General features: G+C 41.7%; 2 protein-coding genes across 3 annotated transcripts; one reads left to right on the plus strand and one right to left on the minus strand.

The window, feature by feature from the left end:
• The first annotated feature begins 4,583 nt into the window (after nucleotides 1–4,583).
• On the plus strand, nucleotides 4,584–44,511 carry Slc18a2 (solute carrier family 18 member A2). Of its 2 annotated transcripts, none has more exons than XM_006978459.4 (16): nucleotides 4,584–4,711; nucleotides 5,016–5,148; nucleotides 6,827–7,196; nucleotides 16,998–17,056; nucleotides 17,328–17,411; nucleotides 17,674–17,766; nucleotides 18,502–18,591; nucleotides 18,681–18,724; nucleotides 18,793–18,853; nucleotides 21,281–21,376; nucleotides 28,541–28,619; nucleotides 28,793–28,844; nucleotides 29,718–29,781; nucleotides 31,401–31,520; nucleotides 31,638–31,771; nucleotides 39,148–44,511. In XM_006978459.4, exons 2-16 carry the CDS (start codon nucleotides 5,028–5,030, stop codon nucleotides 39,250–39,252), a joined length of 1,572 nt encoding a protein of 523 aa, XP_006978521.1. In that variant the 5' UTR covers nucleotides 4,584–4,711; nucleotides 5,016–5,027; the 3' UTR covers nucleotides 39,253–44,511. The 2 variants fall into 2 exon arrangements, with proteins under 2 accessions (XP_006978521.1, XP_015852683.1); XM_015997197.3 differs by having other exon boundaries at nucleotides 5,021–5,148.
• A 296-nt stretch (nucleotides 44,512–44,807) lies between these two features.
• On the minus strand, nucleotides 44,808–110,507 carry Pdzd8 (PDZ domain containing 8). The gene is made up of 5 exons (XM_006978460.4): nucleotides 109,622–110,507; nucleotides 81,647–81,769; nucleotides 67,774–67,876; nucleotides 50,467–50,629; nucleotides 44,808–47,179 (listed from the first exon to the last, which is right to left on the minus strand). The coding sequence occupies exons 1-5, from the start codon at nucleotides 110,473–110,475 to the stop codon at nucleotides 44,976–44,978; spliced, it is 3,447 nt and encodes a 1,148-aa protein (XP_006978522.1). The 5' UTR covers nucleotides 110,476–110,507; the 3' UTR covers nucleotides 44,808–44,975.
• Between the last annotated feature and the right edge of the window lie 30,625 nt (nucleotides 110,508–141,132).

Genomic DNA, 141,132 nt, shown 5'->3' on the forward strand with positions numbered 1-141,132 from the left:
CTGCAGTTCTAACTCAGGTCAGTAGATCTCAAATAACGTCTGATTTAAAAACCACTCTGTCGCAGTTGGCAATGTGCTTTACCATCCCTCAGTCTTGAAATGTAATGGAAAAGCCAATCCTGGCAAGACTTTTGTGCCCTCTTAGTCTCTAATATCTGACAAGATGAGAGAGTAGACAGAGGGTGGGTGGAAGTGGGGTGGGTGCTGAGCCAACCTCTTTGCGGGTGCTTAGTAAACAAGGACTGTGCTCACCAGTGGTGAAAAGGCAAACAGTGTCCCCTGGCATGACACCTGATAAGTAACCATGGGCAGAAGTACTTGAGAGGAAGTGGCAGTATGGTAAGGGTCTCCCTCAGAGGGACCTTTCTGGAGTAGTGTCTGGGAAACAGCTTCCCAAAGAGGTAACATTAGGGCTGGTAGCAGAGAACTAGAAGGTGACTAGGAAAAGACCTCAGAAAAGGGAAGGAATGTACAAAGGTCCCGAGGCAGAGAAACACAGAGAAGAACCAGTGTGGGTGGCAGGGTATGTGAGTCACATTTCCCATTGTTTGATGAAATGTCTGACAACAGGAATTTAAGGATGGAAAGGTTTATTTTGGCTCTCTGTCCAGAAGAATGAACTCCATCATGATAGGCAAGACAAGGTGGCAAGAACATGAAGTATCCATTGCTTCCAAAGACAGGAAGAAGAGCGAGACAAATGCTGACATTTCACTTCCCTTCTACCTATTCAGGCTAGGATGCCATTCCATATGACAATGCCATCCATATTCAGGGTAGGTCGTCCTGTAGTGAAACGCTCTAGACATGCCCTCACAGACTCACACAGGGTGTGCTTCCCCGGGTGACTCTAAGCCTAGCCAGATTTACAGCAAAGACCTGCCATCATAACTCTACTTCTTGTCAATGAGGGGAACTAAGATGTCTAGAGTCTTATGGCCACAAGAAAAAAAATAAAAGTCAATGCATTATTCATATATTTTAGTTCACATAGTAGATGAGGTGATGAGCAAAGGAATTAAATTTCAGAAACATCAAAGGAGGATATGATTTTGTTGGAAAGGAAGCAAGAACACATTGAAGGTATAAAGCATATGCTCTTAGTCCCCTGGTCACTGTGATAAGCCACCCTGACAAAGGCACCTTAAGAATCTATAGTTGTTGGGTTTTTTTTTTAACACTTTGGGGGCCCACCACCTGGCTCCCAAGTAAATACACATGGAAGCTTATTCTTCCTTATAAATGCTGGGCATTAGCTTGGCTGGTTTCTAGCCAGCTTTTCTTAATTTAAATTATCCAATCTACCTTTTGCCTCTGGGCTTTTACCTTTCTCAATTTCTGTATATCTTTTCTTTCCTTCTTATTCCATGTCTGGCCTTGTACCTGGGTGACTGACCCCTTCTTTTCTTGCTCCTTGATCTTGCTCCTCCCAGATTTTTTCCTCCTATTTATTCTCTCTGCCTGCCAGCCCCACCTATTCTTTCTCCTGCCTTATTATTGGCCATTCAGCTCTTTATTAGACCAATCAGGTGTTTTAAACAGGCAAAGTAACACAGCTTCATATAGTTAAACAAATGCAACATAAAGGAATGAAACACATCTTTGCATCATTAAACAAAAACTCCACAGCATAAACAAATGTAACACATCTTCAACTAATATTCTACATCAAGGATCTGTTTGGCTCACCATTGCAAGCTATAGTCCACACTGTGGGGAAATCAAGGCGGCAGGAACGTGAATCAACTGTCACATGACATCTTCAGTTAAGAGTAAAGAGCTATGAATGCAGGATCCCCTGCATAGGGAATGGTGACACCCACATTGGGTGAGTCTTCCCACCTCAGGTAACAACATAACCAAGATAATCCTCATATACATGCCCACAATGCCAATCTAATTTAGATAATTTTTTATTGAGATTCCCTTCTGGAGTGACTTTACATTGTCTCAACCTTACAAAAATAACCAGCACAGGACACAATTTTTTAACTATTAAATTTTTTAACTATTAAAGAGAAACATGTTTTCCTTTTTAAGCCAATGGGGTGGTTTTACATTTTCATAATATTTATATTCCACTGGATACATTTTAAAAAGCAGTACTGTAGCTGGAAGTTTTCCTATGTCCCACCTGGTCCTGCAGTTGCTGGAACCCATTTAAACACACAGAGGCTTATATTACTTACAAACTGTATGGTCTATGGCAGGCCTCTTGCTAGCTAGCTCTTATATCTTAAATTAACCCATTTATATAAATCTATACTTTGCCACATGGCTCATGGCTCAACGGTAACTTTATGTCTTGCTTTTCCTGGCTGCAGCTCGCAGTGTCTCTCCTGCCTCTCCTTTCTCTTCCTGTCTATCTGTTTGGATTTCCCGCCTTCCTCTAAGCTGCCTTGCCATAGACCAAATGGCTTTTATTTATCAACCAATCAGAGCAACACATTCACAGCATACAGAGCAACATCACCCATCACAGTATGATAGCTTTATATATAATGGTAATATTTATAATATATCCCAAAATATTTTAATTTGTGATTAAAGAGATCATTTTAGATACCAATTTAAAAATGGGTAAAGCAACTTTATTTTTTAAAAGGATTTTCTTGGGGCACTTTGGATAGAGCTCAGCAGTTAAGAGCACATGGTTTGGTTCCCAGGACCCACATGATGGATCACTAACTATAATTCCAGGAGATCTGATGCTCTCTTCTAGCCACCTATGGTACCACAGGTGTGTGTGTGGGGTGTACATACTTATATGTAGGCAAAATACTCATACATGGGAAAAAACATTTTTAAATCTTAAAAAATCTTAAAAAAGGGATTTTGAGGGGTATCAAAAAGTTTGAAACCCTATGCAGGTTGAGTCTTGTGCATCTGGCATACTCACTGGAACCACATTCCTCCAGTTATTTGGGCTGGAGTTTTGTATTGTTTCTTGCATGTTACCCCCCCCACCCCAATATAAAGTGGTTACTTCATAAATATATGAATGGGAAGACTTGGTCTCCTCTGGTCATTAATGTCCCTCCAGAAGCCACCACAGTGCTGGTCTTGGCAGCACTCAACTGGCTGAATGGATGGCTGGGTTCTCTGTGCCACACACTGTGCTGGGGGCTATTATTCAGACATCCATGGCACTAATTGTCACTACCACCAAGTAGGAGGTTCAGTGGATATCCTCATTTCAGAGCTGGGAGAAACAAGATGGGGCAAGTCTATATAACCTGCCACAGTTTAATAATCCAGGAAATACCAGATTGGGGTCCCAGCATCTGGTGAGAGTGCTCACATGCCACCCACCACTGATCCTGTGGCCCAGGTCAGAGCCCCTGGGTTCTGAATTTCCAAAGCCAACACACTGGGTTGCTCCATAAATTCCATGCTTCCACAATTTAGTTTTCTGCCATCTGCTTTCTCCTCCTGAGTGTGTCTGCATCTCCCTCCCTGTTTAATATTTAAGTTTCACACATTCTGAGATTTTTCAGAGACCCGTGTCCCTGACCTACTTTTCCCATCCACACATCTTTTATCATGGGCGAGGGTAACTGTGGGAAGCGCAGGGGGTCTCTCTCCAAAGGAACGAGAAGTGGAGAGAGTGAGGAGGACCACACATCACAAGGTTGCTCCAAGCAGGCTCCTGCTGACAACAGACGAACATTAATAAAACAAGGCCAGACTCCTCTGCTGAGAGCCCGCGACAGTAACAGGGATGCTAAGTGGCTAAAAACACAGCTCTCACCCTCTGACCTCACAGAAGGGCCTCAGAAGCCACCCTACCCAGCGTGTGTGTGTGTGTGTGTGTGTGTGTGTGTGTGTGTGTGTGTGTGTGTGTGTGTGTGTTGAGGCGTTTCCTTTCTGTCTACCACAGGCACATTCCTAACCAAAGATACCTCGCAGAGCAGGTCAGTCGTTCAGGGGCTCTGCCACTCTTAACCGTGGAAACCACACCCCAGGCATAGCACGGAAGGCAGAAAGCTCCCTTGTCAAGGTGTCATGTACACTTCGCCACGCTCTAGCCTAGTTCCAGGCGCTCCTGCCCACCCACAGGTGCTTTTGGTGGCCTCAGAGTCCCAAACCGGCTGTCCGCTAACTCTGGGGTCTTCGCTTGCCTCCATCCCCTCTTTGTCCTCCTTTCTTTTGTTTCCAGCTCACCTGGAAGAAGCCCGAGCTCTAGCCTCCCAGTTGCACTCTGACCCTGGGGCACACCCCACAGCCTTCATTCATGCCATCTTGGTCCACTTCATGGACATGGTGGCTCAAAGATCCACACAATTCCTCCTGGCCTCTCCTGGGGATAAAAGGAAGCGGAGTACCTGCACACCCTTGGCCCTGACTCTTTCGCCAGGACCCTTGACTCCTTGTTCTAGGCTCCAGACGCTGTCCTCTGGAGCCCCCGAAACAGCCGTCTTCACTCCCCTCCCCACTCCTTTCCTGCACAGGTCCCCAGGGTCCGCCAGGGTGGGCTCGTGACACAAGTCCAGACCGGGGACAAGAGGCGGCTCTGGGTGGGCGGAGGCCAGCGACTCAGCCCCCCGCCCCCGCTCCGCGCTGTCCGTGACGTCAGAGCCGGACTGGGTAAACTGAGCAGGGCTCTGGGGCGCTGGGGCGGAGAAGGCGACCTGGAGCCGGGGGTACGCACGGACTGAGGCCAGGGCAGTGTGGCGCAAGAACCCAGCAGGCATTCGCAGGCACCCGGGAGGTACGCGAGGCCGGGGAGGACAGAGACCCCTCGGGGATCCTCTGAGGCAGTGGGCGGGGTCCCGGAATCCCGGGATTCGGGCTGAGCAGGGACCTTGGGTGTAGCTGGGAGGAGCAGCGTCCCCGGGTCCCAGGTCTGGTCCCCGACGGCTGGGAAGGCGCTCCTAGGGACGTTACCTGGACGCTGAGAGAAACGGGGCGCTCCCTGTAGTCCCGGGCCACCGCTGGTGGACGCGACTCCTTGTGCTTCGTGTGGCGAGGGACTCCCTGGCTGCCCCAGCCACTGACCGCACCCGCACCTGCAGCACAGCCGAGCCATGGCCCTGAGCGACCTGGCTCTGCTCCGATGGCTGCGGGACAGCCGCCACTCGCGCAAGCTGATCCTGTTCATCGTGTTCCTCGCGCTGCTGCTGGACAACATGCTGCTCACCGTCGTGGGTACGTATGGACCTTGCCTCCCCGCCATCCGATCCCCGGCATCCCCGCCCGTGACACTGGGTCACTAGCACCTCGTCCTCGGTACCTGGCACCAGTCCTCAGCAGCCCTGTCCCTGGCACTGGGTCCCCAACACCTAGTCCTCATCATCTAGCCCCCGGGCCCAGGCACCTCATCCCCGGCAGCCTGTCCTCCACACCCCTGTCCTCCGCACCTCACATACCCCAGTTTATCTGAGTAGCTCTGCGGGCCCAAAAAAGTTGAAGAAAGCGCTGTGGAAAAAAAAGAAAATCCTTGAATACCAGCCAGCCTCGCCCCTGCTACTGGGATCTGCACTTGTGGCTTCGCTTTCCTGGAGGTCAGGTCGAAACCCGTGACCATCCGATAAGCACCAGAAGTTGTGTTTCCTCGAGATAATTGCCTACTTCCCCTTGCCCACTTCACTGCGATGAAAAAGATTTCTGTCAAAGTGGAGCAATGCGCTGCCGCCCTTTAGGATAGTTACTAGGCTACTGAAAGGTGGGTTAGTAGTTGGTGGACGACTGAATGAGCAAGTCGCCATCTAGCTCTGAAGTAAAGCAAGTGACATTTAAGTGCGTTTGATCTCAGGGTTCCTTGTAATGGAAGCAGGACTCAGTGAGAGAGCGACTGTGAACGTGCTGGTCTGATACTTTCTCCTGACAAGTTCAGACCAAATGGTTCAAAACCAAGCCGCTTAGTCCCTCATATAGAGTAAGGCCAGCCTGGGCTACATGTGACCCTATCTTAACAGAACAAAACAAAAAAGCAAAAACAAACACACAACAAACCAAGAAAAGAAAGCAGAAAACCAAGGTGCTTTACTTTAGGGTTAACATGCTGAAAGACCTAATACTCTTTCTGAAAACCAGTTTTCAATGAAACAGAAAAATTTGGTTTTCATTCAGACTCTCAGGTGGTGAGTCATTTCCTCCCTCCCCACTTGCAGAGTATGAGAGGATCTCCATGATATTTTCAGCTCAGGAGAGTCAGCTGTGGGATTCACAGGGAGCCAGGGGTTCCACTGGCCTTTGTCTTCAATGCCCCGTGTTCCTGGAGTGCACAGAGCTTCTATAACATTGAGCAGCTTTGTTTTTCCATGATAGAAGTCTAAGAGATCTGCAGATCTCACGTGGGACAGGTGTTCTGCTGAGAATGTCCAGTTTATCACTGCCTGCAGGGGCTGGTTCTCCCACCCCAGCCCCAAAGTACATAATGAAATTTAGATGTCCGTTTGCTTGCTTTGTCCATTTCAAAGTCTGTCAAACCTCTCTGATGCCGGGTCAGCACTGACTTACTTCAGACAGTGTTTTGCCTTTCCAGCATATTCTTCTGAAGGAAGTCTGTAATGAGAAACCCTATAAATGATAGACATTTCTGTGGCCAGTCATGTGGGCACAACTGCTACCCTGTGGGAATTTCTATCTATCTATCTATCTATCTATCTATCTATCTATCTATCTATCTATCTATCTATCTATCTATCTCAGATTAAGCAATATAAAATGGTTCCAGCATGTCCTCTGTGGTTTCCTCTTCTGGGGTACATGGCCCACTTTTCTGGGTTTCATTTGGCTTTTCACACAACCTTAATTTTGATGGCTTTTGTCTCAGAAAAGGTTCTGATGTGATCATTAATTCTCTCTCCAACATTGTCTCTAGTTCCCATCATCCCCAGTTACCTGTACAGCATTAAGCATGAGAAAAATTCTACAGAAATCCAGACCACTAAGCCAGCACTCACAGCCTCCACCTCTGGAAGCTTCCAGGGCATATTCTCATACTATGACAACTCTACTATTCCCATCACTGGGAATGTCACCGGGAATGCTACCGGGGGCCTCCCAGGGGAGCAGCCATACAAGGCTACCACCACACAGCACATGGTGACCAACACATCCATTGTCCCTTCTGACTGTCCGAGCGAAGACAAAGACCTCCTGAATGAAAATGTGCAAGTTGGGTTGCTGTTTGCCTCCAAAGCCACTGTCCAGCTCCTTACCAACCCATTCATAGGACTGCTGACCAACAGGTAAGCTGTGTGCCTCAGATAAAGAGTGTGAGATCATGCTGTTCACTCCACTGCATCTGCTGCTTACTCATCTGTAGTAATGTAGAGAATTGGTGGATGGTGGGCCAGGGAAACCAAATACCTGAGCCTGGTGTCTTCATCCGAGTTAACCAGAATTCCATATTCACTCCACCCATCCTTCCCGCTGCTGCCTTAAAGGTACTAATATAGGAAGCCTGACAGAAGGAAGAAAACATGGGTTCTTCTAAATGCAGTTTACATCTGTCATGGCTGCTCTTGAGGGGCTTTTCAGTGGTCATAGCCATCATGGCCAGGAGGCTTCCCACCTCTGTGATTGATTAAAGAAAATTAGGGTTAGGTCTGGGGCTGTAGCTCAGCAAGCAGAGTGCTAGCTTAGTGTACATAAAGCCCTGGGTTCAATCTCCAGTACTGCATAAACAGGCATGGTAACCCATGACTGTAATCCCAGCATTCAGGAGAGGGAGGCAGGAGGATAACAAGTCCCAGGTCATCCTTGGCTACATAGCAAGTTCAAGGCCAGCTTGGGCTACATGTGACCCTATCTCAAAACAAAAAACAAAAACAAACACACAACAAACAAGAAAAGAAAACTGAAAGCCAAGGTGCTTTGCTTTAGGGTTAACATGGTGAAAGCCTAATCGCTGTCCAGATGCAGTGTGGGAGAGGTCAACGGTCCTGCTCCACACATTAAACCTGAGCTGATGTGGAGATCCCAGGCTAGGTTCTTTCCCCGCTGTTGGTCATTTTGTCCTCACACCCCAAGGGAAGAGAATGGAGACTATTGTCTGAGAATCCTTCTCTGGGGTTCAAGGTCTGTGAGCTAAGAAGGCCTGGGGTGACCTCAGAGGGACCAGAGAGAGTATGTCAGGTCTTGCTGCTGACGATGGTTTTGAGTTAACCTAGAAGTTATGAATTCTTTGGCATCTTTGTCTCCATTGTTGGCAGCCATCCAGCAAATGTCCTTCTACAGCCAAGGTGGCCTGAGTCTGTCTTGTACTTGGAGACTCAAAGCCCAGGATAGCTGTGAGGATCCAGAGCTGGTGGAATTAGGTTGTATTATATCATTTAGGAGACTGATCCAGGAGGACTGCCTTGAGATAGAGGCCAGTCGAGGTTTCATAGTAAATAGTAGTCTAGCCTGAGCTACATAAGCAAGATCCTGTCTCTTTTTTACAATGGCAGAGAAGGGAGTGGCTATCACTTCAAGCCCATGGCTGTAATGCAGACTGGAAAAGACAAGGACAAGAGCTTGGAGGGTGGGGTAATGCTAAGAGGGAGGGGCTGGGGAGTGGTCAGGGAGGGGTCCCTAGGCAAGGTTACAAGGCCCCAAGCGCTAGACCAGGGACATGGGGTTTTATTATGGGGGCAGTGAGTTATTTCAGATCCCAGAGCCACACAATGAAGAATCTGTGAGCCCAGCAGTAGGGAGCAAGAGTGGCCAGATAGTTCGTGGGGCACGGTGCAAAGTGAAAATGGGGGTCCCATGCTCAAATGTTGCAAAGCATTGAAGATATCAACTATAACAGAGAACTAAGCAAAGGCCCAATAAGAGTAGAACCCTGTGCTTCTCTGGGGTTCAAGGTCTGTGAGCTAAGAAGGCCTGGGGTGACCTCAGAGGGACCAGAGGGAGTATGTCAGGTCTTGCTGTCCCCTAGCACCAGCTGTGCTTAGACACGTAGGCTGCGGCTGCTGTACTCACAGAGAGCTGTTGCAGTGTGATGTCGTGGACTGGATACTGCCACCGAGCCCGTGTTAACCACCCAGGCTCCAGCCAGCCCTCCCATCTTCTGGGCAGGACTGCGTGGCTTCCATACAAAGCACGCTAAGCAAATGAACCCGGGCATGGCTGAGTGTGCACCCACTGAGAAACCCCATTATGGAAGTGACATTCTGCCCCTCCTCTGTTCTCCAGGACAAAACCAAACAGAGACTGGGAGTCACAAGCTTGTTTCTTTTCTTTTTCAAGACTAAGAGCACTTCTTTAAATGCATCTGGTATAATTACAGAAAAACGGCTCAGGGTTTTGTGTTCTGACAGAGCAAACAGCTCGAATACTATGTGGGAAAATTGAGGACATTATCGTAATAATGCCCTGCCAATCACTTAGGCGGGAACATGACTAGGCACTGGGTAATACTTAGCCAACTTGCTGAAATGAGGTGAATATTCCAATTTTCCAAATGGGAGTCACAAACAAACAGCTTTCAAAATCTCAATCTTGTTTTTGATGTTTTACTTATGTATTTGAGAAGCAGCTTGTTTAAAGTCAGTGAGCCTTTCCCCTCTTAAATATCCCCTAAAGCTGAGGTTCTCATGCTGTGAGTCGTGACCCCAAGGTCAAACAACCCTTTCACAGGGGTCTACTAAGAACATCTGAAAACCCAGATATCTAGATTACAATTCATAACAGTAGCAAAATTATAGTTATGAAGTATCAACAAAATAATTTTATGGTTGGGGTCACCCAACCGTATTGTGGCGTTAGGATGATTGAGAACCACTGCCCTAAGGCTTTAAGGTTGAAGCTACAAGCTTCTTAGGTTTGTGTCTTAGACTGTCTTCCAAGAAAATCCCAACTTTGCTTTCGGTTTGTGAGCTGCAGTCTAATCTCACGGTGAGCAATCCAGCTTGGAAATGAGATAGAGCAAATCCCTAACTGTTTACCCTGGCTATGCATTAAATTTAAAATACGATTTTTATTTTATTTTATTTTGGTTTCTCATGCTGCCTGGGAACATGGAAATACAAACATTTTAATATTGACTGATACAGAGCAATCAGGTGAACTCTGTTATCCTTTCAAAATTATTGTAGTTTGTAAATTTTTTTTGAATGCTTTCCAAGCCCAGGAGATGCAGATTTAGAGACTTGCGGTTCCTCTAGTCACTCACAGGCTCTGCTCCCCGCTATTGTTCTGATGGCGATTAACAAAGAAGGGCCAGTTCATTGGGTAGCTCTCCCAGTCTTCCTGGGAGGCACTGCAAACAGTCTTGATGTAATTTGTTCCAATCCCATTTTAGTTACCAACAAGAGGTATGACTCACATTTTCAGAGTTGTAAACAAATGTGTTTAAAACAACGTTTTTAACTTTGACAGACATGTTTCTGATTGAAGAGCTAAAAATGTTGTGTATAACTCATATTTTGTGTTGTAAACATACATAACTAAATGGCAGTGCCCAGATTCCTGATTACAAAGCCATAAAAACACCTTGTCAGCTTTACCAGAAGCCGCTGCTCCAGTCCTAGAATTTTAGAGGTAAAGGAGTTTATGGCACAGGAGAAAAAACTACTCACACACAACCATGGTGTTTCTAAGTCGTCTTCTTTCCCCTCCAATTCTTTCCAGCTCCCATATGATACAGTTTGTAGTTTTAGCTACTAAAAAGAAAAAACACCAGTCTAAAATTGTTACTCTTAACATTTCCTTGGCCCTTTCTGGGCCAAGCTGAATGAGCAAAGGCATACTTTTTAAACATTGTATGGGGAACTTAAATACTAAGATAGCCCGAGTCTTTCCCACTTGGACCTCCCCAGCTCTGGAAAAATAGTCTCTTTTCAGCTCCCGAAGTAAGCTGACTTAGACATCCCTAAAGATGTGTGGAGGAATCTGTCTAGAGCCTCTTCTCTAATACTTACCTTGGGTTAGCTTAAGGCGACCCCCCTGTGAGCCCAGATACCCCACATCACATAGTCTCCACTCCCACTTTGGTATTCAGGACCAAGGTGGCATCAGCACAGCGCCTTTCATGTGGTGACTCACAATAACAGGCTGCTTGTCTGTTGTTTGAAATTTTGGGATACTGTCTCATACAGAATAAGAACACCAAGTGACCATTTGGGCTAGCCTTGGCTACACATTTTCTTGTTTTATTTATCCTTGGACTACTGTATATTCACAGCCCCTGTGTGGCAGGACAGAAGGAGGGACACTTGACTTTTGGAACATGTACTTACTTTCACGTACCCAGTAACATTTCCTAATGTCTCGGGGGTTTGATCCGTTTCCCTAATGGAGGCTCATGGGATTGTTTTATAGTTCTAGTTGAACTGTTCATTCCATAATGGTAACTGTATATCAAAGGAGACAGCAGTATTCTACTGGTGACCCTGTCATCGTTTGTACATAAAAGGCATGTCTGTGCGTAAAAGGCATGCTCTAGAGAGACAAACGACATGAAAACATCATTGCCCCCTCTCATAAATCAGGTGAAGGTGTGTTCTGTCTGCCCCCCTCTCCTTCCTCTTGTCCACCCTCCTCTCCTCTCCTCTCCTTTTTTAGTGGAAAGGTTAAAGTTCAGATGCTAAGCATGAGCGACCTTTTGGCTACATCCCCAGTCCAGGACGTAGTTGCTCTGTCTTCTTCATGTGTTCAGCATCCACTTTAAATAGTAGCTGCATCTTTAGAACCGAGTGCTGTTTCAAGCCAGCAGATGGCCTGGGAGCAGCCACTCGTCACTGGGAACGGGCTCCCTTCACTTCCTCCTTAGCCTGTCATTGTCTGGGTGGTCTGCTTTTTATCATGCTAGTGTCAGTGGCTTAATTTATTTCCATAGTTACCTAGTATATTTGAAAGCAGTTATTTTCCCTTGCAGACCTTAGCTAACAACTGAATGACAAGCAGGAAGCCACAGGGCATGAAAGCTTTCTGAAATCTTCTGGGGTTATTTTTTTTTTCCTCCAGCTTCAGCCGCTCAGTCTGAAGTAGGCTTTGTAGAAAGAAGCAGTGACCTTTTCAGATCATCTACAGACAGGGAAACCAGCTGTTTGGGAAAGGGATCTCCCATCCTAGACATCACTAGGGTGGCTAGGGAGGGGATGATAGGCTCACAATGGGCTTTTCACACTGAAGCCAGAAGGAATCAGGAATAGAATTAGAGCATTCTCCTGCAAGCACAGGGACCCAGGCAGGTCTGTGGTCCACACAGGTCCCTGCACACATCTAGCCCAAACTCCAGAAGACCCAAGGGCTGGACTTAAGAATTTCATTTCCTAAACGCTGAACCAACTTCCTGTTATAGCTGAGTGAATTTAAGATATTCCTGTTTCTTGACATTCATTTCCTGTTGTACCTTTTAGGAGTGTGCAGAGAATATTGAAAGGGAGATCATGCCTCCGCTGGTGACAGGTCACACTCTATGGGGTCCTTATTTATATCCTTCTCCTCTGTCATTTACAGTGATTGAAGGGACTATACTGTGGTCTCAGTGATCTGAGAAGAAGTCTGTGTTAGTTTTTCTGGTAAAAAGGAACAATTAGCTTTACAGAAGTATCAATTGTCAGAGGGCATGCTGAGTAGTTTTTGTCAATTTGACATAAACTTGGGTTAAATTGTATCCATCAGACTGGCCTGTAGACGAGTCATTGGGGGCATTTCCTTGATAAATTATTGATGTGGGAGCACCCGGGGTCACGCCGCCTCTGGGTGTATGAGAAAGCAGGCTGAGCACACCATGGACAGCAAGTCAGTCAGCATCATTCCTTTGTGGTCCCTGCCTCTGCTCCTGCCTGAGTTCTTGTCCTGACTTCCCTCATCGGTTGAGACTTGTGAGACAAATGAACCCTTTCCTCCCCAAGTTACTTTTGATCATGGTGTTCATCACAGGACTAGGAAGCAAACTAGGGCCTGGGGCTTCTCCACTCATTAGTTTTTGAACCAGTATAACATCTGTTGTTCTAGATGTTTCCTGAGGGAGTCAATATATGATTGTTAGTCACATTCAAATTGGATCAGTTGTTCCCTGGTATTGTGTAGAGAATGACTGTGGTCCAGCATGACTCACAAGGGGTTGATAACAGGCCATTTGGATATAGGCTTGCTGAATCAGATCTAGCTTTGCTAGCAATACTTTGAGATGGCATTGAGTTGAGACAGATTGAGAGAAAACTCAGCCAGTGATGACTAATGTCACTTGAGTCCCTGTCCATTTCAGAGACGTTGTGGAGAAGAAGAGAGGTTGTTGTGTCCCCTTCAGAGCTCAGTGCCCTGAGCACAAGACAGCTCTTCTTCGAGGGGGATGTACAGAGAACTAAGAGAGTCTGAGGGTGGAGCCCCACGAGGTGCCCCTTCAGTCTTCTTTAACTTAGGGCCGAGCAGGAAAGGGTGTTGCCACTTGGCCATTCTACCAGCAGCATGGCCAGTGTGGAGTGTGGAGCGCATGTTGGGCAAGGAATAGAGGACACCCTGGGCCCAGGCGTGCACAGCTTTTGAAGTGGACAACTGGCTTTTGCAGTTCCCTCCACCCTGGCCATTCTGTCATCCATTACTTATTTTGCTAGAACCCCCAAGGAATTTTTAGAGACAGTAGCTACAGTGTTGTTAAAAACAAACAAACAAATGAAAAAAAAAAAAAAACAACCAACACAATAGCTCCAAGCTTGGTGAGAAGACCCAGATCGAGGCACACAACCCTAGGTTTGCAATGAGACCCTGTACCCTGCATCCCAGCAGGCATTGAGGCTCACAGGAGTGGGGCTGTCCTCAGCGGTGGATGTGTGCCATAGGTACCTCTCCATGTAGCTGCCTCAACATCCTGAGGAGTCCTTTTCCGGAATTTACTCAGATGGAGCTGGGATTCTTATTTGATGCAAAAAGGAATTTCAGGATGAGCTGGTATGAAGTGGAATTGGAATTTACTAAGAAGAATTTGTAACGTAGATTTAAGCTTAATAGAGAGGTGGTCAAGAAAAAGATGAGATACACCTACGTGGGGGTGAGTGAGGAGCCCTCGAGACAGTTGCACTCAGCTGTCTTTACGATAGCCTTATGTACAATTTTGATAGGTTCTTAAATCATCAGGAGGTTGCTCAGGAGCTTGAGTGATATAGCATAGTTTCCTCAGGTACCCAGGCCAGGGTGACGGCTGACAGGACAGAGCCCTAGCTCAGTGGCTTTGCACAGGAAGGTAAGGTGTTTTCCTGGAAACAAGTTCGTGGTTTTTTTTGTATGTGAGGTCCCAGACAATGTCAGGCTCATGTCTGGAAAAAGAGAGTAAGACCACTGCTACTTTTACATTCTTGTTTGTTATTCCTGTATATAAAAAGAACATTCATGATAGCAACCTTCAGGGCAAGTGTTAATTATGCTGGAATTGACTCTCAGCCAGTGAGAGACCTCAACTGGACTCTGCAGTTAGGGGCTCTTTTCCCTTCTCATGTCTCATGTCTTCCTACCCTGCCTCAGTAAACCAACCACCTCAACGCAGAGCTTCCCTGAGCTCTAGGGTTGGTCACCTGAAGAGCAGGTATATAAATCAGTTACCTCGAGGGATGAAGTGAGAACCTCAGGCCATCAGATTGCTGGTCCCTGGCTGCAGTCACCAGAAGAAGGGTCCCATCCCTCTGCATATGTTCCCTGAAAGGTGACCTGAGCAACTGGTTAGTCTGTAGACTAGGTGTGAGATCACTAGTAGTCTAAGGACCACACACAAGGGCTGTTGTGTTTTCTCAAGCTTTGCCTGAAACTACCAAGAGCTTCTACCTGTAGTTGGCAGAGGGTCACAGACGTCTTAAGTGGCTGCAGGGATGCTTGTGGGGCCCAGGGGCTCCGTGAAAGAGACAGGTATCTCCTAGGAGCTCACTCGCAGGCCACCTTAGCAGAGACTGTGAGCATTGTTTTGTGAGAGACTCCGTCTCAAGGGACTACAGCAGAAAATGATGTAACAGGACCTCTGGCACCTTCCTCTGGGTCTTCCGTAGGCATGCATGCATACTCGCGCATGCACACACACACGTGCACACACACAATCTATGACAAAAAAACTCAAAACCACATCTATGAACTCTGCCTGTCTAATGAGGTTGTCAAATTTACAAGGAAAAGCCTAGCCTGGCGGCATAGCCCAAGAGCAGCTAGCCCAAACCGCATCTGACAAGCCGCTTTTTCATGTCTTGGTTTCCCCATCTGTGAAATGAGGAGGTCGTTGGCCACTCGTAGGAAGTCATTGAGCTGGCTGTGTGACTGCTGTTGGGGCTGGGTATAAAACCTTCAAAGGCAGGGCTGAGGGGGCGCTTTGCATGATGGTCTGGACTAGAAGAACCTTTCTCCACAGGCCCGCATGTGGTGTCCCTCTCCAGGTCCCTGGGATGCAGGGGAGAGGCTGGAGAGGTGACTCAGTGTGATGGAGGGGAGAGGCTGGAGAGTGGCCCAGTGTGATGGAGGGGAGAGGCTGGAGAGTGGCCCAGTGTGATGGAGGGGAGAGGCTGGAGAGTGGCCCAGTGTGATGGAGGAGAGATGCTGGAGAGTGGCCCAGTGTGATGGAGGGGAGAGGCTGGAGAGTGGCCGAGTCAGATGGAGGGGGGAGGCTGGAGAGTGGCCCAGTGTGATGGAGGGGAGAGGCTGGAGAGTGGCCCAGTGTGATGCAGGGGAGAGGCTGGAGAGTGGCCCAGTGTGATGGAGGGGAGAGGCTGGAGAGTGGCCCAGTGTGATGGAGGGGAGAGGCTGGAGAGTGGCTCAGTGTGATGCAGGGGAGAGGCTGGAGAGTGGCCCAGTGTGATGGAGGGGAGAGGCTGGAGAGTGGCCGAGTCAGATGGAGGGGAGAGGCTGGAGAGTGGCCCAGTGTGATGGAGGGGAGAGGCTGGAGAGTGGCCCAGTGTGATGCAGGGGAGAGGCTGGAGAGTGGCCCAGTGTGATGGAGGGGAGAGGCTGGAGAGTGGCCGAGTCAGATGGAGGGGAGAGGCTGGAGAGTGGCCGAGTCGGTGAAGCTCTTGCCTGGCAATCGTGCAGACTTGAGTTCGGCCCCAGAACCCGTGTAGAAATGCTTGGCCTGGTGACATGAGCTGTGATCCCAGCGCTGGGAAAGCAGGTCCAGGAGGGTCCCTGGGGCTTGCTGGTCAGCAAGTCTAGCCTCCGTGCGGAGCTCCTGGGCAACAGGAGATATTTCAAAGGAGGTAGATGGCATTCTCATGGATGACACTAGAGGTTGACTTCTGACCGACACCACACACACACACACACACACACACACACACACACACACACACACACACATGCAAATGCAATTTCTGAAGAATCTTTTCTGTTTCAGGTACTCTGATAGACAGTTGCATATGGACACCTTTCTTTATTTGGGTTCAAGGTGATAGATAGCCTTTTTCTCTCTGTGGAGACCAAAGGAGACTTGCTTTGGAGGGGAGGATGGGTATCTAACGAGACATGCCTTCCTGATACAACGTGGCCTGGTGCTAGGATCCTCAGTGGACATCAGTCCTACCAAGCAACTTGGTAGACTTTTGCCTGAGACACACAGCCTTTCTAGGCTCGCTTCAGTGTGGTTAGCAGGAAGGCAGATCTTAACATTGATTTCTAGTGCCTCTTAGACAAGGTGCTGCTGTTTCTCTGGCCAGGTGACTCACCTGATGGGCTTTTATCCAAGTGGAGTGGCCTTACCTCCAGGCAGAGGTGCCTGGAAGCTGCTTTGACTGACCACAGTTGTCCCTTTGGGGAAGTTCTTTCAAAAACTATATTCATGATAATAATAACAATAGTGACAGAAACAGGCTCTTTTTCTTTTAGATGTATTGGGGGTTACTTACCAATATTGTGTTAACATTTATTCCAAAGAAATTTCCATTCGGAGTGGCAGCCCATAAGTGTATTCATATTCTCAGACAGTCAAACACAAAAAGGTCACGTAGGAAACACCGAGTATATGAATTTTCAGACAAGTCGACAGACCACTTATCCAGCTGATCCCAAACGGATAATGGCTGGAAAAATCAATATAAAGCCTTACAAAAACAGCCAGCCATCACCAGACTCTTCACCTCTGTGTCTTTCAGAATTGGCTATCCAATTCCCATGTTCGCTGGATTCTGCATTATGTTTATCTCAACAGTTAGTAAGTATCTGCTGTCTGCCTTCTGCATTGGGTCTTGGAAGGAGCTCTGTCTCCTGTGAGCTGGGAGTTGGGCTAGACCTGGGGGAGGAGGGGCTGTTGTACTGGCAACACACACACAGAAAGGGGGGCTTCATGGAGCAGCCCACAACCTCCAGTATGGATATTCTCATAGTGTAAGGGTGGGTTCCAGAATCACACAATGCTGTCACATCCCTGTCCTGTGGGCAGGGGCACGGCCTTGACATAAGGGCCTGGGCTCTTCTCTTGGCAGTGTTTGCCTTCTCCAGCAGCTATGCCTTCCTGCTGATCGCCAGGTCCCTGCAGGGAATCGGCTCCTCTTGCTCATCCGTGGCTGGTGGGTATGAAAATGCCAGTGGGTGGGGAGCCTGGCTGGGCACTTGGGAGGACTAATGTTGGAACTGGAGGTAGAGAAGGATGGAGGAAGATTCTTGGGGAAGGTGCCCACCTTCCTGTTGGATTCTGCCCAGCCTTATATATCAGTTAGTCTCGTTGGCTCAGAAAGATGGTGAGCCTGCGGGGGAGGAAGGATGTCATGGAGGATGTTTTTGGTGCTCCCCAGAGCATGGACACTACTAACTGGATCTTCTTCTGTCTAGGAATGGGCATGCTGGCCAGCGTGTATACAGATGATGAAGAGAGGGGTAACGCCATGGGGATTGCCTTGGGGGGCCTGGCCATGGGGGTCTTAGGTATGTAATAGTCACTTGCAGATGGGACCTGCTTGACATTGGGTTACAATTGTGCTTGTCCATTAGTCCTGGCCATACTGAGCTCATATCCACATTCCTGTAAACAGACACCCAGCCCTCCTATTTCTGTTTTTTACCTCCATAGAGCCTCTGGGGAGTGGTGGGCAGAGTCCCTTGCAGGAAGGATCCAGGCTTCCCTGGCCTCTCTCTCCAAACCTTGTAGGCTCCAGTATATAACACAGGATTGAGTAGGATGGTCTGTCATATGCATTCTTCTAAAAAATTTTGAGTTTTAATCTGAGAGAAACGTCCAGTCTTCTGTATCTGCCATTACACCTGGCCTGGCTGACGTCCTAGGCCAGGGGACAGATGCTTTTTCTGAAGGAGAGTTGAATCTTTTCCAGTCTTTGGCATTACCCTTCTTGTTGGAGCCAGTGGTTCCTTGTCTGCTGGTAGCAAAGAAGTGAACTGTAGACCCTTCTGTGCTACAGAACCAACACAGCTCTTGACCTGCCTCTTTTGCCTCAGGCCCTTGGTCTTTGAGGATGCTTTTGTGTGGTCGTCCCATTTCTTAGGTGAAAATGTACCCTAGGAGAAGTTCAACATTATACTAAGTTGAATGTAGAGTATGCACCCCAGATCTTTTATGGAACAAAACATAATAATCAAATGGGTGTTTATCCTATGGAGAGAGGTACCCACTTACATGTCTTATGGCTCTCTCTCTTCCTGTAGTGGGACCTCCTTTTGGGAGCGTGCTCTATGAGTTTGTGGGGAAGACAGTTCCTTTCCTGGTTCTAGCTGCCTTGGTGCTCTTAGATGGAGGTGAGTGGCTGGGCTTTGGCCTCTGTAAAGGCATTGTGCTTGGGCCATCTCTGCCTTCCAAGAGGATCATCTGTGGTTTTCCTCTGTAGCTATTCAACTCTTTGTGCTCCAGCCATCCCGAGTGCAGCCAGAGGTAAGAACCGGGAGGTAAAGGCCAAAGGGTATTCAGGTACCCCTTCTAACCCTGTTTTTGCCTTACAGAGTCAGAAGGGGACACCCCTAACCACCCTGATGAAGGATCCATACATCCTCATCGCTGCAGGTGGGGCTCTTGAGTTCTAAAAGTTAAGGATAGTTCTAAGAGGGTGGGTGAGCAGTAGGGGATGATTTCCACTTGCTGCTGGAAATATGTTCAGGGATGTGGGATATCCTGCATTATCCTCGCTTGTTTCTCATCTTTGTGTTAAAGGCTCACTACTTGCCCTTGAACTTTCTGGAAGGGCTTGCTTGCCTCACCTCAGGTGTCTCATGTGGGTCTTTGGCCTGAGAACTGAGCCCTAGAGGGCACCTCTCTGCCTGCAGAGTGAGAAGTCATACTTTTGGACATGAGGCCTAGATAGACAAAAACAGCAACAACAACAACAAAAATACTCTGGGGTTCTGTGGCTCTGTCCCAGGGGAGACAGTTCACTTTTCTGTTGGGCCTGGGCCTCCCTTCCCAGTGCCCAGATACAAGGCTGAGACCAGCAAGTAGCCCTCTGGCAACCCTGCAGTGTGGCTCAACCGGAGAAGGGGTGATTTGTCTAAGCAGGGCTCCCACATTACAGAAAAACTGAGAATGTTTGAGACAACCGGGTCTTGCCTTCGATAGGAGATTTATATTTAGCCCTTTAAGTTGGGGGCTGCTGATATAGCTCAGCTGATAGAGCTTGCCTATCAGGCACAAAGCCTGGGTTCATTCCCCAGCACTGCATAAACTTGGCTTGGTAATGCCTACCTGTAATCTAATACAAGGTCCTCCTCAGCTGTGTAGGAAAGACCAGCCTAGGCTACACGAAATTTTTGTCTCAAAAAAGAAAGAAAAAAAGAAAGAAGGAAGGAAAGAGAGAGGGAGAGGGAGAGAGAGAGAGAATCAATCAAGCTGTTTTGTTGTTGTTGTGTTTTTTTTTTTTTTTGAGACAGGGTTTCTCTGTGTAGTTTTGGTGCCTGTCCTGGGTCTCACTCTGTAGCAGACTGGCCTGAAACTCACAGAGATCCACCTGCCTCTGCCTCCCGAGTGCTGGGATTAAAGGTGTGCGCCACCACCGCCCAAGTCTGGACTGTTTTTTATTGTACTCTTCTGCTGTGGGATTTAACCAGGGCAGCACATAGGCTAAGGACTGGGAAGCCAGTGCCCCAAGCTCTTCATGCCTTGGACTCTACAGGGTGCAGGAGACACTCTAGAGCCAAGATGAGGTGGAGAAGGGTTTGGGAGGGTAGAGTCCTAGAGATGTAAACTCCCTGAATTGAGCACTTACGGGTCAGGCAGTGCAGTCTAGGCCCTCACTGCTTCTTGGAACCTCAGTGATGAAAGAAAAATCAAAGATGTACCTAACACTATTAAACTAGCCACAGTTGTTGTGTTACATGTGGTTGTGGTGTGGTGGAGGGAATTAGGGGTGAGGTGCATGGAGAGAGAGTACCGTTGTTCATATGTTCTGCTGTTAAATGTCACCAGGAATGAAATGCGCACACTGTCATCATGATTGCACATCTTTCTTTGAATTTGTTCTAGCAAGCTACAGGTTCCACAGAGCACAACACAGGAAGCTTCTAGAATGATGGTCCATTCTGTATGTCTTTTTCCAGATGGCTCTGTATTTACAAAGAGCTTGGTTAACAGATGAATGATGAATATTTGTGTGGATACGCTCTGTTATATGGCTAGAAAAACACCTGTTCCCAGCACACTTGTACACAGTGTACCATGACCCTTAGATTTTCTGACACCTCAGGGATCATAGACTGACCTAGGCCCTCTGCATATGGGTGACAGTTGTGTAGTTTGGTCTGTTTGTGGGCCCTAGGAGTAGGACCAGGATCTGTCCTTGGCCCATGAGCTGGCTTTTTGGAACCTTTTCCCTATGGTGGGATGCCTCGCTCAGCCTTGCTGCAGAGAGGAGGAGCTTAGTCCTGCCTCAACTTGATATGCCGTGCTTTGCTGACTCCCATGGGAGGCCTTACTCTTTCTGAGGAGTGCATGAGGGGGTAGAAAGGAAGTGGGCAGAGGGAACAGGAGGAGAGGAGGGAGAGGAAACTGTGATTGGTATATAAAATAAATTTTAAAACATTAATAATAAAAAATCCAAACTTAAAAAACAATAAAAGAAATGAAAGAAAAAACCCAAGCCCATTGCACAGTAAGACCCAGTCACAAGAGCCTCAGGAAGCCCCACGTTGTGGGTGGTCTGCCGGCTGCCGCACGCAGCTCTCTTCCTTAATGAATTGGAACACTTTTCCTTCATTTGTAAGATGGATGGATTAAGCCAAAAGAGCTTGATGGCTCCCTCCAGTTACACACTTTATAACTCTGGGATTGGACTTGCTCAAAATTAAAGTTAATACTCCTTGTTATGCCCTTGGTTCGCTGTTTAGCTTTTACCTCACGGAAGTAGGGTCTCTGAGCTGGGGTGCGTGGGTCCGTGTTTGGAGTGACCACAGACACTCGGTGTGAAGGCAGAAGCTCACTAACACCCTTCCTCCTATGCAGGCTCCATCTGCTTTGCAAACATGGGGATAGCCATGCTGGAGCCCGCCCTGCCCATCTGGATGATGGAGACCATGTGTTCCCGAAAGTGGCAGCTGGGTAAGGACGAGGGTGGGTCCTGTCTGTCTGTCTGCCTGCCCTTCAGAACCACCCACCGCAAGGGGATAGACTGATTACTACTGCTTGTCCCAAATGGACTTTGGGCTCAGTTTCAGCTTTGTTTTTTTTTTTAATCATTCCTGACAGATGCTTCAAGTGAAAAGGGGAATGAGATATAGAGGAGGTAGAGGAAACATCCACACTGATCTCATTATGGGACACTGTTAGAATTGTTATATTTCATCGTCATTGTTAATCTCTTAGTGTCTGTTTTATAAACTACATTGTATCGTAGGTAGATATGCATAGATTTTGGTACTCTCTCCAGCCTCAGGTATCTACTGAGGTCTTGGAATGTATCATCCACAGATACTGGTAGACTCTTTATAATTGCATCCCATTTTTTTGTTAGAGTGGAATTTATTATTGTCATTATTGTGACTGTGAATATTGTCCCCAAGCTGAACTCTGTATTGTACCATGATTGATTATCTCTTTTCCGATTCATTTTTCCTTGAGTTAGTCGTTACCTTGTCTTTCTCTTTTCTCAGTTTTCTTTGTAGCATTTATGAATGTATTCTTTGAAGTCTCTGCAGAGATGAGCGAGCCTCTCAGGGTGGTTAGGTCTGTCGCCTGAGCTGAGTTTGCTGTGGTTTTGCTCATTATGGATATCACTCCTAGTTCTCCAGTCTAAACATGCTACAGTCTGGGCCACATGGGGACTTTCCTCCCCGCCATCTGGGCACCCCTGTGACTCCCTTTCTTGCCCTTCTTCCCTGTGTTGATACTCGTACACATGTGTATGTATGTGAAGGCAAGAGGTTAATGTCACTGGAGACAGAGCTCACTGAACCTGCAGCTCATTGGTCAGCTAAACTGGCAGAACAGGGAGCCCCAGGTGCTTCTGTTTCCACCTCCCCATGTTGGGATTACAGGTGTATCCCACCATGCCCAGCTTTTTATGTGGATCCTAGGGGCTGAATTCAGGTCCTCTTGCCTGTGTGCCCTATGGTTTGACCCATGACCCCATCTCAGTGATATGTAATTTCAAGCAGTCCCTATTGAAGGGCGTCATAGTTCATTTTTGCCACTGGTCCATACTGCAGAATACTCATGCCTTTCCCTCTTCCCCTCATGCTAGGACAGATATCTGCAGGGTACCTTCCCCAAGTCAAACTGATGTAGTAGGTACTGGAATCCAATAGGTAAGAATGTAGCCTCTTTTCACAGATTTAATTTTTAGTAAATAGGTATGTATGTACATGAGGGAGGGAGGGAGGGAGGAAGGGAGGGAGGGAGATCTCTCTCTCTCTCTCTCTCTCTCTCTCTCTCTCTCTCTCTCTCTCTCTCTCTCTCTCTCTCATTATGTAACTCAAGCTGGCCTCAAATTCTTGATCTTCTTGCCTCAGCCCACTGAGTACCAGGATCACAAGTGTGTCCCACACTTGGTTAGTGTGGGATTCTTGCTGATAGTCTGTATCAGTTTCTGTATTGAGCTGTCTGTTCTCTTCTTACTGATAAAATACTCTTTTTGTGTCAGGCATTAATCTTCTATGAGAGATTTTCCAAATATCACCCTTGTTGTGTCCTTTCACTTCATAAGTGATGTGTTTCACGTCCCAGAACATCTGAAATGCTGTGTCAGATTTGACAGGCTTCTGTTTTTATGTCGTCGTCTAGCTCAAAAAGGCCTTTCCCTTGCCAAGATCATTTAAAAATTAAATAGCCCCTGTTTTCCTTTAATGCATTTATGTGTTTTTGCCTTATAATATTAGGTTTGCATGGAATTAATCTTGCTCTAATTTTGGCATGGGGATGTGGTTTTTTCCATGTGCCCAGCTGTCATCCCTGGGCCATGTCTCTGGGAGCATCTGATGCCCCATCTCTATTTCTCTTTGAGTGGCCATGTGTTCTTGGGCCCATTTCTGGATTCTCTCTTTTCTCTCACAGATCCATCATTGTCCCTGTGTCATGACCTCCTCTTGAATCATTGTAACTTTAAATGTTCTGGAAAGCTAGTCCCCCCCAAACTTTATTCAAATATGTATTATCTGTCTTAGAGATGTATTTTATTTTCTTAGTTCCTTCAACTCACATGGATATTTTCATATGGAGATGCTTAGTTCTGACTTCATTATATTCGACATCCTCTCTCTCTCTGTGGTGTGTGTGCCATAGTATACTTGAGAAGATCAGAGGACACCTTGCCTCCTTCCACCATGTAGGGCTATGGGATCAAACTCAGGTCAAACTCATCTCTCCTCTAACCCAGCCCTAGCTTGGACTTACCCTTGCTCTGCTTGCCTCAGGACATGTGTCTCAACAAAGTTCCAGCCCCTTCAGGTTCTATAATGCTTGCTGTGTCTGTCCATCAAACAGTCCATAAAAGGCATCAAACAACCCAGGTTAGGGCATGAGTAAGGGACTTGTAGCAGGTGGGAAGTTTCTTTTGAGAAGGTGGCAACTTCATGGATTCTGTTCCCAGTAATGGTTGCTCAGCCTTGGGAATATACTGAAAACCACCCAACTGGAAGCACTGAAACGGCAGATTTTATAGGATGCGAATTCTGTGGTGAAACCACATGTGCTGTTCAGTAGAGGATGGGTTCTTAGCTTACACAGTAGTTCAGACCTTCCCCATCAGGGCAGAAGTGGATGCCCAAAGGAGTTTCCAGGCTCCTAGAGAAAGCCACTGCTAGGCACACTTTCTCTCGATCTTAGTGTGAAAGGCTGTCACGTGTGGAGACCACAGGATCCTTTTGGGAGGTTCCAAAGTCTCCTTCCCTCTGGTCCTTGGCACCCTGCAGCTAAACTGTTCTCAGGAGGCACCGTTTGTCCACTTGGGGATTGCATGGCTTGGTCAAACACAGTGCATTTACTTCACGTCTCAGCTGGGAAGCTTTCTGATGTTGCCAGTGTCTCCACTTATCTGCCTTATGACCCTAATTGAATGTGTCCTGGCCATGTGCAGGGCACTTAGGCTGCTCTGCTCTTGTCTTCTCCAGACAGAGCCTGAGGCTTTCTTTTTAAAATCTTTAAGGTCAGCAAGGAGCCCCAGGGGCACAGGAGCTAGAACTCAGGCTTCCTGATATCAATAGAAGATCATTTGATGCAGCTTGTCAGTGCCTAGTATTTAGCTGACCCACCCTCAGGCTCTGCCTGCTGTTCACCTCAGAGGTAGTTTTCTCTCTTGGAGAGAATCTGATTTTAACTCTTGCCTCATCTTCAGTGTGAGAGGAAAGATCCTTAGTGGTGTCTACAGCTTGGGACTAGTGTCCCTGCAACCATCTGGCCCTGAACAAAGGGTACTGTGGGGTGAGTAGTGTGGAGGAGCCTGGAGCCAGTGGCCTTTGCCCTGGAGCTGCCCCTCAGAAATCTGGCCTCTGACTGACTGTGTTTCCCTGTCATCTTTGGAGAGATTGGAAGTCAGAGCCAAGCAGACCTTTTAGCTATGTGAGAGACATGTGATTGCTCTCATGAATTGGTTTTGGCTGTAGTTTTCGGGAATGAAGAGATGGCAGACACCTATTCCATAAGGCTTCAGTTTGCCCTGTTCCCAGTACCTCCTCATCCCATGTTGAGCAGGTCCTGAGCTGCAGCTGTTGAGAATGGACTTTCTGTTGTTCTCTTTTCAACTCTAGTTCAAAGCCAAATGACTTCTCCCAGACAGCTTGATGCACAGGGGCTGAGTTCAGGGTGAGGCCTGTAACTCCCCAAAGGGGAGTGTAGGTCTGGTATAACAGCCCTAGACAAGGTTGGAGCCAAGCTCACTTGCTGGTTATTCTGGCACGTTTGTTTTGAATGTGATGTGGTGATACAGTCATGAGGGCGAGGATGGGTCTGCCGGGCAGGGAGCCGATTCTGTCCTAACCGGTTGTGACTTCATGGGACATCCTGTGCTAGCCTGGCGAGTGGATGAAGAACAAATGAGTTGCTAACCATGTGTAGTGTGGGGATGCCAGGACTTGAGCCTGCAGGCCTCTCTTACTTAGGTCAGGGCAACACAGGCCCTGTCACACTCTAGTTCCAGGATCAGCCATTAGGAACAATCAGGGGAGGACCGTCGGGGCTCACAAGAGTCTCAAGGACTCACTACTGCCGCCTCTCAGGTCACACGTACAGCGTCCACTTCCCTGATGCTTCATGATTCCACAAGCCTCTTCCTGCTTTGCTGCTCAGCACTGAGGTGGGCTGGTCCCTGTGGTGGGTTTTCTGGTGTGACTGGAGATGAGGGAGGAGCCTGTGGGAACTCCTGTCAGAGCAATATGCATATGACATTGGATGCTGTGTAAAGACCAGGTGCAACTAACACTTCTCACTCAGGTGGGAGAGTTCTGAGGGAAGTTTATGAGGTGTAGAGCCAGTTTCTGCCTGCGACTTCTCTATGGAAACCCTGTTTTTGAGGGACAGTGGTCTCTCCAGTTCCGTGAAGTGGGCACCCTCAAACAGAACCTTTCCTCCCTCCACACCCTGGTTGTTGTTTTATTTTGAGACACGGCTTTCCATGTAGTCCTAGGTGTCCTAGAGCTCCCTTTGTAGAGCAGACTGGCCTTTCACTTACAGAGATGCTCCTGCCTCTGCCTCCTGAGTGCTAGGATTAAAGGCATTTGCTAGCACACCCAGATAGGACTTTTTCTTTGGGTGGCCAGCCATGCTCTGGAGCACATCCTGCCTGCCACAATGGAGCTAGGTTATGGGGAAAATGAGGTGGTTCCTGCTTGCTGGGGACTTATTATAGTGTGGGGAGGCCAGCAGGCCAGCCAGGGTGGAGAACAGGAAGATGGGATTTGCATGGAGCCATGTTACTGAAGTCACTCTGGAAAAGCTGTCTGGAAAAAAGTCTGTTCACAGCCACATGACACAGTGTGTCACTTGAGCCTCCACATTCTGAGTATACAGGATGGGAACAGTGGCTTCTTACAGGGCTTTAAGGGGTTTGAACCTTGCAAAGTTCAGCTAACAAGCTGTAAGTTCAAACCAACACCTTGTTTTGTGCTTTCTAATCCAATGCACTTTTGCTTGAGAATCATGATGAGTTTGCCAATGGCCTTGCTGCCCATGGAAAACAAGGTCCTTGTGTTTCTTAGTCCTGTGTGAGACTGGCACCCCCTTTCAGGTAGTAGGTCAGGCTGCTCGCTGGCACTGAGGAGTCTGTCGGTGTCCCTGCTTGGAGTTCTAACTGGAGTCAGGTACATTAGGAGTCCTTGGGTCCTAGCTGGGCCCTCAGAGCTGTCTTCTTTGACTAGAAACAAAAGGGTGTCTGTGGGCCAAGGTCAAGCGGAGTGTCTGGCTGACAGGTTCAGTCAGCAGTGATGTACATGAGGGTCTTCTGGTTTGGTCTTTACCATTTAACATTTCATCTTAATAAAATCTTAGGCAAAAATCAATTTCCTTCTTATCTATAGGATATCTCCCCTAATGATGGACTGCAGCCCTCCAGGACAGTGCTGAGTTAGAGAGTGGCAGCTACCTTGTCAAATGGGATCTGGCCTCAGAGTTCCCATAGAACAGTCCCTTCAGTTTCATTTTGTTTCTCTGATCCTGAGGCCATATGCCAGTGGCTGTTTGTCCTGCTGTTATTTTTCTCACAGTTTGCATTTATACAATCATGGACCTTGATTCCAACTGATACTGAGGCAAAGTCAACATGATTTCTATTACCCAGCCCATCCTGGTTTGCAGAGTGTGGGAGGTCTACCACAGACTTTCTGGGGTCAGGTTTTAATCCTGTCTGCTTTGGAGAGTGTGACCAGCTGCAGGTTCAGGGTTCTCAGAACTGTATCTTATGATGTTCTTAGCAAGCCATGTCACAGACCAAACGCCATTCTTTCCCCCAAGACACTTCCATGGCAACAGGACTCATATTTTCATTGCTTTTGCTGTAAGCTGGAGGTGTACTGAGCATATGGCTGTCAGTAAATGTTTGCCCAATCAGATTATACTGAGTGACTGTTTGGCCTCTGCATATCACTAGGTGTGATGGAAATGATTTCCAGGAACAAATGATTGCTCTCTACTGTCATTTCCCAGAATCCTAGTTCTGGCATGATTCTGTTTTGCATTTTGATCATAGACCCCATTAACCTGAAATTCCTGTTGTGTTAGAGGCTCAGACTTCTGACAGCTTCTCTTAGGGTCTAATGGCTTCGTGTCTTATCCTTAAAGGGACAGAATCATGCCTGCCTAGACCAGCACGTGTGGACCACTCACCATGCACAGCTGGCATACACAGAGACGGTGCAGAACAAAGCAGCTCTTACTGTTTGAGGGCAAGGCTTGGCATCAAGTCTAGCATGTCTCATTTCAGGGAAAAAATACTGAAATTAAGACATTGAAAAGTGGTCTCCTGTGTAGAGATCGTCCTAGTAATGAGCAGAAGAGCTGAAGTGGACAGATCTCTTGCATACTCATATGGCTTATCTTGATGGGCCTTTTGTTCAGTGCTGGCCATGTTCAAGGCAACAATGAACTTCTGGTCCATTGTCTCCCCTTGGACAGCCATTAAGTCTTGGGCATGAAGAATCTGTCAGTCACAGTTTTACCATGAAAAATGACCAAGTAGTGTTTTTTGTTTTTAGTTTTTATTTTATTTTTTTAAGATAGGAAGATGTTCACAGTTAATTGAGAAAAACAGGGCATGGAGCAGTAGATGTTACATAGTCCTCTTTGTGTGACAAAGCCTTGTGTGCACACAGACATGTGTGTAAAGTTACAAGGGAAAATAACTGTGGGCTTTGGCTGGTGTCCACTGCTTCCTTTTCACTTGTTCCTAGTTGCCCGAATTCTTCAATGGCTGTGCCTTTTGTAAGAATTTCAGAGGTGAGAACACATATGCAAATGCCCAGACCACATGGGTGGCCATTACTGGACTCCCACCGCTGGGGATTGTCTCTGTCGGTCCACAAGTAATGCTGTCACCAGACTCAGAAGTGAGATGTAGCCACTGATAGAGAAATGGTTTCCATTTCTGAAGTGTCTCGGCAGCTTTCTGGAATGGATAAGCCATGTGGGGTCCAGACTGAAACCGGATATTAGCTGCATGGGTGCAGGCCCCAGACTTCATCTCATCTTCTCGAACCATCGCTTCAGTGTCTGTGATTATTAGTTTTTCTGACATGTGACTTGTAGAAGAGCTGATAAGGTATCCTTTTCATAAATCCACAGGCATTGTTTTCTTGCCAGCAAGTATCTCTTATCTCATTGGAACCAATATTTTTGGGATACTGGCACACAAAATGGGAAGGTAAGATTAAATGAAAGCATTCATTCTATTGTTTTGATATAATGTGGTTCTTTGAAGAAATTCAGTGTTTCTGTCTTAGCTATTACAAATAACTGCTATGATTTTCACTGAAGATGTGTCTTAGGAAAAACACCCTAAGTGTTCATTTATTGATGTGCTTTTTCTTTTGATAGGTGGCTTTGTGCTCTTCTGGGAATGATAATTGTTGGAATCAGCATTTTATGTGTGAGTGAAAGATTGAATTTGACAGGCAGTTGGGGGAGTGGGAACATATGGGACTGAAACTCTTGTTTTGGGTGAGACTCACCAGGCAACATTTTATAACAGTTTGAGTTTGCTAATATTTGGTTTTATTATGTTTTTCATTTATTTTTTTCAATTTTTAAAAGTCACTTCAAACATTTCTGGAAAGACTCAAGTGGGCATATCATTTAACTTTAGATCAGATGTTATTTAAGCAAATTTATTATGTAGTTTACCAAGTTATTTTTCTATTTTTTTTTTAATTTTGTGATTTTTTTTGTAGTTTTCTTAAGGTCTCATTATGTAACCCAGGCCAGCCTAGAACTGACGACAATCCTCTTTGCCTCACTCTTGCAAATGCGAGGTTACAGGCATGAACCACTAAACATGACAAGTGTCTCAAATACTTTATGGCAGCTACTCTCTGAACAATAGCAAGATGTTACTCTAGAATAAACATATTTTAGTGGCCAATATCTCCCCAAATATGGTCATCTTCTCTTTGTCAAGAGAGTGGATGAAGCCATCTTTCTAAGGAGCCATGTAATTAAGTTTTCACAGTAGTCAGAATTTACATTTCAGGCTTTGACATACATCTATTGATTGGTTGCACTGGAGATTGAACCCAGGGTGTCATGCATGGTAGGCAAACACTTTACCACTAAACTACACCCTCAATCTGGGCTTTGGATTTTAAAGATTAGGATGGCAACCCCCTTTCTTTCTCTGCTCTCATTTCTTTCAAAAGGGAACAGGTCCATTAGGCCCAGATAAAAGATATTTTTAGGCTTTCTTTTGAAGATGATTTATTAGAGTCAATATCTTTTATTTTAGCATATTAACTTCCTCTTACAGATTCCTTTTGCAAAAAATATCTATGGACTCATCGCTCCCAACTTTGGAGTTGGTTTTGCAATTGGTAAGTCACATGGGCCGTGTGCCTCAATTTGGAGCTGCAGTCTCTCTAGCGGAGATTCTCTTCTTGAGGAGTGTACAGCCTATAGATAGGTACCAAAGCTCAGATTTCCCGAAGCTGAAGTGGAGGGCGCAATGAGATTAGCTCAGGGACAACCCATAGTCTAGATCCACGAAGATGCTTGTTGAAAGTCAGGTGGTGTTGGCAGAAGCAGACTGGTGCTTCACTGCCGTACTCCAGCAAACTAACGCTTCCTTATCTGTAGCACATTCAATTTAGTTCACATCTAAGAGCAACCTTCCCAAATGCGACTAGGGACAGACTTCCCATGTGCTTTTCTTATGAGGCTTGGTAAAGAAAATACAGGCTGGTGAGGTACCATGCTGTGCACCGCAGGGATTTTCAGAGGCAAAGGAAAATAAAACATTAGGGAAAGTCTGGACTAATGGTATGCTTTTGTTTCTCACTTATAAAATACTGATTAACATGATGAAAGTAAAGGCCAAATCTGTTACGCAGTAGTGTCAGGAATTTGGTCTTGGAGTGGTATAGCAGAAAGAATGAACGGGATATCTTCTGACCCTCTACAGGAGGTTGGGCAGCCCTGGCATCTTATGCCTCCTGGGGGACCTCCACACCAGTCCCGCTGTAATTCATTCTTTAGCTCTGTGCTTAATATCCACCTCTCAGGTTTTGCTCCACTCTCTCTGCAGCAGGCTGTGCACATCAGATGATCACAAATACTAAACAAATGAAAACTATTTCTCTCATCCACCGGCTGCTGTGCGCCAGCCCCTCAGCATGTGTTCACAGGCATCAGTTCACTACACTCAAGTCACCAAAACCACTTTCAAAGCACCCCATTTAGACAGGGGGAAGCAGTGTTCTGAAGCTAGGTATGACCATGCTCAAAGCTAGGATTTGCACCTGGAACTCTGAACACACGTGATCTTTCCAAGCCTTGTCCTTTGCTAGTCAAGAAGCCACAGCTTGTCATGCTGGTCTCAATTGTTGTTTTAGCCAACTAAGGAGCCAAGCTCTTCAGGTTTTAGTTTTGTGAGCAGGAAGAGATGCTCTCTCACCCTCCACTGAGTACTAGTATTTCAGTACTTTCCAGCTTGGTAACTCTCATGGTCTAAGGCCTGGTGTTGGAGGTGGGTGGAAAGTGGGGAAGAGGTTGACTGATTATGTATGTGTGCTAACTGGCAAGGGAAAAGTGATTGGAAAAATAGTGGATCAGGGAGGCATCAGCTATAGGCCAGGTTCCAGTGGCCTGTAATACCCTACACTTGGAGAACAGTAATAGGTGAGTGGCCAGAGGACTGGGTACCTTCCCCTTACCCAAAAGATGGCCCATTACAAGAGATTATAAGGTGAGGTCAGACAGCCTACAAATGCTTACCTAATAAGGACTCAGAATCCTGAGTTCCACTCTTTTCTGAACCCTACTGCTTACTATCCACAATGAAAGGTCTGTTGTCAGGGGTCTGTTACAGATGAGCAAGTGGCAATGGCAGAGGGGAAGAGCTGGCAATGGACTGAGTTTAGGACACAGTCTCCAACATTCAACCTGCTTCTGTTTCATACCACTTTTCCATACACTGTTCCTTGACTATCTACAGGGATGGTGGATTCCTCCATGATGCCTATCATGGGTTACCTGGTTGACCTACGGCACGTGTCTGTTTATGGAAGTGTATATGCCATTGCGGATGTGGCCTTTTGTATGGGGTATGCTATTGGTAAGACAACCTTTACCTCAATGCAGGAGAGATAAAACCTCCTACAAATACAGAAATCTTTACATTTTCTCACAATAAGACACTTGGAGAAAGTGCTGATTTTCTGTTTCCCCAAAGGTCCCTCTGCTGGTGGTGCCATCGCAAAGGCAATCGGCTTTCCTTGGCTCATGACAATTATCGGGATAATTGATATTGTTTTTGCTCCACTCTGCTTTTTTCTTCGAAGTCCACCTGCTAAGGAAGAAAAAATGGTAAGAAATCTGTTTTTAATCATTTTGGTATGGCCATCTGGATAGTTTCTGCATAGCTCAATTCTACTACATTCTATATTTCTGCTCCTTTCCAATAGAAGCCTCCAAACAAAAGCAGTGAGAGTTCCTTTTTAGTAACTAACACAGTAACTTCTTTTATTCATGTTATTTTAACAGTTGCTTCTTTTAAGCTTCATGTTCATGACCCGGAGGATGAAATTATTTTCATATTTAGATTAATGGTTTATAATTCTTGCCAATCAAATATAACCCTGGGACAATTCAATCTAGTTGGCTATGGTTCTTGAAAATCCTCCTGCTTCCCAGGATATGGTGCCAGTTGCTTTTCTTCTATCCTTATAGCACTCAGTGATAGTTGGTGTCTTGGTCCTCACCAGGCATAAGAATCTGGAGATGTTTTTAGGAGTCTGTGAAAGATGATCATATTTACACCCTGGGGCACATATGTGAGCACAAAGAAATATTTAGTTCTTATCTTCATGACCAGAATCATGGTCATGGGCAAGCTATAGAGAATAAAGTTCTTTTTAGAACAAGTTCAAATTATTGGCTCTAAATCTGAAGTGGGAGATGTATAAGTCTTGTGCCCTTTCTAAGGTGTTGATCTTACCCAACAAAAAGAGCTCACTGCTGCTCATCGTCTGTCCTGGCAGTGGTGCCCCAGACTAAAGTAAAGTATCAGATGCTAGTATTGTTTAGCTGAAAGGAGACTGTCTGGACTAGGGATGAAGGAAAAGCCCACAGGAAGTGGTAGTGTTGTGTTCAGGGACAGATCTAAGGCTTCTTTGTCGTGTTCTTTTGGAGTAGATCAGACAAGATTTCTATAGGTTTCCTCTCTCTGATATTGTCGATTGAATCTAGGGCTTTGTGTGTGCCAGGGAAAGCATTCTACTATTGATTTCTAGCCCTCTTTTTACCTTTACAAATGTTTTATCTTGAGACAGGGTCTCATTAAGTTGCCCAGGTTGGCCTTGAACTTACTCTGTGGGAGACCAGACAGGTTAGGATCTTCCCGCTTCAGTTTCAGGAGTAGTTGGCATTACAGGCCTGTGCCACTAAGTCCAGCACAGAAGTACTTTCTGACATGTACTACTCTTGATGGTTTCCTCCAAAAGCAAATTTAAAAACAGACAGAACAAAAATTTAGGTTGTGTAACCTATGTTTATCTGAGGCATTTTACATTCACCTATCCATGTACTGTATCTTAAAAACACATTGGTCTCTGGCCACTGACTTTGTGCCCTGAACTATTCAGGATTTAACTAGACTTCATTTCTCATGTCTGGGCTCCTAGGAAAGGAGGGGGTGCTGTGGAGATCCTTGGGTGGAAGGAAGCACCACCCCTTCTCTGACTTCCTGCTTCCAGCCTGGTTGTGTCCATCTCTGCGGCACCTCTGTTTGGCTGACCCTTCAGAGTGGATAGAAGACTCTCCACACAGCAGTGGAAAGCTGTCCTTCTGTGGCCACATTATCAATAATTTGATTAAGGTTGAATGAAGGTTACTCCCAATCCTTTTTGACCAAAGAAATTGAATTATCAGTAAATGTTTCTGTCACCCAGGAGACAGTTAAGACTCTTAGGGACAGTGAAGGGCTAGCATGGCCTGAGGGCAGCTGTGCTGGCTCCCCACAGGAATCTGCAATTCTCCGTTTCCTCTACTGCACTGGGAAATGATAGCACTTCACAGGAGTGTTGTGAGAGTTAGATGAGTCTCAGCAGTAACTGTCTCCAATGTCACCCACGAACCCTTCCTGTGGTATTGAAAGCACTGTTCTACTCTGCTCACCTGTGGTGATATAGTGTACCCTAATAAAACTTGCCTTAAGGATAAAAGGACAGAGCCAGCCACTAGATTAGACATAGAGGGCAGACAGTAGTGGCATACATCCTTAATCCCACCACTTGAGTTCAAGGCCACACTGGAAACAGAGCCAGGCAGTGGTGGCACACGCCTTTAACCCCAGTACTGGGAAGCACACACACCTTTACTCCCAGGAAGTGACGGCGGGGCAGAGAAAGGTATATAAGGCATGAGGAAACAGGAACTAAAGCAGTTCAGCTGAGATCCTTTCGGGTGAGGACTCAGTAGCTTTCAGTCTGAGGAAACAGGATCAGCTGAGGAGTTGGCCAGGTGAGGTTGGCTGTGGCTTCTCCGATCTTTCAGCTTTTAGATATCTGGCTCTGTGTTTTTTATTATAAGACCATCTAAGATTCAAACAACACTCACCCAGGAGCACCCAAACATCTTTGCTCTTCAAGGCAAGAGCTTTCTTTTGCTACTCAGACACTGATGGGTGGATATCCGTGCTGGATAGACAAGAGGGTAGACGTTAGTGGCTGTTGTGTTATCTATCTGTGGCTTCCAACATGAGCTAGTAGAGGAAATGAAAGAGGTTAGAAGACTAGCTGAGGAGATGCTGGAGGTGGGAAGTATTTGTCTAGCCAATCACCACAGTGTTTTGAAAAATGATGGTAGAAAGAAAGCCAGTTTTTCTTCATTTAAACCAGTGCTTTAGTTCATTTAAAAAACTACTGAAGGAGGTGGAGGAGACAATTCTAAAAGGTAATGCAGTAAGTATTACAGGTTTCCAGAGTCACTTCACTGTAAAATGTCAAATCCTTAACAAGTGCCCATTGAGATAAATCATTAAATCTTAAGATGTGCATTTGTCTATAATTAATGTCCATAATTGGAGGAATGCCATTTGACAGGCACAGTGCTAGCATCTGAGGTGGTGCCCAGCAGCTGACGCTTGTTGATTGCGCAAGCAGATCTGAAAAGTGGGTGGAAGCCAATAGCCTCTAACGATAAGGGGGCCGTGGCAGTATGTGTGCCATAAGGGAGAATAGATCACCACCCACTTGAGAAACCCCAGCACACACAAGTGCTGATCACACAATGCAAGATCATGAGCCACCAAGTGTCAGAAACATGGGGGCCAGAAGGCATTCCACCCCAAGCAAAGAATTCTTTCATTAAGTACTTCCTGCAGGTACTCAGCCTGCAGCTCTGTGTGAGAGAGTAGTGGCCTATGCAATGGTGTTTTATAAGTCACAGCAGGCTGTGAATAGGTTGTGAGCACTACAGCTTTCCTTCCATTCTTATTTCTGCTTTTAAAAATAATGTTACTGATAAAGGCAAAGGGGAAAATCCTCTATTGCTCAGTCTCTGTAAACGTGTAAGGCAAATCAACACTGACATTTGAGGAAAACTGATCCCATAATAAGACAATGACACAGGACCCTGACTTCTCAAAACACCTGAGTGAGGATAGCTGAGTTCTGAGACGGGTCTTGGTTTTCAAGTTTAAAAATTATTTTTTTTAAAGGTAGGATGTGCCAAGTTTCTGTTGCCAAGGCAGGAAAGGAAGTGGACTGCGGACAGCAGACACCTTTAAGTGTATGGCTGTATAAAGTCCTTCTTAGACCCCAGTTCAGTGCTGAGGAGATAGTTCAGTAGATAAAAGTACTTGCCACTGAGGATCCAAATTCAGATCCCCAGCACCCATGGAAATGTCAGGCAGATGTGGTGGCCCACCTATAACTTCAGCAAGGAAGGCAGAGCAGAGGATCACTGGAACAAGCTGGCTGGGCTATACTAGCCAAATTGGCAAGCTCTGGGTTCAAGTGAGAGACAATTCCTCAATATATAAAGTGAAGCATTAAGATATTCATTGTCAACCTCTAGCCTTTACAAGTGCACACACACACACATGCACCCACACATGTGAAAGTTTACTCACATATGCATGCACACCACCCCATCACACATAAAACACACTTAAAAAGGATTCTTGTCCATGGGCTAAGAAAAGATGGGGTGTCTAGTGGCAGATGAGAATATACATGGTGTACATTATAATCTACTTGTAGACCCCTGTCCCTTTTCTGGGTACTTACATAGTGTACACAGGGAACAAAACTTTCCTACTAGAATGCATGTCTTCTAAAGCCTGAGATTGGAGCACCTACCTTCCTTCTAAGTGCATTTGCTGATTCATCAGCCCAGCACTGAATTTTTATATTTTTATTACTTTTCTACTTCATTTGGTCTGATTTTTTTTTCTTTTTTTTTTTTTTTTTTTTTTTTTTTTTTTACCACTGTGGAGAACCCAGCTTTGCTCTGGGTGCAGTGATGGGAGCTAGGTATTAGCAGGGGCTAATGTATCTGGGCTTTGCTGCGCCTTTGGTGGCAACCCCTCCTCTCTCCAGTTCTGTTCCACAGTGGTGTTTGGAGTGCTAGCCTAAATCCCCTGCCTGCTTCATGAGCCACTGGGCACCTGCCCCTCACGGACTTACTGCTCTGCTGTGCACTTCTCTTTTCACAGCACACTATCTGGCATATTTAACCATGTAGATAATTTTTTTTAAAAAAGTAAAACTACTGCCCAGTAAAGCTTTTGGGAGAGGACATGAAGCCAGGTTGTAGAAGCCATAAAACAATATTCATGAAAGCTACCTGAAACACAGGCTATCGGTTGAATTGAAAAATTCTGATCACTTATATATTCATGATAGAAATAATCAGTCGTAATAAACCCTGCAGTACATGGCTGTATGTGTGGGCACACATGAAATGTGCATGTTCAAGTGCCCATGCATGTAGAGGCCCAAGGAAACTTTGGGTGTTGTTCCTCAGGGGCTATCTACCTTGGGTTTTGAGTCTCTTGCTGGCTTAGAGCTCACTAAGTAGGTGAATCTGGTTGGCTGTTTCATCTCTCTAGTGCAGGGGAAACAAGTGTGCAACATCACACCTGAGTTTTTAAAATGTGGGCTTTAGAGATTGAGCTCAGGTCCTCATGCCTTCCAGGCAAGCACTTTCTTTACCCATTAAGCTATCTCCCTAATCACAGTGCAGCTTTTTAAGACAGGGTCTTACTATGTAGCCCCGACTCGTCTAGGACTCTGTGTAAAGCAGGCTGGCCTCAAACTCATAGAGCTCCATCTGCCATGCCTCCTGAGCGCTGAGATGGAAGGTATGTGCCACAACACCCAGCAACTGCCAGAACAGTTTTTATTGAGTATACACTCTATGCTCCAGTCCTGGAGTTCTAAAGATTACCTATAAAAGTGAATGGTGAGTGGAGAAATGAAGGTGGTTGTGAATAAGGCAATGCTGGCCACTCTTTTTGACGTGGCCTTGCTGCCTGTGGGCCAAGTAAAGGCCAAGGCTCATGCCTGGTGCTCCTGGCTTTGGTGGAGCTTTCTAAAGTGTCTCCATTGCCTCCTAAGAACTCTGGTGGCCATGCTGATTTAGTGTGTTTTACCTACTACCCTCCATAATCTATGATTTGCTCATTCAAACCTGTCTTCTGCAAATCCTCCCATCTTCCAGGATTCACCTAAGCTTCCATCTCCTCTGCAGAACTTTTGCTAACCCTTAACCTCAAGTGAGTCCTCCGCTTGTGACCCTGGGGGAACTGTCCATACCTTTGGAGTTTCGTCTTTGGTATAGGACCTTCAGGGTAAGGTCACATACATAGTAGGTGCTCTAGAAATCCATGTCAGCTGATGACTGCTATAGCCTTACATAATGTATTGTAACCAAGGCAGTGTTCTGGAGGTTGCTGATAGCACTGTCACTGTGGAGGTAGGAACCTGGGATCTCATTTTTAAGCTGCTTCACTCTACCCCCAAACCATCTCCAAAGTGATCTTTGGGTACATAATCTGGGGAGATACCTTTAGCTATCCCTTTGTGTAACACAGGGAGAATGGTTCAAATATACAATGTCTGTTGCTTCAACTATTTTAGTAATCAAACCCTGTAAGTACAATTATCAGTTCACTCAGCAAGTAGCATAATTGGAAATGGAGTTGAGTTTGAAGCTGGCAGTTTGAGATGACAGCCTGACTAGGGTCACAAAGTCCTTATCTTTGTATCATACAGCAGATCAGATGAAAATCTCTTGGGAAATGATAAAAGGGTTAAGCACGGAATGGAGCCTTATCATATCTGCAGGACAAGAGCTGGGTATAACAGACACCAAGGTAGACTGCCACAGGCAGGATCAGAACATTTTAATCCACTCAGATTTGCAGACTGCGTGTACGTGCACACACACATCTTATGGGAATGGTTCCTATAAAGGAGGGAGACTAAGACATACCTGATTCATGTGGCTTGCACACTGCATTTCTCCGTCTGCCATGGGATGCTTAAAAAAAGTCGAATTTGTCTTGGGGCTGCCTGGGCTTCTTCCTCTGCACCATTACGGCTACACTGTTGCTCTCTACCACCAGTTCTGATCTGTAGACTCAACCAATTTGAATTCAAAATGTCTAAAAACAATTATCTGTACTAACTTGTACATTTTTAATCATCCTCTAGTTACACTACTCACATTGTATTGTGTTGGGTACTGTCAAGCTGAATTGAAATATACATGGAGATATGGTCTATGCAAATACACTATTCTACATCAAAGACTTGATCATCTGTAGATTTTGGTGGCTGGGGGTGTATACACTTTGGTCAAGTTCTTTAAGCCTGGGTGCCCATTTTCTCAATTTCCCATCCAGGCTTATTGTGAAGCTACGGCTTTCATCTACTTGTAGCCATGTTCCTGACAGGATGTCAGCTGTATTATCAGATTACTGCTTGGTTCAGCACACTGTCAGCAGGAATAAGGACTACAAGTACTTATTGTTGAGAGTGCTTTAAAAAAAAAAGCATCATTTTTGTTTTCCTTTTGCAGTTGTACTTATTTTTGGTTTAATTTTCAGAAATAAAAAAGGGCAGAGGACTTTTATGTGTATATTTGTGCTAAAAGAGGGCAGCTAGGATCTGGAGAGAGATGGTCTGAACATAACATTTGTGAACAAAGCCCTGGAATGTTTAACCTGGGAAACTATCTAAAAGGCCAAGGCAAAATGTGGCCTGAACATATTGTAAAACAATCTGTATAGATGGTTACCATCAGAACAAGATCCACAATTGGAAATAATAGAGTGGATTTCAGTTCAGACTTCCTTCTATTTCCAACAAGAATTCCATTTAAACATCTTCATGAAGTACCCTGTTGTGGCAGTCTGTAAAATGGAAGTTGGATGCAATGGGATCCAAAGCTCTCACCCTTCACAAGACTCTGTTTAAATTTTCTTAAATTTAATTCACCCATCCTTTTTTCACAAGACTCAAGTTCTACCTCCAACAGGCACAAAGAAAACATTATACCTAGAGACCACTTCATTTCTTGCCTATTACCTAAAACTTTTCACTAAGTGGAGAATTTGAGATCTTCAAGGCCAAGACATGGCAACTGCTTTCAAAATAGTAACCCTTAGCAGCAGTGGGTTAAAACCATCTTATCTTTACAAAACAGAAGTTAATGTACTTGCATTTTGCTTTCAGGCTATCCTCATGGACCACAACTGTCCCATTAAAACAAAAATGTACACTCAGAATAATGTTCAGTCATATCCCATCGGTGACGATGAAGAATCTGAAAGTGACTGAGACCCTCTAAAGTTGCCAAGTGCTTAACCGTGTAGCAGTGTTTCCAGTGAAATGACTCGCGCAGAGCTGTCTTAGTCACATCATCCATTCCTGGCAAAGAGTAAAACAACCAAAGGTGATACTTTCTTTTCCATGGTTATGATCGACTGCCAACAGCCTTATAAAGAAAAAGCAGCTTTTCTAGGGGTTTGTATAAATAGTGTTGAAAACTTTATTTTATGTATTTGATTTTATTAAATATTATACAATATATTTTGACGAAATAGGTATATTGTAAATGTATAAATATTTGAATCCAAATCAAATATAATTTTTTAACTTACATTCATGAACACTTGGACAAAAAAAATCTTGTATTTTTTTCTGAATACTGGTAATGAGTGTTTAAGCACACATTATCTGAGACTCTCCAACAAGAAACTAGAAGTCTGAGAAACAGAATCCTGTAAGACAGCGCCGTTATGTAGCAACACTGACTGTGTTGCTCTTTAACTTGTACTTAGTATCACTGTATTTATGAGTTAAAAGCTAGTCATTTCAAGCGCAGAGAACAAGAAATTATGTCAGCCATCTTTCAGACTTATTCATAAACCTTTGCTGGCATTAGTTTTCTATTTAACCACCCACCTGGAAAGGGATGGGTGTAAATTGTTTTCTGTGTCATATCATTGGCAGCAATCATTAACGCCAACAAGGAGCAAAAAGTAAATGTTCTGAAAGCAGAGAAAATAACCCAATTGTTGCTTTCTTTGAAAGATACATACTTGATGGTCTTACTGGGTGAAAATAAAGTATGTACTTTACACACTGTCAAGGTTAAGCATGGTATAATTTATAAAACCTAGTTCATGTTTTGGAAAAGGAAACAAGGCTATCAAGCTGCTATGTCAAAAATCAGACTATTACATCTTTCACCTGCTTGCAGGTCATCCAAGTGTTTTTCTAGAGATTTGTTAATTTTGAGTTGCTGTTATTTTTTAGACTCCTGAAAGTTGTTCATATCAGTGTAGAAAAGAATTTCAAACAAAGATGAAGAAATGAAACTGTTCATGTCTAACATGATTATGTTAAGAAAGGTAGGGTGGTCAGGACACTTTCCTTTTCTGAAGCAGAAAAAAAAATCTACAAATGTGTATGTGTTACTGTATCATCTTGTGTGCTGGGTAGAATAATTTTTCTAAGCATGACAACACTGATGTATCTTTTCGGTGTGCCAGCTAATATTAGTGAACATTATAATTGCTTTGTATGAGATTACAACCTTCCGGAATACAAACACAGTATAGAATATGTCTCAAATAGTACGTGTTAATTCTGCAGTTGTGAAATCATAAAAAAAAAAAATACCTGTCAGTTTTGTTAAGCTGAATTGTGTTTGTGTGACGTTGGACATTAAGAGAACTTTAGGACAACTACCCCTCAACTTTACTGGCTATTACATATTCTTTAGGAAAGTGGCCAATACTTCTTTTGCTTTATGAAGCTTTTGGTGGGACCTTGGTGATTTGAAGTCTGGTGTATTTGAGAGAAACAGGCTTTCTACTCATTAAACTACTGGACAGTCACACATGCCTGCAATTCTGAAAGATGGCCTTAGAGGAACTCTCACATGACTAAAATCAGAAGGCGGGACTTAGACTTCACCAGGACATCTTTAGAAGTAATGTGGTTAGAGAGGGCTTGTGGTTTTCCTTGCCCAAAATACCATATACAGTAATTGATGCTGATGTCATTTCAGTAAGAATGACCAGCAAAGGCACGTCAAGTTACTCAACTCCAAGGGAAAAGATAAAATAAAAAATTTAGGACTGTTTGGAGAGCAAAAGATAACTTGTTTCTAAGGGGAAAGTAAAGACATTTATATGACTAATATCTTGGGTACACAAGCCTGAAAATAGGGTGTTTAAAACATACTGTGCATGTACCAGAAAAAGAACGTATTTAAAGGGTAGAGGTGGCTCTTGTTTGTACTTAGTAACTCAAGACTCAAAAGTCTTAGTGAGGTAGCAATGGGTACTCAACTTTCTTTTGACTGCTAAGTGTATCTGTCCTGGTTGCACTTTAGCTACATTACTTAATAAACTTTCTTGAACACTGTGCTGTGCCTGCCTGTATTCTTTCATAAAACATTTCACCAATATTATTGTTGGAATAAAATACATAGACGTTGTTTTGGCTATAGATATTTAATTAAAAAGCATTCTCTGTGTTTGCAGGCATCAGGCAAAAGTTACTCCAGGCTAGGTGAACCATCCTCTTTGGCTTTCCACTGTTTGCTTTAAATGAAACATATGACTTGTTATATCCTATCAGTGTGGGAAAACAGTGAGTTGCCCTGGACTTTAACTCAAAAATTGTTCTAATTGCTATGAACAGATGATTATCTGATGAAGAGAGCTGCAATACCTAGCCATCTGACAGAACAATGACAAATTGCTCTGGAAGATCTAGAAATTAGGGTTATTTTGAATGACGTACACATGGTAGTTTCCAGGATTAGGGTGGTTTGCTGCTTTATTCAGAACTTAAGGAATATCAAGGGATCAAAAAGGATGAAGGCAATCCCCCCTTTTTTTGGGGGGGGGATAATGAAAACCATCACCTCAATTTAGAACTTATGATAATACATCTTTTAAAAATTGAAGTGATTTCAACTATACTTTAGAGAACTTAAAATTTTAAACTCTATTGTCTTACTAGTAGAACCAAATATGTCCAAATGTTTTTAAATTTTTTTAGATAGACTTTACTCGCAAAGTTTTAGGCTGTTCGTTTTTCTTAGAATGAGAAAGTATCTACAAAATAAGTTCTAGTATTATTGAATGAAGTTTGCTACTAAGAAATATAGCACAACTGGAAGTGGTGGAGCATGCTTTTAATCCCAGCACTCCAGAGTCAGAGACAGGCAGATCTCTGTGAGTTCCAGGAGAGCCAGACCTATGGAGAGAGACTATCTCAAAAAACCAACACAATCAATAAAAAAGAAATATACCGTATTGTGATTGCAAAATAATACTGAAATGTTGTTCATTTTGTCTAACCCCGTCATTCATCTAGATACCAATGAAGAGAATACACTTTAAATAGTCTAATTTTTTCTTTCCTGAGACAGGTCTTACTAAGAATAATCTACTTATTACCATACAGCATTAGAAAAAATCCATATATCTATTTCAAAAGGTAAGGAAGCAACAGTAAAAATTTCAATGCTTTTGCAAATTTGTTTAGTAAAAGTGAATTGTTAGTTTGTCTGCATGGCCAAATTATACCAGGCAATAATGCCACAGAGATGAACCAATCACTTTGTTTTTAGATGTCATCAAATGAAGATATTCTTACTTTCCATGGTAGTTTTTATTATTATTTTAGCTATTGATAACATAGCATGGCAGCAAGATTACATGAGTAATGTAATATAATACAATCTTTTAAACTGAAGCCTTATCCCTTACTATTGGGTATTTGGAGTTTTCCCTCCTTCCCTGCTCTAAAGTACAATTGTGATGCCTCTACTGTCTCTCCCAGTAGAAAAATATTGCACTACATTAAAGGTATATTTTACAAACATAATTAGCAGCACTGTTGAGCTTTCCATGATTGTGGTTCTACAGAGATAAATACTTTAAAGCATGAGTAGATTCTTAGAACTAAAGCTTTGCATTATTTCTACAGCTCTTTCAAATGAATCAGTGCAGGAGCATGCTTGGGCATCACTAGAACTTCCATGGTTTGATCCATAAACACACCAGCCACTTATGAACACATCACCTTCAGGGTAGCAATGGCAAGTTATTGTTTACAAGATGAAACGTGGCTATACATCAGGCAGATTGTTTCAAGCATAAGATGTGAAACAGCATTTTAGCTTCTGGGATTTGTTGTGGAAAGTCTTCTATTGTGGTGTTCTTTTAAATAGTGAGCATGCTTAAATAAACAGTAAAAAAAAGCAGGGGTGGGGTGGGGGTTACACAGATACAGTCTTTTCTATAAATCTGGCAAAGAAAGGTTTGTGTCCTAGTGTCCTAATATTTCACTTAATAACAGGAATGAGAGTTAGCTACTGAGTTTAAAACTGGAATAACTTTCTACACTCAACAATGCTTTTCTCATGTAAGTAATACCTTTTATCTTTACAGTTTTTTACTACTGTTCAAAGCACTTTTGCAATTATGCTCCTGTTTTTCTCACAACAGCCCCATGAGGTAGAGTAAGTACCTTTGGAGATGGAGTTGTGTGACCCTTGTTACCTGCCTATGGCTGCAGAGCTCACTAAAGAGCTTGACCTGGTGCAAACTCCTGGTGCAATTTGGGATACAGACTGGGCCAGTTTCTTTACTATTATACTATGAATTTTCCTGCAGCCAAAGAGCTGTTCCAAAGTTTTAAATTCAGTTGGTTTATGTGTTATCATAGTAGTTATTGTAAAAGGGAAAAACACTTTCCTATTCTATAGGTTAAAGGTAGATCAACAGGGGTCAAGCTCATATAGTTCTCTCAAAGTTGTGTGTTACCAGCATCCATTAGATGAACCCAGTACCACAGCAGGCCTTCATTTTTAGAGAACTAGTTCTAAGTCCTATGTATACCGTCTATTTTTATTTTTCTTTACAATGAATGAAGATGGTCTGAACTACTAAAGTATTCAGAATGATTGACATTCCTTTAAGGCCATAAGATGCCAAATGATGTAGTAAACATATTCTGTATAACTGCCAAGCATATCATATTCCTACATTAGATTTTTTTCAAACAAAGCCAGTTATCAATGCAGCCATTTTCAGAACAAGTCTGAAAATTTTTAATTTTAAATAACCTATGGGAGAACCAAAGATGAAAAATCATCATGAGTGTTCATAACTTCCATTTAAAAGGAAAGCATCAATATTTGGAAGATATTTCAAAATCCTACTGGTTACTGTTCTTCAGTAATAAAATCTTGTTATCCTCTCTACAAAATTCTTGACCAACTAGATTCTGCATTTATCCTCTATTCAATGCAACCTCTTCTAGCTAATTACTATAATTTTACCATACTTCAACTGTGTAAGAGCTTTAAAAAAAATCACAGAAGCATAAGAAACAAGCAATATATATATATAAAAAAAATAAACTAAATCAGCATAACATTTTAAAGCTGTAGGGTCCACTTTCCTTTATATTTGGCAACAACAACAAAATTAAACAAAAATCCCCCAAACCCCATATAAAAAAAACCTCAAGCAAGTACAGCTGACAAACCTCAAAACAGAAGAAAGAAGATTCAAACCTGTTCCTTCAATGATTACTGTTGTCAATTTAGGCATGCAACAAATTTGCTGTTATAACCGTGATGAAAATGAGAATGAAAATATTTCAGGAATCTGGACAGGATCTTACTTAACACTAATTCAAAAAACAGGAGGAAAATGAAAAGAAAAATGACAGTGAGACATCACCCACACATAAGCACAAAGTTAGCTTACATAATTAGAAAAAGTTAAAAATAAATTAATAAAACCCAATTCCAAGTATAAACCCCCAAACCATTAACTATAAACACAACCTAACACAACCAATTTGGTGAGCTTGTCATGTTTCTGCTGGGAAACCAACTTTTCATTCTTATACAACTAACTGTAGAAGCAGGCCAAAGTGCACCATGAGAGAACTGAAACATGGCTGTACCCGTGGCACTCCAGACGCATTTTGTCCCCAACCACTTGAAAGTTTAAATAGTTTGTCTGTTACACAGACTCAGATGGGCCAAACAAGTCATCCGAGATGCTGCTGAATGGCTGAGAGTCTATCAGTTGGCTTATTTCACTATCAAGGTCTTCTTCTGTATCATCTGTGTACTTGTTTATTTTTTTTGAGTGCTGGTCTAAAGACAGGCTTTCTAAGGTTTCAATATCTTCAATGCCTGCTCTATAGTGGATCATCAGAAGTGTCAGAGCTTGTAGTCTTTCACCTGATTTAGCCAAAGCGGCAGAAAGAAGTGATTTTTTCCTTGTATCAGTTGTTTCTTTTTCTTCTCTAACAAGGGAATTATTGTGTTCCAACTCCTGATCAATTTCATTCTGCAGTTTATCCAGCATGAACTCTAGCTTTTGGATCCTTTCTTCTGTGGGCAAGCCCCTGTACAGATCACGGCCGATCTCTTTAACTGCAATGAAGACACTGTCATCCAGCCCACCTTCCTTCCTCACTAACTTGATTCCTGCACTGTGTCCTCGTCTGGAAGGACTGTTTGGACCACACACCTCTGTGTCGCTGCCTTCATTGTCTGATGTGTTGGGTGTGTGCTTTGGTGATGGTTCCACAAGATCTGTTCCTGGTTCAGAAAGGCGAGTTTTAGAGACTTGACGCAAATTTAGTAAACGTGAGCTAGTATTAATAATGTGCCTTGTCAAACCTGTTGTTTTATGGACTGACTTGTTGGCTTCCATCTCAACACGAGGTGGAAGGCCCACAAGTGGTTCCTGTCCTTCCAGCCTGAGGTTTTTCAGGGTCCGGTCTAGTCTCCTCTCAGTTGCTCCACAAAGAGGCGTCTCAGCTAGACACTTTTCTTGACATTTTTTATGACAAACATAAGCACAGAACATACACTGGGAAGCAGCTTTTGTCCAAACTTTTTTCTTACAGTAATCACACCAAGTTGGGTTTTGGAACTGAGTATCTTGGAAACTATGTTTATTTTCTGACAAACTCATCTGTCCCACAAAATGCTCCTCTTTGGGGAGTGTAGAAACTTCCTCAACCAAATGGAGTTCTTTTTCTTTCTCTACATTAGGAACTATGTGGTGGTCTGGTTCTCCTTCCTTCAAATATTTGAAATGAATAGTAATGTCACCAAAACAAAATTTGTCGTTGAAGCCCTTTTGCATACTCAGATTGCGTAGTGCAGTTCTAGTGACCATGGCTTTGGGATCAGGGGCTTCCAGTCTGAACTTTGAAAGGTATTCCATGTTTGATGTAGCTAGGCATCCTAAGGCCACCTCTTCAAGTTTTAAACTAACATGCCCCAAACAGATGAGGCCTCCTAACTTGAAAGGGTCCCTGCACCACAGTGCAATGTTCAGGTACCTGTGGCAGGCTTCTATGTCAAACAAACAGGATGCTCTGGTTCTTGACCACTTTCCTACCTTATTACGATAAAGAACCTCTGATGATTCCCACATTTGATGGTCATCTGAAGTATCCTTAGGAGGACCAGAACTTTCTGAAGTAAGATCTTTCACTACTTCTTGCTTTGCTGAAGATTGCTTACCTGCTGCCACATCTTCTCCGTGATCCAAATTCTTCACTTGCTTTTCAGCAGGTTTCTCTGCAGGAGGAGGAGGGAGCAGCACCTTCTCTGGTTTTTCAACAGCGTCCGGGTCTGCCTGAGTTGGAGTGTCAGTGGAAGGCAAAGGAATTTTCACTTGTGGCCGTGGTGGCACAGGGGGTTTGAAAGCGGGTCCTTGGGGTTTGGACACTGGTGCTGCTTCTGTGGCCTCTGAAGTTTTTAGAGCCGATGGTTTATTTCCTTCTTTAGATGGAAGTTTTTGTGGTGGTGGATGGATTCCTGAAACTAATTTACGATTTAAAACTGGGGATATAGCGCCGAGGGGTTTAATAGAAAGTGTTGTTGGAGTGCGTTTGGGACTGTGACTTAATGGTTGTGCCTCCTCTTTGAGCTCTGTTTGTACTCTGACATCACTTGCCAAGTCTTCAAATTCAGAATCAAGGTCTCTATTTTCAGTATCCACTGGCAACCCAGCAGCTTCCTCTTCATAACCTGGCTGGCAGGAGCTTGACAAAAAGTTTTCTTCCAACTGGCCCAAACTGTCTTGCGGTAGTACCGCCCCTTGGTTACTCTGCCCAACAGGTCTTTGGTAGTACACCAGGACTCGGTCACCAGCCTGCTTGATGAGCTTTAGCACTTGCAGTGTTGATGTGATTTTCACACCTGGTTTAAGATTCAAAAGGGAAAGCATGTAAATTACTGCAATAAAACCTGCCTGCAATGTCATTACCTCATGATTATTTAATAAATGGAAGGGCAATAAGAAAACCTCAAAAAAAATTTTACTTAAATTTTGAATTGATCAGTGCATGGTACTCTGTTACCTAGATAGATGATACAAAAACCCTGAGCAGCTGCTAATTCCTAATGGCTTCCCATTCTCTCTTGGCTTAAACAATAGTATATCTCAGCTGAATGGTTGAAGTGAACAGAAACCCACTGAAAGAGGTTTAATAAAGGATAAACCACACTCTGAATGATGGAAAGCAGTCATTTTACGGAAGGAAATTCTCAAATAACTCCAGGGTTTGCAAGCAAATGATTCAAATTTAGAAACCAAATCTGAAGTAAATGTAATAAAATACTATACTATAAATAACAGACCCTTTCACAGATCCTGTTGATTAGCCATATACATGATTATCAACCTTTTTAAGAATGAAAGAATAAGAGGTAAGCTGCTTTATAGTTAAACAAGTTGATTACAATGCACATTGTCTTGTCCTGACTACAAATCAACTTGCTACCGCCCTCTTAACCCATTCCTGGAGACAGCAGACTCTCCCATGTCCCCTCATCTGTCAATCCCAACTCAGAGCTTTGGTCCTTTGGCCTTTGGTGTTCTGATTTTCCCCCTCCTGACCATTGGCTCCAACTACAGTCATAAGCAGCTTTTAACTGCAATGTCTCAACAGACCTGTTCTGCTTTGGTGCTATGCTGTCAGGTTTTCCAGTGGAATTCTGAGCTTCCTCACGGGGCTCTTCCTGACTAAGTTAGCTTAGCTCTACTACTTTTATCCAAGAATACTATGTCCCAGAAGCACGGTAGCTTGACATATGCACAAGTGAAGCATCACCTAATGAGCTCTAGTAAGCATACAAAAGCGTCACCCCAATCCCACCTCTTTATTTGTGCTTTGGGAAACTTGCCCTCATCTCATCTCAGGTACTTTGTGGAGGTGGTCACTATACCAGGGTTTGCCCACCTCAGTCTAGAATCTGGATTTTTCTTTCAGGGTATTTCAAATATCTTTCAGGATATTTCAAACATGCTCAGAAATTTAGAAAGCAGCAAAAATAATTCTATTATTGAACCTAAACATAACATTTTGCCAATCTTATTTCCACTTTTACCAATCTCCTATTACTAAAACTATTGTAAATCCAAATGAATTACAATTAATTTATTTAAGAAATACCTATTAACATAGGGCAAAAGTTTATGACATATTAAAAGAAATAAAGAGTTACTAAAAATATACTGTAGGAATTTAATTTGTGTGCCAGAGTTTGGACAAGGGATATATATTTATTTATATAGGGAGGGGCACTAAAAAACAGTTTCTGTGGTGCTGGGGAGATGGCTTCAGCAGTTAGGAGTGCTTCTCTTTCAGAGAATGATGTTTGATTCCTAACACCCACATTGTGGTTCATAATCCTTTGTACCTCCTGTCCCAAGAAAGATGACACCCTCTATTGGCCTCTGCAGACACTGTATGCATTTGGTGAAGGGATATACATGCAGATAAAACATGCATACACGTTAAATAAAAAAATAAAGTTTTTTCTATTATGTTTGAAACATTAGCAATAAATATGTACTATATATGACTTTTTAACCAATAAAATGTTTGTACTTTTATGAATATTGAATATCTTGAAAAGGTAATTTTTGCTTTTTTCTCTGTAAATATTTGTATGGCTTGGACTTACTTATTTTGGATAATAGGTATTTGCTACCTGTGTAATTGAAAACAGAACTTAAAAGGCACATTTAAAAGAAATAATTAAAAATAACCTGTAGGTAAGACCAAAACAGAATATGTATTAATGAAAAATCATTTATATTGAACCATGGTTTTAGCTGTGGGAAACAAACTTTTTATATTTATATAGAGAGCTATGTAATGGATGATGTCTACTTTATGTCCTCCTAGGTGTCCATGAACTAGGAGGACTAGAATGACCTGTGAAGCTTGTTTGATATGCAGATTCATGCCAGGTAGTGGTGGCGCATGCCTTTAACCCAGGCATTTGGGAGGCAGATCTCTGAGTTCAAAGTCAGCCTGGTGTACAGAGTGAGTTCCACGACAGCCAGGGCTACATAGAGAAAGCCGGTCTTGGGGGGGGGGGGGCACACAAAACACACACCAAACAAACAAAAAAGTAGAGAGAAATGCAGATTCTTAAAACTCTACTCCAGGTTTTCTGAATCAGAATGACTTCTGAATACTACTGCCTAGTGACTGTGTTGTGAAAGGCATTGTGCATGTCACAATCAGAGAGATTCCCACATGAAAATGCTAACTTTACTGGCCTCCAGGTGCATAACTAAATCGTTTTTATCTTAATGTCAAGATGGATTTGAAGCAAAGGCAGAGTTTCTCTAATATAACCAAGGGTAACTATTTTTATTGGAACCTGCTCTACTTTACTGTCTTAGCCATGAAAGAACGCACTGTATTCTTCTTAAAAGAGTAATAATTATATCTAGTTTTATGTGTTCAAAGCCTACAACAGCTGGGCCAGGTACTATGAAGTCTGAAAAGGCTTGGATTACTACTTCTGTGCTGCTGTGCACAGTTGCGTTCTCCTGCTAGGTATATACATTTAAGCAAATAACTTGCCTTGGTTTTTATTTTTATTATTCACAACAATCCAGCTGACAGGAAGGTATGCAATATACAGGTTACATATTTACCCCAGATTTGGGGTGGATTCTGAATAACAGCATACTGACAAACCACTGGCCTTTTATATAATATGGAGCCTCAGAATAGTATTAGGTGTACCCTTCCCCTTAGGCAAGGAATATTAGTCTCTCTCCTATTAATTTTGTAGTCCTACAACAAGATGTGAGTGGTGCTAATATCAGCATATTTAGGGCCATAGTGGTGATGGATGTACAAGAAGGGATGACTTGTTCTTGATTTTACATTCAATAATAAGCATAGAGAAGAAGGTAAGAAGGGGGAAGAAATTTAGAGAAGTTCTAGTTAAAGTAATCTAAAGATGAAATATGTTAAAAGATTTAGAAATTAGGACTAACCTGGCAAACATTTTACAAGCATGTTAAGGTATCTTTTACAATTCTGTTTATAATGATGTTCTTCTGTTATAAAACTAGCAGATGCTTGTTTCAGATATAGGGAGAAGGAAGAAAGAAAAACCCTCCAACCTATTTTGTAGTTTTTCTGTACACATAAGTTATACTTCACAGTTATAATTACCTCCAATAGCAATGAGCCGATCTCCTCGCTGAAGATCTGCAATTGCAGCAGGTGAGTTTGGGGCCACGGTTTCAATTATGACATGCCCAGCATACCCATCAGTTGACTGAACAAGACGAAGTGTAAGTCCAACACTTTGTAAATTCCCTTTTATTAATTCAACCTTTGATAAAGGGTTTAAAAAAAAGGAAAGAAAACATTGAGATAACAGCAATACATTTGAGAACATCCCAGTCAGCAATGACTTTTGAAGCATGATGACTATGATTACAGATAAGTGAGAGATGAAGCCATTACTGTAACAATATAAATTAACATACTTCCAGATTATGATGACTTAAATGTAGTCATAAATGTAGGTTGCTTATGCTCCAGTGTATGGCTACATACCGTTGTACATGCAAGCAACAGCAACTGGACCAAGTAGATTACTCTTTAAAGGAGGAAAAGGAGATGATAATGAAGAGTAGTCAGATGATTTCCTGTGTCCTGGCCTGCTGGTGGTCAGGACTAATCTCTCCCACTTGCATCCCCCAAGTAAACACACAGAGGCTTATATTAATTATAAATGCATAGCCATGGCTTAAGCCTTTTGTTAGCTAGCTCTTATATCTTAAATTAGACCATAACTATTAAACTATTAATCTATGAATCATCATGTTCCATGGCTTTACCTGAGTTCCATAACATGTTGCTCCTTGGGTAGCTCGCTGGCATCTCTCGCCTTAAAGTTCCTGCCTGCCTCTAAGTTGCCTTGCCATGGGCCAAACAGCTTTATTTATCAACCAATCAGAGCAACACATATCCCCAGTTTACAGAAAAACATTCCCCCATCACTTCCCCTTTTTCTGTCTAAACAAAATGAAGGTTTTAACTTTAACCTATTAAAATTACATATAACAAAACAGTTATCAAGCGAGAATTACAGTTACAATATATAGTCTATTTGCATTTTGTAAAATTAAAGAAAACATTCTATGTATCCTATATTTGTGAGTCTAAAGTTTCATATCTACCTTATCTCTTATCATAATCAAGGAAAACCATAATTATAACTATCTAGTCTTCAACTATATCAAAGACCTCAGAAGGATATAATATTACCTAAGTAAACAGGAAGAACATTGTAAGCAACTTCCAAAAATCTAAAATGACAGAGACAGCTGCCTGCCGGGACAGTTATCCAAAGTTCCTCTGCAATGTTGGGGCATCCATTTTCAGCCCATAGGCCTAAAGTCTCTCAGTCACTTCTCTCTGTGTCCTGTAGAATGTCTGGCAGTTTCTTCTGCAAAGCAGGAACCTAAAGGACCATTTTATCTTGCAACTGTTCTATTATATGTAATTTTACCATGTTGAAGTTAAAACCTTCATTTTAAATAGAAAGAAAAGGGGAAATGATGAGTGATGGTGCTCTGCATGCTGTGAATGTGTTGCTCTGATTGGTTGATAAATAAAATGCTGATTGGCCAATAGCCAGGCAGGAAGTATAGGTGGGATAAGCAGACAAGGAGAATTCTGGGAAGAGGAAGGCTGAGTCAGAAGATGCCAGCCTGGCATCTAGGGAGCATCATGTAATGGCACACAGGAAAAGCCACTGAACACGTAGTGACATAGATTAACAGAAATGGGCCGAGTTTAAGTGTAAGAGCTAGTCAGTGGTGTAGGCCTGAGCTAATGGCTCAGCAGTTTTAATTAACATAAGCCTCTGTGTGCTTACTTGTGTCTGAGCAGCTGTGGACTGGGTGGGACACAGGAAAACATTCAGCTACAATGAAGTAAGGATAGAAACATGTTGTGGGACAGTCTGGGTGAGGAGCCATTGGCTGCTGGGGAGAGAGAGTTATTTTTCTTCGGGTGTGTGGCCATCATGGCAGTTTACCCAGGCTCCAGTGGATAGCCAATACCCATCTACTTATCATAAGCACTACCTGGACTCAGTGAGTTATTAAAAGTTAAGAGGATATGAAGTTGGGAGAGAGAATGTGTTGGGGAGGGTCTGGGAAATTGGAGGGAGTGGGGAGAGAATGTGATCAAAATATCTGGTATACATGTATGAAATTCTCAAAGAATAAAAATATATTCAAAAAAAGAAGAAGACATGAAGGTGGGAGAGGGAAGGAAGTATGGGAGGCAGTGGTCCTGGGAGAAGTGGGAGAGAGGATTTGGGCGGAATATGATGAAAATATATACATCAAATACCAAAATATATACATTCATGAAATTGCCAAACAATAAATAACACAATGTATTCAATATATCTTTTTTTTTTAGTAAATTTATTTTACAACATCATTTAGTTCAACATAATAGCCACAGATTCCCCTGTTCTCCCACTCTTGCTCAATATATCTTTTTAAAGTAACCACACCTATAGTAAAACATTTGGAAGTAAAGAAACAAAATCAAAAGAAAACCACTCCTAATCCCTCCAGATGACAATAATTCAACTGTTGCTCAATTAGAAATCAGGATAGTTGCATTATTCTTTAGTCAACATTTCTCGGTCTTGTTTTTTAAGGATATGTTTCTAAAATTCCTGCTAATATCCCAATATATCTACCTGTTTCTAGAGCTTTAATATATAATTCCTGCTTAGTTAGAAATTCACTTTCCTAACTGGGATTGGTAGTTGGTAAAAATAGACCTTATTAGAAACTATTCCTTAGATTTTTGTGTTGATAGGTTTTATAAACTTTTAGAGATTTGTTTATTTTTTGAAACAGGGTCTCTTGTAACACAAGCTGGGTTCAAACCATGTAGAGACAGCAGGCCATGAACTCCTGACTACAAGTGTACACATACTTAGCTATTGGTAGTTCTTCATGAAGAAATAAAAACATGCTTATCTAACCAGATGTTAATGTTACACTGACCCCAAACACAGATAAGGGCAAATCAAGAAAACAAAACTATAAATTAGTAACTGTAATATTCAAATATGGATGAGAAAATAAATCTATTTCAGTAATATAACAAAGTATAATAATTGTACATGGAGTTCACTGTCATAATTAGAGGTTAGTGACCACTCAGGAATCAGTTTGTCCATTTAGTCCAACATCCATTCATAAGAACCCTCAGCCAGCTAGAAATACAAGAAAACTTCCTAAACTTGATTGTGAGGAACTACAAAAAAAATCAATAACCAACACAATACTCAACGGTGAGAGAATTAATGTCTCTACTACTATTTCAACACTATACTGGAGGGACTACACATAACAAAGAAAAGGGGGGAAGTATGTAGCTTGGAAAGGGAGGAGAAAACCTGCCATGTGCCAATAGCAAGATCTTATTTATTTATGCCAATTTTGTCTTAAGATACCTTACTCACGGAGCACTGTTTCAGATGAACCCTAGGTTTTTAATTTACTTATTTAATTTATACTAGATTAAACCAGATATAGCTAGAAAAAAGAACACTGTATCAAAAGCGAAAAGTCCACAAAAACACATTCTAAGTTTTTATTTTATTGCTATGAAAATAATTAGAATAAACTTCCAAATTTCTAAGGATTTATTTTTATTTATGGGTATCTATAAGACATCTACATGTGGTTAACATACATGTTTAGTTATATATTATACTATAATAATAATTTATATATATATATATATATATATATATATATATATATTTAAACAATCATACTGCTAACTTTGTAAAGATGATGACCTGAGTTCAATCCCCAGAACACACAAAGAAGAGGAGGAGGAGGAAAAGGAGGAGAAGAAGGCCTTACATGATGGTGTGGCATTTGGCTATGTCTTAAAAGCATGAGAAATTGGAATGGATGAGGCCATCATTTAGTGTGGTGATATTTTATCTGTGTACCCCAATAAAGTTTATCTGAGGAGCAGAGAAAAAAGCCAGCCACTACAGTAAACATAGAAATCAGGCAATGGTAGCACACACCTTTAATCCTATCAAGCCAGCCACTACAGTCAACATAGAAATCAGGCAATGGTAGCACACACCTTTAATCCTATCACTTGGGAGGCAGGGATCCATCTGTATCTCTGTGAGTTCAAGACCACAATGGGAACAGAGCCAGGCATGGTGGTATATACCTTTCATTCCAACACTAGTTAACCATAAAGGTCTGGAGGTCTGTACAGACAGAGAAGTGACAGAGCTTGGAGGAAGAGGAAGTGATATGGCTGAGTGGAGAGAGGAAATGAGATGGCAGAACAGAAAAACATATTGGCATGAGTATATAGGAAGGAGGTCTCTTTGGCTGAAGATTTCCAAATAGTGAGAACGTGGCTGGCTTCTTTCTGCTTTTCTGATCTCTTGGTTTTAACCCCAATATCTGGCTCCAGGTTTTTTATTAATAAGACCATTTACCAATTTGTCTACAATTTAGGGTTACAGTTTTGGCACTATTGGGAAATTAAAAATGTCTAGATGATATCAGTTGACTTGAGACTGTAATCCTGATTATAACAGAGTTGGCTTTACTAGAGAAAAGCACTTCAATGGACTTATCAAATCCTACAATTTTGTTTAGTCTAATAAAAGATCCTATGGTACATTATCTTTCAATAAATATAAGGAATACACAAAGTCTACCTACTTACTATGTTTCTGAAATTTCAGTGTTTTTTTTTTTTAAAGAAAAAGAAGGAATAAAATCAACATTATTAAATACTCATTATATGCCTAATTGTAGATACTAACATTTCTAATACTTCCTGCTTAGGGAATCATTTCTGCCATTCTCCAATCTTACATATGGTTGTGTAGTAGGCACAGTCATGCATATCACATAACATAGTTCTACTGTCTTGCCTTGATGGATGGTCTAGGGATACTAACTCATACAAGCTGGACCAGCACTCCCACCAAAATTTGCTTAGAAGTAGATTAGACCAACACCAGAATGATCCTTGGAGATTCATTATTTTGGTTTTTTTTTTTTTTAAAGATAGAATCTAAATGTTGCTTTATATTAATTCCTCAGAATTATAACTCATTAAAAACTAAGTAACAATACTAATACATCTAACTCAGTCACTTCTGAGTCATGTTTCTTGTTTATCTTACACCTGTATACTGGGGTATAGAAAATAAACATGGACAAGAATGTGCTTCTCTTTATGATTTGTACTAATGGAGATAGTAGGTTTACCAATTATGGTTGTGACTTCTAAAGGCAGTGGATGATAAAAACAAAACAAAACAAAATCTATCCACATAGATCTTTCAGCAGGCATGTTGTTTTCTATTTGGATAGACAGCAATTAGTTCCCAGCCTGGTTGCAATCTGTACTCTGTAATCATGAGCAAACTGAACTGACAACTGGTATTCAGTCAAACAGTTACATTTCTAACACATTTGTTTACCAAGTATATAAATGTTTACCTTGCAAATAGTTAAATTTATGCAATATAAAAGTTGTTCTAGTTTCAGAAATCTTAAAAACACTCATTGCATTTATTCATTGTGTGTGTGGAGTCAGAGAAAAACTCCAGGAGAGTCAGTTCTCTGCATCATGGAGGTCCTGGGATCACACTTAATTTAGTCACAGAGCCATCTTGTCGGCCCTAGTTTTAGAAATCATGACCTCTCAATTATAATTCAGAGCTTAGAAGTAAATGTTTAATAATAATGATAACTGTCTAAGTCCTTGAAATCCAGAATTAAATTGCCCATAGTTTCATAGCATTACAGTTTAACCTATTCATAATTTTTTATGAAGTAAAATTGCAGAAAAAAACTTTTATGTCCTTGTCTCAATCTCTGCACCACCTCTCTTCCCCCCGACCCCCCGCCCTCAACACACCCTCACATACCATGGTGGTGCTTCTGTATAGGATAAGAATGAATTCTAAATTAAATTCTCTCACATGAACTATAATATAAACATTTTCCTTACCAGAATGATGCTTACCTTTTTAGCAGTTAATGTTCAAAATAGCTGAAAACTCATCAAAATTAGCTTAGTTCTCCAAGCTCCAATGGTTATGGTATATTGAAAACAAATTCTGAAGGACAACTAAAATGTTAGCTGTGACAGTTCTGTACTCAGCTGGGTTTGAATTCTGGCTCTAAATATTAGTTTATCAAATTTGGAAGGCTTAGCCCTATGGGACTTTTTTGTTGTTGTTCTCTTTCTTTCTTCCTATTTTTAAGACAGGGTCTCACTATGTAGCCCTGGCTGTCCTGGAACCCACTATGTAAACCAAGATGGCCTCAAACTCTCAGAGATCTACCTACCTGCTTCTGCCTCCAATGCTGAAGCTAAAATGCATGTGGTGTCACATTTGGCTTGTGGGATTTATTTATAAAGAGAATATATTAGTTCATATTTGTTGAAACAAATAAAATTCCAGATGCAGAATATTTGTGAAGAAAAGAGGTTTATTTAGCTGTTTTGGAGGTTCATTGGTATGACATTAGTCAGCTCTTATGAGGGTTGCATACTACAATGGGAACATGTCTAAGAGCACAGTAGAACAGGAAGCCAGAGTGATTCTGTGGGCTCCCTAGAGAGCTTCAGGGGTCCTATGAGAGCTATTTTAAGTTTATTAAGAATAACTGTGATCCAAGAACTTCCCCTAAGGGTTCACTACCTTTAAGGTTCTATCATCTTCTACATTGCCAAACTGGGGTTAAGCTTCTAACAACACATTAACCTTTAGGAGAAACAAACCATATCTAAGTCACAGTGAGGGCCACTATCTTAGCATACTGGGTTGTTGTCATGATTAAATGAAACTAGGCATAAATGTCAAACACAAACCAGAAACCTCCATAGTCTTTCCTCAGAAAGACTTTCTTTTGGATGAGAAACAAGTAAGACCTCTCCAAACAGAATGTCAGCTTGGCCATCAGGTAACTTAGCTTCTAAGGTAACTGAATGGTAAATAAGGACTGTATCCTTCAGTCACAAAGAGACAACAGAGACATAGAAATGCACTGAGAACAGAAACTTCATTATATAAATACAAATGACCTAAGAGATCTAAGGAATAAAAATGGCCTTCTGCTTAGGTTCAAAAGGCTGTTAAAATAATTCCATCTGAATAATCAATACACTTAAGGCTTCCTCTTTTTAAATTTGATTAAAGCCTTTATTAATGCTTTGACTTGAAACAAATTTAAATTTTACACAACCATTCTAGTGAAATAAAATGCTAAGAAAAGTAGGCGAAGGCTGAGGTTGTTATGGAAACAATAGCATGGAATACTCATGTCCTTTGAAATTCTTGTCAGAGAAATAGCTCTTAATCTGAGTCACCAAATCAACCTTCATCTTTACATATTAGCAGAATACTTCTGCAAAGTGATTCAGATATTACAGTCTGTGAGGAGACTTAAGGAAAGATTTTTTAAATATGATTTTCTAAGAAATAACTTTTTATATTGAAATAATTTCAGGAATAACAGAAAGTTTACAAATTTTTTTGCTATTTACCCTGAGCCTTATTTCCTGACCAGTGTTTCACTACATTTGTTTTTCTCTTGCATATTTTTTTCCTGAACCATTTGACAATAAGGCACAGACATGATTTCCATTTTCGCTAACTACTTAAATATTCTCTAACAAGGACATTCTCTCAAATAGGCCACCCTCCTTGTTAGAGTAAACCTGCTTATGTTAGAGTCACCACTTGGCTTTCTTACCTTTAAAAACAGTTGTTTAATTTAAACCATTTTTAGATTTTATTTTATGAATATTTTACCTGAGTGTATGTATGTGTACCATGTATATGCCTGTTGTCTTTAGAGATCAGAAAAGGGTTCTGATACATAAGTGGTATCTGGAACTGGCGTTATGGACAGTTCTAAGCCACTATATAGCCACCAGGTGCTGTGAACTGAACCCAGGTTCTCTCCAAGAACAGCAAGTGCTTTTAACCACTGAGTCATCTTTCCAGCCCTGGCTCTCTTATCTTAAAAACAAAGAAAAAGCACCACTTTCTCTCATGGCACAAGGAAGTACTTCTCTTGCCTTCCTTCCTTGTTACAGGAAGAATTTGAAGGCATGGGGCAAAAGACTTGGGCAGAAGTGACTGCTCTTCTCTAGAGGTGATGAAATAAATGTTCACCATCATAGAACTAAAATAGAAGAATGAGGATTTGAATCCAGAGATAGTGGGTGCCATTTGTGGAGATGATAAAGTAGTGTGAAGTGGTATTCTCTGTAGAAGCTGTATCTATACCTATAGATTGCTTGCTTGACCTTGACTAATTAGAACATAATTATGGAAAGATGCAATGTTGCAGATTCACAATCAAAATCTATGAATGTTACAAGCCACTTTTAGCCAACTGTCTTAATTTCTATACCTAGTCTAACACTCCTGATTATTATATCAATTTAAAACTTCTCAGGATGTGTCAGTAAGATTAGTAGAGCCTCTACCAATCCTAATGCCAAGTATACTATAACATCTGAAATCTAAAGAAGAAATTTCCCCCCCAACTTGTTGTAATCCAGTTGCCTGATGTTTCCAAGCAATGTAAATACATGTATGTACACTAATGTATGACTTTCCTTTTTTGTTCTGTGACTGTAAAAGTTTTGTATAACTGCTTCCATGATGGAATATATCATTCAGAGTAGCCTGAATCGATGTTTCCAGTTCATGGTCATTCATATTTGGCCAGAATAACCTATTTTCTTACTTCAGTTGAAGCCAAATTGTTACAGCAACAGTAAAACAGAATGTGGGTCATTCAGTCTGGGTTTGCAGAATGCCTCTGATGCTTGCTAATCGGGCACATGTGGGCAGTAAGGTGGATCCCACTTAACTGCATGAACCTTGGCAGTACCTTTAATACATTCCTGAACCATCTATGACCCAGCTCTGCATCCAGCATCTGTGTATAACTCAGGAAATGAGCTATCTGGTGAAAAAGTATTTCATGAGAAGGTGCTACTGTGCTTTGAAAATCACATTAGTTCCTGAGTATGGATTGAGCTGGTCAGTTCTTCTTGGCTCACCGTGAAGTAAACCATCTTAAAAAATAGACTCTAAAAGTAAGGCTTACGTTTTGTGACTAATAGTTTCCTCTCAACAGCTTTTTTTTTTTTTTCATGCTTGTGCACGCATGCTTGTGTATGTGCAAGGCAGAGGTCAACATCAGGTGTCTTCTGCTGTTCATCCTCACCTTCCTTTCTGAGACAGGATCTCTCACTGAAAAAAATCCATTCTAGCCTGCCTTTTCTTGGTCACTATCACTTTAAACCCAAGTTTTCCAGAATATCTGCTTTTTCCTTTTCTGTCTACCTCCTCATGACTGTTCTTCTGGCTACCTCTCTCTAAAAATGCTTTCCATTCCCAGAGATATCCAAAGCCATTCTGATTCCATTTTTTATCACCATAATCACCAACCTAGTTTAGATGTTCATTCTCCTCTGTTATTTCAAGTCTTTCCCTTGCCTGATCACATCCGTGACTCTACTCAGATCCAACGCACATATTGTTGATGACCTACTTCATGCCAGAAGATGTGCCAGAAAGTTACAGATTAAGAAGTAACTGCCTCTCATGAGATTGTGAGCAGCATTATCAGTCTTATTTACAGAATAATAAAGTACTTGTAGATGAGATGGATTTAGACTTTGACATGGCTATGCTGTCAAAAAGAGGCCTGGCTAGGACATCCCACTCTTAGTCTCCCTTAAAGAGAGATTAGGATTAAAACACTTTTATTCTAAAAGCCTCATAGTCTCTACTGTCTTGGAAGTAATAGCTACACTTCTCAGATGCTATTTAAAGCTTTTTCTTCTTAACGTTTCTTTCATCTGTCACTTCTTTAACGTATTTACTAGTTTCCCCCCAAAGAATGCTCCTTTCCTTCACTAGAAGCTCTCAGTACTTTTGCACTAAAACTGACCTACTCTGAGCTGACAATAGCAATATATGATACACACAGGAATGCTGATCTGTTTCTCTTGACAGGGATCATAAAATGAATTATACTTCATATTGTTTCTTACTCCTCATTCTTAGTGTCTTAGACTAATTTGATTTAAATTAAATAATATTTTAACATAATTTCTTACTCCTTCCCAGAATTTCATAATACCAGTGTGTAGAAAGCTGAGACAGGAACTTCATCCTTTATTTTTAACTAAGATGAACTTTTAAGAATGGAAATGTTATGGAGGATTTACTATTACAGCTGAAAGGCACTTGACTTTAAGAAGCCAATTATAAAATGTTACATATGGTTAAAATTTCATTGAGTCCCTACTGTATTCTCAAATGTTATCAAGCTGAACTAAACCAAAGTTTTCATAAAAGACTGACATTTTCAAAAAAGCTTTATTTGCTTTAATCTTTCTCTTCCTTTTGATAAGATTAAGACTGCAAATGGCAAATGGTTAAATAGGCACACCAAAATTCGACCTGCCAGGCATGCAGCCTTAAGTAAACACACCAAAATGCCAAGTCCTAGGCATCTGGCCTAATGTATTCAGAAGTCTGTCTGTCTCAGCTCAAATGTTCTCACTTAAAATTACAGTTTTTCAGAGTCCTTTTAAACCCTTCATAGGCACTGTCAATAATATGTAGACAGATGTGGAAATGTAGATTTTTATTCATTATTACCCAACAAGGCTTCTGAAAGTCTCCAAAATTAAAAAGGAAGTGAAGACAATTCAATTTTAAATCATACCAAGTCATTTATTTCAGCAATACACTCATGAGGCATTCTTTTGATGTTTTTAGTACTGCCAGAAAGAAAACAGACATCACTAGATACTACATTTGTAAACTAATAGTGTCACACTTTAAAAATAGCTCTTCACAAAAGCAATATTGAGCAGTAAATCTCATTTGGTAGAGTTTCTCATCATAAAGATTTTTATTTGCTTAACAAGAGATGGGAAATATTCAGGAAAGGAGAAAGAAGGTCAAAGTTATGACTAAAAGTCATGCTGAAACCCTAAAGATCTGGAAGGAAACTAGTTAGGGTACTTGGAGGTTGGTGTCCAGATAGCTATGTTTAGTCTTCCCACAATATTTACTGAATATGCAGAACAAAACCAATCAAGGGACTTACGGTAATAAAGATACTGCTGGAGATAACCCGATCAAATTATCGTACAAATAGAACTCTAATACTGTGCTAGTTAGGAAAAGTTTTCCAGAAGAAGTGATGGCAGTGGGATACAGATGACACTCAGAAAGGGAAGGTTCTTACATATCTGAAAGCAAGTGCTACAAATGGGAATAAAAATTGGTGACAGGACTGAATTCCAAATAGGGTAACAGGATAAAACTCAGATACCAGCCAAAGAGGTCATTATCAACCTTAGACTGAAGGATAGAGGTAAGAAGTGGTATTGGGGCTGAGCATCAAGTAGAAACTGGAACGGTGGCTTGTCCTATGAGAAGCAGGGGCCAAAGAAGACAAACTAGCTGCCAAATAGGTTTAAGGTTAGAGGAAGAATACCTTGGTTTCTCTAGTCCATTCTCACTTCCCATGAGTGTTTCACATCCATCAACTGTAGCTGAAAGCTACTGACATTGAAAACGTAAAGTAACAGTTGTCTGAGGTCAGCCCTCTCCAGGAATGAAACAGGACAAAAGTCCAGGAATATATCTGAACAAGGGCAAGCAGGCTAAGGCCTAGCTGGCACAAGCAGAGTTCTGAAGAATATAAATATATACGGAGAAACAAGCATGTGTCACACTTTAGGAAGGGTGTACACTTATCAGAGATGTACAGTACAGAATAAGGCTGGTAAGAGGGGCTGACAGCAAGTATGACTAAAGCTGAGAGTGGAGGGAAGAAGAAAGGGCAGGAAAAAAGACAGGGACCAGGCTAGGCAGGTCCCCCTTCCTGGCCATATCAAGGTGTCTGTCCCCATCTTTAGAGTAATAAGGAATCACACAGGGATTTAATCAGGCAATGGAACACAATAATTTCTGTCAATCAGATCTTAAAGATCATTAATCAGCCTCCTTTTTCCTTCTAGAACATTCAAAACAGACAGCATAAGAAGCATATTAATATTGTGTATCAGCATGTGTGTAGCTTGCAGCAACACCAAAGACTTCTTCAGCTGTCTATTAGCATTAATCATCAGCGGCATGAGATTTCTCTTCATAGCTCCACAGATTGAGTTCCTTACTCAGTAATGCCTAGACTTATCACTCACCTCACTATCTTTTCAGTTGGTAATACTATTTTCCCCCATCTGTTTATCTTCACCCAGTCATTTTATGGGGTTAGTTGTGGTAAGAATAGTAACAGGAGAAAACACCATAAGATTATCATACAAAAGAAGCCAGTTGGCAGAGGATAGGAAACATTTCCCCATGAGGCTATATGCAAGAAAGAATACCATGAAAACAACCTAAGACTTACAAATGCTGGAGAAGACAGCTGCTAGTGAAAAACCTACAATGGGCCCTAAGACTGCTAGCACAGTGCTTTGGGGTATATGCCTTTTTCCAGCTCATTAGCACACACTCACTTCTAGAATGCCTCCCCCACCCCTTCTATTTCTACTAACATAAAAAAAGTCATCGAACAGTCAGTTTGTTTTCTTGTGGACTAGCTACCTAAAAACCATTCACAATTCTATTCTTCAGTTGGTAAAAGTGCTTACCATGAAAGCATGAGGCTCTGAATCTGACCCTCGGTACCCACACTGAAAGAACAAAAGGCAAACACACAAACAAACAAGAAGAGTGTTGGCACACACTTGTAATCGCAGTGCTAGGGAGGCAGAGACAGGTAGGTCCCTGGAGCTCACTGCTCAATGGCCTACCAGTTTAGCTGCTCAGTAAGTTCCAGGCCAGTGAAAGATCTCCCCTGAAAAAACAAAGGTGGATAGTCCAGAAGAAGAGGTTGGCCTATAGCCTCTACACAAATATATACCAACACATGTGCACACACAGACACACAAACACATGCATGCACAGTTTTCCCATACTATATGACTCAATTCTGCCAATGAGCTGTTAGGTGAAAAATCCCTGGAAATAGTCTAGAAAAGCACGGAAGGAGGAGATGCAAATAAAGCACTTGCTGAAAAAGCAGGAGGACTTGAGTTTGCCCCACACTCACACAAAGGCAGGTGCAGCAGCAACCTCCTGTAATCCCAAGAGATGAGAGAGAGGGACAGAATCCCAGAAGCTCACAGGCAGTTAATCTAGCACATGCAGCACAGGTGAGAAAGGGGGCAGGGGTAGTACGTGTCCCCAAGTTATCCTGTGCCCTGTGGCACTTATATGCCTGGACTTGCTGTGGGATGGTCTGTATGTCAAATGCTCTGATTGGTCAATAAATAAAACACTGATTGGCCAGTGGCCAGGCAGGAAGTATAGGTGGGACTAACAGAGAGGAGAACTGAAGGTGGGAGGAGACACTGCCAGCTGCCACCATGACAAGCAGCATGAGAAGATACCGGTAAGCCACCAGCCACGTGGCAAGGTGTAGATTTATGGAAATGGATTAATTTAAGCTATAAGAACAGTTAGCAAGAAGCCTGCCACGGCCATACAGTTTGTAAGCAATATAAGTCTCTGTGTTTACTTGGTTGGGTCTGAGCGGCTGTGGGACTGGCTGGTGACAGAGATTTGTCCTGACTGTGGGTCAGGCAGGAAAACTCTAGCTACATGAACTAGCTCGTATGCTCACTTGAGTGTGCACTCTCTCTCCTCTCCTGACATACCCCAAAACAAAGAAACCCAACCACACCACCACCTTGGCTGATGCCTATCAATGGTGTGCCTTGGACTCCAACACTTTTCTTAAAAAATGGATACTTAACGTGTGCATTAGACATCGTACAGTCATGAAAACAAAACTTCAAACTAAGGATGAAGAGACAGCAGGATCCTTGGTTACAGAACTATAAAGCTTTAAAAAACTCAAAAGCACATTAAACTGTAGAAGAAGAGACACACAAGTGGAGTACACTTGTAATCCCAGCTTTTCAGAGAGCTAAGGCAGAAGGACAAGTTTAAGTCCAGCCTTAGAGACAGCATATCACAAAATAAAAAGTTAAAGTGTGGAAGATAAGCCCAGTGGTGGAATACTTGTCTAGTATGTGTGACACCTCAGGTTGAATCCCAAGTGCTAGGGGAACTTCCTCTCATTCTTCATATTCACTGCAACTAATGACCAAATTTACTGAATAAATTTCAACATTAAAAAATGGACTTAAACTGGAAAATTGTATTATACACAGGTTGCTTCCTAAGTCATCAAATGATTTAGCATATCTGTTTTTAAGGATGTGAGATTTAATACTTTAATTTACTTAAATACTTAAATCCCAAAGTATCAAATTCTACTCCAAGTATTTTATATTGCCTTGAAAATAGCAATTTGCCTTCTTAAAATTATTAAGTACACATCACTTCAGTTTATTGGTTGCAGATACTATTGTTGACATTTTCAACACCTGGTATAATTAGTAACCTAAAATTATTTCTTGAAAACTACCTGTGACATATGCTAAGATCTAAAATGATGATTCAAAATTAAAAGTCTTACTAACCTTTGCTACAAAATATTAAAGCTGTCTAATCCCATACCTTTGAAAATAAAATATAGGAAATTGAAAATGCCAGTAGCAATGGCAAATTATGAGCAACTCAAAGTCAAAATTTAACCAGACACAGTAATAATGCTTTCTTATATAGTTATGTATTTCAGCACAAACTCTAAAACTGGTTATTTCATTCCTTGGAGAAGGTACTTCAAATTGATTGAAAATGAAAACTTAAAAGTTGGGGCAAGAATAATGACCAGAGAGGGAGGGAGGGAGGAAGGAAGGGACACAGATAGACAGATGTGTGTACGCACACACGGGGGCGGGGGGGGGGGAGATATATTGAGATCTGTATCTGCCTACCTACCTTGGGCTGGAGAGATGGGTAATCAAAAGGACTTGAATTTAGGTTCCCAGCAACCACATAAATGTTGTGCATAGCCAGCTGGGAGTGGTGGTGTACCCCTTTAATCCCAGCATTCAGGGGGCAGAAACAGGCAGATCTCTATGATTTCAAGCCAGCCTGATCTATATAGTGTAGCAGGAATCTTAAAAGTTCTTATTAATAAAATCAAACCCGAGGCCAGTTATTGGGGTGAATACTGGAAGGTCAGAGACAGAATAAGCCACAGCTATCTCACCTTGCCAATTCCTTAGCTGGTCCTGTTTCCTCAGGTTGGAAGCCTCTGAGTCCTCATCCAGAATGAATCTCAGCTGAACTGTATTGCTCCATAGCCTGAAAGCTTAACCAGTCAAATGCTTAACCAGGCCAAAATTTTCTAGTTTCTGGTCCTCACGCCTTATATATCTTGCTGCTTTCTACCATCACTCCCTGGGATTAAAGGCTGGCTTTCTGGGATTAAAGGTGTGTGTCACCATGCTTGGCTATTTCCAATGTGGCCTTGAACTCACAGAGATCCAGAGGGATTTCTATCTCTGGAATGCTAGGATTAAAGGTGTGAGTGCCACCATTTTCTAGCCTTTGTATTTAGTGGCTGTCTGTTCTCTGACCCCAGATAAATTTATTAGAGTACACAATATTTTGGGGAACACAATACCACCACAATATAGTGAGTTCTAAGCCAGCCAGGATGACATAGTGAGACTGTCTAAAAAACTAAAAGTAACTTAAATAAATGGTGGGCATGGCAGTACTAATTTTTAACCCCAGTGCTGGGGATGGGAGGTGGGGAAGGAGGATGGGACAGAGAGAGTCAGATCCCTTAGTTCCCTGGCCTGTTGGTATAGCCAAAGCATGAACTCCAGGTTCAGTGAGATTCCCTGTTTCAAAACAGGATAAGGTAGAGGGTGACAGAAAAAAGACACTGAGCTCTGTCCTACATGCCTACATCTCTCTACACACACACACACACACACACATACACACACACACACACACACACACACACACACACACACACACACACACGAACAAAACTTTTAATCCTCTACTTTACCATATTCACAGTCTTCTCAACTCTCCAACTTCCTCACAATCAAGCTCTGTGAAGCACCCCATCCTCCTTTGCCAGCTTAATTTCATTTCTATTTCTCACTCAGGTAAAAATTATTTTATTTCTTCCAAGAAATTTTATCCCGTCCACTTTTAAATTTAAGGATGTTCCCTATCGTAAGATCTAAAGTCATCATTTTCACAATCCTGTTTTCTTTGGAGTAGTTGTCAAGCTCTGGAGACAGCTATCTCCACTCTGGTTTACTGACAGCGCCTTCTCCTCTACCCCAGTCTTCTACGACCTCACACTTGCAGCTGACACTAGTCCTACAGGAACTTTTTGTCTTCAACTGTTTTTCCAGCATCAGAAACAGAACCTAGCACAAAGTAACTGTTCATAAAATACAGAGTAAATAAATGCTGTGAACTCACAAGCCTTCTGAGACATTGAGTAAAATTAATTCCTGCTAGGGGCTGGGATGACAGTCAGTAAAGTGTTTGCCTTGTCAGCATGAGAACTCTAAGTTTGCCTTCCCAGAGCCCAGGTTTGTTTGGGTTTTGTTTTGTTTTGTTTTTTAAAGTCAGGCATGGCAGCACTAGAGAGGAAAAGATAGATGGGTTTCTGAGCTCACTGGCCAGCCAAGCTGACCTACTTGGTGCACTTTAGGCCAGTGAGAGACCTGTCTGAAAAAACAAAGGTGGATGGCATCTCAGGAATCACATGGAGCTCTGGCCTTTACATATGGGCTCACACATGTGCACCTACACACATACACAAATTATGACCTCTGATTCCTTACCTGAAACAGTGTTAACATTTTTAAAAGAAAGCTGAACAGACTGCTTCTTGTTCAATCTGCCCAATACTAGTTACAGGTGATCTATTTTATTAGTGAGTACTGGTTACTGTAGTGGAGTTTTCTCTCTGGGTTCTGCCAAGCCACAGCAGTCTGACAGCCCACTTATAAAATAAACACATAGACGTTTATATTATTTAAACTGTTTGGCCATTAGCTCAGGCCTATCATTGTCTAGCTCTTACTCTTATGTTTAGCCCATTTCTATTAATCTATACTTTGCCACGTGGCTCGTGGCTTACTGGTACCTTACATCTTCCATGTCCTGGTGGAGGCTGCCGTCTCCCTCCTTAGCCTTCCACTTTCCAGAATTCTTCTCTCTCTTTGTCCCGCCTATACTTCCTGTCTGGCTACTGGCCAATCAGTGTTTTATTTACACAGAGCGATATCCACAACAGGTTACTGTTAGCCAGACAAATAATAACAACTATTTGCTTATGAGCAACAATAAATCTAGGAATACAGAAATACTAATAAAGGCATGCTTATAGAATAAATCTTACATAAATGTAAAACTACCCATATTACCGTCTTAATAGAACTCCTTTGTTTTTCTTCCCAAACACCACTGCTCAACTCAAGTGTGCAATGAACATTTGCTTCTCTGTCATAGGATCCAAAAATGAGTAACCTGCAGAAAAAGACAGAACAGGCAGGGTACTATACCAGTTATGTGCAATAAATATTTCCTTTCTGATAATCATAAGGAGAAGTAACATATTACTCCATTACTATTTTAATAACAATAACAAAAAAGATACATTTGTTACACCCTCTAGTGGAGAAGCCAAGTAAGGCTCAAGTTAGAGGTTTCCTAGGCAGCTGATTTTCAGTGACTTAAACAAACAGAATCATGTATTCATGAGGTAAAACAACTGGCCAAATATCCCTACGTTGTAGTAAGCAAGACAGGGATTTTCAAGATAGACTGTTGGATTTTAAATCAAAACAAGTTACAGAGTAATGCATATAGGTATATCATTCCTGTAAAATTTAACATACAGAAGGATACTGCAATTGAATATCAGCACACATACTGACTTCACCAACTAATGTGACCCTAGTTAAATTATTTGCTTTCCTAATTTCTTTCACTCTCCGGAAACTATAGAACAAAAATAGCATTACTTACTTTTCAGGAAGAATTATTTTTAAAATCAAAAGACAATATACACAAAGTACTTAGCATAGTGCTAAGCAAACAGTAAGTGCTCAATGTTTGTTATTTCTTTTCTTTAAAAAATGTGTATGAATGTTTTGTCTGCATGTCTTTCTTGTGTATGCCTGAAGCCAACAGGGGGTCAGATCCTCCAGAAGTAGAGTTTCAGACAGTTGTGGGTGCTGAGGATCAAACCAGGGCCCTCTGGAAGATAATTCAGTGCTCTTAATCACTGAGCCATCTCTTCAGACTGTCTTTCCCTATTTTGAAAACAACAGCCACAGAAATAAGGAAACACCAAACCCATGCTTAATTCGGTTATAAAGGCACCAGCTCTAATTCTGAGATGACATAAAAATTTTTATTATTGGATTATAAAAGGGAATTATCCAGATGTTCAACTTCTATATTATGTGCCCTCATAATCAGACTGTAACCTGACAATGCAGACAAAACATTCATACACATTTTTTAAAGAAAATAAATAACAAACATTGAGCACTTACCGTTTGCTTAGTTTGTCTCTGGAATAAGCGAATGAATAGCTTTAGCATTTACCAGCATTTTAGTTGTTACTCTTTATCACTACATAAAGAGTGCAGGTAGGAATGAAATAATGAGAAATAAAGAAAAGTGGAAAAATACACCATGGACATTTGAGAAAATTATGTCCTATGTAGCCAAAAGGTTTCTCCAGCCCCAGCTGGTCCCGCCCAGTCCCATGTTCCCGCAGCCGCTTATAAAAGAATCATTCAGAGGCTTATATCAGTTACCAATTATATGGCCTGTGGCAGGCTTCTTGCTAGCAAGCTCTTAAAACTTAACCCATTTCTATTAATCTATAAGTTGCCACATGGCCATGGAATTACTGGTCTGCTGGCATCTTGCTTGTCCAAGATGTGAAAGTACCGATAAGCCATGAAGCCACATGGCAAGACAGAGATCAACAGAAATGGGTTGAGTTAAATTATAAGAGCTAGCTAGGAGGAAGCTTGAGCCACAGGCCATACAGTTTGTAATTAATATAAGCCTCTGAGTAATATTTTATAAGCGGCTGTGGGACCACAAGTGGGAGAGATTCGTCCAGATCTCAGGGCCAGGCAGGACCAGAGAAACATCCAGCTACAGTCCTAAGTTTGGAGACACTGAGCAAGATCACCAGATCATATCCACATCTCATGAACTGGCTTTATAAACTGAGAATCATGAATAATTTATGAAGGTAGGGGAGAAAGTCCTTAAATTTAAATATTAAAGAATCTTTAAAAAGACTTTAAACTTATGCCTAATAACCTATTACCAAAAAGAAGTCAGGTCAAACACATTAAGAAAATTCCTAACTTTAAAAATGTTGAGTTTTTAGATAACAAGAATTTTCATTCACTAAAGCTCTACTGCCATCATCTGTTCAGAGAGTGAACTGCCTCAGGCTTCCTCAGTAAGCAGAGAACTGTGTAACATCTGGAGCGCTGGGCTCCCGACAGGTGTGCTAATGAGGAGTCAAGAACCAGAAATCAGAGCTCTCAGGAATTCTTTCTGAGATGATAAGCTATTCTACATTTTTCATAGTGATTTCAAAATGTTTTTAAAATAACATATAGCAAAAAATTAAGTCAAAACAGTCACATTATTAAATGTGAAATATAAAAATACCACAAAACTCAGAAGAAAAAAATATTGTCCTAGACTAAGCTATGCTTTATAATGATACAAAGTGTAAGTACCAAAATAAAAAAATAATAAAATAAATAAAATTAGATCCACAAAAGGCTGGCCTCGAGCTCAATGGCAAAGCACTTGCCTAACAGGTACAAGGTCCTGAGCTAAGTCCCAGCACAGAGATAAAACAAACAAAACCCCAAGTGAATTATTTTTATATTTCAAAGGGTACCATCAATAAATGAGACAACTCCCAGAATGGGAGCAAATATTTTCAAATGTATTTGATAAAGGTCAAGTATTTAGGAGGAAAAAGGTACTGACATAGAATTAAAAGTAAAATAACACAATTTAAGAACAGGCAATGGGGGGCAGGCTAGAGAAATGGATCAGAAATTAAGACTATTTGCTGCTCTTGTAGGAGACCTGGGTTTGGTTCCCAACACTTATATATGGAGGTTTACAACTATTTGTAACTCCAATTTCAAAAGACCAAGCCCTCTCTGGCTTCCATGGTCACTGCATACACATGGTGTAATTGTTATTAACCATGAGAATAATATAAACTCAAACCATTTCAAGCCCACTAGAATGGCTATAATCTTTTAAAAGAACTTTTTTTTAAGGCATCAAGAGACATTGGTGGGGTTATGGAGCTATTTAAATATAAAATGGTACAGTTACTTTGAAGAATAGTTTGTCAGTTGCTTAAAAAGTTAACACATGGTTTAGCAATTGTACTGCAAAGAAATATTATTTGACAACAAAATAATTATTTACTAGAGCACACTCTGCAATATGGACAAAATGAAAGGATGCTAAGTCAAAGAAGCCAGTCACAAATGAACATATAACTCCGGTCACACTAAATTTTTAGAATAAAAAACTTTACCGACAAAAACCAGAATCATTATAGGAGGCCAATGTTTTGGACTGAGTTCCTCTACTAGGCCACAAAAGAAAAGACTTCTAAACCAAAATGGAGTTACTCCTGTTAAATGTGACATCACCCAAGTTAAAGAGATGGCTCTATGAGTAAGTTGCTTGCTACACAAGCATAAGAATGTGAGTTTGGACTACCATCACTCACATAAAAAGTCAGAGATGGTGGCATGTGCCTACATTACCAGTGCTGGAGTGGGAAGGGGAGACAGATGGAACCTGGGAGTTCACTGGCTCTAAGTGAAATGATGAGCTCCAGGTTGAATGAGAGAGTGTCTTGAAAAATAAGTCCACCCTACCATACTCACCCCCACACACTACACACAATGTCACATAATCAAATTGAAACTTTAAGGAAGTAAATGGATCCCAAACAGACCAATTTGTCCTGAAAACAGATTTCAGACAACCCCTTATGCTTTAATCTTAAAACAACAAATCCAAAATAACAAAACAAAACAAAACAAACAAAAAAACAAAAAAACCCAAACCCTGAGACTAGAGAAATGGTTCAGGGGTTCTGAGCACTTACTGCTCTTCCAGGGGGCCCAAGTTCATTTTCCAGCACCCACATCAGGTAACTCCAGCTCCAGAGCATCTGATACTCTCTTTGGGCCTCCATGGAGCACCCATACTCACTCTGACACACACATAAAAAAGGAAAAAAAAAAAACCTTTAAAAAAAGTAACCTGATGTTAACTGATCAGCTTTTTTCACTATTGTTTCATTCCAATTTTACAAAACCCACTGTTCAGCTAGTGTCCAGTGCACATGCTCACACATTTTACAAAATGGGGGTTAATGAATTGCAAATAAAAGTAACAGGGTCTGTAACTATATTTAGCATACTTTTATCTTCTGACAAGTGGTTACTTAAGAGTTAGGAAAGGGTAAAACAAGAAGAGAATGAAACATAAGGGCATGAGGTTATGAAAGTGTATAAAGTGAAGTTATACGGCTGGATGTAAACTACACTAAGGGGTTGAACTGTTACACTCTAAATGGTAAGTTGCATGCTATCAGGATTATACATCAACTAAGTAGGGTTCATAGGGGCTTACAGAGACCAAAGCGACAATCATGGACCCTGTATAGTTCTGAGCTAGGTCGTCAGTATATATATATACATATATCTTATGATTGTGTAGCTTGGTGTTCTTGTGGGACTCCCAACAGTGGGAGTAAAGGTATCTCTGACTCTTTTCCCTGCACTTGGGACCCTTTTCTTCTACTGAGTTGCCTTGTCCAGCCTTGATATGAGGGTTTGTACCCAGTCTTACTGTATCTTGTTAGGCCATGTTTGGTGGATATCCCTGGGAGGCCTTTCTTTTTTCTTTTCTTTTCTTTTCTTTTCTTTTCTTTTCTTTTCTTTTCTTTTCTTTTCTTTTCTTTTCTTTCTTTTCTTTTCTTTTCTTTTCTTTTCTTTTCTTTTCTTTTCTTTTCTTTTCTTTTCTTTTCTTTTCTTTTTTCTTTTTTCTTTTCTTTTCTTTTCTTTTCTTTTCTTTTCTTTTCTTTTCTTTCTTTCTTTCTTTCTTTCTTTCTTTCTTTCTTTCTTTATTTATTTATTTATTTATTTATTTATTTATTTTCTGAAGGGAAAAGGAAAAGGAGTGGATCTGGGGGAAGAGGGGAGGTGGAGGGAGGAACTGGGGTGAGTGGACAGAGAGGTAACTGTGGTTAGGATGTAATATATGAGAAAGGAATAAAAGTGTTTAAAAGAAAAGGCTGTTTTAAAGAAAAAAAGAATGGGTAATTATAACAATAAATAATTACTTTTCTGAGACAGAATCATAAGATATGTCAAGCACTGAAAAGATATATCAAATGTTTGACTTACTATTATATTCCATTATAATATTGAGACAAGACAAATTTCAATAAAATATAAAATGATTATTTACCTGATATAGACATAAAAGACTATATTAAAAGTATAGAACAAAATAAATGCCAAGTGAAAATCATTAAAATATTAAAAGATAGTATCATTAAGTATTTAGCATCATTCTTAAAAATGAGAATTTATCCATAAAAGGTGCTTGTAGATGTAACCAACTGTCTTATTAAATAAGAAACACAGAACCAATGTTGTTGTTGTTTTTTCCCCTAGTCTAACAACACCATCCAACTTGACCCTAGTTTAGGACTACTGCTGCAGAAAAATAGTGGTAGGGGCACGCAGAAGGAATCTGAAGTTTATATATATATATATATATATATATATATATATATATATATATATTTATTTTACAATACCATTCAGTTCTACATATCAGCCATGGGTTCCCCTATTCTCCCCTCCCACCCCCTTCCCTTACCCCCAGCTTACCCCCCATTCCCACCTCCTCCAGGACAAGTCCTCCCCCGAGGACTGCGATCAACCTGGTAGACTCAGTCCAGGGAGGTCCAGTCCCTTCCTCCCAGACTGAGCGGAATCTGAAGTTTTAAGGACTGTTAAGTAAAAGGAGACACTGCAAAGCCAGCAGAGAGAACACAGCACTTACTACACACCCTCAAGCTTGGATGGTGCCAGAATTGCAAATGACTCTGGACTCCTTGTAGTATGTTTTTGTATTTGTACGACAAAGCAAGTCTGTGACTACTTAAGATCTATTACTCGTCTAAACAAATGAATCAAAGTGCTGATGCTGTTGAGAGTCATAAAATATAAAATGGGGGAGGAGCCTAGAAAAGGAACAATTTCATGAGGATAGACTAGAAATGGACCTATCAGAGAACTCATGATTTGCAAATTCTTCATATTTGTGTGTGACATTTATATATAGATGCTATATCATGAGGCACTGTATGCTCAAAATGTGATTCAAGTTGCTTTTATCAAGTATTCTATCAGAGTAACAAGAAAAGTAACTAATACAGAAAACTGGTACCAAGAAATGGGGCTATTGCTGTGATAAACCTGACTCTGTGGTTTGCAGGCCTTTAGCCCTGGCTTAAAGGAGGAATGTGGAAGAATTTGGAACACAGAGTTAGAAAAGTCTTAGAATGCGATAAGCAATTAAATGGGCCATGTTGCTAGGAATCTGGAAGACCAGAATACTGAGGAAAATGTAGACAGTAAGAGGCCCAGATGATGACGTTTCAGACTGAGAACAAGAACTGTATCAGGGACTGGGCTAGATGCCATGTATGTTACATTCTGGTAAAGAGTGTGGCTGCCTTCTACCAATATCCTGAGAACTTGAGCAAGGCTGAATTACAAAACAATGGACTATTTGTTTGGCATAGATGTTAAGACAAGAGAGCATTCAGGCTGTGCCATGGTTATTGCGTTCTACTCTCATCAAAGTCTGCAGTGAAAAAGAGCAAAAAGTAGAGCAGGAAATTATAAAAATGTGCAGTTTAATAAAGAAAATTGTGAGTGAATTTAAAGTTATAGATAAGGCGGGTTCAAAACTAGCTATAACTAGATATTACTAGCACCACAGAGAAACATTGCTCTGTACTGGGACAAGAGGAAAGGTGTTCACTCATCAAAGGCTCTGTCTTGTAAAAATATGCTAATTTGAAAAGAGTTTAAGGGGATATGCAGCTAAAGGGGTTCTCTGCTGTGGGATGGTCTGTATGTTAAATTGCTCTGATTGGTCAATAAATAAAATACGGATTGGCCAGTGGCCAGGCAGGAAGTATAGGTGGGACTAACAGAGAGGAGAATTGAGGGAACAGGAAGGCAGAGGGAGACACTGCCAGCTACTGCCATGACAAGCAGCATGTGAAGATGCTGGTAAGCCACGAGCCACGTGGCAAGGTATAGATTTACGGAAATGGATTAATTTAAGCTATAAGAACAGTTAGCAAGAAGCCTGCCATGGCCATACAGTTTGTAAGCAATATAAGTCTCTGAGTTTACTTGGTTGGGTCTGAGCGGCTGTGGGACTGGTGGGTGACAGAGATTTGTCCTGACTGCGGGCAAGGTAGGAAAACTCTAGCTACAGTTCTCTGCCTAAGGAACTATTTCACTAGGTCAGACACAAAGGTAGTTCAACTGCGGTCCAAGGGGACCAGGCTTCATCCCAGGTGAATGTAAAACCTGGTACTGGTTTTTCAGGAATGAAAGCTGCAAGATTAAGAGAGTTATAGAAGTTGCACCATGGTTTCAGAGAGCTGCTGAGGCCAGGCAATATATGGCAGAGCTAAAGTATCTGCAAAGAGGATCCTGCCTGAAGCTGTGAAGGCAAAGCCTAAGTTGTAATGAATACTCAGAATGCTGCAGACCCAGAACTATAGGTCATCTGCTGAGAAAAGCTGAAGGCAAGGAGCAGAGATGTCCTAATAGAGAAATTGTGTGCTACAGGTAGCAGAACTCAGGGATGGAGTTACCCAAGCCCTTTGGAGCCCAGACATAGTAAGGAATGATCAGACCAAAGCAAGACATACCCAGCATATGTTTAGCATCTAGGACTTGGGAGAATTTGTCTGGGATTTTCATTTTTTCCCTTTTTTGTGTATGTGCTACACACATGCAGATGCTTATACTCTGGAGCATGCACATGAAGGCTGGAAGATATTTTGGGTATCATTCTCTATTGCTTTCCATCTTATTTTTTTAAACAGAATCTCTCATTGAACACGAAGTTCTTTTTCAGCTGGGCTGAGTAGGCAGCAAGCTCCCAGGATCTGCTTGTCTCCACACTGCAATGAGGGAGTTAGAGGTTCATGCATCTATGCCCAGCTTTTAAGTGGGTGCTGAGGATTAAAACTTAGGTTTGTTTTGTTTTGTTTTTTTGCTTACATAACTATCACTCAACTTTGGACATCTAGACAGTGTTGGATTAAAGTTAAAGACTAGGGGAGACTTCTGAAGTTGAACTGAATACACTTTGCCTTGTGAGATGGAGATCAGAGAGGTGGAAGATTATAGCTTAAAAGTACTGTGCTTGAACATCAAGTTAACAAGAAGTAGACTTGAGATTATTAATCTTGATTGTTTTATTTGACAGGTTTTTAGAATCACCATGGAAAGAAACTATGGCCATGACTATGGGGAGTTCCTAGGTTAGGTTAATTGATATGGGAAAACCCACCCTAAATATGGGCAGCACCAATCCATAGGCCAAGGGTCCTGGCCAAAGAAGAAAGAGGGCTGAGCAATATCACTCATCTCTCTGCTTTCCACCTGCTGATTCAATGTGATCAGTAACTTCACACTCCTGCCACATGCATGCCTTCCTCACCATGATGGACTGGACCCTCAAACTGAGAACCCAAACAATCTCTTCCTTAAGTTGCTTTGGTCAGACATTCTATCACAGCAACAAGAAAAGTAAAATACAGACAGTAAGGAATTAAAACTGTTGAGAAAAACTGTAAGTCTTGAGATTACAATAACAAGAAATAAATGGGGGTAAGGAAGGTGACTTGAAAAGAGAGAATGTCAATGCCTGTGGATTTCAGTATGTGTATTAAACTTAACATCGAAAACAACAAACTTTTAAAGATGTATTTTTAGAACCCAATAAACAAAACAACATCCTAAAAGCTACTAAGAGAACACAGGCCTTAGAAAAGAACAAATGTGACTCAGTGAAGATTTGACCTGAATTAGCACCATCCACCTAAAACGAGAACAGACTACCCTAAATGGACTACTTCGAAGTACAGGACCCTCACAACAAAAACTTTACTGATCATGTTCTTAATTTGCTTTTCAAAATGTAACTGGTTGATAAAATCAGCTCCTCAATGTATCTATTACATCACCCAGTATCTTTCACATAACAATATGAAAAATCCCTTTTAAAATTTAGGGCCAGAATCATTTTCTCTTCAACATGTGTAATTTATCACAAAATATGTGAACCTTAGGAAAATGAACACCTTGATTTAGTAGCTCTATAATACATGCATATTTTAAAGTATGTTACATAAGATAAACACACTCTGTCAGTTAAAAAATTAAAGTAAACTAAGAAATTCATTAAGTTTCATTTGTAGTGGGGAAATTGATCTCTACATAGCTGTTTTTGAGGTAATTTACCTTCTTTTTTTTTACATAGCTGTTTTTGAGGTAATTTACCTTCTTTTTTTTTTTCTTTCGTAAAAATTTATTTATTTATTTCATATACAGTGTTCTGTCTGCATGTATGCCTGCTCGCCAGAAGAGGGCACCAGATCTCATTACAGATGGTTGTAAGCCACCATGTGGTTCCTGGGAAATGAACTCAGGACCCCTGGAAGAGCAGCAGTGCTCTTCACCTCTCTCTGGCCTCAGTAACTTACCTTCTTAACTACACTTGAGTGTTACAACCATCACTAACTCCTGTCCCAAGGGGATCAGATGCCCTCTTCTGACTTCAGCAGGTACCAGACATGCATATGGTGCACATACATACTATAAGCAAACCACTCATACACATAAAAAATATATCCTTAAAAATTCGTTTATTTCATTGAGAAAATACATTCTCAAAATCTTTTAACATATTAGTTTGATTAAAAACAACCTTCATGCATGCTTTTAAGTCTAAAATTACTTCAAAATAAATAGCTAAAAATGTTTAAGAACTATTTACACACAACTTTTTCACTATTTCAAATGAACAGTTTAATAAAGTCCTCACAATGATCATGGCTGACCATAGATGATAAGTATCATATTCCATTTCATAGATTAGGAGGAAATTTACTGGAACTTTTTTTTTAGTATTTATTTTATTTATTTATTGTTGTGTGTGTGTGTGTGTGTGTGTTTAAGTACTAAAACCTCAGCAAACTTCAGTTCATCACAGCAAGCCAATTTAGAACTTTACCTACTTATGTTCAAATGGCTACAGAAACACTTTTAATTGTCTTGCATTTAAAAACTTTTTGAATATTCTATTCATTACAAACTTTTTCCTATCATTAAGTCACTATGGTGAAAATTATCTCAAAAGGTGTTAGGCCTTTACGTCATCTCCAAAACGTAAAATTTTAAGTATTTTCTGGGCTTTCTACAAAAAATGTACTTTTATTATTCTTTCCTTTTGTCCCTTCTGCTGTCATTTTCTGTTTCAGAGATGATAATAAACTATGATTTTTATATTCAAAACAAGGTAACTGAAATACTATGAGAAATTCTTTAGTATGAATCATATAAAACCTATCTGAATGGGAAATTCTATTTTTATATTAAGTAAGAAGAATTCTATCCTAAGGAACAATATAAGCTCTAATAAGAATGGGAGGTGCGCAGAGAGATGGCTCTGTGGTTAAGAGAAACTGCAGTTCCCAGCACCCACTTGGCAGCTTACTGTCCATAACTACAGTTCCAGGGGATCCAGAACCCTCTTGTGGCTTCTGCCAGCACTACACACACACAGTTCACTTACATACATGCAGCCAAAATCCTCACGCACATAAAAATAAATAAATCTTTAAAAAAATAATAGAACACATGTGATAATTAATCTTAGCTGCCAACTTAATTGAACATGGGATCAACTAAGGTGCACCCTTCTGTGTGGGTCTATAAAGTTATTTCCTGGAGGACTGAGTGGGGAAGAGCCTCCTTCAGGGTAGGGAACACCTTCCCATAGCAGCCCATATGTAAAGAGATCCAGGTGAAAAATAACACTGTGGTTTCCTGCCTGCCTTTACTCCCTACTGGTGAGAATGTCTACCCTATTGCTATCATCCTTTGCTGACATCAGAAGCCAGCTTCTTTAGTCTTCCAACATAGACTGAATACCGGTGGCTCTCCAGGTCTTCAGTGCCGGCCAGTCTCATAAACTGAGAAGCTACCCGAGTCAGAATCTCTAGTGTACAGCCAGCCACTGTTGAACTAACTAGTCCCTATCATGTATGCCAATCTTTTAACAAACTCCCTTTCTAATATATATTTATACTATCTGTTCTCCTCTTCTAGAGACTCCTAAGTGATAGAATACAGAAAGAATACTTAGGCTTCAATATAAAGCCAAAAATGCTAGGATGAGTTGAGAATAACAACTTATTTTCTGCTTTATATAAAAAACACATTTAATTAATCCTTAATTAAAATGAACAATGACATTTTATCATAAAGCTAACTTTTATGTTTGTATTTATAAAAACAATGCATAGAAAGTTATTTTGACAGTATACTCATTCCAAACATGAAGCTGACACCTATTTAAAAGTACTGGCTACTATCCCAAGCATAATATGGATAACAGAAGAACACTGATCAACTATTTTCCCTACTTTCCCTTTTAACTCAATTCTGTACTCTAAAATTCCAATCTAATGTGTGACAAGTGACAGTCACAAAAATGAACTATAAAAACATTTATAGTGAAAAGTTTGGGTCACACTGGCCCCTCCACCATTATAAACCCAGTTCCCTCACTCTTCCTTGAATAAGTCTACTGGTTTCTTCTACATTCTTTCAGAGATTCAGCAAGCAGTTCCTTATTAAAATACAGAGGGTTGCAAATATTCCACAAATTCTAAGTGCTTTCCTTTGTATCATTTATTTCAACTCAACATGGCCTGTATTAATGCCTACCTATTCTTTCTCAATGCCTAATACAGCCTTTGATTCCTTAGCAAGGCTTTTAAGTGAGGAGCAGCTTAGGCACAGCAGGACTGTGAACAAAGGCAGAGTCAATGGTTACAACAGACACATAATCAACCCTTGAGCCCTTCCAGGAATGTTCTGGCAGAAGAACTAATTTTTTTCTAAATACCTAGCCTTGTACCTATGATATTTGTTTTATTGTACACTATGGTTCCTTTTATGATATACACAGCATATCTGGCCTCCTTTTTTCAATTAAAGACTCTTGTTAAGACTTTCTGACAGAATGAAGCATAAACCTCAGTTACCACAGGACTTAAGAAAATGAGTTACTATATAATCATTATCTATTATCATAATAATCTATTTGCAAGACTCAAGTATATTAGGTACAAAATATAACCCTAGTACTCAAGTACTTATTTGTATTATGAGTTAGAAATAAAATTTAAAAGTGATAAGTAGTCAGTGGTATAATCAAGTATCACAGGAATGTAGTCTAAGGACAGTGTACTATATTTAGAATCATGAGCAGACATTAAGGAGGACGCTTTTGAGTGTACCAAAACAGGCTCGTTTCAAAAAGCATGCAGCAATATGGGCCAAGAAGGCAGATGACAGGCAGTAAGGAGCTGTCCTTTAAGACATCTAGGCTGAAAGTGGCAGGCTGTGGTCCAAATCCAGGTAACTGTCTTTTTCATTTGGGCTATCAATAGATTTTACATTTTTAAGTGGTTAAAAAATAAACACAGTACTTCAATACATGTCAGACCCATCCATTTGCACATTGCCTGTGACTGATTCACAGCAGAGTTGGGGAGATACGACAGACAGGCACCGGGGAAATCACAGTGCCCATAGTATTTGCTACCTGGCTTTTTATAGGAAATCTTGTCAAACCCTCTCTTAAGAAGGCTGTATAGCTAACACACTGAGTGAGGGACTGAACAGAAGACAGTGAAAAAGAAGCTGGATAAAAGGACACTCGGAGATCAGAAGAAGATGTGGATGTCATCCTAGAAGTGAGAAGGAAGCTACTGAGCTTTAAGTAGGAGAGTGACAATTAGATTTGCATTTTAAAGGTCATTCTGCTGTCATATTCGGAACTAAAAGTGTTAGGAGTGATAAAGCTAGTATAGTAAATAACTTCGGCAAGAAATGAGTACAGCTTGGACTCTGGTGGTCAAACAATGAGGAAAGACTACTTCTAAATGCACATGGTTCAAAGTCTGGTTTAATCACTTCAGTGAGCATTTTTAACTGTGGTGATATATTGTGTACCCCAAAAAAGCTTACCTGGGGATCAGAGGACAGAGCCAGCCACTAAATTAGACATAGAGGTCAGGCAGTGGTGGCACACACCTTTAATCCTATCACTTGGAGGCAGAGATCTGTCTAGATCTCTGTGAGTTCAAGGCCACACTAGGCAGTGGTGACACACGCCTTTAATCCCAGGAGGTAATATGGCAGGACACAGAAAGGCATATAAGGTGTGAGGAAACAGGAACTTGCTCTCTTGAGGCTGAAGATTTTGTAGAGGTAAGCTAGTGGCTGGCTGTTCTGCTTCTCTGATCTTTCAGCTTTCACCCCAATATCTGGTTCTGGGTTTTTTATTATAAGACCTTTCAAGATTCGTGTTACATTTAATAATCATAATCTCAAAACTATTATGCCAGGAATGCTCTCCAAAGGGAAAGGCTAAGATAAAAATGTCAGCACAGCACTGTACATCTGAAAACTTGGGAATTATTGCAAAATAAATACTTCCAAGTGTCTTTCCAAATGTGATTTATACTTTTGCAAACTGGAAAAGACTATTTTCATTAATTTTTTTTTTTTTTTTTTGGTTTTTTGAGACAGGGTTTCTCTGTGTAGCTTTGCGCCTCTCCTGGAACTCACTTGGTAGTCCAGGCTGGCCTCGAACTCACAGAGATTCGCCTGGCTCTGCCTCCCGAGTGCTGGGATTAAAGGCGTGCGCCACCACCGCCCGGCATATTTTCATTAAATTTATGTTTAAACTATTTAAAGGTAAAAATAATAAAATATAAACATAAAAGCAGAATAAACATAAACAGTCTTTACCTACATTTCTATCATACTTTCTTGTCCACATGTAGTAAAGAGAAAACAAAGAACATACCTGCTACATTCTAACAATGTAACTTTAAGCCGGCCTTCAGTAAGTGCCCACTGTTGGATATGGATAAGTTCTTCATCTTCTTCAAATCCTTGCAAGGCTTGGTATGGAAAAAACGGCTTAAACCTGACAAAAGTAAAGATAAGTCTAAATTTCTGAATAATAATCATAGTTTAGAGCACAATGAATATCTACCTGTTTAACAAAAGACTCAAAACATTTAATAATGCATTAGCTCTACAAAACCAAAGCATAACACAACTGGAAGCCAATGGTGCCTTCTCTGTATCATCCAGTTGTGGTTTTGTGGATACCCTTACTAACAAGCCCAGGACACTTCGAATACAGAAAAGGAAAACCTAGAGGCATCCAAAAGGCCCTAAAGTTTGAAGACAGATTCTTTGGATTAGATGAGAAGTTCCTACAATACATGATCAAAATTAGGAACGCATGATCATTGGACACAAAATGATAGTGGTTAGTACTTAATAATGAGATAATAATAACAAACAGCAGCAAAGGCAACTACTGAACCTGCTATTTGCTGGCAACTGGTACTGCTTTGTATGAGTTATCTTTAATGCTCACACTCCATATTGGGTGTTACTGAGCACTCCCCTCTCCAGATAGTGAAGCTTAGAAAGGTTACTAAAGGTTTGACTCAACCAGAATTCAAGCTAAACTGACTTTATCAAAGCCTAAACTATGAAACATCTCAGCTACCTATGACTTACTGGAGCACTGTGTGGTTATTTTTAATAACCTTTTTTCTTATGGAGATGCCTGTGCTGAGTTATAAATTGTAGGAGTTTAAAAAGAGCAAAACTTTAACTTCAACCACAACTCATACCCCTCCATTAAAGCAAAGGAAAAAGAATATGAGAAAAACCTGGGCTTGAAGCTCTGTGATGTTCAATCTACGCCAGCCATGACATTTACCTATTCAGAAAATTTTAAAGTTTAAAAGAAAAAAACAAAACAAATGTACTATGGTTTATCTTGAAGGACGCTGATAGAGGAGGGAAAGTCCTGTATTCCAGTAAATGTGAATAAAGGGAAAATCTAAAAATAAAAATAAAAGGAACACAGACAATGCTTGTTGCTTTCTACTGGTTTTAAATCAGAACAGAAAGCAGAAAGTCCCTCGGTTTCTCCAAAATATTACACTAATTTGCTTTTGAAGCCATTTGACTCAGACATGTTCCAAATTCTTTGAGACTAAAAAAAAGATCATAGGAGTGTGAGTTAAACAGTACATGATATATAGTCTAATTGTATTTATTAATGGCTATAGTGTTTTGCTAAAAATGTTTATGCATAAAATACAGTAAAATAAGTAAATGTATGCATTCTATTTAAGATATGGATACAAATACAATGAATAGGATAAAGCTGTCATTCAGCAAACCAGTCAAAAGAATCAACCCTGAGTTTTGTTGATACATACTCATGAGAGACCTGCCCTTTCCTAAACAGAAACCAAAGGGGTGTGGATTGGGGGGTGGGGACAGTAAGGGGTAGGGGAGGGACTGGGAAGAGAGGAGGGAAGGGAAACTGCAGCTAGGATGTAAAATTAATTAATTTATTTATTAAAGGAAATAAATAGTAAAAAAAAATTAACAGGGTAAATCTTGGGGGAAAAAAAGAACATATGGCTTTCAAAACTGCTTAAGACAAAGCCTCCCTACCTGTAAGGAAGCCCAACAACTAAGTAGGCTGCTTCTACTCTGCCTTTGCCTTTCCATTCTACCACCTCCTGCCAAGCTATCAATTAAAAAATGTTTGTTTTCCCACTCCGGCTTGCAGAAAATTAGCCTTCTTTAGCAATCTACCCGCACTTCCTCCTACTGTAGAAAACTTAAATACTAATCTTAGGAAGACTAGAATTAAAGGGGACAGTATGAGATCATCTAACCTGCTCCCCAATAAAATCTTGTAAAAAATTTTTAAAGAAAATTAAAACCAAAACAACGTCTCTGAAATGGTCCTAAGGGCAAATAGTAAATGAAGAAACATCTATTCAAAAATTCTATAAAAACTTGGTAAGAAAGACAAGTCTGATACTTGAACCAAGATGCTCCCTTTCTCTCAATAAGCTCAGAGACAGATTGTGCTCCAGACTGATACAGCTCCAAGTGAAGGGCTTTGTCTCTAGGAGAGAAGATTGATCAGTGTTCTCACCAAGCCCTCAGCTGCCTGTTACAAGGCTAAGTTCTCGATACTGCAGTAAAGAGGCATGATGACTCTGTTCTTTGATTTGTGGAATGAGGCGTCTTGCGTAGAGCACCCTGAGGAGACAACACTGACCGCCTGATTGCCTGTTTCCCAGCCCAAAGAGTTCCACAACCCAGTGCTCAGTTCCTAAAGTTGGGGTTTCACCCAGAGAGAAGCCTACTAGTGTTTCCTTTCAACCACTACTTTCAGAGTCTTAGCACAGATACTCTGCTGAGAGGAGAAAGGACAGAACAGGTCAAAACTCTTGAAATCCTTTCCTAACAAAGCTAATTTGGTGCACAATAGACTACGGAGACTCACTGAAGATTCAAGGGTTCAAGGAATATACACCCTATAGACTCCTGAGCTTCTACAGAAGAACCGAAATATTTTAAAAGAGCTGGGAGCATCTTTCCTAGGATCAAACAAATATCATGCACCGACCAAAGAAACTACTGCGGAAGGAGTCACACTTTAATTTGATTAGTCTAAAAAACAATTTATACTTCTCAGCACTGTCAGAAGCAACCGACTCATGAGCAGACGATGCTTACTACTGAAAGGAGACACATTGTCCAAGAAAAATCTAGACAGTAACTAGAAAACAAGCAAACTAAACATGCTGGTACACCCCTACAAACCAAACCTAGTACAAATCTTAAGTTGAAGGTTAACCTGGGCTACATGATAAGATCCTGTTCAAAGATCACATGTGGTAACGAAGTAGAAGGGTGAGTTTATTGAAGTGGTGCAGGACTGGGAGCCGGGAGAGGGTAAACCAAAGCCGAGTATATGTGAAAATGTCATTAAAACTTCAAAAACAAACAAAGCAGTTACAAGCACTGAACTAAGAGAGACCAGTACCCATGAACTCCTAAAAAGTATTACCTGAAACTTCTAGTTTCTACCAAAAAAATTACAAAACATTCAAACAAACAGGAAAATATGATCCATCCAGCATGGAAATGAAAATAATAGATAAAAACAAACTGCTTGTGAGAGTTAACAGATTATAGATGTCATTAATTTAAAACAGGAAAAAGGCAGAGAGATGGTAAGAAAGGGTATAAATTAAATCACCTATCTTATGAGGTTAAACAGTAGAGAACATTACAGTTGAATCAAAAATAGCTGTGCTATTACTGAAGCTGTGACATTACTACACCACTTAGCAGCTGTTAAAAAGAGAAATAGTTACAAATGGTCACTCCTGGACAAATGGGGTTTAGAGCAGTAACCTGGCAACTTTTATAAAATCTCTCTGTTTAGGCTGTGGCTCAATGGTAGAGTAGGTCCTGTGTTAAATTCTCAACACCTAAATAAATTCTTCTTTTCTATTCGATTTTTAACTTATATGCATTAACTAAAATGAAGAGAGACAGGACCAAATAGTAGGGGATGTGAAACTGCTGGATTAGACAATTAGAAAATTGTCATTCTCTATTAAATCTGAAAAGACATACAAGCCTATGACTCCGCAATCCTAGCCCAAGTAGTATCTAAGAGAAATGTACACAATGTTCATGAAAAGATGTCTGTAAAACTGTTCATAACAACACTAAGCAACTGTCCATCATCATTCCACTGAGGCATAATTACAGTCTACAGAAAATAAAATGAACAAACTACAGTTTTATGCACAAAGATTTAATCAAAGAAGCTGGGGGTGGGGGGGGGAGGTACACATAATAAAATTCCATTTATAAAGTTAAAAACCTGGACAAAAAGTCTTAAAAATCAGAAGTCAGGAGAGTGATTACTTTAGGCCAAGCTTCTTCATTTGTTTAATGTTTCTCCTCTGTGTGTGTGTGTGTGTGTGTGTGTGTGTGTGTGTGTGTGTGTGTGTGTGTGTGCGCGCTTTTTTGCAGGTACACATGTATGGACATCAGGGGGCATCCTTGAGTGTCATCCTCAGTAAGGTTATCCATCTCCTTTGAGAGAGTATCTCGAATCGCCTTGAAGCTTACCAATTATGCTGCACTGGCTGGCCAGCAAACCCCAAAGATCCTCCTGTCCCACCTTCCCCAGCACTGAGATTACAAGCATACCACCATGCCCACCATTTTTATCTAGGTTTAGGGGACTGAACTCAGGTCCTCATGCTGTTTTTCTGGCTGCTCATCCTGTCAAAATTCTGAGCTAAACTGTCACAATTACAAACTTTTCAGGCAGTGAGTTAAATCTTCAATTAATGTTTAAGGACAAGAAACAAGTTTGACTTTAAAATATGTTACTCTAGTATATTAAACATATGTTAAAATATGTAATTTAAATTTTATACCTACAGAAGAAGCTAAGCCTTCTTCTCATATATGGATGACAGAATCTTTTGTAACATCTAAATTATGTTTTTACTCTAAGATGTCTTTTCAGGATTGTTCTGTAAAACACCCTGAATGCCAGCTGGTGACATCTCTATCACATGGCAGCAGTAAAACTGTTTGCAAACACTGTGATCTTTAGAGAGGGTTTACTACAAACCCAGTATAAAAATATGCTGAGGTCTAGAGCTACTCGACTTTAGCCAGCTTGTGTGTTCTTTCCTGGTAATAAATTGACTAGAGTTTTCAGCCCAGTAAAAGGCAAACCTCTAACAATTAGAGCTAGTTTTAAAAAGGTAACAGCCCCTCAATGCAGAGCAAGAATTCTACCTCTAGAAATACCCAGGAAAAGGTAAGCTGAAGACCTGTCAAGGAGGCAAAGTATTGTGAAAAGAACACAAAATTTAAAACAATACAAATAGAGATGGTATGCTTAACTAACTCCATTACGTAACAAAGCGTATGATTTCAGTAAGTTTTTTATCTCCTAGTTCTAGTTGAAAAGTGGGGTAAGGTTGTACTCTTTATCTGTGAGAAGATGAGGTTTTTCTTTATTCTAACACTTTCAAAACTGCAAGGTATCATATGAATGTTATATGTTAAACATAGAATTCTTCAAGCATCTATGTCACCTCTGAAGTACCTGTCAACACTCTTTAAAAGTCTGCTCCATGTTTATAAAGAACACATTTTGTCTTCTACACCCATATACCAGATTTCAGTGCATGACTATAAGAAAGCACATTTTCCTTAAGAGCAAGATTTTTTTCTACTACGATAATCAAAACTAGTTAGTATGAACACTGTCAGTCAACAAATAGGAGAGATGTTTAAACCTTAAACATTATCTGGGGCAAACTCCTCATTTTCTCCAAGGAAACAAAGGCACTGAAAAATAAAGTGACGGACCTACACAACTAGCTTACTAGAACTATTGTCACAGCAACTAAGCCTGTCCTACTTCTTATCCAGCTACAATTTATGTGGGAGGCATTACTCTAGGAGCTTTATGGTGGTATTTTATTTGTACTGAAATGTGATTTTCATTGTATGTTAATAAATAAAGTTGCCTGGGGGTCAGAGCTATTAGAGCCATAGCAAGAGCGTGGTGGTGGTGGCTCACACCTTTAATCCCAGCACTTGGTAGAAGAGCTAGGTAGATTTTTGTGTGTTCAGGGATACAGCCAGCATTGGAGACATACGCCTTTAAGACCTGGAGGGCGGTACTTACAGGCAGTGACGAGGCAGTCATGTGTTTGGGTTTACAACCAATGAGAAGGCAGAACAGAAAGACTATGTAAAGACAGACACACAGGAAGTAGCTCTCTTTCAGGGAAGCTAGGAGCACTGCAGGAGGTAAGATTTTAGCTCTGAGCTCTGACCTCTCGCTTTCTCTTTTACATTGGTACTGTGTTTCTTATTTTAATAAGACAGTTGGTTACATCTACAGAGCTTTGTCTATATTATTAACTTATTTAACTCTTAGACACACATGTAACAGCATTTCTTCTTTTTAATTTTTAACTGTTATGTTTTTAGCCATTCAATTAGAAGAGTATCATGAAAATAAAAACATTTCCAAATACTTATTCTACACAACACTATATGTGAAAGATGGGTTTACAAATATCCTATAATGTAAAGGAGAAAATTAGAAACTAAAGAGAACAGATATACAACCAAGTCTGAAAGCAGAGGTGCACCCACACCTAGCAATCTGATGATCTTGCCCATTTTAGGCGGATGATACATTATTCTTACTCTTAATGGCACTGGCAAAAGCTAAGTGTCAGACTAGTGTGCTAACAAAATAACACATACTATATTATTAATCTACTCTTAGGGTAGGTATCTGGCAAGAAGGGGGTAAGAATCAAGAAAAAACAAAAGAGAAGGGGAAAACTTAGATACAACTCAGTTATCTTTCATTGGGATTTCATGTCAGCTTCATGTGAATGAAGACTAGTTCTCTACTCACTGCTAGCCCTCACTCCACAGCTACATTCCATATCCGTTTTAGCGTTCATAATCCCTATCTTTGTCTTCTCTCTGAATTCCTTCTTAGATTTTCCATGATTCCCATGGCCTTTCTGTTTGCTTGTTTGTTTTAACAAGGCAATTTAAAATAGTGCTGTTTACTTGTGCTTAGACTTTGGCTCTAATACTTACTAGGTTTGAGACCTTTTAGGCAAGTTCAGCTTTTGAGAGCCCCAATTTCTTCATTTGTAAAAGACAGTAATAGTGCCCATCTTGTACAAGAATTTTAAGAATTAGATTATAAGTTTCTCATAAAGCATGCGACACAGTGATATGCTCTAGAAATACTTCATATCAAACTTTCTATGTACCTATATTAAAGCTGGTCTTCTATAGACATGTCAGAGCAAACTCCTCCTCCTCCTCAATGAAGCATTTCAGAACTTCACCATGTATTCAAGATTTTACATACAATCATGGCTAGTTGTTTTCCTTTCACTTTAGATAGCCCTGATTGTTTTAAAACTATACCTTGCATGGTAAGTATCAACTAACAATTCCAAGAGAACAAATCAACGTAAGTCAGTATGCTTCCCCACTTCGTATTCCTAGCTGCTAAATTTTTGTTGTTGTTTTCGAGACAGGGTTTCTCTGTGTAGTTTTGGTGCCTGTCCTGGATCTCACTCTGTAGACGAGGCTGGCCTTGAACTCAGAGATCTGCCTGGCTCTGCCTCCCAAGTGCTGGGATTAAAGGCGTGCACCACCAATGCCTGGCCTCCTAGCCATTAAATTTTATAACTACATTTATATTTTAAAAATGACTTAAGGAAACCCACAGAGGATTGCTTTATTCATGGACCTTCCTGGTGTGTACTACTGATGGCCAAGTCTATACTTCAAGAAATTATTTAATTTCCCTACATCTATGGAGAAAAAAAGCACTTCTAAATAGTTGAGATACTAAGAACAAAAGTGACAGATACTGTCGTAAGTCCTTCCCTCACTAATCATCCGTATGTTCTCTACCTAGGAGTAGTTTTATCTTCAAATTCTTAATTCTACATAAATATATACACAAATATGATCAAGATTGTGTCTAGTCTTAGGAATATAGCTCAGTGGTAACTGCTTACCTAGCATGGGCAAGGCTCTGGGTTCTATTCCCAGGTACTAAAACAAAAAGCAATAAATCAATCAATCTAGAGCTGTTAAGATGGCTTACCAGATAAAGGCACTTGCTGCTAAGCTTGACAAGTCAAGTTCAAACTCTGGGACCCACACAGCAGAATTCCCACAGGTAGTCCTCTGACTTCCATACAGGGAGCCCTGTACATATGTGTCCCTTATAAAATTTATGGTCTAAAATTTTCAGCTTTCACAAAGCAAAAAAGTTGGCAAATCTACACTCCTATTCCTCCAGACCATGTCCCTCCAGCACATATCTTTGAATAAGAGAATAGGAAAGTATCAGTTGATACATTCCTAGCACTTCTGTAAATCACACTGTATTTTCACATGTATCCTTGATTCTCACAACTCGTAACAATATGAGGAACTTAGTAAGCCTTATCTTCCATAAGTGGAGACTAAAAAGATGAGACACTCACATATCTTGTTTGCCATTACCCAACAAATGGCACAGTCAAAGCTGCAGCAGATCCACCCATTCCTACATGTCTCGCACCATCAACAGGGACTATCAGTACTAAACAGTAACTGAAAATAATGTCTATCTCCAACATTCAACAAAGGTGACTAAGAAAGGAGCAAACAGGGACAGTAGTTCCTTTATATATAGTGAAAATAAACATTAGGTTAAACTAGTGGTTTGCAAACACTTTGTTCTTAGGATTCTCAGATGTATTTTTCAATTACTGAGGACCCCAAAGAGCTGTTGTTTATGGAGATGATATCCATTAATATTCCCATGAGAAATTAAGCTTGCATTCCATTAGCTGTCAGGGTAATGATGTCATATCATCTGACTTTTGGAAAACTCCATTGTAATGGACTAAATGGGAAAAGCAAATTACATTTTTTATTATTATGAGTACAGTTTTGACTTGGTAGAGCCTCCTCATAATGGTCTAGGAGAGCCAAAAGAGCACCTCAACTACATTTTGAAAAGAGTTCTCTTGTGTGTGTGTTACCATTTGTGTATAGGTATACATGATTGTGGAAGCCAGAGGTCAATGTTAGTTGTCTTCCTCTATCACATTCCACCTTATCTTTTTTTTTAAAAAATTTTTCATTTTATTTTATGTGTATGGGTGTTTTGTCTGCATGTATGTCTATGTATCCTGTGCATGTCTCGTGCCTGCAGAGGCCAGAAGAGGGCATCAGATCCCCTGGAACTAGAGTTACAGTTGGTTGAAAGCTGCTCTGTGAGTGCTGAGAATCAAACTCAGGTCCTCTGAAAGAACAGCAAGTGGTCTTAACTGCTGAGCCATCTCTCCAGCCTCTCCACCTTATCTTTTGAAAGGCAGTTTCTCATTGGATCTGGAACTCAGTGATTCAGCAGGGGTGGCTACACAGTGAGCTCTAAGGATCCCCTTTTTCTTGGTCCTATCCACACAGTCTATGACCAAGAGCTGGGATTACAGGTACTTGATACCAGACTAAGCTTTTACATGGGTGCTGGGGATCCCAGCTGAAGTCCTCATGCTTGCACTAGACAGGTGCTTTATGAGTTACAACGTTTCTCACTACTAGATTTAAAAAAAAAAAAAAAAAAAAAAAAACTTCAAAAAAGGTACCGTTTTGGTTTATTCCCTTTAACACAAATTTTTCCTGTACTGCACAGTATCCTTGGCAAGGCAGTGTTTAAATTTTATTGAATAAACTAAACTCTTGTGGAATGGAGAAAGAAAACAACCTAAGATAAAATTATCACCTCCCAACTGTAGAGAAGACAGGGACAATAAAGTATGAGTATGAAAGTTTAGTCTAGGCACATCAGACATAAAACAAGCCACACTCCAGATAGGAAGGCAGAGAGATATGAACAGAGCAATGAGGAGAAAATCATACTCTAAGGTTATAACTGTTCAGTCTTTTTTTTTTTTTTTTTTTTTTAAATAGAAAAAGTTTCTCTGTTTATCCCTGGTTGTCCTGGAACTCACTCTATAGAGCAGGCCGGCCTTGAACTCAGAGAGATCTGTCTGTCTCTACCTCCAAAGTTCTGGGACTAAAAGCGTTACACTACCACTGTCCAGCCAAGTGTCCAGCCTTTTAACTGTTCTCTCTCAAGTAAAAGCAAAATATTTTCTGAAGTATAACGGGTTTTTATATTGCATGTATCTCCATGTCTGTTTGTAATAATCACCTCATTCAAGCCAATTAAACAATACTTGTTAAGTAAGATTAACAACCCTCCTGTCTGCACTTTGAGAAATCTACTTGAAGTCTATTCTAAGAGAAGATGCAAACTACAAAACAGAGAAGCAATTGCTAAGTCATATATTCATATAGTTCATTCTCTCAACTTTAAAAACTAGATTTTCATTTTATTTGGTCTCAAAAACAATAAGCAGCATGATTTGTCCTAGGATAAACTAAACTAAGAAATCAATACTAATTATAGAAATAGAACACAAATTCCTTATCTGCTAATCCTACTATTTCAGGGCCAGAGGCTGACTTACTTTTAAGAGAAACCTTAAGAGCACAGATATTTCCTAAGCTCCAACAATTATTATCACAGAGTCTGGTTCAATAAATTATCACTGACTTCCGGACTTCTCTTCTGGACCAGAGGTGAGTACCTGGGTCCAACCCGGACCCCATCCCTGGGCACCAGCCACTCCGGGAAGACCTGCCCAACTTGGCACCAGGTTCTGGCCACCGGGCAGCTCCCCTTCTAGCCCCACCGGGAGGGATCCCCTTTTCCAAGCCCCCCGGCAGCCCCTGCAATCTTCGCGCCCTGCCCCCACGCCCATCTGCCTGAGACCACAGCCACTTCCTGAGACTTAGAGACTGGCCCCCAGCTCCCAGCCTGTCCCCGACTGCCATTCTGGACCAGAGCCTGCCCCGGACTTCCCTTCTGGACCAGAGAGTTGGACAAGAGAACTCCCTTTTGGACAAGAGAGAGAGTCTTCCTGAATCTGTCAGCTCTTTGTGAAACAAGTACACTGATAAGACCAAGAAGGAACCACAAGGAGATGGGCAGATGTCAAGGCAGAAGTACATACAACAAAATGAAGAGCAATACAGCATCACCAGAACCTAGCCCTCCTCCAACATCTAGACCTGAACACCAAAAATTGGAAGAAGCAGAAGAAAGTAGCCTTATGAGTAACTTCATAAAGAAGGTAGAGGCTTGTGTAGAGGAAAAGACAAGAAAATTGGAAGAACGCTGTAAACAACTAGAGGAAAGGGCAAACAAATTAGAAGAAAACAATAAAGCCTTCCAAGAAAACAATAAAACCCTCCAAGAAAACAATAAATTCCTGGAAGAAAACAATAAAGTCCTGCAAGAAAACAATAAAACACTGAAAGAAAATAATGAAAAAGAAATGAAACAAACAAAGGAAACAGTCCAAGAACTGAAAAGGGAAATTGAAAAAATAAAGAAGACACAAACAGAGGGAATGCTGGAAATAGAAAACCTGAGTAAAAGATCGGGAACTTCAGATGCAAGTATAACCAACAGAATGCAAGAGATGGAAGAGAGGATTTCTGGCATTGAAGACACAGTAGAAGAAATAGTTTCATCAGTCGAAGGAAACACTAAAGCCAACAAAGTCATGAACCAAAATGTCCAAGAAATTTGGGACACCATGAAAAGACCAAACCTACGAATTATAGGGATAGAAGAAGGTGAAGAATACCAACTCAAAGGCACAGAAAATATATTCAACAAAATTATAGAAGAAAACTTTCCCAACTTAAAGAAGGAAATGCCTATGAAGATACAAGAAGCCTATAGAACACCAAACAGACTAGACCCCCCAAAAAAGTCCCCTCGACACATAATAATTAAACAACTAAATGTACAGAATAAAGAAAGAATATTAAGAGCAGCCAAGGAAAAAGGCCAAGTGACCTATAAAGGTAAACCCATCAGAATAACACCCGACTTCTCAATGGAGACTTTGAAAGCCAGAAGGACCTGGACAGATGTAATGCAGACACTAAGAGACCATGGATGTCAGCCCAGACTAATATACCCAGCAAAACTTTCAATCATCATAGACGGAAGGAACAAGACATTCGAAGACAAAGCCAGATTTAAACAATACCTATCCACAAACCCAGCCCTACAGAAAGCACTAGAAGGAAAATTCCAACCGAGGGAAGTCAGATACATACTTGAAAACACAGGCAATAGATAAAGCCACAACAGTAAACCCCAAAGAAGAGAAGTACACACACACTACCACCAAAAATAACAGGGATGAAGAATCACTGGTCATTAATATCCCTTAATATCAACGGACTTAATTCACCTATAAAAAGACATAGACTTACAGAATGGATACGAAAGCAGGACCCATCTTTCTGCTGCATACAAGAAACACATCTCAAATTCAAAGACAGACACTACCTAAGAATAAAAGGCTGGGAAAAGACTTTTCAATCAAATGGTCTTAAGAAACAAGCAGGAGTAGCCATCCTGATATCCAACAAAATAGACTTCAAACTAAAATCAATCAAAAGAGATCAAGAAGGACATTACATCCTCGTCACAGGAAAGATCGACCAAGATGAAGTTTCAATTCTGAACATATATGCCCCAAACACAAGGGCACCCACATATGTAAAAGAAACATTACTAAAGCTTAAACCACATATAAAACCCCACACATTAATAGTGGGAGATCTCAACACCCCACTTTCACCACTGGACAGATCTCCCAAATCAAAACTTAACAGAGAAATAAAGGACTTAACTGATGTCATGACCCAATTGGACCTAATAGATATCTACAGAACATTCCATCCTAACAAGAAAGAATATACTTTCTTCTCAGCACCCATGGAACTTTCTCTAAAATCGACCACATACTTGGCCACAAAGCAAATCTCAACAGATACAAAACAATCAGAATAACCTCCTGTGTTCTATCAGACCACCATGGTTTAAAGCTAGATTTCAACAACAACAAAAACTACAGAAAACCTACAATTTCATGGAAACTGAATAATGCTCAACTCAATCACCAATGGGTTAAGGAAGAAATAAAGAAAGAAATTAAAGACTTCCTAGAGATCAATGAAAATGAAGACACCACATACCCAAACTTATGGGACACTATGAAAGCAGTGTTAAGAGGGAAATTCATAGCACTAAATGCCCACATAAAGAAGTTGGAGAAATCCCACACTAGTGAATTAACAGCACATCTGAAAGCTCTAGAACAAGAAGAAGCAAAGTCTCCCAGGAAGAATAGACGCCAGGAAATTATCAAAGTGAGAGGTGAAATTAATAAATTAGAAACTAAGAGAATAATACAAAAAAATTAATGAAACAAAGAGTTGGTTCTTTGAGAAAATTAACAAGATAGACAAACCCTTATCCAAACTAACCAAAAGACAGAGAGAGAGAATCCAAATCAACAAAATCAGAAATGAAAAGGGGGACATAACAACAGACATTGAGGAAATCCAGAGAATTATAAGGTCATATTTCAAAAACCTCTACTCCACAAAACTGGAAAACCTAAAAGAAATGGACATTTTTCTGGATAGATATCACATACCTAAGTTAAATCAAGACCAGATAAACTATTTAAATAGTCCAATAACCCCTAAGGAAATAGAAACAGTCATTAAAGGTCTCCCAACCAAAAAAAGCCCAGGACCAGATGGTTTCAGCACAGAATTCTACCAGATCTTCAAAGAAGAGTTAATACCAATACTCTCTAAATTGTTCCACATAATAGAAACAGAAGGAACATTACCAAACTCCTTCTATGAGGCTACAATTACCCTGATTCCTAAACCAAACAAGGATGCAACAAAGAAAGAGAACTACAGACCGATCTCCCTCATGAACACTGATGCAAAAATACTCAATAAAATACTGGCAAACAGACTCCAAGAACACATCAGAGCAATTATCCACCATGATCAAGTAGGCTTCATCCCAGGGATGCAAGGGTGGTTCAACATACGAAAGTCCATCAATGTAATACACCATATAAACAAACTCAAAGAAAAAAACCACATGATCATCTCACTAGATGCAGAAAAGGCATTTGACAAAATCCAACACCCCTTCATGATAAAAGTGTTGGAGCGATCAGGAATACAGGGAACATACCTAAACATAATAAAGTCAATATATAGCAAACCAACAGCCAACATCAAATTAAATGGAGAGAAACTCAAAGCAATTCCACTAAAATCAGGAACAAGACAAGGCTGTCCACTCTCCCCATACTTATTCAATATAGTACTTGAAGTTCTAGCCAGAGCAATAAGACAACATAAGGAGATTAAGGGGATTCAAATTGGAAAGGAAGAAGTCAAGCTTTCCCTATTTGCAGACGACATGCTAGTATACTTGAGTGACCCCAAAGATTCCACCCAGGAATTGATAAAGCTTATAAACACCTTCAGCAACATAGCAGGATACAAGATCAACTCAAAAAAATCAGTAGCCCTCCTATATACAATGGACAAAGAAGCTGAGAAGGCAATTAGAGATACATCACCCTTTACAATAGCCAAAAATGACATAAAATACCTTGGGGTAACACTAACCAAGCAAGTGAAGGAACTATATGACAAGAACTTTAAGTCCCTGAAAAAAGAAATTGAAGAAGATCTCAGAAAATGGAAAGATCTCCCATGCTCATGGATAGGCAGGGTTAACATAGTAAAAATGGCAATCTTACCAAAAGCAATTTACAGATTCAATGCAATCCCCATCAAAATACCAACACAATTCTTCACAGACCTGGAAAGAACAATACTCAACTTCATATGGAAAAACAAAAAACCCAGGATAGCTAAAAGAAACCTGTACAATAAAACAACTTCTGGAGGCATCACAATCCCCGACTTCAAGCTCTACTATAGAGCTACAGTAATAAAAACAGCCTGGTATTGGCATAAAAACCGACATGTGGACCAATGGAATCGAATTGAAGACCCTGACATTAACCCACACACCTATGGACATATAATTTTTGACAAAGAAGCCAAAAGTGTACAATGGAAAAAAGAAAGCATCTTCAACAAATGGTGCTGGCATAACTGGATATCAGCGTGTAGAAGGCTGCAAATAGATCCATATCTGTCACCGTGCACAAAACTTAAGTCCAAGTGGATCAAAGACCTCAACATAAATCCAGCTACTCTGAACCTGCTAGAAGAGAAAGTAGGAAATAGTCTTGAACACCTTGGCATAGGAGATCACTTCCTAAATATAACACCAGTAGCGCAGACACTGAGACAATCAATCAACCAATGGGACCTCTTGAAACTGAGAAGCTTTTGTAGAGCAAAGGATACGGTCAACAAGGCAAAGCGACAGCCTACAGAATGGGAAAAGATCTTCACCAACCCCACATCTGACAGAGGACTGATATCCAGAATATATAAGGAATTCAAGAAATTAGACATCAAAAGGACCAACAGTCCAATTGAGAAATGGGCTTTAGAACTAAACAGAGAATTCTCAACAGAGGAATCCCAAATGGCTGAAAGACATTTAAGGAATTGCTCAACTTCCCTAATCATCAGGGAAATGCAAATCAAGACAACTCTGAGATACCACCTTACGCCTGTCAGAGTGGCTAAGATCAAAAACACTGAAGACACTTTATGCTGTAGAGGATGTGGAACTAGGGGAACTCTCCTCCACTGCTAGTGGGAATGCAAGCTTGTACAACCACTTTGGAAATCAATATGGCGCTTTCTTAGAAAATTGGGAATCAATCTCCCCCAAGATCCAGCTATACCACTCCTGGGCATATACCCAAGAAATGCTCAATCATACCACAAGAGCACTTGCTCAGCTATGTTCATATCAGCATTGTTTGTAATAGCCAAAACCTGGAAACAACCTAGATGCCCTTCAACTGAAGAATGGATAAATAAATTGTGGCACATATACACAATGGAATACTACTCAGCAGAGAAAAACAATGACATCATACGGTTTGCAGGCAAATGGATGGATCTAGAAAAAATCATCCTGAGTGAGGTAACCCAGACTCAGAAAGACAAATATGGTATGTACTCACTCATAGGAAGATGCTAGATGTGGAACAAGGATGACTGGACTGCTACTCACATCACCAATGAGGCTACCTGGAAAACGGGACCCCAAAAAAAGACACGGAGAAATGGACGAGATCTACATGAACAGCCTGGTCATGAGTGGGAACAATGAAGGGCGACAGTCGAGGGAAAGAGAGTGGGAGATCCTAACTGGATCAAGAAAAGAGAGGGAGAACAAGGAATAGGAGACCATGGTAAATGAAGACCACATGAGAAGGTGAGAAGGGGAAGAAGCAGAGAGCTAGGGAGGCCCACGGAGATCCACAAAGATACCCCCGCAAAAGACTGCTGGCAATGGTCGCGAGATGGCAGGAACTGACCTACTCTGGTGATGGGATGGCCAGACACCCAGATAGTGGTGCCATAAACCCCATCCAAGGACTGAGGAATCTGAAGGCAGACATCCACGGCTGGGCCCCTGGTGGAGCACTGGGAGTCTAATTAGTGAGAAAGAAGAGGGTTTATATGAGCGAGAATTGATGAAGCCAAGGTTGGATAAAGCACCGGGACAAATAACCAAATGAATGGAAGCACAGGATCTATGAACCAAAGGCTGAGGGGCCCCCAACTGGATCAGGCCCCCTGAACGGGTGAGACAGTCATTTGGCTTGATCTGTTTGGGAGGCAGCTGTGCATTGGTGCCAGGTCCTGGGCTCGTTGCATGAGTTGGCTGTTTGAATCCTGGGACTTATGCAGGGACACTTGGCTCGGTCTGGGAGGGGGGAATGGACCTGCCTGGACTGAGTCTACCAGGTCAACCCCGGTCCTCGGGGGAGACCTTGATCTGGAGGAGGTGGGAATGGGGGGTGGGCTGGGGGGAGGGGTGGGCGAGAGGGGGAGAACAGGGGAATCTGTGGCTATTATGTTGAACTGAATGGTGTTGTAAAATAATAATAATAATTTAAAAAAAATGAAAAAAAAATTATCACTGACTTCCAAGACTCTCAGAATTGAGTTCAAATCCTAACTCTGAAGTTATTAAAAATTTCAAGTTTTGAGTAATTTACTCAGCTGTTTTGTTTATTCAGATATTTAAAGCAGTGTTCAGATATTTTACGTAATTTACTTTTTAAAAAGACTGTAACTTAGATGTACTGTTCTTAGAGTTCATTACAAATTAAGATCATCAAAATTTTTCTCTTTATTCATCTCAAAATAATCTGAACTAAATTTAGTTTATACTGTTTACCATATCAATATCAGTAAACAAAAGGAAACCATTTTACTACAAGTATTTAGCTTAATTCATCCCATGTCAAAAGTCTGCTACCATGGTCTGCTTAAAAAACAAAAAGTTGGACATTAAGAATTAATAATCTTGCCGGGCGGTGGTGGCGCACGCCTTTAATCCCAGCACTCGGGAGGCAGAGCCAGGCGGATCTCTGTGAGTTCGAGGCCAGCCTGGGCTACCAAGTGAGTTCCAGGAAAGGCGCAAAGCTACACAGAGAAACCCTGTCTCGAAAAACCAAAAAAAAAAAAAAAAAAAAAAAAAAAAAAAAAGAATTAATAATCTTGGCCAGTCGGTGGTAGTGCATGCCTTTAATCAAAGCACTTGTGAAGCAGAGGCAGGCGGATCTCTGTGAGTTCCAGGACAGTCAGACACACAGAGAAACCTTGTCTTGAAAAACCAAAAAAGAATTAATAATCTTAAACCAGTTATGGTACACATTTTTAATCCCAGCACTTGGGAGGCAGAAGCAGGTGGATCTCTGAGTTCAAGGTCAGCTGCCTGATGTACCAAGTTCCAGGACAGCCAAAGCTACACACAGAAACCATGCCTTGAAAAATCAACAAATAATAATCTTTCAAGATACTCAAGTGCTAAATTTTACAGAAAAAGTATATATTCAATAATAGTGAGAACAAAAGATTTTCAATGCCTTCTAAAAATTTTCATACAACCATATGAGAATACTTTACTCTAGCAAATTACAGAGAACAGAAAGACCTGAATGAGTTACATTACCAAATGACTAAAGTAGTAAGGCTGTATGTAGTCAGCAACTATAACCATCCTTCATACTGAGTGTTATTGTACCTAATAGGTATGAAAAACTATTGTGGGGAATGGGAGAGGGAAATAGCTTGTTGCAGGAGAATTGTCCATATAGCCAATCCACGGTGCCAGTAAAGCAACTTCAATCTAGGACAGAGTCAGGAATTGGCTAACTGGGATTAGCCATAAAGTTCTTGGAGGACTTTGCAGGGTGGCTAGAGAGGACAGGAGGAGTTGGGAAAACTTCTGGAGTTGGAGGTTCCAGAGATCATGGAGAGAGGGTAACCAGAGTGGGTCAGCCCATCTCTCTGCTTTCCTTGGATTTTTTAGGTCTTGAGCTCAATTTCTGACTCCAGAGGTTTTATTACACTAGAACAAATTAGGTAATCATTTCATCAGGCAGCTATAATGGCTCAATGGTTAAAACACTTGCCAGGCAAGGCTAAGGACCTAAGTTTGGAACCCTAGCACTTACATGAAGCTGGACGCAGTGACATCTGTCTATAATCCCAGTGTTCCTATGGAGAGATGGGAGGTGCAGACAAGAGAATCACTGGGAGCTTTGCAGGCCAGCTGGCTTTGGCAAACAAGAGTGTATCTCAAAACAAAGTGGAAGGTGACGATAGTATGGATGTTGTCCTCTGACCTCCATGTACCCACCATGGCACACACACACACACACACACACACACACACACACGCACACACACATGCACGCACGCGTGGACAGAGGGGGGGAGGGGGAGGGAGGGGGAGGCACAGTGTCACACAGAGAGACAGACAGACTTTAAGAAACACATTTGTGAATCAGACAAAACACTGCATATAACACAAACACCACACACGATTTGCTAAATACTTATGTCTGCCTGCAATACTTGTCTAAGAACAAGAATACAAGTTCATTTTCAAGATATAGACTCCTGGTCCTTAATACTACAATTCCTCACCCCCGCCTCTCTTTCTCCTCTCTCTCCTCTCTCTCTTTCATTTTCAGCTACCAAACAGAAATGATTAGCTCATTACTGCTACCTAAGACCTTAGTTTGCCTGTTTTTTGAGACGGTCTCATGTAGCCTAGGCTTACTATGTAGCCAAGGATGATTTCCTCCTCCATTTCCCAAATTCTAGGAATACAGATGTGTGCCATGGAGTTACTACTGCTACAAAAGACTTTCCAGCAAAAATTTGTAGTCACACATTGTAGGTTGTAGAGGTAGCTATAGATTTGACTCTAGGAGCAACATCATTCCTAAGTCACAACTGCCTGTTTAACTGTACATATCTTAGCAATGACCCAAGTAAATACAGTAAGTACTTGTGGGGCTTTGACTGAGAACGGCCTCCATGGGCTCATATTTTGAATACTTTGGTTTCCAGTTGGTAGAACTGTTTGGAAAAGATTAGGAGGTGTGACCTTGTTGGAGTATGTTCTCTGAGTCTTATGATTGTGTCACAAGATGTGAGGTCTCAGCTACTGCTTCAGAGCTATTCATGCCATGCTCCCTGCCATGATGGTCACGGACTCTAATAAGCCTTTGGATATGGTGTCTTATCGTAGCAATAGAAAAGTAACTAAGACAGTACTTAATGCAAAAACAATAAAGCTTCCTCAATTATTTTTACTACAGTAACCACAGCATTTTTTAAGTATACAACAACAAGAACTAATTATGCTGGGGAGAGATAAGTTTCTAGTTCTTTTACTAAAGGAAATCAGAGCCCAGTCATTTCCATATCCCACTCACCATAAAATCAGCTTCATTCTTCCTACAATACATGAAGAATTCATGATGCCCAATGTGCTAACTACAGAATAAAGAGAAATGTGTTCTAAAACATTCTGCTGATTTCACAAAAGTTGGCAATTACACACTAGACTAATGAAAATAAATTTTACTGTTATCCTATATCAGCTCAGGGAAAAATAATCTACAATTAATCAATATTGACTTTTCTAAGAATGTAAAATGAAAAGCCAAGGCTTTTTAAATGTTAGAGAAGGTTGCAAAAACACTTGTGCTTGGTTTTTCATTGTGTGTGGAAAGGAGGGCCCTGAACCTAATATGTGGCTAGGATAGACTTCAAAGTCCTTGTACTGGATTGATATCTGCACAACAGTGTGCATGTATATCGCAAGAGGGGGTACACATCTCTGTAGAGACTATACAAAGGTATTTGTTTATAAACCATCAGTCAACAATAATCTTTAACCATTCAGGGGGGAAAAGCAAGTTAGGACTAGAGAGATTGTTCAGTCAGTAAAGTGCTCTTGCAAGCATGGGAAAATGAGTTCAATTTCCTAAAACCCAGATATTAAAGAACGGCTAGGCTAGATTCTAAGGCTAAGAGGCAGAGACAGGATGACCTCTGTGGCTAGCTGGCCAGACAGTCTAGCCAAATCTGCAAGCTCCAAGTTCAGTAAGAGAGCATGTCTCAGAAAATAAGGTATGACTGAGTCAGAATCAAACACCAAACTCTGGACTGTACATGCACAGGTATATGAATGCACATGTACATGCATGTACACACACACACACACACACACACACACACACACACATGCATGGGGGGAGTTTAAATATACTTCATATATTCTAGTTAAGAAATTCAAAGAAAGAGAAAATGATCAAGACTGAAGATTAAGCTCTCTTCCTTTTTGTGGCCATCACTGGATCCACAGCCACCAAAATGAAGTTTAATTCCTTTGTGACTTCTGACCAAAGTAAGAATCACAAATGTCACCTTCTTACATTCAAGGGAAGATCATGTCTTCCCCTCTTTCCAAAGAGCTGAGACAGAGTATAATGTTTGATCTATGTCCACTGGAAAGGATGATGAAGTTCAGGTTGTCCAAGGATACTACAAAGGCCAGCAGATTGGCAAAGTGGTCCAGGTTGGCATACAGGAAGAAATATGTTATCTATATTGAACCAGTACAGCAAGAAAAGGCATTTAATGGTGCAACTGTCCATGTGGGCATCCACCCCAGCAAGGTGGTTATCACCAGGCTAAAGCTGAATAAAGACTGAAAAAGATCCTGGAAAGGAAAGCCAAGTCTCAATAAGTACAAGAAGAAAAAATTGAGAAGATTCAGGAGTAGAGGAATCTCATGCACAACTTTCATTAAAGACTGCCTAACTTAAAAAAATAAAGAAAGAAAAGAGTGAAGAGTAAATGAGTTGGGTCCATACATACTGTTGGGAAGGATATCCATGTTATGTATAAATGCATCTGCAGGGTCACATTAATACTGTACTTTATTATTAAAGAGAAGAATGGAAGGAGCAGAAAAAAAAAGAAGAATTGAGAGGCATCTACTCTATACAAAATGACTGTGTGTTTGATCATTTAAGTATATTCCAAAATAATATTGGGGATAGCAGGAATAGGTTTTTAACTACAAGTATTTTTAATTACTCAACACTATTTGAGTATCTGTTAAGGACTGACAAAATACTGTCAAAAAATTCATCATTTACCTATTGAGATGGGTGGAAGGAAGTTAATGGTGTCATTATTTGTGTTGAAGGGTAGAAACTTGGATTTGATGCCTCAGCAAGCTATAGGGAAATTTCACCAAGAGGGAAAAGAGAAAGAGAGATAGAAAGGAAGGGAGGAAAGAAGGAGAGGGAGGGAGAGAGAGAACACTGAGTTATAGACGTTTGCTTAAAAAAGTCTGAGCCACACAATTGCTGTGGATATCACTCTGTATGCTGTGAATATGTTGCTCTGATTTGGTTGATAAATAAAATGCTGATTGGCCAGTAGCCAGGCAGGAAGTATAGTATACTTGGGACAAGCAGAGAAGAGAATTCTGGGAATGGGAAGGCTGAGTCAGAAGATGCTGTCAGCTGCCACCACAAGAAGCGAGATGTAAAAGTACCGGTAAGCCACAAGCCACGTGGCAACTTACAGATGAATAGAAATGGGTTAATTTAAGATATAACAACTAGATAGCAAGAAGCCTGCCACGGCCATTGAGTTTATAAGTAATATAAGTCTGTGTGTTTACCTGGGTCTGAGCGGCTACAGGCCCAGCGGGAGAAAACTCCAACTACACACAATCTTGTGAACTTCTAAGAAGTTAAACTAGACTATGAAGTGTCTTCTATGGGCTATCTCATTAGTTTAACTTATGGGAACAATATTGTCTCCTGTCAGTGTTTACTTTTTGGTCCAAAGTCTAAGAACCCTACATATGCTTCAATGGAACAAACTAATTTTATGAAATTCAGCAAAAATTTATTTTTGTATTTTTCTGCAGAAATTATCCACAGTCCTCATTAGCTTTCCTTAAAACAAAACCCCAAAGACCCTTAAAAAGGCTAAGAAGCATTTTTGAGAAAAAACATGTTAGTTTAGTCTTTGTTTTTTGAGGGTAAAGATCAGGGACTGGTAAAGCTCTCCTGAAGAAGGCCAGGCAGTGACTAGTTCAGGATTTTCAGGTACAGGTTGTTTCCTCATCTTTTTTTAAAATTTAAACACACACACACACACAAAATTGGAACTTACAGGCCTAAAAGAACCTAGCAGGCACAGCCCTCTGAACTTAAGAGTAATGACTGTTTTATTGCCACAGAAATATAGTGTGGGACTTTGGGATTCCTGGTTTTTTACTATTTATTTATTTATTTAGGATTCTGAGAAAGTTACTGATGGCTTCTAAGCCTGAGTTTTTGCATCTGTAAAAATAAGATGCCTATCTTTCTCACTTGGGAGAGAAACAGCAAGTGTGTGGACTGCCTACGGGTGCCTGGCAGACACATATAAGGAACATATTTTACTGCCCAGTTCATCTAATGAACTGTTAGTAATACTTGTATATCAATATTAAATGTTTGATAAGGCCACTCCTCCAACATGATATGCTTTATTTCAGGACTAAACTGTGGCTCTCTGGGATACAATACACATACACATTACTGATTAAAGCCTAACTTCCTCCTCATACATTTTTATCCTCAGATTTCTAAAGCAGATTTATCAATACATTTCCATAAGAACAGCATCTTCAAGAAATCCAACATGCCAGAAATAAAACTATCATTAAATCAGAGAACTTTACTCTTTGTAGCTTACATAATAGAATTCTCTGATCCATGGAGGCAACATCCTACAACTCCAGTGGATATATGAAACTGAATAGTACTGAACCCTATAGATAAAGTTTTCCCCTAGACATACTATACTATATAGAAAATAACTAATCATCTGATTGCTTAAGCAGAGATATTGATCTCTCTTCCTGTTCCTCACAAACTGAAGGTCTTCAATATATCCAAATGCCACTATTATGAACCTTGATTATTTGTTTGCCCTAGAAAAACAAACAGCATGAGAACATGAATACCTTATAAATATTTTTATCATCTCAACATCCAACAAAGAACTAGGTATATGCAGTATATGTTTTGCACTTACTGAAAAATACTTTTTAAAATACTTTTTAAAATGACTTTATGATTCATCTCTGAGAAAATGATCTTGAAATTCCATTTACAAAAGACACGAAAACATATTTCCTCTGAGTCATAATACAAGAAAAAAAGTACAGCAGATGAAAATTGGTTATTATATTACATCATTACTTTAGGATAGCTACAGTAAAACACACTAATGCCATTGTTTCTAGTATCATGAAGTATCATAGCTTAGTTACATTTCCGAGTAACATTAGTAAGTAAAGCTAACGATATCGTAACTATGAGGAATTTTAGTAGCCACCTTAAAGGGAACATAACCTTTTAAAGTTACCTTTATACATAGAGAAAAGTATTGAAAGATTAAGTGCAATACACCTCCCAAACAGTTCTGTCAGTTTCCTCTGAATTTACTTTGGAAGTTTTGAAGAGAGCATGGATTACTTAAAGTCATCTTTATTTTAGATAATTAGGGGAAAATTTTAATGTAATTTACATTAAGAATAAATGCTTTTCTTCTTCATCTCATTAGACCAAAAGATAAATTATGTATAAACTACATCATAATGTAGGAGGTTTTACAGACCAAGCCTAATTTAGTTCTTAGAAATCAATGGTGTCTACATTAAAATAATTTTATAGCCCTGTCCCTCAACCTTAGTAGGGATAATATAGTGGTCTTCGTTTCCTTTCCAGTCACTGAGGATATGTGAAAATTTTCTACAAATATATTTCAGGATGTTTATAGGAATAAAGAGATAGGACAAAATAATAAACAACAAAAACAGTCATGTTAAAAAAACATTCTATACCTATAAATGATTCCTCATGTGTTCCATATTCAATAAACTCAAATATAATGCCAATTAAGTATCTGTTTCCTCTTTTGTAGCTGAGAATTGTTGAATTACTGACCAAATCCACTCAAGCAAAACATTTTCCAAATCCAAATAAAAGGCAGACACTACTATTTACTATTACTACTCAACAAATCAAGTGGAAATATTTCAAGGTTTTTAATTGTGGCAGAATGACTTTTTAAAATTCAACATTATAGAGACCCTTTAATAAAAGTAAAATTGCTCAATGGCAGTTCTTTCAAAAACGTAGTTTAAAAAGGGGCAAAACAATCACCCTCCATTAAATCTCATTAGCAACCATTGCAGAAAGGGTCTCAAAAGCACATGACTCCAAACCAGCTCAGTTTGGGCAGGTAAGTAGGGACTATGAAGTATAGGACAATGCTTACATAAAAGTTTCACCCCAAAGCTACTACTACAGTTCCTTTTGCTTCTGTTGTTATGAGGAATGCAGATAAGGAAATCGTGAAAATCAGAAGCCAGAAATTGACTTCATGAAAAATCTCCCATCTTTTAGCATTAGGAAATCAGTAAAATCAGTACAGGTGCCTGTAAACTGAATTTGCCCTTCCTGTGAGCAACTGGTACTGGCTACAGGCCAAGAACATGCTAAGACAGTGGTTCTCAACCTGTGGGTCAAGGCCCCTTTGAGGGAATCAAACAACCTTTTTCACAGGGTTTGCCTAAAACCATTGGAAAACACAGGTACTTGCATTACCATTTATAACAGTACCAAAATTATAGTTATGAAGTAGCAATGAAAATAGTTTTATTGGTTGGGGGTCACCACAACATGAAAAACTGTATTAAAGGGTTGAAGCATTAGGAAGACTGAGAACCACTACTCTAAAAGCAGATGTATTATTAAGAATCTCAAATATGTGACTCCCAAACCCTATACATCCCTGCCCTGCCACCCCAGGACTATAACTCAGATTATAAGATAGACTCTCTATGTACCAGAGAACATCAGTGATAAGATGAATTTGGAAATTAAAAGTTTCAAAAATATTTCTACTTTATGCACTATTTTAAAGTACACATTTTAAGAAAAAAAGATTAAAACAATAAGGAGGCCGAATTAAGAAATGACTCCTAACTTTAATACAATAGAGAATACATTTTCAGCATATTACAATTCATTTTTAAAAATCTAGTGTTTTATAAACTGACTGCATTAGTTGGGTAAAATTTAAGCATCCATCATCTGAGTTCTTAGGAAGCTTGACTATTTCTACATCAAACACTGGGGCCTGGCAGTTGTAAAAGGCTACTTCATTTCAGCAACATGAAAAAGGAAAACAAAAGTTTAGAAAAAACAACAATGTTTACCAACAAGATGCTTGTTATATAATGATTAAAGCAGCAAAGAACCCATACTCAAAATACTTCTCTTCACTATTTTAGCTCTTACTAAGAAGATTAGATGCTCAAATGGATAAACACAATCTTGGGGGATTAAAAAAGAAATGCTGTGCAGAGCAACACCCAAAGATTTAGCCTTACAATATAAATTTAAAAGAGCCTCTCAAAATTTCCAGTTTAAGTCAGGTAGGAAATTTCATAGCTACATTTTACTCAGAGTTCTATCTAGGTTAATTTAGAAAAATATCTAACCTACTGTCATGATATCATATCATGGAAAAAATCATTTAAGAACAAGAAAAAGGGGGGTGGGGTGGGGAATAATGTGGAACTATTGAGGTTGAAATATCAGAATCAGAATGCCAAAGGGTCCAGGTTCCATCCCTAGCACCAAGAGTGGTGATGTCAACAGTTACCAAAATCAAAACTTTGTGTGCCCAAAGAAGACAACCTTTCCCATTTGCTAATCTGTTCTGCTTTGAGAGCCATTATATTTTTTTTACATTACTAATGATCAAGATAATTAAATGGAGTCATTCTGATGCACTTAAGGGACTTAGTTCTGGATTTTGGTAAAAGGTTTGGGCTGTGTAAGATGTTATTTTTAATTCTAAACTTTTCGTGTATTTCATTTCATTTAATCATTTAATCAGAATGATTTATAAATTTTTGCAAGCAGGAAGCAAAAGTTTAAACCAATAAGCATTTATTGGTGGATAATTCCCAGTCCAAGAAATATAAAGGGTAAATGAAGTTGAGATAAATTCCTTTACATTACAAAAAATTAAAAAGCAAGCCTCACTTTATCTAAGCTCAGTTTCACCACCTGACAGCTTGTGTGACTTAAGCAAGTTATTTAACTATTACATGCTTCATTCCTTCAACAATAAAACAGGATAAATACTAGCTACTATCTCTTTTTAAGAATGATGATACGTCTTAGATGTGTTACAATTCATTCTCTTATATGAAATCAGTCCCACAAAATCACCAGTATATTACACTTCTGGAGAAATGGTGGCTACACAAGACATGTTAGCACTTCCTCAGGGAGTATTTTTCATCCTCACATTTCTATTTTCCTTTTACTAATCTAAAAGCAGCTTTCTAGTAATTTCCACACTCTATCAAATCTACACTAGTATAAATGTTATTCAGTGGATAATTCAATTATCAGTAAACTCTAAGCTTTATGAAGGTGGTGGCAGTCTTTAATTCTGATTAGTATTGAATCTCAAGCACTTTAAAGAGTAAGGAGGATATAATAAATGCCCCCAAATTATCTATATATTGAGTGATGCACTCTGCAGTAGTTTCTGATCGACCAATGAACTGTGATGAATTATCAAAATTTGTTACTTTTGCTTATGACTTTCTTAGCAACACACTGTTACAAACACATCACTGCTTAAAAAACTACAACTCATAATGTAATCATTTGAAATAGTTTTCATAAATTGTATATGCTTTACAGAACTAGAAATCCTGCACTGTGAATAATGACCAGTTCACCGTCCCCTGCAAATCTGTGGGAATATGGGCCTCATACAACAGTTCTTTTGTCACCCAATAGCTTAAACGTCACTCAGTCTATTAGTTTAACAAAACATACCTAGTAAAGTCCAAGCTTCACAAATCAAAAATTCATTCCAAATGTGCACTATTTCCGGATTATGTGGCTTGAGACTGTGGTAGGAAACTAATGTCCAGGGACATTCAGTTCCCACTAAAGGGCTGTAGTAATGTAAGGCTATACTAGATAATTTCACAGTGAAGAACAAAATCTAAAATGCTCAATTTAGTGAACACAAAATTAAGGAGGATAGAGAGAGAAGTTTAAAAATTGTTTTAAAAGAAATATGAGCCTTTCTACTCAAACAAGCCTTCCAAGACCCACATATGAAGAAGCCTCTAATCCTCCAAATTTTCATTTCCCCTTCCACTTCCATGTCAGTAAAAGAAATGTCATACATTAATTTATCGAAACAATGTATCCCCATAAAACTAGGTCACCAGACAGAGAGGGACTTCAAAAAAACTCAAAACCACTGTCTTTAAAATACTATCCTCAAGATGACAGGTGAGGAACAGCCACAGGGAACAGACACCGGGGAAGTGGAGTCTGGGTCTGTCTGTGGTGCAGAAACTACTTCCCAAGGGCAGATGGCAGTCACTCCAAATTCACAGAGAAGACCACCAGGCACAGGACTCAACTCTAAGTCACGTCCTTTTGCAACAACCCCTGCCTTTGCCCAACCGAGAGCTGCCAAGGCACTAAAGCCTGTGCCACACAGAGCAGACCTGGGCTGTGAGCACGCCCTTCAGGCCTGCAGCGAGTCCAGGAACAACTTCACGTGGTCCAGGAGATGCTGCAAAAGGCAGTGACCCGCCCGGGTGCAGCAACCGCATACAAGTGCGTCTCAACAGTGGTCGGCCAGGGGCACGGGGAGCAGCCCCCTCTGTCCCTCTGGCAGCACAGGAAACGTCTTCCACGTGGCCCCCGGTCCAGGGTGGAAGCGCACTGCAGCCCAGGGCCCCCCGGGCAGCCTCAGCTCCCCTGACCGCGCCCCCCCACAACCCGCCCCAACTCACCTGATCTTGTAACTGGGCAGGGTGTGCTTGCGCTTGATGATCTTCTTGAGCTGGTTGACGATGATGGAGGTGAGCTGGGGCAAGGGCCGGCCCTCGAACTGGGAGCGCACCTCGAAGTCGATCAGCGGGTCCTCCACGAAGGAGAAGAACCAGTGGGTGAAGGGCACGCGGGTGAGGACGAAGCGGAGCCTCCCCACCACGCGCGACAGCTTGACGAACAGGTAGGCAGACTTGCCGAACACCAGGTCCACGTCGATGGCCAGGTGGAAGCCGCCGTTGTACTCCACCTCCGCCTCGAAGGCCAGCTCCTCGGGGCAGGTGGCGGGCGGCGCGTCGCCGTCGGCGCCGTCGGGCTCGCCGGTGCCCGGGGCCGCCACGGGCCGCACCAGTCGGATGGTCTTGATGAAGGGGACCGTGTCGCCCAGGAACACGTCGCGCAGGCTCAGCCCCTCCAGCAGGCGGCCGGCCGTCTTGGTCTGCAGCAGCTCCTCGAACTCCACCTTGATCTTCTTGGTGACCCAGCGGCGGGCGAGCGCCGTGTCCCGCAGCTCCCGGAACAGGAACAGGATGGTGGCGTTGAGGAAGTAGCAGGTCTCCCGCGTCGGCGGGGCCGGGCTGTCGGGGGCCGGGGCCGCCTCGGAGGACGCGGCCGCGGGCTCCTCGCCGCCGCCATAGAGGTACTCCCTGAGGGACAGGCCCGGCACCGGCTTGAGGTAGCGGAAGCCGTCGCCCGCGCGGGCCGCCTCGTCCGCCCGCGGCTCGGGCTGTCTGCGGTAGAGCAGCAGGAACTGTGCGAGCAGCGTGAGGAACGAGCCCAGCACGGCCGACGCCAGGATCATGAGCAGCAGCCCCATCCCGCCGCCCCCGCCGCCCGCCGGCCCGCTCCCGCGCTCTCCGCGCCGCCCTCCTCCTCACGCCGTCGCCCCCGCCGCCTCCATCTTGAGGACATCGGTCGGGGAGGAGCGGCTCCCCGCGCCCGTCCCGCGCGTCCGCAGCCCGGCGCTGCTGGTGCGGCGCCTCCGCCGGCCGCGGCCCCGCGCCTCCTCCTCCTCCGACGCTCCCCCGGGGGCGGCCCGAGCGGCAGCCACCGGCGGCGGCGGCGGGCGAGGGCGGGAACGGCGCCTCCCCGCAGAGACGGCGCTGATTGGGCGGGCGCCGCGTGACGTCAGAGCGGGCGCGCTCCCGGCGGCCAGCGTCCGGGCGCTCGCGGACGCGGGTCCCTGCTGGCCGCCGGGCGCGCTGCCAGCGCCGCGCCCCCCGCCCGCCCGCATCCCGCATCCCGCCGCGGCAGAGTCCGCGCGTCGGTCGTCTCGGGAGCGCGGGAGAAAACGGAGGGTGGCCCGGAGAAGTCGGGGCCGGGCGCTGACGGGGCCGGGCGCGGCCGTCCGTTATTCCGCGCCCCTCCCCCGCGCTGGCCCTGGGCCCTGCCCGGTTCCCTCTGCAGCGGCCGCCCTTCATCCCGCAGCGTGCTGCTACCTCCCCTGCAGGGCAGCGCCGCAGACACTGACTGCATCAGGGACCGCCAAGGCTGGGCCGCACGGACCGGCGGCGACCCTGCGTCCGCAGAGGGAGGGCCCGGAGAAGGGACCGGGAAGAACCGCGGGAAGAAAGGAACTAACTTTCTCGCCTTAGTGGATAGTCGACTTTAAAAGAGAAGGACGTTCAGGAGAGGTCTCAGAGGAGTAGGTCGGCTGAAAGAATTCCCCTGCAGATTGGAAGATGCCTTAGTGATTCCCTTCCAACTGATGTTCACGCCCCCCCACCCCGTTCCTAGCGGAGATCATTATCCATCCCTGAGGCAGTTGCTTTTAGCACCCACCCATTTCACAGATGACTACATTCACACCGTCTAAAGAAGTTGTTGGGGTCACATCGCAGAGACCTGAGTCCTTGTCTCTACTCGGTACAATAACATGGCGAGTGCTGGAGTTGTTGGGAGGAAGAAACTGATCAGGTCCCCGATGCTCCAAAAAAGGAGAATTGGGAGATGCAGAGACAGGGGAAAGAGGGAGACTTTGCACAGGGTGGCACCAGGACCAAACCAATAGAGCTGGAAGCCTGTGTTCCCTGGCAACAGTGTTTCCTCTGGTGCTTTCTGACTTCTTAATTGTTATATCATAGCTTATATCCTTCCATGTGGACACAATCTTTTAGTCCTAGGTCAGGTACTCCAGAACTAAAAGTCTCAAGGATTCAGGATGGCTCTGAGACATCAGTGCAGGTATCCTTTCTAGCCCTTGGACATATTTAGGCCAAGAATTGTCTTGACTGGGTGATTCTAGATTAAACCAGAGTTCTGGCCCAGCTGGGCCAGGCATAGAGCTTTGGAATCAATTTGATCTCATCTTTCTTATTCGTGGCCAGGTCTGAGACCAGAATGGCTTTTGAAATGGGAAGACATCTATTAGACAGATGTTTGCTGTCACTTCTTCAGACTGTGTCAAACATCTGTCAGCAACCTAGCTGACATTTCTAGAAGTTCCAGATAACTTCTGTGTTCATAGTCACCCTCTGCTTCTGCTTCTGGACTGCCTTTCCAGTTACATATTAGTTCAACCCAAGTGAGAACTATAAGCCCTTTCCCAGTTTTCACCAGAAATCTTATACCTCTGTGCCAAACACTACACTAAGGGGTGGGGTGGGGAGTTCTTCACATCAGTAAGATATTAAAATTTCCAACAGGGAGGCTGGAGAGACGGCTCTATTGCTAGAGTGCTTGTCATTCAAAACGTGAGCCTGAGTTTGGATCCCCAGCATCTACTTAAAAAGCTGGGTACAGCAGCACAGTCCTGTAATCGCAGCACTTGGAAGCAGACAAGAGGTTCCTGGGACTTGCTGAGTCCTGAGCTCCAGGTTCAGTAAGAGACACTGATTTAAGAACTAAAGTGGAGTGTGAGGAAGATACCTGATGCCAGTGTCTGGCCTCTACATACACATGCACACACATGCATGAACACACACATGCACAGAATCAAAGCCCCAAAACTCTGTGTTGATCCATTGTGGCTCTCCCCTTACTAGCAAGGTTGGTGAGGCCCGTGGGAATCAGTCTTCAATCTCACTCCATCTCCACATCTTCCCTACTCCCCAGGATACCCCTTGGAATCCAGTATCTTTCAGTCTATTAGTCATTCAATTCACCAGTAACTCTTGTCCTCAGAGGGCACACTCCAGTCTATTAAGGAGCTCAGCAAACCTTGAGGAAATAGGAGGAAGAAAAATTCAGGGGAAAAAAATGGCTAAACGGCAGTAACAACAATACAAATGTGATGGTTTGATTCTAAAATGCCTGCTATAGGATCGTGTTTTGAACACTGGATCCCCAGGTCTATGGACTATTATTTTGAAGGCTGGAGTTTTTAGGAGATTGGTTTGACTTGTGGAAGTAGGTCACAGGGGTAGGACCCTGATTTCTGTTTAGTCTCCGTGCTTCCTACCAGCCGCCATAACAAGCCACGCTTGCTCACTCCTGCTCTCAGGAACCGAGCCACTGTGCATTCTCAGCCATGCCCTCTCCACCATGACTGATGATGACCCTCTGAAACAGTGACCAAAATAAATCCTTCCTTTCTTATCAGGTGTTTTTCCATAGTGGCCATAAAAGTAACTGATGCATTGATGTGTCAGGCAGAATGTTGAATGCTTTATTGTTTTAAAATAGTATTTTTAAGATAAGTCAAAATGGTTTTATAGTCAAATGTATTTGATATCTAGTTGGTAGTGCTCACAATAATCTGGGTGTTGTATGCCTTTTATGAAATACTGCAGCATTTATAGATGCTTGGTGCTTTTAAATGCTATTATTAGAAGAATATGAATCCAGCAACCCTCATCTTAGTAATAATGCCAGTTTATAACTGTTCAGAAGTCTGAGGACCACTGTCCTTGACTCTGAAAATCTGAGATTCTGAGTAGATATGGAGATGCATGAATGACCCACTGATGTGCTTCAGATGACATCATTGAAATTAAGCTGCCCCATGGTGGCCTAGAACTTGTGGGAGTAGCCAACCAATGTCTGATTTGACTTGAGGTCCACTCCATGAGAAGAGACCCATACCCAACATTGTTTGAGTAACTAAGAACCAGAGACTAGATAGCCCAGAGACCTAGGGTAAAAACAAACACTACTAGTCTTTAAAAAAAAGAAAGAAAAGAAAAGGTGGCCAGGCAGTGGTGGTGCACGCCTTTAATCCCAACATTTGGGAGGCAGAGACAGGAGGATCTCTGTGAGTTTGAGTCCAGCCTGTTCTACAGAGCTAGTTCCAGGACAGCTAGGTGTTACACAAAGAAACCTTATCTTGAAAAACCAGAAGTATTGATTAAAATGACAATAAAAAAGTATTGATTAAAATGACTCCTAACGATATTCTGCTATACTCATAGATCAATTTCTTATTCAATCATCATCAGAGAAACCTTCTCTGGCAGCAGATGAGAGCAGATTGAGAAAGCCACAGCCAGACATTATATGGAGAAAGAGTCTAAATGGGATGTCTCCATCAAGTCCCCTCAGAGCTCAGGGAATCCCATGGAGGGGGCAGAAAGAGTGTAAGAGCCAGAGAGGATGGAGGACACCAGGAGAACACAGCCCTCTGAATCAACTGAACAAGGCTCATGTGAACTCAGAGACTAAAGCAGCAAGCACAGGGCATACCCTGGTCAGCACCAGGTCCTCTGCACATATAATATAGTTTTCAGGTTAGTGTTTTTATGAGGCTCCTTAATGTGAGAATGAGTGGGTCTCTGACCTTTATGCTTACTCTTGAGGTTCTTTCCCTCCTGTTGGGTTGCTGTGTCCAACCTTAATATGGTTTTGCTTTATCTTATATTTTATTTTGTCATGTTTGGTTATCTCTTAGAAGCCAGTTCTTTTCTAATGAGAGACAGAAAGGGAGTGGATCCAGAGTGGAGGGGAAGCAGGGATGAACTGGGAGGAGTAGAGGGAGGGGAAACTATAATCAAGATGTTTAGTGTTTGAGAAAAGAATCTTTTCAATAAAGGAAAAAATGAAGGAAGCTGTTTCAGTAGCTTTCCTGGGAAGTAACCATCTCAGAGATAAAGGCAATTAGAAGACAGATTTCCTATTAAGACCCACAACCTCACCAACAGATAGAGGCAGGGCCTTTTAATATCACTGTACTCTGAATCCTTTATATTGAACTCTAGATAGTAGAAACTCAAAGCCTATGAAATTTGGCAGTGGTGGTGGTTGGGGGGGGGGCTGGGACCACATGAAAGCCAATTTAATGAAAATTATGTAAAATAATTCAAATCTTGTCAATTAGATTGATTAAGAAACACCTAGAGAATGCCTCTATGAGTATCTATGAGAACATTTGCAGAAATGATTTAGGTCCTGAGGACTCTGGTGTCATCTCTTTATGGGTCCATAATATTATGATGGCATTTTTGGAAGGTGGTAAAAAGCAGGAGGTAGGACCTAGTTGGAGGAAGTAGGTCAGTAGGGGAGTGTCCTTAGGGACAGGTCCTGGCCTCTTTCTAAATTATTCTTTCGGCCAGTCAGTGGTGGTGCATGCCTTTAATCCCAGCACTGGGAGGCAGAGGCAGGTGGATCTCTGGGCTCAAGGCCAACCTGGTCAACAGAGTTCCAGGACAGCTGGAGCTGCACAGAGAAACCTTGTCTTGAGCTTGCCTCTGATGTGCCATGCCCTCCCTGACATGATGGATTGATACCTCTGAAACCATAAGCTAAAATTAATCCTTTTAAATTGCTCATATTTGTTATTTGTCACAAATTTAGAAAAGTAATACAGTAGCAAAATTTAGGGCAAAGCAGAGAGTTTAGAATACCTGCTAAGAAATGATACATTGAAGCATTTTGTGAACTATGAAGATAAAAACCTAGCAGCTCTTTTTTGAGTATTTAACATATACCCATAATGAATGAGCAGAACAGAGTTCCTGCCCTCAGGGATGCCAGGCCCAGACAGACACAGACACACATAACTAATGATAAGCGAGCCTCTGTTCTAGCAGAGGCATACTAGAGACACTGTGGGAGCAGAGCCTTCTAGTTCAGGGGCAGAGAACAGAAACTGCCCAGGGCTAACTTCACTGCTGTGTAATTCATAGTAATGGTACTGGAATATCTCCAGGAACTCAGCTGCAAGATGTTCCTTTGAGTCTTGCACAGAACCCTCACTCCAGAGGATTGTTTCTCTCTCATTTCCTTTACTCTTACCTTGTTATCTTGTCAAGATGTCTGCACTTGGTTCCTGTCTTCCACCCCCATGGACCCAAATCTAGAGAGTCCTACACCTAGTGCCCAGCGCCATCCTGTAGCTCAATCTTAAATGTTGGGAGGGAATCCTTAGTTGGCCACACTAAATCAATCCTTGTGCCTCTGGGGTTGCCAATGCAGAGTGAGGCAACTTCTCCCAAGAGGGATTAAGAAAATTATAGTTTGTCTAGTGTGGTGTCTTTAATCCTAGCACTCAGGAGGAAGAGGCAGATGGATCTCTATGAGAGGCCAGCCTCTTCTACAAATCCAGTTCCAGGATAGCTAGGATCTGTTACACAGAGAAAACCTGTCTCAAAAATCCAAATCAAAAGGAAAAGAAAAAGAAAAGAGAAAAAAAAAAAACAAACGATGGGTCATTCTAGTTTGATAGGAAACAGGACAAGAAATGGATTCTTTCTGGGGAATATGGGAGGCTTTGGGGGCAAATCGAATTCCCTTTGGTGCTTGGAGTTTTCTCATCATAAAGAGTCAAAAACTCCCATGTTGAAAATCCAATGTAGTTTAAGGAAATTGGGACAGGATGCCTGGGGAAATGTGAAATGGAGAAGGCTTGGGGCTGGCCAGTGTAAAAGAAGACAAAGGCCAGGTAGGGGAGGGACGTGAGCTGAACGAGGGAGGGGTGGAAATGCAGCAGAGGTCCAGTTCTATTTTGCTGACTTTGTAGTGTTGAAAAGTTTTTTTTTTTTAAGCAAGAGCATAACAATACATTTCCTTCCATCCCAGCTGGCAAAATGTCAATGCCAGAGCAATCCAAACATCATTCCAAGCTCCACTCTCTGCTTCTGTACACTAATGCTCCTACACACGTTAGAGCCCTCATCACATCACCCCCTCCCATACTTTTCTCCATTATCCTAGTCAGCATGTCTTCCCATTTCCCACAAAGTGCCCTCAAATCTTGACCAGTCTCTTGCCTCTCACCCTCTCTTGTTCCCCACCATGCTCAAGGGAGAACAAAGCCTTCCATTTCAGGGAAGAAAAAGATGCCCATCGTTTAGCCTGGCCCATGTTCTTTTCTTCCCTGGCTACAACTCCCTGACAGAATCCTCTCTTCTGTGGCAACAATAATCACAAAAATACAGGATAGAGATGCTCAGTAAATAGAGTGCTTCCCTTGTAAGCATGATGACTTGAATTCAAGCCCCAGAACTCAGGCCAAAAAAAATTTTTTTTGGACATAGTGGTGCATGCCTATAATTCCCGCACTGAGGAGACAGACATGGATTCGTGGGGCTTGCTGGGCAGTTAGCCTAGTCTACTTGGCCAGCTTCAGGACAGTAAAAGAGCTTATCTCAAAAAACAAAGTAGAGGCCAGTGAGATGGCTCAGCAGGTGGGCCTGAGGTCAGCCTCCTGAACTCACATGATGGAAGGAGAGAATCAACTCTTACAAGTTGTTCTCTGACGTCTACAGTCCCACTGTGCACCTGTGTGTCTGCCCCTTCCAGCACAAAAGTGGAGGGCTCCTAAGGAATGATACCTGAGGTGTCCTCTGGCCTTTACACGTGTGTGCACATACCTGTACTTGCATATACAAGAACATGCCCATATACCCCACACACCCACCCCAGAATACAGCAGACAAAACAACAAAACAAAGTGGAACCATGCTCGTGTGGCGGAGCCTGCTTCTGCAGGTCCATCTCCTCTCCTTCCGTACATACACCATTTCCTCCGTGCTTACCAAACCCCCATGAACATCCTACCTTCAGCCTCCCAACTTCTTTCTTAGCCTCTTTTACCTAGAGTCAAGCCTTTTAAAAAGACCAGTTCACTCTTCCCTTCGTTCCTTCATCCACAGCGGTCCTACTTCTGTCTGAACAATACCCCCATGTATTAAACTACCAGTTTTAATTATCAAATTGACACAACCCACAATCACCAGGCTGAAGCGTGGCTCAGTGAGCGATTTTCTAGATCAGATTGGCCCATGGGTTTGTTCTGCAGGATGGGGATGGAGAGGAGGTGTTCTTGATTGTTGGTATAAGAAGCCCCAGCTCACTGTTTGAAGTCCATGCCCTGGTTTGGGACCCTGGGCTGGGTGGCTGTATAGATTGGGGTAGCTGAGCAGCCACAAGCAAGGGTCTGTTTATTCTCTTAGCTTTTGACTGTGTGTGACGGGACTAGTTCCTGCTCTGGCTTGATTTCCTCAAAATGATGGATGGTGACTTGGGATTTTTAGCTAGCTCCTCCCTTCCTCCCCTGAAATAATTTTCGTCAGGGTGGAAACCGAGATGAAACTAGGACACCCCACCTCCAGGAACCCATTCTTGGCGATTCCTTTGTAGCTATTTCCATCAGATCTCTGAGGACCCTCTGACAATGTGGATCATTTCCCTTTTCTTGAACCCTTTCCCTCCCTTGGCAAGACTGCAGAACACCAAGTAACATCCGACTTCAAACTTGTTCCTCAATTTGGTTATCAACAAGAGAAACTACCACTTTAAAGTGGCTGAACATTTCTGTGGCTAGAGATAGCAACAGAAAACAATCTCCCCTGAGGAGAGTCCTGGATGTGAGGTGCCCAACTTTCCAAGTGTGCTCTGGGCTTAGACGATTTCTGGGAGTAAAACCTTCAATAGTAAAACCAAAAAGTTCTGAGCAAACTGGGACAAGTTTGTCACCTTCAATTGGGGATTTTATGGATGGAGACAAAAGATGATTCGGTTCCCCTCTCACTGAGAACCACAGGACACTTCAAGGAACAGTGGGGAACAGCATGGATTGTTTCCTCTTTCTTAGTGGAAATGGAAAACTGCTTCTAATAATACACCTTAAAGAGTCTAACAATAGAACTAAATTCTGTCTGCTTTGCACTTTAATTACTGTACTAGCTCAGTCCCAAACTTCTTATCATTCACTTGAGGCTGTGGACTCTCCAGAAATGGAAATTATCCTTGAGTTGTGAGACTTCTAGAGTCTACTTGATTGCTCCCTTTCTCAGACACCTCTAATCAAATCCTCTTTAAATAGACAAGGGATTAACTTGCTTTTGTATATTTCTTCAACTGTTCTCCAAGCAGGTTCACTTTTGTCCATGCCCTGAAGCTAGGCCAGTTTGGGCCATTATATGTTGCCCCTAAATTCTTACTGAGTTTCCTAATTGTCCAATCACGTCCAACTTTCCTCTCATCCTTTCCTCTTCTCTTGCCAAGTGAAAGTGTGCTTTATCCTGCTTGAAATGTTGCTCCCAACAGAATCTGACTTACATGGTAGGTCAGGCAGAAGTTGATTGAGGCCCCTTTCACACACAAGAACACACTTAGTGGCCATTCCTAGCAGGATTAGCGCCAGGGTTTCTTTGCAGTTTTTGAGGGATCTTACCTGGGATATCCTTCCAATCAAAGTGTGTACCCGGCTCTTGAATGTTTCTTGGTAAATTGAGGCACATTATTCCCTGTCCTCTTCTGTCTTCAAGCACTCCTGTAGATCCCACTGTCATTAGGATAAGGCCCCATAACTGAAGTCCTTGACAGGCTTTCAACATCTGGCTTCTACTGCCTGGTCAGGGGTCTCCCAGGTTTTTTTCTGAAAGGGAAGCAGAAACTTTGGGCTTTGTGGGTCATCACATTTCCATGGCAACTATTCAATCTGGCTATTAAAGCAGGAAGCAGCAGTTCTTGGTAGTATGTAAAAAATTGGGTATGGCTATGTTATAAGAAAACTTTATTTACTAATACAGGCTGTGTGTTGGATGTGGTTAGTGAAAGGCCTGGACTCGTATACCCATACACACTTCCAGCTTTACTAGCCTTCTCTCAGAATCTTCAAGCTCCAAACTGCAGCTTCAGTCTCCAAGCTCAGCCTGACATGATCCCCCAACTTGTATACATTTAACTCTAATTGATCACCCAGAACACCGTTCCTGTGCCATGTTCTCACCCAATCTTCCTTGACTTCTGCAACCCAGGCAAATTCCCCTAGAAAGCACATCCCAAGCAGTCTCTTCCTCTCCTTCACTGCACTCACCAGTTGTAGTTTTTGGTAACTTTGTATTGTTTGCTGTCTCCTTACTAAATAGCAAGCTCCCTGGGTGTAGTGATACCTGCATAGCACTAGCTCAGCTTGCTTTTGCAGGAAGGAAGAGAAGAAGGGAGAGGAGGGAAGGAAGACAGGGTGGCATCAATCCCTTTGCCTATTAAAAAGACAGATGACTAAGTGTTCAAGAGCAGCAACACAGTGGGGTTTTTTTCCTGCCTGCCCATTTCAGAGGTGAGGAAATGAAGGATTGCACAAGCTATCCCTTAGTCTTCCTTTGGAGTCACTTCAGTTTAGTACCTGGGCAGTGTTCTTGGGGTGTGAAAGCAGATCTCTGGTCAAGCTGTGGGGTAAGGACAAGGTGTAGGAATCACCTTACAACATTTTTTTTCCCAAACACCATGACCTCACATGTCTCCTTTCATGGGTTGTGAATGGGTCCCCACTGAGGTGACCACTGAGGTCATCTTTCCCCAAGGCCCTTGCTCAAAGACAGTCTGTTTTCCTGGGGTCAGATTCCAGATCTAAGACTTGATGGCTGCACAACCTGGGACAAGTTACACAAATGTTCAAGGCTCAGGGTATTCATATAAAATGGCTAGTGACATGGGGCTCTTGGGAGGATTTGGTAACACAAAGACAGTGCTTCATATGGCCTGGCATGTGTCAGCTGTCAACAGCATGGTTACTGTCAGCTAGTGTTTCCTAGGAACAGAACAATCAGATTGAGTAAAGCATTTGGCCTCATGTTTAGCATTTGTAGAGTTAGAGTGTTTTCCTCAGCCTGGTATATTTTATATTCCTGAAAGTTTTAGAATTTATAAATGAAACCATTAAGCTTGGTATAGGTATGTGTTTGTGTGTCTCTGTGTGTGGATTATGTGTACATGTGGGTGGAGGCCAGAGGACAACTTCAGGCTTCATGCTTTTTTTTTTTTTTTTTTTTTTTTTTTTTTTTTTTTTTTTTTTTTTGACAGAATTTTTCATTAGCCTGGAACTTCGGTCAAACTAGAGCTGGCCAGTAAGACCCAGTGATCTACCTGTCTCAGCCTTCCTGGTGCTGGGATTACAAACATGGGTTACATGCCTAGCTTTGTGTTATTGTGGGTTCTGGGGACTGAACTCAGGTCTTTGAGCTTGAAAGGCAAGCACTCTACAATGGTGTTACCGCCCCATCCCAACTATTAAATGTAAGAGGTACCTTCTCCCTTAACACCAATACAATATGACTTTGTAAAGGCAAATATTTTTAAATTAGAAGCTGTAGTGTTTAAATGACTAAAAGTCCATAAGTTCAGTATCAAAGACAATTGAATTTAAGTTTTACTGTGCATATGCATAAATGCCCAGGGATATTCAGGGTGCATGAAAAATATTTCATGAGTTATCCATTCCATAATATCTGTCATAGTAAAAAATTACTAGTTATGATCAAGTATATAAATAATTTATGTGTTTCTGACAGTAATGGCTTGTAAGATTAATTATAATTCATAAGTATCAAATTTGAATATATTTCCATCAAAAATGTGAAAGAAGAAAAAGTTTTAAATATGAAATTCTTATTATTAAAAATCAAAGTAGAAATTCTAATTAGTAAATGTAAAATATGTTATTTGAATAAAGCTGTGGTTTTTAGTTCAACTTAAAATTTCTAGGTTTTTTTTTTTACATTTTTGTGCATTATTATTGTGTGTGTATATGCATATTCTGTACACATATCCATGATGTGTGTGTGGGCATGCTCTCCCATGACACACTGTGGTGACCAGAGGACAACTTTGTGAAGTTATTTCTTTTTTTTCCTCTTTAACATGGGCTCTGAGGATCAAACAGGTCACCAGGCTCATGTGCCGAAAGCCATTACCTGCTGAGCCATTTTGGAGCTCATTAATTAAGCTTCTGACAGTGAAATCAAAACTTAAATACTTTTATAAAAAGTAGCTGGGCATGATGGCACATGCCTATAATTCTAGCACTCAGGAGGCTAAATGCTGGAGGATTTCAAGTTTGCAGCTGATCTGGACTATGTGATGAGACTCAGTCTCCAGAAAAAAAAAAAACCTATTTCTAGTGCGCATTTTCTCCATTTAGTTGCCAATTTAGATAACCAATATTGCGCTTCCCCTGTACTATCCTTAGACTTATATATATTTAAATAAGACAGAATTTTAAGACAGTATTGTATATTTCTCAGCTGCTCATAGGCAACTTACTTATGTGGATATGCTAATTCCTAAGCACTTTAGGAACCCTCAAAGGGAACACAGATAAAGAGGAAAAAGTCTCATTGTTACAGGTGCTGTGGGATGTTCTGTATGGCAAATGTGTTGCTCTGATTGGTTAGTAAATAAAACACTGATTGGCCAGTAGTCAGGCAGGAGGAAGTATAGGCAGGACGAGGAGAAGAATCCTGGGAAGTGGAAGGCTGAGTCAGAGACACTGCCAGCCGCCACTATGACAAGCCACATGTGAAGATACCGGTAAGCCACGAGCCACGTGGCAAGGTATAGATTTACAGAAATGGGTTAATTTAAGATATAAGAACAGTTAGCAAGAAGCCTGCCACGGCCATACAGTTTGTAAGCAATATAAGTCTCTGTGTTTACTTGGTTGGGTCTGAGCAGCTGTGGGACTGGCAGGTGACAAAGATTTGTCCTGACTGTGGGCCAGGCAGGAAAACTCTAGCTACATACAGGGACAAATACTGGACTTTACCAAAATCCACCTGGTTGGTCTCTGGAAGGAATCAAAAGACTGTGTGGTTTGCCTCTCTTCTCACAAAGGGTGCCCAATCCTCCAGCCTGTGTCCTCTCACAGTGTCCAGCTCTGATGGCAGCAGGACTAACCCACGGACCTGTCCTCCAGCCTGTGTCCCCTCACAGTGTCCAGATCTCAGCAGCAGGACTAACCCACAGACCTGTCCTCCAGCCTGTGTCCCCTCACAGTGTCCAGCTCTGACAGCAGCAAGACTAACCCACAGACCTGTCCTCCAGCCTGTGTCCCCTCACAGTGTCCAGCTCTGACAGCAGCAAGACTAACCCACAGACCTGTCCTCCAGCCTGTGTCCCCTCACAGTGTCCAGCTTACGGCAGCAGGACTAACCCACAGACCTGTCCTCCAGCCTGTGTCCTCTCACAGTGTCCAGCTCTGACAGCAGCAGGACTAACCCACGGACTTTCTGAAATTTGGGTCTGGCAGGGCACAGTGGACAAGACATGGCTGTGTTCCTGGGGCCTAAGAAGTGGTGCACCCAGTAATGGAGGCCAGTGTTAGCAGGTGCTGAGAGATAGGAGCACCTTCGTGATCGCTGAGGCATGTAAATGTGTGTGTGCGTGAGTAAGAGAGAGGGAGACAGAGACAGAAAGACAGGAGTCCCAGAGCACGAGTGAGGTGGGAAACAAAAAGCAATTCCCTGGATGATGGAGGGTGGTCACTGAGGTATCTATTGCATTGTAAGCAAACATTACTGAGCCTCCAAAGACTCTGAAGTGAACAGGACAGATTTGGAGTTGAGGAGATGGCTAACACCTCTTGCTTTCCCTGGCTTCGGCCACTGGCCATGACACACACCCAGACGAGAAGGTTTAGCAGCTGGGCAGCTCTCGCTGATTCTGCACTTCATACACTCTTGCTAAGCAGTCCAGCCACACTTGATAAGAAATGAAGTACTTGAGTCTCTGACTTCCTGACCTATTGATAACAGTTTCAGATGAGTACTTCAACAAGCCACTTAATAAACACATCAAAATGAAACCAAACTAATAGAAAAAATCTCTTCTCCAGAAAATGCCAATTCAGTGTGTGTACACATATGTGTGTAGATGTTAGAAGACACTCTCTGCTGTCCCTCCTATGGCACAGTCTACCTTATTTTCCTTAAAATCTCTCCCGTGTGTGTGTGTGTGTGTGTGTGTGTGTGTGTGTGTGTGTGTGTATGAGCATACTCCTCCCAAAGGAGTGTATGTGTGATCAGAGGACATTTGTGTTAGTCCTGGCCTTCCACTTGTACTGTGAGCACTTTGCCCACTGTGCTATCTCCCCTGCCCAGCCATTATGTTTTCTTGAGACAGAGTCTTTCTTCTGGAGCTCGCCTACAGGTGAACTATCTCCTAACCCAAACTTTTTCTTAAAGTCAAGAGAAAAATCATCAAAGATAGACAATTCATAAATACCTATGAAGAGCCTTTTAAAAATAAAGATACATTTATAGGCGCATGACAACAGGGTAAGTTCTCATTTAAAAAAGTATACAATTCTCATTTTACAGAGAAGGAAATGGCTATACAGAGAGGCTTTGTGGCTTGCCCAGAGTCACACAGCTAAGTGGTGAGGGCCATGTTCCAAGCCTGCTGCCCTGTCCACCTGTGCACAGACACCGGCCTTGTCATCAGTGTGGCACGTTATCCTCTTTTTATCTCACTTTCAAAAGATACAGATAATCAGGATTACCAAAATCTCACTGGGAACACTGGCCAGTCATCTTTCCCCTGCCCATTCTTCAAGTTCATCCCAAGAGACAAATGAGTCTTACTAACACTATGTGAATGGTTAATAAGCATGCATGACAGAGCTAGGCCAGAAGACATCATAAAGCAATGTTTGTTGACCTACTTCTCCAGTTGAGTAAAAAACTGACTGCTGAACTTCAGAGAACCTCTAATTACAAAGTGCTGGCTTGTTTCATCTCTTGAAGACCAATGTGCCTTGCAGGTTACTTCAAGTTGAAAAGGTACCTAAGAGTCTTGCGTCATAATATGAAAAAAATGTGTCATGGTGTTGCAAAAATATTAGCAGTAGCTCTGTTTTGTCAATATCTATCTCATTGATGATATTTCTAAACAGTTTTGTTAAAACATTTTTATGTACCATAAAACTCACCCATTTAACGTGTACAGTTCATTAGTATTTAATATATTCAGAGTTGTGTTGCCACAGTCAAAATTTAGAAACACATTTAACACCCTAAAAAGCAACCCATATACATCAAGTCACTTCCCAGTTTCTCTCAACCCAAAAAGCACCTCATTACTTTCTGTCTGTGTGGATTTTCTGAATCTGGATGCACCAGCTTCTTGGGTTTAGCTTAGTGTCTTCAAGGTTCACTATGTTGCACGTGTACCAGATTCCTTTAATGTTCCAATAATACTCCACCATATGTGAATATACAATTTGTTTATGCATTCATAGAAGGGGAATTAGGTGCATGAGATCACTCTGCCATCTTTACAGGAATCTCATGACCATCTATTTTTAAAATACAGAATAAAAGATGAATACAGTGGAGGTCTTCCTTTTTCATTGTCCTCCCCCCCCCCACTGATTATGTTTTGTCTATGTGTGTGTGTGTGTGTGAGAGAGAGAGAGAGGCAGAGACAGAGACAGAGAGACAGAGAGAGCACATATGTACACAAGTGTAGAAGCCAGAGATCGGCCTTGGCTTCCACATCTTTGACCTCTGATATTCCTGATCTTATTTTATGAGACAAGGCCTCTCACTGAACCTGGGTTCACCTCACTGATTCAGCTAGATTGGCTGTTCAGTGTTTCAGGGATTACAGACTCTTGCTGCCAAGTTGAACTTTTTATGTGGGTGCTGGGCATCAGAACTCTGGTCCTTACTTATGGGCAGCAAGCACTTTACTGACCAAACTGTCTCCTCATTCCCTGTTTTGAAGAGGCTCGGCCCCCTTATTCAGGCATTCTGACCACCTCTCCTGTGGTCCTCATCATTGTGTGTGTACTTCTATTCTTACCACTGTCACTCCACAGGACCCTCCAGTTTGTGAATATGCTTCAACTAGATTGGGCTCCTCAGAGCAGGGACTGTAATCTTATCTGCTCTAGGCCCTGTAAATTCAGCCTGGGATACAGGAGACTCTATCTCAAAACAAATAAACAAGCAGACAAGAAAAGAAATAGTATTGGGTGTTTAGTCTGGGTACTTCGGTATGTGTGAACTGTAGAAATAAGATACTCTCAAAATTTATATACATTAATTACACAAGGCACTTTGGCAGGTATATTTTCTTTTACAAACTGAAGAGAAGAGTTGATGACCACTGGCAGGCATTAGTTTATTAAGAACTGCCACGTGGAACTTAGTACATGCATGTTTAAAAGAAATCCATCTCATGTCCTGACTTTCTGGAGTGTTTGGATTCACTGAGCAGATAAAACATGTAGGTTGAAACTCTTTTCTGTGGCTCTATAGGAATTGATCTGGACTTTTGTGCATCCTTCCAGACAGTTCTGGTATCCTTTGCATAAAGCCATTCTCCTCAAGCCACACTTGGCTTTTTATGTCCTTTGCTACCTCTGGGTCATTCGTTGAAGATACTTCAGGTTTCTCACTTTCTGGCTTAGACCAAAATATCTTTGGGCTAAAAAGAGACCTGGCACTGTCCTGAGAATATTGATCCTGCTGGTTTTAGATCTGGTGCCTTTTTATAGGCATCCCCACCGTCAGCACTGGAGTAATTAAGAGTGTCCCCAGGCTGGTGGGTATTGGGACCTGACCACAAAAGTGCTTAGCAAGCAGACTTTTCCTCCTCCGTGTTTTTCAGCTGACCTCAACGTCCATGGCAATGACACAGAGGGAGTCCTTTCCTGTCTGTCCTTTTGACAAAGAGCAATTACACCATTGCTACCATACTTTATACACAATTGGATCATTCTCGTGAACACACTTCCAGTGGCATGTGAAGGTTAGAAATCCTCTACTTTGTGCAGGAGGGCTACAGATTACTTTTTACCAAAAAGCTGGCATAAATGGCTTTGTCTCAGAGTTCAGAGATCATACACTAAGCTTTTATGAATAGTGTTTAGTCCAGGAAAACAAGAATTCCTTTCTCTCTACTTTAGCCATACACCTTTCTTTTCTTAAGACAGGGTCTCATATATCCTAGGCTGGCCTCAAGCTTGCTATATAGCCAAGCATGATCAAATTCCTGAACCTCTGCTCTACCTCCAGAGTGCCGTGATAGGGGTAGGAAGTCTTCCCCCAGGGACCATCTGAGCCAGTGGCAAATATTAGCCTGATGCAGCCACAAGCCAAGGGACCCTGAGAACCAACTAACGTTGAAGGAAGCAGGCAAGGATTTTCCCCTAGATGCTTGGGAGGGGTCCTGACTGTGGACACCTTGACCTCAGACTTCTGGCCTGCAGAATAGTGACACCAAAGTTCCTGTTGTCCTGAGCACTGTGGACTGCAGTACATTGCTATAACCTGACCAAAAGCAATTTAGGGAGCAAAGGGTTTGTTTGACTTATACTTTCAGGTCATGGCGTACCATTGAGGGAAGCAGGGCAGGGACTGGAAAACAGGCTCATTTGCTGTTCCACAGCATTACCTCTAACCAGGGAACTTACTCAAAGCCAGTGAAGTGCAGCAGAAACCATGGAGGGATGCTTTCAATGGCTGTCATAAGCTCGTGCTTGGTTAGCTTCCTTATAGGGCCCAGGAACACCTGTGGGCTTCTGTAAAATAACAAACAAGCTATGTGCTTTTTATTCCAAAAGGGAATACCATCTCATGCTGCTTTTGTCTGCAGATACCCCAGTTTCTTCTTGAATGCTAAAGACAGTTTTGAAGGGCAGCCAACTAGCTGCTAAGTTCCCTCTATTCGCCAGCTTGACAGATAAGAATCTAACCTTCTTCAATATTTCTCATGAATAAGCTGAAGTCCTTGGCTTTCTAACCTTCTGTCCCTTGAGTCCTTCTCTCTGGCGTAACAATATCATATCACCAACGGGTAAAGAGCAACAGAAAGAAATCCAGATTCTCTTCCTGCTTGAAACATGAGGTTAATTGGCCGGAAAACAAACAGTATTGATTCTTACCTCTTCCTGTCTTCTTTCTGAAACAACTCATGTGTGCCACTATTGATGTAGTATTGGCCTTGTTTTTAAGATTTAGACTTTAATACAATTTCTGGTTCATTATTTTTTCACACTTGTTTTCCCTCAGTTCCTTGTGGGCCAGCGGTACCTGAGCTATTGGAAATTTAAAGGATTTTACCTTTGACTATACTGCTTTTGATTGGTAAAGCTTCAAAGCAAGTAGAAATCCAGGCCATTTGGGGGTGTGACACAATAGGAGGCCAGGAAGGGGTCCTATATTCCTCTGTGTTCCTTCACCAGCCAATGAGAATTTGCTGAGTGCCTACCAAGTGCTAGGCAGGGAGCTAGCAAGTGAGGGTCATAGCGATGAATCAGCTGTGCGTTGTATTTCCCACGTGGAGCTTATGACCTTGGAGGCAGCAAGGAGAGATGAAAGGAAATGACACAAATGAATGCATAATTGCAAGCTATAAAAGGTCTTGGCAGACAGGTGTCTGGACATGGTGGGAGCAAAAACCACAGGAAACCATCCCACGGCCAGGAAGGCTTTTCAAAGAAGGCACACTTGCCTGAGATCTGAAGGGTAAGTGGGTGTTTCATTGGGTGAAAGAAGGAAGTGGGGTTGGGAAGGAGATTTTCCAGTCAAGGGAACACTGTGTACAGATGCTCACTCAGGCAGATAGCCATAACATGTAAATACGTGCCCCTGTAGACCATGGAGTTGTGAAGGATGGGACAGCAGACAGTTAGGTTCCACAGGTAGATGAGGTTGCTTGAGACTCTCCACTTGTCTCTAACCATGTGTAGATCTTTTTAGGTTTGGAAAAGTCCTGGAATCCTGGGGCCAGTAGTGTCCCAAGAGTTCTCTCTGGTTAGCCTTATCCATGATGCATGAAGAGACTGTCTAAAGAGTCCAACAACCAGAAAGTAGTAGGTTTTGTCAGAAAGAAAAATATTTTTCATATTGTCTTGTCATTGAAGGAAATAGATGGGATTCTTTGGGCATAGAGAGATGTACAACTGAAACTTTCTCCTCTGACTTCTATCCACCTGAAACCCACTCACCTAAGGCCTGCCAGTCATACAAGAAAGCCATCTGAAGGACACAAATTGTCACCCGGGCACAGGGAATCAATGTGGAAAAGGAGACCCAGAGTAGGAGGCACTGACTTCTCCCTAGGACACCATCTTGGCCATTCCTGATGGACCACACCTTTCCCTGTGTTCAGGGAGCTTAGGGTGCATGTCTCAATCTGATGTGTGACTTTTCTTAAGGGGATGGGAACAGATGTCTACTTATCTCAATTAAGACACTGACAACAGAGCGAACCAATGACTCCACCCAAGTCTAGATCAGAGAACCAATGGGCTTCCCTGAGTTATAGGAGCATGGATGATGCAAAGGAAGTTGTATCACCTTAAGACCCACTACAACATGAGTGATGACTCCCAAAATTGCATCTTTGGAGTTCCTTGTTCAACTTGCAGACAGCTCCACTGGAGATAGCATCCTCCTGCTTGTCCATTTGCCCCAATTTCTTTTTATAGTGTATATAGTCTTGAGGAGGGGCCTCTTGAGTTTATAACCTGAACATCCTGATCCTTGTGTCTCTTTAGCTTCCAAAGCCTTAAGAGCCTTATTCCTCCCTCCGGGAGGGGATGTTTGGAGGAAATATCCATCAACACCATCACAACCTATTTGTCTAAACAAACACTAGCTACCTTTCTGCCTCCCAAACAGGTGCAGGGTTCTTCAAGGGACCTGTGTTTTTTCAGTTTATGTTTTGTGCCTAGCATCTGGCATGTACTTGTTAGGTATACAATAAATATTTGTTGATGTAATAAGTACACATTTTTATTGTGTGTGTGGTATATGCATATGTACATGCAGTGGGTAGCTGTTCTGTCTGTGACCTTGAGGCACCGCCCCTAGAAAGGCAGCAGGAAACTGTTCTACCTGCCTATGACCTTGGAGTACATGCCATGGAACATGGCCTCTTGGCGACCCTTAAGACCTGAGATGCACGTATGTACGAGCTCTCTTCTCTGCCTTGTAGTTTTGGATACGGAACTGACTCAGGTGGTTGGAACAGCATTCCAGAACCTGTGACTAGTATATTCTGTACAATGAGTTTTCCCCCTAATAAATTCCTTCACCCTTTAAACAGACTCTGTGGATTTCTTGCTATATGTACATGTTCTTATGTGTGTTGATATGCTTGCATCTATGTGCAAACACCTGTGGAGGCCTGAGGTTGATGTCAGGTGTCTTCATCTGTTGCTTTCCACCTTAGTTTTTGAGACAGAGTCTGTCATTGAACCTAGAGTTCACTGATTTGACTAGACTGGCTGGCCAGTGAGTTCTGGAGACCTCCTGTCTCCACTCCTCCCCTCCTCAGCCCCCACACTCCCTGTCCCTGCTCAACCGGCACTGGAATTACAGACAAATGCCACCATGTCTGTCTTTTACATTATTTACATTTGAGACAGGCTTTCACTATGTTGCCCTGGCTGGCCTGGAATTCGCCATGTAGACCAGGCTGGCTTCAAATTCAGAGATCTTCCTGCCTCTTCCTCCCAGGACTGGGATCAAAGGCCCACACCTGGCATAAGGATGTCTGAACTCACGGCCGCATGCTTGTACAATGAACTTTACCCACTGAGCCATCTGTCCTGCCCCAGAGACCCAATTAATCTGCATTCTATTTTAATCTCCAAACCTTTTGAGGCTGAACCAAGATTACCTAGATAGGTAAATGGAATTGTTAGATTACAGGTATTTTCCCACTACTTTATGCATAGTAGGGTCCATGAGTGACTTACTGAATAGGCAGTTGTCAGATTCAAAGGAAACTCCACTTCCCCAAAGTCTATGCTAGACAAAAAGCAGCATTCCTCAAGAACTTGAGAAGCCAGTTCCTCTCTACCAAAAGGAGCCATTTCTCTTGTCACTGGCAGGAGGGACGAATATGTGTGGTGGCTATTAGCATACCAAGTGCATGCTGGCCTCCAGGATCCCTCAGCATCACAAGTACCAAGTGCATGCTGGCCTCCAGATCCCTCAGCATCACAAGTACCAAGTGCATGCTGGCCTCCAGGATCCCTCAGCATCACAAGTACCAAGTGCATGCTGGCCTCCAGATCTCTCAGCATCACAAGTACCAAGTGCATGCTGGCCTCCAGATCTCTCAGCATCACAAGTACCAAGTGCATGCTGGCCTCCAGGATCCCTCAGCATCACAAGCTCTTTTCACCCCTCCCCAACCCTAAACTTCTGCAGATCATGGGCTTCCCTCCCAATGGTTACTCATTCTTATAGCCTTGCTTGTCTCCCCCATGCCTTCTCTTTTCCCCACTCTCTTCATCTCCCACTCCCCCCCAACCCCGCCCCTGCTCCTCTCAAGGCTAGGTCCAGTCTGCTGGCCAAGTTCAGTCTACTACTTCATTCTCTCTCTGCTCTGGACTGTTCCTGATGCCTCTGGTGGTTCTCTCTCTCATATCTACAATAAAACCTTCCCCTTAACCATACAGTTTATATAACAGTTGTAAATGTCCCCATGCTAATATTCTAGAACTTATGTGTGGCACTATTTCACTCTTAATGGCATTCCTTTTGGAAGAACACAGCACCGAGGGGTAGCACCCAGACCTTCCTAAGATAGTTATTTCAGTTAAAAAGATAGTCTCAAGTTAGAATCCTCTCTGTATATAAGAGCAAAGAGAATGCCCTTTCATTAAAGGTGGACACAGCTTCTACCATTGGAACCAGTCCTTGTAGATGAAGACGCTGGTTCCCTCCTCCTCCTCCATATTATTACTATTGCTATTGTTAATATCTAGAAAACAAAGCTTGCAAATCTTTCAGCAAAGGCAGTTGAGGTCCCCATATCTCCTTCTTACATAATGAGTCCTGTCATTAAGACAGCACCAGGGTGGGAGAGGGTGGCAGCTAGCCAGAATGGCCTGTAACATTTTGATAAACAAACATCGTATTTATCAGAGTGGCTCCCCTGTGCTTTCTTGTGTATAAGGGCAGGGAGTCCTCCCTAGGCCTGGATATAGTTTTCTCTGTATGAGCTAAATCTTGAGGGCCACTAAAGGAAAAAAATATGTTTGTACTCTGCTCCCTGGTTACCTAGGCTAATTTACTACACTAAGAGGTCTTAGAGCTGTTAATAATATACAAATACAAATCAAAGAGGAAATTGTCTCTGTTAATTGACTTTTGTGATGCTAATCTAAGACTCACTGGCTTTTCACATCGCATAGCAACTATTTATTCCACACTGGAACAAGTGACTTCAGAGAAAGCAAAAAGGCATCAGAGTTGGGGCTCGAAATTACTGCTTGGAATTTTAAAGACACAGCCCATCTTCCCTTGGCTCTCTTTATGAATTTGGAGACAAAGGACACAAAGAAAAGAGACAGGGAGAGACTCAACCATGGCACAATAGTCCAAATGTGCTCTCAGGGAAGGCCCTGCTTGGGGATGCCAGGTTCCTTGCCCCAGAACGGATGACTATGACAAGATTGGTTAGAAACATACCATTAGATTCTATATTGGGTCTAATTACAAGCTACACTCACTCATTTTAAGAAAGAAAACATGTATTCTGGCAAGGTGGAACATAACTTTAATCTCTGTATTCTGGAGGCAGAGGCAGGCAGATCTTTGAGAGTTCCAGGCCTGCCTCTCCTGTATAAAACAAGCTCCAGGTCATCCAGGGCTACATAGAGAGATCCTTTCTCAACAAGCAAACAAGCAAACAGTAAAGGCAAATACATCCAGTAAACATTGTTCATTGACATCCCTGGTTCAACTCTTCTTGTTGTCTGTGATCTCTGCCCACAGAGAAGGCACTGGTCTTCCATCAATTTAACAGCAAGGAATGGTAGAGTTCAGTGATAGGGTTTCTCAGGCCAGCCTTGACTGTCAAAAGGATCTGGCTTTGACTCTTATCCATTCCCTCTCACCAGCAGCCATCAGTCACCTGTAGCAACAAGTTTGAGACCTGAAGATACAAGTTCATAACTGATCTGAACATCTGCAACCTCTCAGGTTTGGGCTCAACCTTCGCTCTCTCCGACTGTCCTTAGTCCACATGAATAACCTTTGACTCTTCCTTGAAGATGCCAATCACAGTCCCCACAGGAACCGTGCAGAGGGGTCCCCTGCATTGCCCATTCCAAAGCTTGTAGTATGAATAGTTAGTTCTCAAGAAATTCCTTTTCCCAAAGTCCAGCATGTAGACAAAAGTCAGCATTCCCTCAGAGACTGAAGAAGATAGTTCCTACGTGCTAAGAGGAGCCATTCTCCTCATTGCTGGCAAAGGGACAGATGGCTCCTCCATTAGTCCGTGCCTATGGTGACTATTAGCATATCAAGGTCTATGCTAGCCTCTAGGCCCCTCACTCCCTACTCACAAGTACCTGCTATAAAGTCATCCTGGCTGGCGCATCCCATCTCCTACTCTAAACCTCTCTATCTCCTGAGCTTCACTTCCCTGACCCGCTACTCTGATTTCTATATAACTCAGCCATTTTGGCTCTGAGCCCTCTGGGGTCTCTTGGTTTCCATGTGCTCTCTTTGTTCCCTCTCTCTTTCCTTCCTCTCTTGCTCACCCCCACCCCCTACTCTCATGGCTTGGATCAGTCTGCTGGCCCAGTTCAGGCTGGACTCTTCCAGATGCCTCTGGCTATGCTCTCCCTCATGTCTACAGCAAAAACCTTCTCCTTGGAGCGGTCGTGTCCTCACTGTCACTCATCACTATCATCCTATTGTTTGAACTTTTGGTTCTTCACAAAATGTTTCTTTCCCTTACCCTGCCTCCTTTCACACCTCCCCTCTCTTGTCTCTTCAGTGATTGGAGATCAAACTCAGGGCCTCAGGCACACTAGGCAAGTGTTCTACCTTTGAGCTGCAGTCCCAGCCTTCAAGGTTCTCCTTGACTGAGTTTCTTCTGGGACTTGGCCCTTTAAGGTTTCCTTCCTTCCTTCCTTCCTTCCTTCCTTCCTCCCTCCCTCCCTCCCTCCCTCCCTCCCTCCCTCCCTTCCTTCCTTCCTTCCTCCCTCCCTCCCTCCCTTCCTTCCTTCCTTCCTCCCCCCCTCCCTTTCTGTATGAGAAGAATAAGAGAAGTGCATGCCTAGAATTCTAGCACTTCAAGGATCTTGAGGTCATGGCCATCCTCAGCTACAAGGCCAGCTATGTGAAACCCTGTATAAAATAAGTAGATAGAGTAAGAAAAGGAAAACTTGGACTTAGAAGATGAAGTTCAAGATTTATTTACCTATTCTGTGAAATGGAGGTGATGATTCCTACCTTAGAAGGTGAGAGGAGATTGGATGGAAAGTCAGTAAACATGAATTCTAAAGCAATGTTCCTCTACAATCTGTGAATTTAGCTTACTGGGTTGTTGCCACGAGTATTCAAATGAAGTAAAATGAAACAGAATAGAAAAGCTTGACATGCATTGTATATAGTAGGAACACTTACCTGCAAATCTCTTCTTTATGTCTCACACACATATGTGGATAAATGTTTGTAATCACTGGCATTGGCAGCCTAAAAGGACCTTCTACAGTGGGTCATAGAAAATGTTCCAAAAGTCTTTCTCTAAGAGTTGATAGGTTAAAGTATTTATCGTTAACAATTCTTTTCGGTTTTGAGGTTGAGATCTCTGAGAGACTCAGCCCCCCAAACTCTAATCTAAAAAGATCAGGGACCTCAGGTGGGTGGGTGGGGGCAGTGACGCCACACTGAAGACAGCCTGGAACTAACATTTTTGTTCGACTCATATAACACTTCAAAAAAATTAAAATAAACTCTGTCATTTGTAAATGAGAAATTTGTATGGGGGAAATCTAAATTTTCAACTTCTTTCCAGGATTTGGAGACTGAACACAGAAGGCGGCTGTTGACAACCTCTAGTTGGTCTGTATCCTTATTCCTAGGCTGCCTTGGTTCTGGAAGCCACTGAAACTCAGCCGCCACCCACTCCTTGACCTAGAGTCCTTCCCTGTCACTCTATTTTGTTTTCAAGGAACTACAAAGATGGACTGTCCTCATGAGTGACGAAAGAGGAGCCAAGGTCTTTGTGCCTGTGGATTAGGACCCCTGTTCCAACACCAGCCCTAGGAGAAATAGTTTCTTCTCTGTGATTTCTCCTATGGAGTTGCCTGTCCAGAGTAATCTCCATGGGAAGAAGACACTGGGCCAAAGGGCCTCACTGAGGTGGGCATTTAGAAAAGACTGTTGACACCGGGTGGCAGTGGTGCAGGTCTAGAGGCAGAGGCTGGTAGATTAGTGTGAGTTTGAGGCCAGCCTGGTCTACAGAGCAATTCCAGGACAGTCAGAAATGTTATACAGAGAAACCTTGTCTTGAAAAACAAATCAACACCTCTTATATTTGTTTCTACAATAGTTGAAGGTTAGAGAAAAATCGCTTGGGACACATTTTGGGTCTAGAATGGGCACAGGCAATGCCAACATCTGTAGCATGGCACATAAGTCAAATCTCAACTGTTCCAGACAAAAGGTGTAGGTAGCTCTGGTGAGGCTTTTTCCAGTGTTAGGGAGCCAGCTGGGAGCCAGGGGCTATGCTGACTTTTTTATTGTTTTAATTACAAAACAAACAAACAAACCTTTGCCTAGGGCTGGAGATACAGCTCCGTTGGCTAAATGCTTACCCAGCATGAATCCTGAATGAAACAGATGTGGTGGCCATACTTGTAATCTTAGCACTCAGGAGACAGAGGCAGGAAGGTCAGAAGTTCAGGGTCATCCTTGACTACATAATGAGTTCAAGGGTCAGAGCGGGTGTCTCAGTAACTTTTCTATTCCTGTGCTAAGATACCATGACCAAGGGGACTTATAGAAGGAACATTTATCTAGGGCTTACAGCTTCAGAGCATGAGTCCACCACCATCACAGCAAGGAGCAGGCTAGCATGGCACTGGAACAGCAGCTGAGAGTATATATCCTGGTCCACAAGCACAAAGCAAGAGAGCTAACTGGGAATGTCAGTGCCATGGGCTTAAGCCCGCCCCCAGTAACAAACTTCCTCCAGCAAGATCACACCTCCTAATCCTTCCCAAACAGTTCAAGCATTCAAATTTATGAGCCTATAGGGGCGTTCTGTTCAAACCATCATAGTGGGCTACTGAGATCCTATCTCAAAAACAAACAAAAATACTTATGCATAATAAAAATGTTCAAACAAGGTAGAAAAGATAGCATAAGGAATCTTCACGAATCTATTACTCACATCTGACAGTCATCAAGGCTTTATTGTGATACATCTTTCCCTCCCTTGTATATAATTTATATACACCAAATGCATCAAGCTGAGGGGACAAGATTGATGACTTTTAAAAATACTTATGCCAAAATAATTTCAAATTTAGAGCAAGCTAAAAAACAACACAAAGAATTGTCATATCATGTTTAGACTAAAATTCCTCAGAATGTTAACATTTTAAACTACACTTGTTTTCTCATATGTTATAAACACATAATTGTTAACTTTTTTTTCTAAACACACAGAGCTATTATTATTCTGGACTTTGTAGGTCAATGACTTCTGAGAAAGGTTTATGAGCATGTTATCATTCAAATTGACTTGAGTTGTAGAACACTTTCCATATTCTAGAAAGTTCTCTGGTGCTGTTTGCCAAAGGCAATCGTGTTCTTATTTTTATCACTATCGATTACTCTTGCCTATTCTTGAACTTGATGTAAATGGAATCATCCCCTACTTTATTTTTACTGAATTATTTTAAAGTAAATCCCAGATCTTGGGTTCTTTTGTCTCTGTGTACCCTGCATCTCTAAAAGTTATGGACATTTTCTTACATAATTATGATTCTGTTGTGATTATGTAAAAAGTTTTCCTAACAAGCTACTTCCCTCTTACAGAGGAACATACCAGCTCAAGCAGGAGGACCTGCTTGCCTAAGGTCACCCAGGATGTGTCTTGAGAGAACAGACAGTTTCCCCCTAGCCCTGCAGGGCCTCTTTGGTCTGTTTACTGTCTGTGGGGGTTCCCTATTCAGGCTCCTAGCAGGGTTCTGGCTGCTGAGGAATAGGAAAGGCCCCTTTTGGTCTGACCCATTGTCTCTTGGGGGTGCTCTTTACTGCACCCCATGGAGCATCCTGTACTGCTCAGCCAAAGCAGTTTTTTGGATGGATGCTGCCTGATGCTTCCGGATTGCCTTTCTACAGACAGAAGAAAGGCCACTCTCAATCCCCAGTGGCCAAACAGATGGAGACTTGCAGACCAGGTTTTTTGAAGGCTGCTGGGTGCTTCACATTCAGCATGAGCTAGACTTCAGAAGCCTGCTGAGACAATGCATTTGAACGCAGAGTTGACAGACGCTGTTAATATTTCAGTTCATATTTGCAGATGAGTTCTAATAATACACAAGCTCACATTTGAACAAAAAAGAGGAAAGTAAACCCCCAATCAAGCTGCTCCAGTGGGAGATGGGAAGAAACAAACTTAAAAGAGTGGATTGCTCCTTGGAAGCCCAGCATCAAACTCTCTAGGAACAGTTAACTTTCAAGGCTCTGATCAACTCCTACTATTATGCTTCTATTATCTCATGAATTTCAAGGGCCATGTAGCCACTGAATAAGTAAAAAACTTAAATGTATTTGCAAATCAAACCTTATACCTGTCCCAGAGGACAGTGAGGATGTCTGGGTGACTTGTTCCTAAAATAGCATTGGATGGAGATATTTGGATGGAAATGGATTTTCAGAAAAATATACATCTTAATTACTTAGAAATAAGTTTTCTCTTCTGTATATGATGGGTTGGCTACTACAAGGTTTTCAAGTTGTGATTCTTTCTAGACAAAGAGGTGAAGGGAGGACCTCAGGCCGGGGAATGGCTCGGCTGGTAAAGTGTTTGCGTTGCAAGCCCAAGGACCTGAGTTTGATCCCGAGAATTCATGTTCAACCTAAAAGAGGGGAATGCAGTGAGTGCACTTGTAACCCTAGTACCCGGGGGGCAGAGACAGGCAGGTGTCCTGGGGCTCACTAGTCAGCCAGCCTAGCCTAGTGAGCAAGACTCGGGCCAATTGCAGGTCCTGTCTCAAGGAAAAACAACTGAACAGTCCCTGAAGGACGCTGAAGGTTGTTCTCCGGTTTCCACATGCACGCACCTGTACCAATGTGCATACACGTCCCCCACCTTCCCTCTCTGCACACACAAAGAGGATTGTGAGGACTAGCCAGGGTGGGGTGGAGACTGAAGGGGAGCAGCTGAGGCTCCAGCCCTAAGATTACAAGATTTCATTTCATCCTATTCTCCCTCATTAGGAAGAAACTTGTTCCCCCACTTTGCAAATGAAAAGCATGAAACTCTGTGGGAGCCCACAAAGATTCCAACTTGTGGTTTGACTCAAGGTCAGAGAGTCAGAGTTTATGTTGCTCCCCAAGGGTGCAAAGGTATGCATGGTTACTAGGTGTCTTCTACTTCAAGGTCTTGTTGTGGATATTGTTCTATATAAATAAAACACTGATGGCCAGTGACCAGGCAGGAAGTAGGTTGTCAGGCAAAAAGTAGGTGGGACAAGGAGAGAGAGAATTCTGGGGAGCAGAAGGCTGAGGAGGGAGACACTGCAAGCCACCACCAGGTCAAGCAGCATGTAAAGACTCTGGTAAGCCACCAGCCACGTGGCAAGGTATAGATTTATAAAAATGGGTTAATTTAAGATGAAAGATCAGTTAGCAAGAAGCCTGCCACGGCCATACAGTTTATAAGTGATATAAGCGTCTGAGTGGTTATTTTATAAGTGGATTGTGGGACTGTGGGGCTTGGGGAACCTCTAGAGAAGCCCTCCAGCAACAAATGGCGCCCAACAGCTCAAGTTTCCACCTTAAACCTGAGAATATTTAATAACCAATTCTAAACAGAGCCAAAACCAGGTTCCTGCTTCTTGTCTCATACGAGCAGCTAGACGGCGCAAAACGCGGGTTTGAACACTGGCGGGTTCCTGCCGTGTGCGTTTGACCAGCAGTATGGCGGGAATGAGGCGTCTGCCAGCGGCACATTACGCTGTGTGGTAGATTTAGTCTTTACTAGTATTTAAAAAAAAAAAAAAAAAAAAAAAGAGGTTTCTGGGCTACACGCTGCTTTGATAAGAAGCATAGACCCACTATTTCTGAGAATTGATGGCTCCCAGAGCTGGCGGAAAACGTACCACTGCCATGTTGGGAAGCTGAAGTGGGCGGAGCCAGCAGCCACAGCGCCGTTTCAGGCTTAAAAGGCTACAGTTTAAAGCAATAAGTTCGCAATAAAACTGATTCAGATAAAATAGTTTATAATACATGTAAAAATGTACGTAGGCTTAAAAAAAATATACCGTTATATAAACAAATAGTATCTAAAAATAAAGTGTTAAAAAAAACAGTGAAGGTAATAAGCCACGTAAAGATGGCTATCACACATAAAATCTGGATTATGTTGTCTTTGATATTCGTAACTAAAAAAAACCATTTAATTGTAAAAGCTGTTCACTTATGCCAAAATGTAAATTTTAAAGGTACCTTGACTTCAAAATTTAGATATAAGGATATGTTACTTTGAAAAAGAGGTTCTGCTTTTGTTTCTACAGAAAGCCAGAGGCTGTGGATTTGTTCCAGATTAAGATACATCAGGTTTGACCAGCCAAGACCCCCTGAAAGGTCTCAGATGACACCATGGCCCAGATGATCCAACATCCAGAACGGTTTCAAGGCAACTGGCTCCCACAATACAGCCTCAAGGACTACCCCATAGGCCTAAAATTTTCTTTGCGTCCCTATAAGATACAGCGCCCCCCTCCAGCAAAAAGTAGTAAGAGATGCTACGCCCAAATTCCCAAATATACCAAGCTGGCTTTAGAGGTGGGATTGGCTCATTCCCCCTCTAAACCCAGACATACTGCTTTAAAAAAAATGGTTAAGAGATTCTTGTGTCCCAAATCATAAAAGCCCTCTCGTGTGGGACAGAAAAAAAACAATATTTTTATTTAAAACAGGTTGATTATAAATGTGATCTCTTTCTAAAAAAAAGAGGGGGATATGATATAGATATATAGGAGGATATAGAGATGATAAGATAAAAGGATAGATTAATGAACCTACTTTTAAAGAACAACTTGTTTAAAATGTTTTACATTGGTATAAATTTTAGTTTATTGATACAAACTTGAAGTTAATTTTGTTATACTGTATATATATATTTCTATTCTTGTTTGAGGTATTATGTTTATGTAACTCATTTAAAATTGTAATGGATAATTAAAAAATAGATTAATAATTAGTCATCTATGATAATCATATTTGTAGCCATGTTAGTTAAGTCTTCTAGGTATACATAGATATATTTCAGATAGATAGGTAATCTTCAAACACTTCATAGACCTAGAGAATATGACATTTAAATAATTTAAAATTCTGTTGACGTGAGACACAATTGCTCGTGGCTGCACCAATTGATCCCGAGAGAATGTTGGGCTTCTAAGACATTTCCCTTTGGAAGTTTGTCTTTTTGGCACAAAATGGCCTACTGGACAAAGAACTGCCCTTGCCTTGATGGCTGACAGTACAAATATAATGCTGTCCTTTCTGGACAAGCGGGACACAAGGAAAGCGACCACTGTACTCTGCCAAGACAGGGTAAGATAGTCTCTCAGAATTCCTGCTTCTAAAAATGGTCTGTCAGATACTCTAGGCCTGTAGCCAATTTGAATGCACCAACAATGCTGAGAAACATTAGGTGACTGTCCAGGCTGCCAGCTGTCTTGGTCTACTTTTGCAAGATTCCCAAAAGTTGCTTGCATCCATCTACCATTTCTCAGGTACCATTATGTTCCTTCTCAGGTCTTTGATGTGATTAAAAACTAGATAGTTGTAATTTCCTCAGTTATGATAAAAGATAAGTTAGATATAAAACCTTAAACTCACAAATATAAGATAGATAGGACATCTTCTTTAATATTGTAACTATAATTCTTGCTCGGTAATTGTTTTATGTAATTTTACCATGTTAAAGTTAAAACCTTCCTTTTTAAAAAATAGAAAAAAGGGGAAGTGCTGTGGATATTGTTCTATATAAATAAAACACTGATGGCCAGTGACCAGGCAGGAAGTAGGTTGCCAGGCAAAAAGTAGGTGGGACAAGGAGAGAGAGAATTCTGGGAAGCAGAAGGCTGAGGAGGGAGACACTGCAGCCACCGCCAGGTCAAGCAGCATGTAAAGACTCTGGTAAGCCACCAGCCACGTGGCAAGGTATAGATTTATAAAAATGGGTTAATTTAAGATGAAAGATCAGTTAGCAAGAAGCCTGCCACGGCCATACAGTTTATAAGTGATATAAGCGTCTGAGTGGTTATTTTATAAGTGGATTGTGGGACTGTGGGGCTTGGGGAACCTCTAGAAAA

Source organism: Peromyscus maniculatus, chromosome 1, assembly GCF_049852395.1.
Source record: "Peromyscus maniculatus bairdii isolate BWxNUB_F1_BW_parent chromosome 1, HU_Pman_BW_mat_3.1, whole genome shotgun sequence".
Classification (NCBI taxonomy): domain Eukaryota; kingdom Metazoa; phylum Chordata; class Mammalia; order Rodentia; family Cricetidae; genus Peromyscus; species Peromyscus maniculatus.

Excerpts from the sequence above, each read along its gene's own strand:
- Slc18a2 (XM_006978459.4), top strand. The coding sequence starts at position 5,028 with ATGGCCCTGAGCGACCTGGCTCTGCTCCGATGGCTGCGGGACAGCCGC. Across the intron at positions 5,149-6,826 it reads CATGCTGCTCACCGTCGTGG|TTCCCATCATCCCCAGTTAC; the intron begins GTACGTATGGAC and ends CATTGTCTCTAG. Across the intron at positions 17,767-18,501 it reads CCTGGCCATGGGGGTCTTAG|TGGGACCTCCTTTTGGGAGC; the intron begins GTATGTAATAGT and ends CTCTTCCTGTAG.
- Pdzd8 (XM_006978460.4), bottom strand. The coding sequence starts at position 110,475 with ATGGGGCTGCTGCTCATGATCCTGGCGTCGGCCGTGCTGGGCTCGTTC. Across the intron at positions 81,770-109,621 it reads CTGCCCAGTTACAAGATCAG|GTTTAAGCCGTTTTTTCCAT; the intron begins GTGAGTTGGGGC and ends TACTTTTGTCAG. Across the intron at positions 67,877-81,646 it reads ACATTGTTAGAATGTAGCAG|GTTACTCATTTTTGGATCCT; the intron begins GTATGTTCTTTG and ends CTTTTTCTGCAG.